Source organism: Neoarius graeffei, chromosome 1 (genome assembly GCF_027579695.1).
Source record: "Neoarius graeffei isolate fNeoGra1 chromosome 1, fNeoGra1.pri, whole genome shotgun sequence".
In the NCBI taxonomy this organism is placed as follows: Eukaryota; Metazoa; Chordata; class Actinopteri; order Siluriformes; family Ariidae; genus Neoarius; species Neoarius graeffei.
Window position 1 is genome coordinate 63,526,717 of NC_083569.1, and position 112,797 is coordinate 63,639,513.

At 43.0% G+C, this 112,797-nt stretch overlaps 1 protein-coding gene across 1 annotated transcript; it reads left to right on the forward strand.

Moving 5' to 3' along the window:
• Positions 1–48,198: 48,198 nt before the first annotated feature.
• Positions 48,199–111,806, forward strand: znf638 (zinc finger protein 638). The gene is made up of 26 exons (XM_060919467.1): positions 48,199–48,373; positions 48,448–48,745; positions 88,111–89,629; positions 90,442–90,503; positions 90,606–90,644; positions 90,782–91,143; positions 91,255–91,466; positions 97,332–97,481; positions 98,392–98,490; positions 98,572–98,663; positions 98,759–98,952; positions 99,058–99,089; positions 99,290–99,424; positions 99,580–99,711; positions 99,828–99,866; positions 100,719–100,856; positions 101,004–101,132; positions 101,240–101,265; positions 101,414–102,914; positions 103,051–103,116; positions 103,194–104,168; positions 104,275–104,575; positions 104,740–105,102; positions 105,220–105,342; positions 108,335–108,456; positions 111,430–111,806. Exons 1-26 carry the CDS (start codon positions 48,199–48,201, stop codon positions 111,508–111,510), a joined length of 7,365 nt encoding a protein of 2,454 aa, XP_060775450.1. The 3' UTR covers positions 111,511–111,806.
• Positions 111,807–112,797: the final 991 nt, after the last annotated feature.

Here is a 112,797-nt window from a genome sequence, read left to right on the forward strand (position 1 = left end):
AATTTAACACTTGCACATAATAAATTAATAAGTAAAGAGAAGGGTGTGACAGGGTAAAGGAACAGGACTCTCATCCCAATTCCGACCTAACCCCTACTTAATAAAAGATAAGATAGACAATCTAAAACTACAGAAAAACTTTAGGAATACATTACCTAAATAAAAGCAATAATGACAATGAATACCAAAAAAACAAAATTGTGGAGCCAGATTATCACGCTGAGAAAATGTAAGCAGGCCCCGACGTGCAATGAGTTACACATTCTCAGAATTTTACTTAAAATAGAAGGATTATATATGATATATAGATATGATATATATCTGAAGGGTGGCATGGTGGTGTAGTGGTTAGCGCTGTCGCCTCACAGCAAGAAGGTCCGGGTTCGAGCCCAGTGGCCGACGAGGGCCTTTCTGTGCGGAGTTTGCATGTTCTCCCCGTGCCCGCGTGGGTTTCCTCCGGGTGCTCCGGTTTCCTCCACAGTCCAAAGACATGCAGGTTAGGTTAACTGGTGACTCTAAATTGACCGTAGGTGTGAATGTGAGTGTGAATGGTTGTCTGTGTCTATGTGTCAGCCCTGTAATGACCTGGCGACTTGTCCAGGGTGTACTTTCACCCATAGTCAGCTGGGATAGGCTCCAGCTCGCCTGCGACCCTGTAGAACAGGATAAAGCGGCTAGAGATAATGAGATGAGATATATATGTGACTAAATTCTAGATTCTAACCTGGAGGACTGTATGTTTCTTGCTTCGATACATAAGTATTAATTAGAGTGGGCTTAAATAAACTAGGTGAGTTAATTGCTTTAATACTAGATGGTAATGAGTTCCATAATTCAGCAGTTCTGATAAAATACAAATTCCTATAGTAATCCTGTTTATGTAGATATATAAAGTTGTAATTGTTGGGATCATAGTTACGTGTTCTATATCATGGCTCAAACATATCTAAATAATTCTTGACATCAGTAGAAATGAGGCCCTTTCTGGACTTGAAAAAAAGTAATAAATCAGATATTTCCCCTACGATATTCTAAAAGCAATAAGTTAAGTTTAATCAGTCTCTCAGTCATGTTCTGGGGATAGTTTAATATAAATTTCGTTGCTCTTCTCTGAACATTCTCCGGTGCTTGGTAGGATAGGGCGACCACAAACTGTTACCATTCAAGCTTTGGTTGAACTAGCACACAGTAAAGGAGCTTTCTAATGGTGGAGTCCTGCACATCCTAGCAAACTCTTTTAAGGAGACTAAGAGTCTTATTAGCTTTCGCAACAGTGCCTAATTTAACATTGTCATGTTAAAGGTATTGCATGAAACCCTGAAATCCTAATAAAAGAACAAAGAATCACATTTCACAAATGAAACCTCTGACAATAGTGTGTTTTTTTTTCTTTTATGAAGGAGTTTGATAGTGTCATTGCTGCTGATTAGGTGATTTTACAGCTCATTCTCATTATCTCTAGCCGCTTTATCCTGTTCTACAGAGTTGCAGGCGAGCTGGAGCCTATCCCAGCTGACTACGGGCGAAAGGCGGGGTACACCCTGGACAAGTCACGAGGTCATCACAGAGCTGACACGTAGAGACAAATAACCATTCACACTCACATTCACACCTACTGTCAATTTAGAGCCACCAGTTAACCTAACTTGCATGTCTTTGGACTGTGGAGGAAACCGGAGCACCCGGAGGAAACCCACGCAGACACGGGGAGAACATGCAAACTCCGCACAGAAAGGCCCTCGTCGGCCACGGGGCTCGAACCCGGACCTTCTTGCTGTGAGGCGACAGCGCTAACCACTACACCACCGTGCCGCCCTATTTTACAGCTTTTTAAAAATTACTATTTATTTATTTACTTACTTACCTCGTTTACTTGTTCTTAATATCTGATGTGTGTGATCTGAGTGGAGTCAGGTCAGGTCAGTTTGTTTGTTTATGAGGCCTTATGAATTTGGACACAGACAATAACCAGAGCTCAAGATGGAACTGTGAGGCCGCAATGCTACCCACATGACAATTCAATATACAGTCATCCATTATGGAATCATTTGAACCTGATCTAAGGCAAACATGAATGAGAAGTCAAGGATGATTTCACTGGAGTTTATATGAATTATGTTTTTTAAAATAGTCTGGCTCTGTTTCATGAGTTAAACTGGATTTTCTTGAGGCTGTAACAGAATGGAGGACACAGTAAACTTGCCAACTGAAGCCATAAACAATAAGCTCCATCCCTTGCATGACACTGTGGTTAAACTGAGAAGCACTTTCATGATATAACATGCATTTTCTGAAATCATTAATTTGTGAAAGTGCATCTTGATATAATATATAATAGGGGCAGCTATGGCCTGAAGGTTAGAGCTGCAGCCTTGAGCCCAAAGGGTTGCTGGTTCGATTCCTGGGACCAGCAGGAAAAATGTGAGGGGATTTGAGTGCATGAACAGCACTTTCCCCTCCCTTTGTGTCATGGCTGAAGTGCCCTTAAGCAAGGCACCTAACCCCCAACTGCTCCCTGGGTGCTATAGCATAGCTGCCCACTCTTCTGGGTATGTATGTCTGTATGTGTGTGTGCACATTGCTCACTGGTGTGTACATGTGTGTGTTCACTGCTTCAAATGGGTTAAATGCAGAGGAGGAATTTCACTGTACTTGAGTGTACTTGTGACAAATAAAGGCTTTTTCTTCTAATACAATATAATTATTTTTGTGAATACTTTTGCTCACTTCCAACAATTCTAAATTCTAAGCATTTTATTCAGTGAAGAACATTATAAAGAAGCGATATAAAAATGCACTCAATCTGAACCTGAATGTGTTCTTACTGGGTTTTCTGCTCCTGATTGGACCACACCAGCATTGGCTTTTCTTACACTTCTTGACCATTATTGCCCACACGTTTTCCTTGTTCATGGGCTCATTTGTGTCAGTTCTCAAAGTCAGACTAGTATACTTAGCATAACCACATTTCCAGTTCCTTGATACAATCTCTTTCACAGATTTGCACAAGAGTTACAAATCTGTTCCTGTGTCTATGTCTGTTTTTCATTTCCATCACTGATTACCCTTTTTATCTGTGTTGCTTACATTCCATAGAAAAGCGCTTATGAACAAATTATAAAAGAAAATAATAATCAGGCATCCTACCACATTGTCCCACCACTAACTATTGGAAATACACAGGCTTATAAATGGGTTTTTTTCATAAGAGAGGTGAAATTTCTGTGCACATTTTACTATAATATATTAATACTCGTTGTATACTTACTGTATATCTCTTAAAGATAGTTAGTATGTTGTGCAGAAAAAGCAAAAACACATACTGTACACCACATACTGTAAAAGCAGGTTCAAAATGACAACACATTTCAAAGCACGGTTTTGTTTGTTGTTAATTTTTCGCTTAAAATGGCCATACAATTACAATGGAAAGTCTCATCTCATCTCATTATCTCTAGCCGCTTTATCCTGTTCTACAGGGTCGCAGGCAAGCTGGAGCCTATCCCAGCTGACTACGGGCGAAAGGCGGGGTACACCCTGGACAAGTCGCCAGGTCATCACAGGGCTGACACATAGACACAGACAACCATTCACACTCACATTCACACCTACGGTCAATTTAGAGTCACCAGTTAACCTAACCTGCATGCCTTTGGACTGTGGGGGAAACCGGAGCACCTGGAGGAAACCCACGCGGACACAGGGAGAACCTGCAAACTCTGCACAGAAAGGCCCTCGCCGGCCACGGGGCTCGAACCCAGACCTTCTTGGTGTGAGTCGACAGCGCTAACCACTACACCACCGTGCCGCCCACAATGGAAAGTGTAACATGCAAATTGTGACAAGAACTGAAGCACTACTATTTGTCCTTTGTGTGAAATAGCAACAATTTAGCCTTAGTGTCTGAACTATACCAAATGTAATTAAGGAAAATATTTTTGCATAAATAAATATAATTACAACCCCGATTCCAAAAAAGTTGGGACAAAGTACAAACTGTAAATAAAAATGGAATGCAATAATTTACAAATCTCAAAAACTGATATTGTATTCACAGTAGAACATAGACAACATATCAAATGTCGTAAGTGAGACATTTTGAAATTTCATGCCAAATATTGGCTCATTTGAAATTTCATGACAGTAACACATCTCAAAAAAGTTGGGACAGGGGCAATAAGAGGCTGGAAAAGTTAAAGGTACAAAAAAGGAACAGCTGGAGGACCAAATTGCAACTCATTAGGTCAATTGGCAATAGGTCATTAACATGACTGGGTATACAGTAAAAAGAGCATCTTGGAGTGGCAGCAGCTCTCAGAAGTAAAGATGGGAAGAGGATCACCAATCCCCCTAATTCTGTGCCGACAAATAGTGGAGCAATATCAGAAAGGAGTTCGACAGTGTAAAATTACAAAGAGTTTGAACATATCATCATCTACAGTGCATAATATCATCAAAAGATTCAGAGAATCTGGAAGAATCTCTGTGCATAAGGGTCAAGGCCGGAAAACCATACTGGGTGCCCATGATCTTCGGGCCCTTAGACGGCACTGCATCACATACAGGCATGCTTCTGTATTGGAAATCACAAAATGGGCTCAGGAATATTTCCAGAGAACAATATCTGTGAACACAATTCACCGTGCCATCCGCCGTTGCCAGCTAAAACTCTATAGTTCAAAGAAGAAGCCGTATCTAAACATGATCCAGAAGCGCAGACGGCTTCTCTGGGCCAAGGCTCATTTAAAATGGACTGTGGCAAAGTGGAAAACTGTTCTGTGGTCAGACGAATCAAAATTTGAAGTTCTTTATGGAAATCAGGGACGCCGTGTCATTCGGACTAAAGAGGAGAAGGACGACCCAAGTTGTTATCAGCGCTCAGTTCAGAAGCCTGCATCTCTGATGGTATGGGGTTGCATTAGTGCATGTGGCATGGGCAGCTTACACATCTGGAAAGACACCATCAATGCTGAAAGGTATATCCAGATTCTAGAGCAACATATGCTCCCATCCAGACAATGTCTCTTTCAGGGAAGACCTTGCATTTTCCAACATGACAATGCCAAGCCACATACTGCATCAATTACAGCATCATGGCTGCGTAGAAGAAGGGTCCAGGTACTGAACTGGCCAGCCTGCAGTCCAGATCTTTCACCCATAGAAAACATTTGGCACATCATAAAACGGAAGATACGACAAAAAAGACCTAAGACAGTTGAGCAACTAGAATCCTACATTAGACAAGAATGGGTTAACATTCCTATCCCTAAACTTGAGCAACTTGTCTCCTCAGTCCCCAGACGTTTACAGACTGTTGTAAAGAGAAAAGGGGATGTCTCACAGTGGTAAACATGGCCTTGTCCCAACTTTTTTGAGATGTGTTGTCATGAAATTTAAAATCACCTAATTTTTCTCTTTAAATGATACATTTTCTCAGTTTAAACATTTGATATGTCATCTATGTTCTATTCTGAATAAAATATGGAATTTTGAAACTTCCACATCATTGCATTCCGTTTTTATTTACAATGTGTTCTTTGTCCCAACTTTTTTGGAATCGGGGTTGTATATTATATATAAAAAAAGTGACAAAACAGTTGTGTGTGTGTATGTCTCATTCTCATCTCATTATCTCTAGCCACTTTATCCTTCTACAGGGTCGCAGGCAAGCTGGAGCCTATCCCAGCTGACTACAGGCGAAAGGCGGGGTACACCCTGGACAAGTCGCCAGGTCATCACAGGGCTGACACATAGACACAGACAACCATTCACACTCACATTCACACCTACGGTCAATTTAGAGTCACCAGTTAACCCAACCTGCATGTCTTTGGACTGTGGGGGAAACCGGAGCACCCGGAGGAAACCCACGCGGACACGGGGAGAACATGCAAACTCCACACAGAAAGGCCCTCGCCGGCCCCGGGGCTCGAACCCAGGACCTTCTTGCTGTGAGGCGACAGCGCTAACCACTACACCACCGTGCCGCCCGTGTGTGTATGTTCACCTACTAAATTGATACAATAGACACGCTACAATATGTCATAGATAACAGAAATACATACTGTATTTCATACATAGTTTATCATAATGATATATATCAGTTTGTATGTTCATATACTGTATATTTCACTAGTTTGCATGTTCTAAAAATAAGTCTTGTTCCTTTCAGTAATCTCTGTAATAGTTATTTTGTAAACATCTTTTTTTTTGTACTTCGAATGAGATCACTAGTTCTGTTAATATAAAACCAAGGACTTTGATACAACTCATGATTATCTGTGTATATTTAAGGGACACATTACTTTTTTTTTCTTTATTCTGATGATTTTTCATCTGCACTTCAAAAAATGATATCTTAGCACATTAGAATATCTTGAATATTGTTGAAATGATCTAGCATTTCCTATTAGAAGAAAACAAGACACCAACTCTGAGATTATTAAAACTAGTTCTAGATTGTAACCAACTTATTCCAAGATATTTTGTCAAGTAAAATTATCTGTCCATGCAGCAAGATAATTTCACTAATATTAAGTAATTTTCTCCTCAAATTCAGTTTTAATTTTTTTTTTTGCAGTGTGAACAGATGATTGTGTCTTAATGGATTTCAGATTTCCTTTATTGCCATTTTTATGCTGCACATAAAAACGTAATTGTGTTTCACACATCCACCAGTCAGTAATTCAGTGCAAAAAGCCTGTAAACATTTTTAAGTTAATAAATAAGAGCACTAATAAATAAATTAGATTATACTAAATAAGAGCACTAATAGATAAACTAGATTGTACTAAAATAGAATAAAAAAAGTGGTTTAATAAAATATTTGTTTTTAGAGGAACAGCCTCTTGTATGCAGTTCACATTCTCTGGTTTAGTAGTCTGATTGCTGTGGGAAAGAAGCGGTTTAACAGCTGAGTAGTCCTTGATCTGATGCGTCTGTATCTTTTCCCAGGATGCATGAGTATGAACATGCCATGAGAGGGATGAGTGGGATTCTTTATGATGCAGTTTGCCCTCTGCATGCAGCACTCTGTGTAGATGTCCTGCAGATGTGGCAGCGAGGCACCCATGATTTTTTCAGCAGTTCTCACTATCCTGTTCAGTTTGTGTCTCTGACATTGTGTTTTGTGCACCAGGCTATCAGCTGCTCCACCTCTTTTCTGCAGGCCGACTCATCGTTGTTGGTGATGAGGCTGACAACTGTAGTGTCATCGGCGAACTTTATGATGTCTTTGATGTTGAGACTAGCAGAACAGTCATGCGTCAGCAGCGTAAACAGTAACAGGCTCAGTACACTCCCCTGTAGTGATCCTTTGCTTACTGTGGTTATTTTAAATGTAACGCTACCCACTCTGACTGTCTGCCGTCTCTCCATCAAAAAGTCCCTGATCCAACTACACAAGCCAGGATCCACACCCAGCAACAGCAACTTTTCAATGAGCTGTTGTGGCAATATTGTGTTAAAAGCTGAGCTGAAGTCAATCAGCAGGATCCTGGCACAGGTGTTCTTATTTTCCAGATGAGTCAGGGTAATGTGGAGCAGGGCGAAGATGGCATCCCACATAGACCAGTTTGGTCTGTAAGCAAACTGCAATGGGTCCAGATTGGTTGGGAGGCATGACTTTATGTGATTCATGACAAGCCACTCAAAGCACTTATGGGGGTCAAGGCCACAGGGCGGTAGTCATTCATGGAGGCTGGATTTGGCTTCTTAGGCAGGGACGTTATGGTGGCGCTTTTGTTTATTAATATGCCATGCTGCACAGCTGCACAGCCTTGGATTACATTCACTTAAAATAATGTGCAAAGTGATTCAGTTATATGTACATGACACACAAAACCTTTTCAATATAAAGCAGAGTTTCTAAAATCTGACATACCATTCGTTTTTTCATATGTGGATGATTAGATCATTATTTTGCCTTGTGCTTTGAAGAAGTGTGAGATGTAAAGCAGTGACTGAAACACAGTTCCAGGCAAAAGAAGTGTAATCACAATACTTCTGACTATACACATTACTTCAGGACGTAGTTGCCCTCTGAAGAATGTGAAACATATGTATGTATGGAGAGTAACCAAAAATTAATACCACCAGGGTCAATGTAATGATTCTGACAGCTTTAATTTTCTGATGGTGCATTTTTCTCCTTTCTCCCTCACTTGGATTAGGCTTCTTTAGTGTTGCTAAAGTAGCCAAACCACAGAACAGAATTAATACAATCAGCCCATAAAAAAGTGTAATATATAAAAATATACCAATTTTCTGCTGCAAAACACTGCTAGTCCTCCAAAAATACTGGATGTAACCCAAGTGAAACTCATCCACACCATTCTGTACCAGGTTTGTTTCAACTTCAGGTAGAAGACGGGGTGAACTACAGCCAGATACTTTTCCACACAGATCCAGGTGTGGAATTGAGCTTGTGCCATCAAGCCAATTCTCCCCATGTAACCTGAGATATAATATAAATAGATGTTTGATATGTAAAGTGTGAATAAGCTATTAAGAATAAAACCTATACAAAAAATAACAGATGTGAAGATCAGGTTAAAATACAGCAGGTTAGAGGATGCAGGTCTCCTGTGTATGTTTGTCTTCTTGATTCGCCAAAGAGCCCAAATATTGAGGGGGATGATGATAATGCATATCACCACCATCTTAATGTAGAAGCCAGTTAAGCACACAATGTCATGGTATGCAGTTTTCATAAATTTATTGCTGGAACAGTTGGATGAGTTGGAGGTGCAGGTGTCTACATTGACTGCCATCTTGATTCCAGGAATCATTTTTTCTGGAGATGAAAAATAGTAAGAATATACTGTATATACACAAATTTAAAAAGCCCCATCCATCCATTTTGGCATATCACTACAGTGACATGGCTGCTCTGGTGGCTTCAGCCATCAAAGTGCCTAGGGAATATTACAGTAGTGGTTTTCCGTTGCCTTCTACTGGATTATTATAGAGGTTTTCTCCTCTCAACGATTCACACACCTATGGACAATTTAGAGCCACCAGTTAGCCTAACCTGCATGTCTTTGGGGGAAACCGGAGCACCTGGAAGAAACCCAGGCAGACCATGCAAACTCTACACAGACAGGCCCCTGCCAACTACTGGGCTCAAACCCAGAATCTTCTTGTTGTGAGGCGACAGTGCTAATCACTACACCACCATGCCGCCATACAAACACGCCAGTGACGCTTAATGTTCTAGTTTAAAGCTTGACGGCCTTTCGATTTCATAAAATCGGTGAAATTTAGTTCCCTCTGAAATTTGGTCATTGTGACATATGTTTATTTCTGTAATATCTATTTTTTTTTTAAAAACCAGGCCATTCTGTGGCTGGGAAGTTATTTAATTTGAGGGGATTCCCACACAAATAATATGCATGAAATCACTTGCTTTGCGCAGTCAAGCAGACAGAGGAAGTCTGCGTGCACATTCGCAGGTTTACCTTCTTCTTCTTCTTCTTTTGGGTTTTACGGCAGCTGGCATCCACAGTTTTAGATTACTATCATCTACAAGTTTACCTTGACCGTGCACTGACGGTTACATCATTCTGTTGCTAATCGAACAGCTGATCACACCGAGGTGCTCGCTGGCCACCGATATTTATTAGTTTGGTTCCTGTGTTTCCTTTCCTTCACAATGTAACATCTTTTCTTCTCACTTTCTGTTACTGTAGTCGGTTTTTCACGTTTCATTCACACATTCACATCCTCCATTTTTCAATCCTGTTTCAAATTTGTATCCCGCAATGCCTTGTGCAAACGGGGAAAGCCCACCACATGATGCATGAATTGGGTCAAGCAGGAAAAAATAGTGGAGAATTTCAGGCCACGTGGCCCTAAATTCTTTAATTGTTCTATTTTTTAAAAAAACTAATAAAATTGGAAGTCTATGATTCGAATTCAGTAGCTTTTGGTCCACTAAAAAAAATAATAGGCGGCACAGTGGTGTAGTGTAGTGGTTAGCACTGTTGCCTCACAACGGGAAGGTTTTGAGTTTGAGCCCAGTGGCTGACGGGGGCCTTTCTATGTGGAGTTTGTATGTTCTCCCCGTGTCTGTGTGGGTTTCCTCTGGGTGCTCTGGTTTCTCCCACAGTCCAAAGACATATGATTAGGTTAACTGGCTACTCTAAATTGCCTGTGTGTGAATGATTGAGAGAAGAAAACCTCTATAATAATCTGGTAAAAGGCAACAGGAAACCACTACTGTAATTCTACCCTAGATACTTTGATGGCTGATGCTGTCAGAGCGGCCATGTCACTGCAGTGATATGCCAGATAGATAGAAACAAAAATAATTAGGTGTCAAGGAAAATTCTTTCTATGACCTACACTTGAAAAATCTGAAAGGCAGTCTATCTTTAATACTGAGAAATTTGCTTTGAGAAACATATACAGTCCTCTTCGAAATTATTGGAATGGCATGGCCAATCCTTTTGTTTTTGATATATACTGAACATGTGTGAGATCAAAAGATGAATATGAGAATGTCAGCGTTAATTTCCTGATCTAGATATGTTAACCAACTTGGGACATGGCACCTTTTGTTTGAACCCACCCATTTTTCAAATGATCATAATACTAGAACATGTGACTGACAGGTGTTTCCAACATGAAGACCAGAGAACTTTTTAAAACCAAGCCATTTTAAATCTGAGAAAATATGGAAAATCATTCAGAGCCATAGCACAAGCATTGCACATAGCCAATACAATAATTTGGAATGTCCTGAAAAAGAAAGAAATCACTAACAACCAGACATCGAACTGGTCAGCAAAGGAAAACAACAACAGTCAATGACAGAAACATTGTGAGACTTGTAAAGAAAAACACAAAAACAACAGTGACATCACCAACATCTTCCACAGATTAAGGGTGAAGGTATTACAAAAGACTTTGAGAGCAGAAATATAGAGGCCAAACCACAAGATGCAAATCACGGAACAGCAGTAAGAATTAGAAAGACGGGATTGGAATTTGCAAAGAAATACAGAAATGAGCCACAAAAGTTCTGGAACCAAGATTAACCTCTAGCAAAGAGATGAAAAGGCCAAAGTGAGAAACAAAGGATTTGCTCATGATCCAAAACATGCAAGTTCATTAGTCAAGCATGGTGGAGGTAATGTCATGTTTTGGGCTTGCATGGCTGCTTCTGGAGCAGGCTCACTCATCTTTATTGCTGATATAACTCAAGATGGTAACAACAGAATAAATTCAGAAGCCTACAGAAACAGTGTCTGCCAATTTACAGAGAAATGCATCCAATATAATTGGGAGAAACTTCATGCAGTGAGACAATGACCCAAAACACACTGCCAAGGTACTTCATCATCTTATATTCATTTTTTGATCTCAAATTCAAAAGTCTTCAGCTTAGAGCAAACACAAAAGCATTGGCCTTGCTGTTTCAACACTTTCAGAGAGGATTATATAGAGAATCATATTTGCATAGGGCTTTTCTAACACGTTTAATGTATATAAGTATGTTTGACTTCAGAATGCAGTATTTAAATACTGCATTCTGTAAATGTGTGTATATATATACATTGAGTAAAATGTGTGTGTATATATTTGTGAACCCTCTAGAATTTATATTTCTGCATAAATGTGACCTAAAACAACATCAGATTTTCACACAAGTCCTAAAAGTAGATAAAGAGAACCCAGTTAAACAAATGAGACAAAATTATTATACTTGGTCATTTATTTATTGAGGAAAATGATCCAATATTACATATCGGTGAGTGGCAAAAGTATGTGAACCTTTGCTTTCAGTATCTGGTGTGACCCCTTTGTGCAGCAATAACTGCAACTAAACATTTCTGGTAACTGTTGATCAGTCCTGCACACCGGCTTGGAGGAATTTTAGCCCATTCCTCCGTACAGAACAGCTTCAACTCTGGGATGTTGGTGGGTTTCCTCACATGAACTGCTCACTTCAGGTCCTTCCACAACATTTCGATTGGATTAAGGTCAGGACTTTGCCATTCCAAAACATTAACTTTATTCTTCTTTAACCATTCTTTGGTAGAACGACTTGTGTGCTTAGGGTCGTTGTCTTGCTGCATGACCCACCTTCTTTTGAGACTCAGTTCATGGACAGATGTCCTGACATTTTCCTTTAGAATTCACTGGTATAATTCAGAATTCATTGTTCCATCAATGATGGCAAGCCATCCTGGCCCAGATGCAGCAAAACAGGCCCAAACCATGATACTACCACCACCATGTTTCACAGATGGGATAAGGTTCTTATGCTAGAATGCAGTGTTTTCCTTTCTCCAAACATAACGCTTCTCATTTAAACCAAAAAGTTCTATTTTGGTCTCATCCATCCACAAAACATTTTTCCAATGGCCTTCTGGCTTGTCCACGTGATCTTTAGCAAACTGCAGATGAGCAGCAATGTTCTGTTTGGAGAGCAGTGGCTTTCTCCTTGCAACCCTGCCATGCACATCATTGTTGTTCAGTGTTCTCCTGATGGTGGACTCATGAACATTAACATTAGCCAATGTGAGAGAGACCTTCAGTTGCTTAGAAGTTACCCTAGGGTCCTTTGTGACCTTGCCGACTATTACATGCCTTGGTCTTTGAGTGATCTTTGTTGGTCGACCACTCCTGGGGAGGGTAAGAATGGTCTTGAATTTCCTCCATTTGTACACAATCTGTCTGACTGTAGATTGGTGGAGTCCAAACTCTTTAGAGATGGCTTTGTAACCTTTTCCAGCCTGATGAGCATCAACAACGCTTTTTCTGAGGTGCTCAGAAATCTCCTTTGTTCGTGCCATGATGTATCATTTATTTATCTACTTTTTGGACTTGTGTGAAAATTTGATGATGTTTTAGGTCATATTTATGCAGAAATATAGAAAATTCTAAAGGGTTCACAAACTTTCAAGCACCACTTTAAGAGCATACTATAACAACTGTCCAATTGTAGGGTCACATTTTTAGTGCAGTATATCAGTAACATAACACAACACAGCGTACCCACATTTTAATGCAGATTGTGATACAATTTCTTTTTTCTCTTGAATTTTTCACTGATGTAATGTTTACTTTTGTAAAGCAAAAATATCTACATCAGTGATAGAAACTCATCTTCAGATATAATGAGCCACCTCAAAACATCAATAAGGAAAAATTTTAATTAGTTCAGTGTTATCTATCATTCTTAAAACTGAAAATGAATAAATTAAGAAAATTTACAACATGGTATCTATACAGCTGCAGGTTTCCAGAATTGGAGGCTGACTTTCACCCACCAGTGTTTCCTAAAAAAGATCACTACTACTGTAAAATATGTGAATAATGAAAAAATTTAACAGTAAGTTCATTATGCCTAAAGTTCCATCCTTTTCTGAGAATCACGATACGACTACTGCTGTGAGTGGTCTTCAGTCATAGAGACAAACTTCAGACCAGACATCTATAATATTTGTGTATGCCTACAATGTAGATAGTAAACAAAGTTCACATTAGGTCTAGATATTTAGGAAATCTTTTTTTAAATGCTTACACACCATCCAATTCTCCCACAGATAACTTATCCTTATACAGTGAAGAAGCATGAAGAAAGTCAAGCCACTGATGCAAATTAGTGAATATCACTGCTGTCTTTTTATACAAAGCTGCCAAACATTTTCTCAGATCACGTTTTCATTTGATTACTGATATGGAATATGGATAGATCAGTGTTGACCACAGAATGACAAAACAGTCAATGATTTAAATTAAACCGAACCTCATGCACATTTGTCCCAGCTTTTTTAGGCCAATAGTTATATCTTTTTTTTCTAACACTAGTCCTCTCCATTATTGCAATCACAACAAACATCCCCCCCACCTGCCAACACACACATACATGCAGAAGCAGTTTAGCAGTTTTAAGGGACAGCCACAACAGATATCTCATCTCATCTCATTATCTCTAGCCGCTTTATCCTGTTCTACAGGATCACAGGCAAGCTGGAGCCTATCCCAGCTGACTATGGGCGAAAGGCAGGGTACACCCTGGACAAGTCACCAGGTCATCACAGGGCTGACACAGACACATACAACCATTCACACTCACGGTCAATTTAGAGTCGCCAGTTAACCTAACCTGCATGTCTTTGGGGGAAACCGGAGCACCCGGAGGAAACCCACGTGGAGAACATGCAAACTCCACACAGAAAGGCCCTCGCCAGCCACGGGGATCGAAACCAGACCCTCTTGCTGTGAGGCGACAGCGATAACCACTACACCACCGTGCCGCCCTCACAATAGATATATTAGTTGGAATATATGGAAATAAAGGTGGCACGGTGGCGTAGTGGTTAGCACTGTCACCTCACAGCAAGAAGGTTTTGGGTTTGAGCCCAACAGCTGGCGAGGGCCTTTCTGTGTGGGGTTTGCATGTTCTCCCTGTGTCTGCGTGAGTTTCCTCCGGGTGCTCCAGTTTCCCCCACAGTCCAAAGACATGCAGGTTGGGCTAATTGGTGGATCTAAATTGACCATAAGTGTGAATGTGAGTGTGAATGGTTATTTGTCTCTACGTGTCAGCTCTGTGATGACCTCGTGACTTGTCCAGGGTGTACCCTGCCTCTCGCCCATAGTCAGCTGGGATAGGCTCCAGCTTGCCTGCGACCCTGTACAGGATAGGCTACAGATAATGGATGGATATGGAAAACACATGTGGACACCTGAGTATTACACATCCCATTCCAAAACCATGGGCATTAATATTGTTGTAAAACTTTGAGCGGGTGGGTGGAGCACAGAAGTACGGCAGGCCAGAACTGAGTTTCCAAAACTCTTTATTGTAACACTTTTCAGCGTACTTACTCTCCCAGACACTCAAACATGCACACACCCATCAGTCGTCTGGTTGGGGTTAGAGCTCCCTTCCTCCACTCTCTCCCTCCTTATATAGGGTGTGGTCACTGGGGACGACACACGAACACAGGTTAATTGACATCAGGTGCAGTGATTCTGCCACTTACCTTCCCTGACTCTGCCCTCTGGTCACAGACCGACACTTGACCACGCCCCTGTTGCCACATACCCCCACCGCCCGACTCAGGCCGGGCAGCCGTCTGGCCTGCAGCCGACTCCCCCCCGATGGGAGAGGAAGTCCGCCATGACCATCTGCGCCCCCGGCCTGTGGATCACCTTGAAGTTAAAGGGCTGGAGTGCCAGATACCAATGGGTGATCCGCGCGTTGGCATCTTTCATGCGGTGGAGCCACTGGAGGGGCGCGTGGTCTGAACAGAGGGTGAAAGGGTGTCCCAGCAGGTAGTAGCGGAAGGCGAGGACTGCCCACTTGATGGATAGGCACTCCTTCTCTATCATGCTGTAGCACCCCTCATGCACTGACAGTTTCCTGCTGATGTACAGCACGGGGCGATCCTCCCCCTCCACCTCCTGGGACAGAACAGCCCCCAGCCCCCTGTCTGACGTGTCCGTCTGCAACATAAAGGGGAGAGAAAAGTCAGGGGAGTGTAACAGTGGCCCCCCACACAGTGCAGCCTTCACCTCAGAGAAAGCCCGCTGGCATTGCTCCGTCCACTGGACCGGATCTGGTGCCCCCTTTTTAGTGAGATCAGTCAGCGGGCTAGTGACGTCCAAATAATTAGGTATAAACCTACGATAATAGCCAGCCAGCCCCAGGAACGGTCTCACCCCCTTTTTGGTCTTGGGCCTCGGGCAGGCCTCAATCGCTGCTGTCTTATTAATTTGGGGACGCACCTGCCCATTGCCCAAGTGGAAGCCCAGATACCGTACTTCCACCCGCCCAATCACACACTTCTTCGGGTTGGCTGTGAGACCCGCTCGCCTCAGCAACCCAAGGATGGCCCTCAGGTGTTGCAGATGCTGTGGCCAGTCGTTACTATAGATTATGATGTCGTCTAAGTATGCGGCCGCATAGGTGGTGTGGGGGCAGAGGACCCTGTCCATAAGCCGCTGGAATGTAGCGGGCGCCCCAAACAGCTCAAAAGGAAGTGTGACAAATTGGTGCAAGCCAAACAGTGTGGAAAAGGCTGTTTTTTCTCAGGATAGTGGAGTCAAGGGGATCTGCCAATAACCCTTTGTCAAATCCAGTGTCGAATAAAAGCGAGCCATGCCTAGTCGATCCAGCAACTCGTCAATATGAGGCATTGTGTACGCATCGAATTTAGACACCACGTTGACTTTTCTATAGTCCACACAGAACTGAACCGACCCGTCGGCCTTGGGAACCAAGACCACCGGGCTGCTCCAGTCACTGTGGGACTCCTCGACGATGCCCATTTTGAGCATGGCCTCGAGTTCTTCCCAAACAACCTTTTTCTTGTGTTCGGGTAGCCTGTAAGGGCGGCTGCGCACTACCACCCCCGGGGGCGTCTCAGTGTGGTGTTCTATGAGGCGGGTGTGGCCGGGCAGGGGTGAGAACACGTCCGAAAATTCGGTCTGCAACTGGGCAACCTCTGTGAATTGGGTCGGGGAGAGGTGGTCTCCACAGAGGACCAGAGAGGTAAGCGATGTCAATGTTCCTTTTTAACCTCCGGCCCCAGCTCCGCCTTCTCCGGAACCAATGACACCAACGCCACGGGGACCTCCTCGTTCCAGAGTTTGAGCAGATTGAGGTGGTAAATCTGTAGCACCCCACCCCTGTCCATTCACCTCACCTCATAGTCAATGTCCCCGACTCGCCGTGTGACCTCAAAGGGTCCTTGCCACTTGGCGACCAATTTGGAGCTCGACGTGGGCAACAGTACGAGTACTTTATCTCCTGGCACGAACTCCCTAAGGCACATACCCCTGTCGTACAGGCGGGTTTGCCGTTCTTGGGCCTGCCACAAATTCTCCTGGGTTAGGTGTGTGAGTGTGTGGAGTTTTGCCCGCAGGTCAATAACATATTGAATTTCATTTTTGCTCAGGGAAGGTCCCTCCTCCCAATTTTCCCACAGAACATCTAGGATGCCACGCGGCTTACGCCCATATAATAATTCGAACGGGGAGAACCCCATGGAGGCTTTGGGACCTCTCGCACTGTGAATAACAGGGATTCGAGCCATTTATCCCAATTGCGTGCATCCAAGCGTACAAACTTTTTAATTATATTCTTGAGCTTGCAATTGAACCGTTCGACTAAACCGTCCTTTTGTGGGTGATAAACGCTGGTGCGGATTGGCTTAATCCCCAGTAAACCATACAGTTTGTGCAGTGTGCATGACATAAACGAAGTGCATTGATCAGTCAGAATCTCTTTGGGGATTCCAACTCGGGAGATGACGTGGAAGAGCGCTTCCGCAATACTACGTGCTGAGATATTGCGAAGAGGCACTGCTTCCGGGTATCGCGTTGCATAGTCCACCAGAACTAAAATAAAGCGGTACCCTCATATTGACTGATCTAATGGCCCGACAAGATCCATCCCAATTCTTTCGAATGGGGTCTTGATTAATGGTAGAGGGTGCAAAGGCACTTTTGGAATGGCTGCTGGATTTACTAACTGGCATTCGCGGCATGCCATACATCACCTATGGACATCACCGCGAATCCCTGGCCAATAGAACCGGGCCATTATTCGGGCTAGTGTCTTATCCTGCCCCAAGTGTCCAGCAATGGGATTAAAGTGAGCCGCCTGGAATACCAATTCCTGGTGGCTCTTTGGAATCAAAAGTTGTGAGATCGTCTCCTTAGTCTGAGTGTCCTGCGTCACTCGGTATAAACTATCCCTTATAATGGAGAAATAGGGGAAGGACAGGGTGGTGTTTGGCTGGAGCGTTTGATCATCGATTACTCTCACTTGGTCAAACGCATGCCGCAGAGTCTCGTCTCGCGACTGTTCTAACGGGAAATCTGCAAGGGATTCCCCGAGAGAAGGAGGAGGAGCCTGTGGCTCCTCACTCTGACACAGTGATGATGTAGACGGCTCTGTGACAGCTGCTCCCACCAATGCCACACCGGGACCTCCCCCTGCTGAACTATGGCAGGACCCACTCTTCACTAAATGAGTCATTAATTCTCGAAATCCCGGCCAATCAGTCCCCAAAATTACCGAGTGGGTAAGGTGAGGATTAACCACTGCCTTTACACTAAATTTTTCCCCTCGAAAAAGAATGTGGACTGACACTAAAGGGTAGTTGTGAACATCCCCGTGCACACACAACACCTTCACCAATTGTGCTCTCCCCAATGCCTCGTCTTGCACCAGGCTTTGGTGATTGGAGGTCTGATTACAGCCAGAGTCCACCAAAGCCTGATATGTATCCCCTTGGACACTCACCGGTATGCGATACGCTCCGGCCCGATCGAAGGCGGTTCCTGGCGTCTCAGGGATCCGGACCACCGCGCCCACCTCCATTACCGAGCACTGATGCTGGAGGTGCCCCGGCTCCCCGCAGCGCCAGCAAACCGGCCCAGGCTCTCTCTCTGCACTGGTGGTCTGGGGCTCACTCACCTGAGGGGGGAGAGAGACAGACACGGAAGTGGGAAACGGGAGGGCACCACGGGTGCGGCGGGCCGGCTGGGGTGGAGCCGGCCTCCGCCTCCACAGTGGGGGAACGGGGCGAGGACGAGACACAGAAGGGGAGGGGGAGAGGAGAGAGGAGAAGAGGAGATCTGCGATCCTGCCGTGGGAACAGCCGCCAAATGATCCTCCACCAACTCGATGGCCTGATCCAGCAATGCCAGGTGATGGCACTGGACCCACTCCGCGGTCCCTTCGGGAAGTCGGGCGATGAACTGCTCCAGTGTCACCAAATCAACGATTCCCTCGGTGTCGTGGTTGTCAGCCCTCAGCCACCGCTGGCAGGCGTCCTGGAGTTGCTGGCCAAACGCGAACGGCTGGCTGACCTCCTCTAGGCGTAGAGTGTGGAAGCACTGGCATTGTTGTTCTGGGGTGTGCCCCACACACTGGAGGATGGCCTGGCGCAGGTCCGCGTAGACCAGCCGGCTGTCGGCGGGGAGCTGTAGCGCGGCCAGCTGCGCCTCGCCCGTTAGCAGGAGGAGGAGACGCGACGCGCACTGTTCCACCGGCCAGCCCCAGGCCTCTGCTGCTTGTTCGAATAGCGCGAGGAAGGCTTCGGGGTCATCGTACGGGCCCATCTTCGTTAGGGTGAGGTGGGGAGGGCCCACGGCGGTGGAGGTGGTGGACCCCGCCGACGCAAGGAGGTGCCGGAACACCTGACGATCTTCCTGTTGTGCCAGCACCAGGGCCTCGAACCTTTGCTCTTGCTCCTTTCGGAGGGCAACCAGGGCCTGGTGCTGGCTCTGTTGGGCCATGGCGAGGGCATGGATCAGGTCTGCGAAGGGGGAGGACTCTATGGGGCTGTTCTCCTCTGTGCTCCGTCCCGGGTTTCAGCACCACTGTAAAACTTTGAGCGGGTGGGTGGAGCACAGAAGAACGGCAGGCCAGAAATGAGTTTCCAAAACTCTTTATTGTAACACTTTTCAGCATACACACTCTCCCAGACACTCAGACATGCACACACCCATCAGTTGTCTGGTTGGGGAGAGAGCTCCCATCTTCCACTCTCTCCCTCCTTATATAGGGTGCGGTCACTGGGGAAGACACACAAACAAAGGTTAATTGACATCAGGTGCAGTGATTCTGCCACTTACCTTCCCTGACTCCGCCCTCCGGTCACAGACCAACGCTTGACCACGCCCCCGCTGCCACAGTTGTGTTGTTCCCCCTTTGCTGCTATAATAAATTCCACTTTTTTGCAAAGACTTTCCATTAAATTTTGGAACACGGCTGTGGGGATTTGCCCAGGGCAAGAATGCCTGGTAGGCAGCTGTCTTTCCAATTTATCCAAAAGGTGTTCAGTGAAGTTCAGATATAGTATAATCTGTTGATGCTTTATACTGAAATTCATTTGAATCCGAGTAGCAGTCTCAGACAAGTTGATAAAAAATTAGTTTTTTCAGATAGTGTGAAAGTGCAGGAATATTAAATTGTAAAAAGTCAAATTTGTGATGCAGATTGCTTGGGGTGTATTTTAGAAAAGAGAAGAAAAATTAATCTGAATTTAGGTCTTGGTTGTAGTGCCAACTTTTGGCCATTTGTGCCAATGTTTTCTACAGTCATTCTTCATGATGTTATAAATTTAAGTAACAATTTTCATGTCGACTAGACAGTCACAATGAAATTAAAAACTGCTGAATTTTGCTTGGCTGCTGACAGCCACATTTATTAAGTTATCAAAGGAATATTTTGAGAAGGGTAAGAAAATGTCACTGAAACTGTACCAAATTTGAACATTTTGTGATATTTTTTTCATTGGAAAAACAAGCAATTTTTAGTTATAGTTCCTCCTAGTGGACTATTTAAGCAACTCGGAGATCGTCTACAGAATATTGTAAAGACGTCAAGTTTCGTGAAAATAAGAATGCATTGATGAGATATGACACTGATTGTACTTAGCCATTTTGATGAAGATTGATTTCATCTGTGATTTGAATCTGTGTATATTCAAAACAGAATGAAGTGTTGGGCGGCACGGTGGTGTAGTGGTTAGCGCTGTCGCCTCACAGCAAGAAGGTCCGGGTTCGAGCCCCGTGGCCGGCGAGGGCCTTTCTGTGCGGAGTTTGCATGTTCTCCCCGTGTCCGCGTGGGTTTCCTCCGGGTGCTCCGGTTTCCCCCACAGTCCAAAGACATGCAGGTCAGGTTAACTGGTGACTCTAAATTGACCGTAGGTGTGAATGGTTGTCTGTGTTTATGTGTCAGCCCTGTGATGACCTGGCGACTTGTCCAGGGTGTACCTCGCCTTTCGCCCGTAGTCAGCTGGGATAGGCTCCAGCTTGCCTGCAACCCTGTAGAACAGGATAAAGCGGCTAGAGATAATGAGATGAGAATGAAGTGTTGAAACTTCTTTCATAAATTAAGATGAGAGAAGTCTGAAGATGATCCTGACTATGTTTTGAGATGATTTGTCCAGCGGTTTGGAATGAGACGTCAAAAAAAAAAATATATTGAGAAAAAGTTAAAAAAATTTTAGAGCAGAAGACCAGTGGAGCAAAGATGTAGATGACTGAAGAGACTGATAATGAAGAAAGAATTTTGACTGTAGGCCACACTGTTCTTGTGCCAAAAAGCAAACTTGATTATTGCAGTGCCACCTATAGGTACAGTACCTCATGTTTTGGGGCCTGAGTTTTGGGGGAATTTGGGACCATGTCATAAAGTTTCATGTTTCTAAGTCTTATGATTTTTGCTGGACAAACATTTTTAGGGGAGAAAAATAAAGAAGAAGAAGCAGAAGAAGAAGAAGAAAAGATAATAATAATAATAATAATAATAATAATAATAATAATAATAATCATCATCATCATCATCATCATCATCACAAAAACAATAGGGTTCCAGCAGTTTCTTTTCTTGGACTAATAATAATAATAATAATAACAGGGTTCCTGGAGCTTCACTGCTTCGACCCCTAATAATTGGGGGGGGGGGGGGGGGGGGAGAGAATAGCATTCCTGCACCCAACTGAGCAGCATTTCACCTTCTGAAGAGGAGACTGAAGGGAAATGTCAGTGATGTCAGTGGGTTGCTGGTTTCATGCAGTTACTGCAAGCAAGGGCTATACAACCAAATATTAAGTGTTATTTACTTGAAATAATTTTAAGTTGATCTATTCCGATACTTTTGCTCACCTAAAATTTGGGTGGTTGGCCACCAAAGGTACCATGTTCTAAGTTGTTTAACGTGTCTAGATGTAAATTACAGTAAATGAAAGCTGAAATTCAGATCTATGTTCTCATATTCATCCATTCATAATCCTTTTGGAGGGCACTGCATATTGGTGATGTAAATGAAGCAGAGTAATTCATAAGAGCAGATCTCTGGCTGAAAAAGCCAGTTTTATTAAAGCAATACGGCCTTTCGATTTCATAAAATCTGTGAAATTTAGTTCCCTCTGAAATTTGGTCATTGTGATATATGTTTATTTTTGTAATATCTTTAAAAAGGGCAGCACGGTGGTGTAGTGGTGTCGCCTCACAGCAAGAAGGTCCGGGTTCGAGCCCCGTGGCCGGCGAGGGCCTTTCTGTGCGGAGTTTGCATGTTCTCCCCATGTCCACGTGGGTTTCCTCCGGGTGCTCTGGTTTCCCCCACAGTCCAAAGACATGCAGGTTAGGTTAACTGGTGACTCTAAATTGACTGTAGGTGTGAATGTGAGTGTGAATGGTTGTCTGTGTCTATGTGTCAGCCCTGTGATGACCTGGCGACTTGTCCAGGGTGTACCCCGCCTTTCGCCCGTAGACAGCTGGGATAGGCTCCAGCTTGCCTGCGACCCTGTATAACAGGATAAAGTGGCTAGAGATAATGAGATGAGATATCTTTAAAAAAACACAGGCCATTCTGTGGCTGGGAAGTTATTTAATCTGAGAGGGTTCCCTCGAATGTGCATGAAATCGCTCACTTCGTGCAGTCAAGCAGACAGAGAAAGTCCGTGTGCGTATGCGCAGGTTTACCTGAGCCGGCATCGTCTTCTTCATCTTTCGGGTTTTACGGCAGCTGGCATCCAGTGTTGCATTACTGCCATCTACAGGTTTACCTTGACCATGCACTGACACTTACTTCATTCTGTCACTAACCGAACAGCTGATCACACCGAGGTGTTCGCTGACCGCCGATATTTATTAGTTTGGTCCTACGTTTCCTTTCCTTCAAAACATAACATCTTTTCTTCTTGCTTTCCATTACTGTAGTCAGTCTTTCACGTTTCATTCGCACACTCACGTCCACCATTGTTCTCTCCTGTTTCAAATTTGTATCCCACAATGCATTGCATGAACAGGGAAACCCCACCATGTTATGCATGATGTAGTCTCTTGTATTGCATCATGGTGAGGCAAGGAAAAATGGCGGAGAATTTAGGGCCAATGGGGCTCTAAATTAATTAATTGTTCTTTTAGGGGAAAAAAGTAATAAAATCAGAAGTCTGTGATTCGAATTCAGTAGCTTTCGGTCCACTAAAATAAATATTTGGGTGTCAGGAAAAATTATTTTTATGGCCTAAATTTAAGAAATCTGAAAGGCAGTCTACCTTTAAATGTACAGTATAGTGTACACTACAGTATTCAATTTATACCGAAACTCTTGCAAGTCCCGCCAGAGGGCGCTGTCGGACCGAACGTTGATACAGTACTATACCTTCTGTTTAGCGTTTTATTTTTAATTAGAAATATTTGTGAAGTCTGTCATAATTTTGAATGATTTAATGAAGGGTGAGTTTAGGAATATTTGGATACCAGACAAACTGGGACAGTTTAACTTGGTAGCATTTATTTTCTAGTCCAAATTTGGTCAGAAATTGAAGATCAGCAGCATTTTCCCGTTGTGCTTACAGAACCAGGGAATGAATCTCATCTCATCTCATCTCATCATCTCTAGTCGCTTTGTCCTTCTACAGGGTCGCAGGCAAGCTGGAGCCTATCCCAGCTGACTACGGGCGAAAGGCGGGGTACACCCTGGACAAGTCGCCAGGTCATCACAGGGCTGACACATAGACACAGACAACCATTCACACTCACACCTACGGTCAATTCAGAGTCACCAGTTAACCTAACCTGCATGTCTTTGGACTGTGGGGGAAACCGGAGCACCCGGAGGAAACCCACGCGGACATGGGGAGAACATGCAAACTCCGCACAGAAAGGCCCTCGCCGGCCACGGGGCTCGAACCCGGACCTTCTTGCTGTGAGGCGACAGCGCTAACCACTACACCACCGTGCCACCCCCCAGGGAATGAATGTTACAATAAAATTGTACTGATAGTGAATTATTTATTATTTACTATATTATCATATAGTATAATATTTAAAAATTATTCGCTTAAGGTGAAGTGAATATCGTTGAATAATAACTGAGATGAAATCAAGGTTATTATTCACTGACATTCACTGAGCCTGAGGTGAATAATTGTTTTAGTATAAATACAAATGTGATTATTTTTTGAAAAAAATTAAATAAAACTGCATTAAAAACATTTATTTCAAACTTCAAAAGTGGCATGCAAATATACTAACGGCATGCACAGACTTGTGTCACTTATCTATGCCGACACATGTAAAATACTTTGTTTTGAAATATATAAAATAAATCAAAATACCACCTTGCCTTTGAATAGTTTTAGCCCAAATTTGGGTGACACGGTGGTGTAGTGGTTAGCACTGTTGCTTCACAGCAAGAAGGTTCTGGGCTCAACCCCAGTGGCTGACGGGAGCCTTTCTGTGTGGAGTTTGCATGTTCTTCCCGTGTCTGTGTGGGTTTCCTCCAGGTGCTCCAGTTTCCCCCATGCAGGTTAGGTTAATCAGTGGCTCTAAATTGACCGTAGGTGTGAATGTGAGTGTGAATGGTTGTTTGTCTCTATGTGTCAGCCCTGCGATGATCTGGTGACTTGTCCAGGGTGTACCCCGCCTTTCGCCCGTAGTCAGCTGGGATAGGCTCCAGCTTGCCCGTGACCCTGCACAGGATAAGTGGTTATGGATAATGGATAGATGGATAGACCAAACTTCGTAGCATCTTTAATGCTTTTAGGAACAGCGTTTTCTTTCATAATTTTAATTGTTCCTTACTTACGGTAACAAAGCGATTGGTCACCATTTTGCCAAGTTGCTTGAAGTGATTAATCGAGAAATAGTCTAAATTTCTCAACCAATCAGTATACGCAATTTCCTATAATCACCTGTGTATTTATACTAAATTTACATATGTCTTCAAGATGTAAGCACATTGGGCAGATATAGCAAAAACTATAATCATAGTTAAAATCTTTAATGGTGACATCTTCTTGACACACCAGGTATAAGAAGGTTAAAAAAAGACAACAATTCCAACTCATTGTTTGTTGTTGTTTATTTCAAGCTTGAAATGGCCATACATTTACAACAGAAAATGTAAGTTTTAAAATGCATGGTAGTATTTTAATGATTTTGGTAGTTTAAACACAACTATTTGTCTATTTTGTGGAGTAAAAAGACTTTAACAATAGTGCCTCAACTATACCAAATGTAGGTGAATAAGCAAAACATTTAGCATAACTACAGTTGTAAATATAACTAAATAAAATAGCATGTGACAAAAACAACTCTCTCTCTCTCTCTCTCTCTCTATATATATATATATATATATATATATATATATATATATATATATATATATATATATATATAAGAGAGAGAGAGAGAGAGAGAGAGAGAGAGAGAGAGAGTTGTTTTTGTCTCACACACACACGTGTGTGTGTGACAAAAACACAATTAGCTCATTAAGCACAATGTTTGACCTTCTAAACTGATACTCTGGACACATTACAATATAACATGGATCATATAAATACCAGTATAATAAAGACAATAATTTACATTTCACCTAAAATAAGTAATAATTAATAAAGTTTGGCTTCTTTCAATAATCTCTATAATAGTTAAATTTTGTAAACATGACATTGCATGAACACATAAAACCCATTCAGTACTGAGTTTTTAGAATCTGCCATAGCTTTTCTTATTTCTGTAGATGTTCTTATGCTAGCAAACTTTATGTTTTGAAGAAGCGTGAGATGTACAGCAGCGACTGAAAGACAGTTCCAGACAAAAGGAAGACCATTAAAATTTGGAATATACAAATTATTTCAGAACGTAGTTTTGGTGAGAAGATCATTAAACATGTGTGTGGGAAGTAAGTAGTAATTGACATCACCAGGGTCAATGTAATGATTCTGACAGCTTTAATTTTCTCATGGTGCATTTTTCTAATTTCTCCCTCACCTGGATTAGGCTTCTTTAGTGTTGCTAAACTAGACACACCACAGAACAGAATTAATACAATCAGCCCAAAAAACAGTGTAATATATAAAAATGTAGAAATGTTAGCTGGCAAAAACACAACTAGTGCTCCAAAAATACTGGATGTAACCCAAGTGAAACTCATCCACACCATTCTGTACCAGGTTTGTTTCAGCTTCAGGGAGAAGATGGGGTGAACTACAGCCACATAATTCTCCACACAGATCCAGGTACGGAATTGAGCTTGTGCTATTAAGCTAATATTCAAAATGTAAATTGTGATAGCACAAAAAGTGGATGACGTTACGTCTGCATGAGGTAGAAATAACAAAAGCTATGCAAAACATTACAGATGCAAAGATCACATTAATATGCAGCAGGTGAGAGGATGCAGAACCCTTCCGTGCGGTTGTTGTCTTCCTAATCAGCCAAAGATCCCAAATGTTGAGGGGGAGGCTGATAGTGCATATCACCACGATATTAATGTAGAAGCCAATGAAACATGCAAAATTATCATATGCAGTATGCATTACAGTGTTATTGGAACAGTTGGACAAGATGGAGGTGCAGTTGTCTACACTGACTCTCATGATGATCCTAGGAGTCTTTTTGTCCTGTAGATGGAAAACAGCATGCATGTACAGTCAGGTACATAAATATTTCAAAATTGATCAAGTTATTGTTATTTTAGCTGTCCTTCACAGTATGAAGTGGTGTGTGGCAGCGGGGGCGTGGTCAAGCGCCGGTCTGTGACAGGAGGGCGGAGTCAGGGAAAGTAAGTGGCAGAATCACTTCACCTGAGAGCAATTAACCTGTGTTTGTGTGTCTTCCCAGTGACCGCGCCCTATATGAGGAGGGAGAGCAAGAGCGGAAGGGGCTCATCCCTGAACCAGACGCCGGTTGTGTGTGTGTCTGTGCGAGAGCAATTATTGTTGTACTGAAAAGTGTGGCAATAAAGCCAAGTATTAAACCTGATCTCTGTCCTGCCGTCCTCTGTGCTCCACCCACACATAGGGAACTCCTACAGTGGTGCTGAAACCTGGGAAACGTGGAGCACCAACCCAGCAGCCCCATGGAATCCTCCCCGTTCGCCGACCTGGTCCACGCCCTCGCCACGGCTCAGCAAAGCCAGCACCAGGCGCTCGTCACACTCCGAAAGGAACAAGAGCGGCACTTCGAAGCCCTGGTGCTGGCCCAGCAGGAAGATCGCAAGGCGTTCCGGCATCTCCTCGCGTCGGCGGGGCCCACCAGCGCTCCGGCCGCGGGCCCATCTCCCCTCACTGTCACCAAGATGGGCCCGCAGGACGACCCCGAGGCGTTCCTCACGTTGTTCGAGCAGGTCGCCGAAGTCTTGGGGTGGCCGATGGAGCAGCGCGCGGCGCGCCTACTCCCCCTCCTGACGGGAGAGGCGCAGTTAGCCGCACTACAGCTCCCTGCCGACCGCCGGCTGGCCTACGCTGACCTTCGCCGGGCTGTCCTCCAGCGCGTGGGGTGCATGCCGGAGCAGCAGCGCCAGCGCTTCCGCGCGCTGCGGATGGAGGAAGTCGGCAGCCCGTTCGTGTTCGGCCAGCAGCTCCGGGACGCCTGCTGGCGGTGGCTGAGGGCTGAAGATCGCGACGCTGAGGGAATCATCGACCAGGTGGCGCTGGAACAGTTCATCGCCCGCCTACCCGCCGGAACCACGGAGTGGGTCCAGTGCCACCGCCCGGCGTCGCTGGATCAGGCCGTAGGACTGGCGGAGGATCATCTGGCGGCTGTCCCGGCGGCAGGACAGCAGATGACATCATCTCTTCTCTCCTCTTCTCTCTCTCTCTCTCTCCCCCTCCTCCTGTGTCCCGTCCTCGCCCCATTCCCCCACCGCGGAGGCGGGGGCCGGCACCACCCCAGCCGGCCCGCCGCACCCGTGGTGCCCTCCCGTTTCTCCCTTCTGTGTCTGTCTCTCCCCCACCTCAGGTGAGTGAGCCCCAGGTCACCGGTGCAGAGGGAAAGCCCGGGCCGGTTTGCTGGCGCTGCGGGGAACCGGGCCACCCTCAACAGCAGTGCACAGCAATGGAAGTGGGCGTGGTGGTTCGGATCCCCGACGCGCCAGAGGCCGCCCTCGATCGGGCCGGGGCGTATCGCATACCGGTGAGTATCCAAGGGGCTACATATCAGGCGTTGGTGGATTCTGGTTGTAATCAGACCTCAATTCGCCAAAGTCTGGTTCAAAATGAGGCATTGGGGGGAGCACAAGGGGTGAAGGTGTTGTGCGGGGATGTTCACCGCTACCCTTTGGTGTCGGTCCACATTATTTTCAGAGGGGAAAAATTTATAGTGAAGGCGGCGGTTAATCCTCGCCTTACCCACTCTTTAATTTTGGGGACTGATTGGCCGGGATTTCGGGGTTTAATGACGCGCCTAGTAGAGAGTGGGTCCTGCCAGTTGACAGGGGGAGGTCCCGGTGTCGCTTTGGCGGGAGCAGCTGTCACAGAGCCGTCTACGTCATCTCCGCGTCAGAGTGAGGAGCCGCCGGCTCCTCCTCTCTCTATTGGGGAATCCCTCGTGGATTTCCCATTAGAGCAGTCGCGAGACGAGACGAGACTCTGTGGCATGCGTTTGACCAAGTGAGAGTAATCGATGGTCAAATGCTCCCGCCAAACGCCACCCCGTCCTTCCCCTACTTCGCGATTATGAAGGATAGATTATACCGAGTGACGCAGGACACTCAAACTAAAGAGCGAGTCACGCAGCTTTTGATTCCAAAGAGCCGCCGGGAATTGGTATTCCAGGCGGCTCACTTTAATCCCATGGCTGGACACTTAGGGCAGGATAAGACACTAGCCCGAATAATGGCCCGATTCTATTGGCCGGGGATTCGCGGCGATGTCCGTAGGTGGTGTACAGCTTGCCGCGAATGCCAGTTAGTAAATCCAGCAGCCATTCCAAAAGCGCCTTTGCGCCCTCTACCGTTAATCGAGACCCCGTTTGAGAGAATTGGGATGGATCTTGTCGGGCCATTAGATCGGTCAGCACGAGGGTACCGCTTTATATTAGTTCTGGTGGACTATGTAACGCGATACCCGGAAGCAGTGCCTCTGCACAATATCTCAGCACGCAGTATTGCAGAGGCACTCTTCCGCGTCATCTCCCGAGTTGGAATCCCGAAAGAGATTCTGACTGACCAAGGCACTACGTTTATGTCACGAACACTGCGCTAACTGTATGGGTTATTGGGGATTAAGCCGATCCGCACCAGCGTATATCACCCACAAACGGACGGTTTAGTGGAACGGTTCAACCGCACCCTCAAAAATATTATTAAGAAATTCGTAAGTGAGGACGCACATAATTGGGATAAGTGACTCGAACCCTTGCTGTTCTCAGTGCGAGAGGTCCCCCAAGCCTCCACGGGGTTCTCCCCGTTCGAATTATTATATGGGCATAAGCCGCGCGGCATCCTGGACATGCTGCGGGAAAATTGGGAGGAGGGACCTTCACAAAGTAAGAACGAAATTCAGTACGTTATGGACCTGCGTGCAAAACTCCACACGCTCACCCACCTAACTCAGGAGAATTTGCGGCAGGCCCAGGAACGGCAAGCCCGCCTGTACAACAAGGGTATGCGCCTTAGAGAGTTCACACCGGGAGATAAAGTACTCGTACTGTTGCCCACGTCGAGCTCCAAATTGATCGCCAAGTGGAAAGGGCCCTTTGAGGTCACACGGCAAGTCGGGGACATTGACTATGAGGTGAGGCGAACAGACAGGGGTGGGGCGCTACAGATCTACCACCTCAATCTGCTGAAACTCTGGAACGAGGAGGTCCCCGTGGCATTGGTGTCGGTAGTTCCGGAGAAGGCGGAGCTGGGGCCGGAGGTTCAAAAAGGGACATTGGCATCACGTACCTCTCCGATCCCCTGTGGAGACCACCTCTCCCTGACCCAACTCACGGAGGTCGCCCAGTTGCAGGCCGAGTTTTTGGATGTGTTCTCGCCCCTGCCCAGTCGCACTAACCTCATAGAACACCACATAGAGACGCCCCTGGGGGTGGTAGTGCATAGCCGCCCTTACAGGCTACCCGAACACAAAAAAAAGGTGGTTCGGGAAGAACTTCAAGCCATGCTCGAAATGGGCATCGTCGAGGAGTCCCACAGTGACTGGAGCAGCCCGGTGGTCTTGGTTTCCAAGGCCGACGGCTCGGTCCAGTTCTGTGTGGACTATAGGAAAGTCAACGCGGTGTCCAAATTCGACGCATACCCAATGCCTTGTATTGATGAGCTGCTCGATCGACTAGGCACAGCTCACTTTTACTCGACACTGGATTTGACGAAGGGATATTGGCAGATCCCCTTGACTCCATTATCCCGGGAGAAAACGGCCTTTTCCACACCGTTCGGCTTACACCAGTTCGTCACACTTCCGTTTGGGCTGTTTGGGGTGCCCGCTACGTTTCAGCGGCTGATGGACAGGGTCCTCCGGCCCCACGCCACCTATGCGGCCGTGTATTTAGACGATATTATCATTTATAGTAATGACTGGCAGCGGCACCTGCAACACCTGAGGGCCGTCCTTAGGTCGCTGAGGCGGGTGGGACTCACGGCCAACCCAAAGAAGTGTGCGATTGGGCGGGTGGAAGTACGGTATCTGGGCTTCCACTTGGGCAACGGGCAGGTGCGTCCCCAAATTAATAAGACAGCAGCGATTGCGGCCTGCCCGAGGCCCAAGACCAAAAAGGGGGTGAGACAGTTCCTGGGGCTGGCTGGCTACTATCGTAGGTTTATACCTAATTATTCGGACGTCATCAGCCCGCTGACTGACCTCACTAAAAAGGGGGCACCAGATCCGGTCCAGTGGACGGAGCAGTGTCAGCGGGCTTTCTCTGAGGTAAAGGCTGCACTGTGTGGGGGGCGACTTTTACACTCCCCTGACTTCTCTCTCCCTTTTATGTTACAGACGGATGCGTCGGACAGAGGGCTGGGGGCCATTTTGTCCCAGCAGGTGGAGGGGGAGGACCGCCCGGTCCTTTACATCAGTCGGAAGCTGTCAGTGCGGGAGGGGCGCTACAGCACGATTGAGAAGGAGTGCCTGGCGATCAAGTGGGCGGTCCTCGCCCTCCGTTACTACCTGCTGGGGTGCCCTTTCACCCTCTGTTCAGACCACGCGCCCCTCCAGTGGCTCCACCGCATGAAGGATGCCAACGCGCGGTTCACCCGTTGGTATCTGGCACTCCAACCCTTCAACTTCAAGGTGGTCCACAGGCCGGGGGCGCAGATGGTCGTGGCGGACTTCCTCTCCCATCAAGGGGGGAGGGGGGAGTCAGCTGCAGGCCGGACAGGCGCCCGGCCTGAGTCGGGCGGTGGGGGTATGTGGCAGCGGGGGCATGGTCAAGTGCCGGTCTGTGACAGGAGGGCGGAGTCAGGGAAGGTAAGTGGCAGAATCACTTCACCTGAGAGCAATTAACCTGTGTTTGTGTGTCTTCCCAGTGACCGCGCCCTATATGAGGAGGGAGAGCGAGAGCGGAAGGGGCTCATCCCTGAACCAGACACCGGTTGTGTGTGTGTCTGTGCGTTAGCAGTTATTGTTGTACTGAAAAGTGTGGCAATAAAGCCAAGTATTAAACCTGATCTCTGTCCTGCCATCCTCTGTGCTCCACCCACACATAGGGAACTCCTACATGGTGTCTTTCAAATCATCAAGAGTTCCTTCCTTTCTCCATACGCTTCCCATTATTCTGTTAAAAGGTCTTGGTCTTATCTGTCTGTAGATTTTTCTTCCGGAACTGAATGCTGTCTCTTGATGTATACTACTCATAAGCCTCAACAACAAGAACATAGAGTTTGGCAAAAAAGATTTATAAAATACATCTTTTTGTCAAACTCTAAGCTGTTCTTCTTGTGGTTTACATCCATCTATAGCCACTTATCCTGTGCAGGGTCATAAGCAAGCTGGAGTCTATCCCAGCTAACTATGGGCGAGAGGCAGGGTACACCCTGGACAAGTCACCAGGTCATCACAGGGCTGACACATACTGTAGAGACAAACAACCATTCACACCTATGGTCAATTTAGAGTCATTAATTAGCCTAACCTGCGTGTCATTGGACTGTGGAGGAAACCCACGCAGACATGGGGAGAACATGCAAACTTCACACAGAAAGGCCCCCGTCAGCCACTGAGCTCAAACCCAGAACCTTCTTGCTGTGAGGCAACAGTGCTAAGCACTACATCACCGTGCTGCCCTCCAGTGGTTTATATCATGTGATAAACCCTCTGTATTTACTCTGGTAAAGTGTTCTCTTGTTGACTTTGACACATACAGTTCTTGAAAAAATTAAGAGACCACTGCAAAATTATCAGTTTCTCTAGTTTTACTATTTATAGGTATATGTTTGAGGAACATGAACATTTTTGTTTTATTCCATAAACTACTGACAACATTTCCCCCAAATTCCACATAAAAAATATTGTCACTTAGAGCATTTAATTGCAGAAAATAACAACTGGTCAAAAAAACAAAAAAAGATTAAGTGTTTTCAGACCTTGAATAATGCATAGAAATAAAGATCATATTTAATTTTAAACAACACAATACTAATATGGTGGCACGGTGGTGTAGTGCTGTCGCCTCACAGCAAGAAGGTCTGGGTTCAAGCCCTGTGGCCGATGAGGGCCTTTCTGTGCGGAGTTTGCATGTTGTCTGTGTGGGTTTTCTCTGGGTGCTCTGTTTTCCCCCACAGTCCAAAGACATGCAGATTAGGTTAACTGGTGACTCTAAATTGACCGTAGGTGTGAATGGTTGTCTGTGTCTATTGCCGCTTTTCCACTACAAACGCGGCTGAGCCGTGCCGAGTCGAGCTGAGCGGGGCTGTTGGAGTTGCATTTCGACTACAACCGCGCTGAACCGTGCTGGCTGGAAGTGGGTGGACACATTGGGTGGAGTTAGTGAAAGTGGGTGGACATCACGTGATGTCGTTAGGCTGCTGGGCCATAGAAGGTTCACGCTGCATGCTGCATGCTGCACGCTACACGCTACACGTTCACGTGAAGAACCGGACCCTGGGCCATTAAACTTCATGCTTGGATGTTCACGTGTTGCGTCTGTTCTACTTTGACCGAGTAACCAACAATACGGACTCTTCGGATGACGACGATTGCCTCATTCTGCTTTTACTGAGACAGAGGAAGAGAAAAAGGAACAGAATTTGGAGCCGAGAACACTTCCTTCTGAGAGAAACCCGTGGTGAATTTCACCGAACATTCTATAATCTGCTTGACAATCCCGATGAAGAACTATTTTTCAATTATACCATTCAATTATATTTTTTCTGAAGTTTTCCCCTGAAAGCATAGAGTTATCTCCCTAGACCCGTTCTGATTGGCTGGCGCGGCGGTGACCGCATGCATTGACTGGAATTTCCATCTTCACGCCTAGAAAAAAGTGTGCATGTTCATTTCACGCTTCACGCGTGAAGTGTGCAGCGTGCAGCGTGCAACGTGAACGCCGTTCTATGGCCCAAAGCAAGTCATGCTACGTTTGTCCACTTTTCTTTACACGCGTGTAGCGTGTAGTGTGCAGCATGCAGCGTGCAGCGTGAACCTTCTATGGCCCAGCAGCCTTAAGCAGCGCAAACAGTGACATCAGTGACAGTGGCGGAACAAGTCAGAGCCGGGCCGGGGGCGGGGCAAATGACCGGGCATTTTATTAAAGCTTATCATAACATCATTTTAGGCTACAAAATGTCCGCAACTGCGGTGTTTACCAATTTCAACACTACCGGGTGCAACTATGTTATTTAGTACATCAAGTCCTTCAAACGAACATGTAACTCAGAAACAAAAAACATTAGGATACTGTACATGGCTCATAATAAAACATCAATAGCCTATACTGCGCACATTATTTGAAGGGCATACGAATGAGCGCTCAGAGGTTGCAACGGTGACAGGAAGAGTCAGAAATAAAAGGAGGGCGGTGCAAACCTCACTGAATGCACTGTGTTTACCAATTTCAACACTACGGGGTGCAACTATGTTATTTTGTACATTAAGTCCTTCAAACGAACATGTAACTCAGAAACAAAAAAACATTAGGCGACATACTGTACATGGCTCATAATAAAACATCAATAGCCTACTGCGCGCATTATTTGAAGGGCATACGACGAGCCTTGCGCTCCGCGAACTCGTCCACGATGCTCTGTATGTCACTCATTCAGTGAGCTTTTAAGCGGTAGTCTCACGACCCGGATAGTAAGCAATAAACATGGAGGACATGGAGTTGTTAGTGTTGCTGGTCTTGGTGCTGTGGCTTGTTGTCACCGACAACGCCAACAGATACTGGCAAGAGCGTATAGATGAGGCGAGGCACATAAGGCTTCAGAAATTCTCGTAATTCGTAATTCTTCTTCTTCCGGGTTTGCGGTGTTTACAGATCCCAGCGCGCTCGCGGGGCGTGTGTGGGCGTGTGAGGACACTCCTCCTCACCAATCAGTGCACAGGGGAGTGTCTGCTCACGCCCCCAACCTCACTCGGCACGGCTTGGCTCGCTTCAGCCCCACTCCAAAACGGTGCGAGTTTTAGGGGCTAAGCAGGGCTGAAACGAGCTGAGTCGTGCTGGTTTTTGGTAGTCGAAACGCGAGCCGTGTCGGGCTGAAGTGAGCTGAAGTGAGCTGAAAAAGGGTAGTGGAAAAGGGCCATATGTGTCAGCCCTGTGATGACCTGGCGACTTGTCCAGGGTGTACCCTGCCTTTTGCCCATAGTCAGCTGGGATAGGCTCCAGGTTGCCTGTGACCCTGTAGAACAGGATAAAGTGGCTAGAGATGAGACAATACTAATGTTTGAACTTAAGAAGGATTCAGAAATCAATATTTGGTTGAATAACCCTGACATTTAATCACAGCTTTTATGCATCTTGGCATGCTCTCCACTAGTTTTTCACATTGCTCTTGGGTGACTTTATGCCACTCCTGGTACAAAAATTCCATCAGCTTAGCTTTGTTTGATGGCTTGTGACCATCCATCTTCCTCTTGATCACATTCCAGAGGTTTTCAATGGCGTTCAGGTCTGGAGATTGGGCTGGCCATGACAGGGTCTTGATCTTGTGGTCCTCCATCCACACGTTTATTGACTTGGCTGTGTGGCATGGAGCATTGTCCTGCTGGAAAATCCAATCCTCAGAGTTCAGGAGCATTGTCAGAGAAGAAAGCAGCAAGTTTTCTTAGAGGATAAACTTGTACATGGCTTGATTTATGTGTCCTTCACAAACAAAAATCTGCTCCATTCCAGCCTTGCCGAAGCGCCCCCAGGTTGTCACGGATCCTCCACCAAATTTCACAGTGGGTGCAAGATACTGTGGCTTGTAGGCCTCTCCAGGTCTACATCTAACCATTAGATGACAAGGTGATGGGAAAAGCTGAAAAATTAATTTCATCAGAGAAGATGACCTTACTCCAGTCCTCTACGGTCCAATCCTTATGGTCTTTAGCCAACCTCAGCCTGGCTCTTCTTTGCTCCTCATTGATGAAGGGCTTTTTTCTAGCTTTGCAAGACTTCAAGCCTGCCCAGAGAAGCCTGTTTGAAACCATCCTTGCCATGCATTTAACCCTAGCTGCCATTTGCCATTCTTTTTGTGGGTTGCTTGATGTCATCCTATGGTTGTTGAGTGACATTTGAAGGAGTTGACAATCATCCAGGTCCATGGAGTCATTTTCACCCTCTACCAGTCAGTAACTTTGTTGTCTCCAATGTCTGCTGCTTGAACTTGTTCTTATGAACTGCCCTCTTTGAAATTTTGAGGATGGAAGCAACCTGATGCTCACTGTATCCCTCTACCAGTAAAGCCTGAATTGAACTCTTCTTTTTCTCACTCAAAACTTTTCTTTTGAACTCTTTTGGCATAATGAGTAGATATTTTGGTATTCCAATTAAATTTAAGGTACTACTAGCACTGTTTTTGCTGTCCAAACTGGTCCTATTGCAACAGGATAGTGATGACCACAGCAGTGTTTTTTTTTTATACTTTTCCTCATTAAATATGATTTGGTGTCATGGTCCTACCTGTGGGCTTCTCTCTTCAGGTAACATCTCCACTCAGCATTACCGGCCACGCCCGCACTCACTTCCTCTTATTAACTTCCAGTGGCTGTCATTGGCTGTTGCCGATCACCTGCTTCCCCCCGTGTGTATTTAAGCTGCAGTCCTCCCAAGCTTCTGTGTCAGATCGTCTGCAACTTCCAGCGTGATAACCTGCTCTGTGTTCCTACTACTCTGACTCCTGACGATATTCTGTTCTGTCTGACTCTGTCTGCTCTCCAGCTCCGGTAACCTGATCTGCCTTCTGTCCTGTCGACTCTGCCTCTTGCCTGCCTCTCCTGTACCTTCGCCTGATCTCCAGCCTGCTGAGGGACTACTGCTGGGAGACTGCCTGAAACCCAAGTGCTATCAGCCTACAGCCACACCTCTCTGACAATGCCTGATCCTGTCTGATCTCAGAAGCTAAGCAGGGTTGGGTCTGGTCAGTACTTGGATGGGAGACCTCAGATGTCACCACCAGCCATCCCTGCCTCGCAGTCCTCCTGCCACTGAACTTCACACACACTCTCCCTTTTCCCTTGTTATTAATAAACTGTGATTTGAGTGCATTTGGTCTCCTCTCCTGTCTGTTCCCTGACAGAACAATCTGACCAAGACATGGAGTCAGCGCCCGAAACCTCTGCCCTAGACCGGCTGCAGCATGCCAAAGGAGATGTCTGCTGACGTTGCAGCCCTGATCCAGCTTGGTCATCAGCAACAACGACTGGACCAAGCATTTCAGCTGCTCACCGCCCTAGCACCCCCTGTGCCTCCGAGTCAACCACCGCCGCCCCTCGTTGCATCAGCCCCTGTCATACCCGCTGCTGACTTGCCAGCTCCGGGAGGTGCTCCTGCTGCACTTGATGCCCTGGAACCCAAGGTTGGCAGTCCGGAGCGTTTTGACAGTGACCCCTCCTAAGTCTGTGCTTTCCTGACCAGCTGCCGGTTGCTGTTTGACCTGCAGCCCAGAACCTTCACATCAGAGGCAGCGAAGGTGGCCTTCGTCATCACTCATCTGACTGGCCGCGCCCGCCTGTGGGGGACTGCTGAGTATGAACGCCGGACACCGGCGTGTGCCTCCTTCTCCCTGTTTGCAGCGGAGATGATTAAGGTCTTCGACCTGGGCTTGTCATCAGTAGAGGCATCCGGAGGACTGATGAGTATTCGCCAAGGCAGACGTACAGTGGCTGACTACTTGATCGACTTCTGGACCTTGGCCCGGTGCAGCAAGTGGAACATGCAGGCGCTGGTGGACGCCTTTCTGCACAGCCTGGCCGACTACATGAAGGACGAATTGGTCTCGTACGAACAACCGTCGACACTCGATGAGGCCATCACCCTGGCCGTCCGCATTGACCGCCGGGTCCAGACCCGTCGACGAGAGAGGGCCCGCCAGACTCAGTCAGTCATCAGCGCATGGAGAAGCCCGAGCTCGCCGGACATAGGAGGGGCCCGGCTGGGTTCAATGATCCTCCAATCCTCCACCAGCCAGAAACCTATGCTCCAAGTTTGCCTTCGTCTGTCGGATTCCACCCACACCCTGGCCGCCCTGGTTGACTCTGGCGCCGAGGCTAACATCATGGACACCAAGCTTGTGTGCCAGTTGGGTCTGCAAAGCCATCATTTATACTCTCCCGTTCCAGCCAGGGCGCTGGATGGCCATCTCCTTGGCACCGTCACCCGCCTCACTGCCCCTGTCCCGATGACTTTGTCTGGTAACCACCACGAAACCATCCAGTTTCACCTGCTCCATTCCCCTGGCCAACCTCTCATCCTGGGCTATCCATGGCTCCGCCAGCACAGTCCTCACCTCGACTGGGCCACTGGAGCGATAAGAGAATGGGGCAAGGACTGCCACTGGACCTGCTTACGAGCCGCCACTCTAACCTCTCGTACTCCACCTGCCAGCTCTGCCCCCGACCTCACCAGTGTCCCAGTGTGTTATCACAGCCTTTGGGAGGTATTCAGCAAAGCCAAGGCCACTTCCTTGCCCCCTCACCGGCCCTACGACTGCGCCATTGATCTCCTCCCAGGCACTGCACCACCCAAGGGCCATCTCTACTCTCTGTCCGCCCCGGAAAGGAAGGCAATGGAGGCCTACATCAGTGATTCTCTGGCTGCCGGCCTCATCCATCCATCCTCTTCTCCCGCCGGTGCTGGGTTCTTCTTCGTGGGAAAGAAGGATGAATCCCTGCGCCTCTGCATCGATTACAGGGGTCTCAACGACATCACCGTCAAGAACCGATACCCTCTCCCACTGCTTACCTCCGCCTTTGAGCTGCTCCAGGGAGCCACGGTCTTCACCAAACTCGATCTCTGGAATGCCTACCACCTGGTTCGGATAAGGGAGGGAGACGAGTGGAAGACCGCGTTCAACACCCCCACCAGTCACTATGAATACCGGGTGATGCCGTTTGGCCTTACCAACGCGCCAGCGGTATTCCAGGCTCTGGTGAATGATGTCCTGCGAGATATGTTGAACAAGTTCGTGTTCGTTTTCCTCTACGACATCCTGATCTTCTCAAAGAACCTGTCCGAACACACCCAGCATGTCCAGCAAGTGCTCCGTCGTCTCCTTGAAAACTCCCTCTTCGTCAAGGCAGAGAAGTGTGAGTTTCACGCCAAGTCTGTGGGGTTCCTGGGGTACATCGTGGCAGAGGGGAGCATCCAGATGGACCCTGCCAAAGTCTCAGCAGTGACTTCATGGCCAGTACCAGAGAGCAGGAAGAAGCTTCAGCAGTTCCTGGGCTTTGCAAATTTCTACAGGAAATTCATTCATAATTACAGCACCATTGCATCACCCCTCACTGCCTTGACCAGCACCAAACAGCCCTTCACCTGGACTCTGGCTGCCAACGAAGCCTTTGCCACCCTCAAGGCTCGATTCACCACTGCTCCCGTCCTCCAGATGCCAGATGCGGAGTGGCAATTCATCGTTGAGGTGGACACCTTGGATGTGGGAGTTGGGGCAGTGCTCTCACAGAGGTCAGCGGATGACAACAAACTCCACCCCTGTGCGTTCTTCTCCCGCCGGCTATCGCCGGCCAAACGCAATTATGACATAGGCAACCGGGAACTGCTGGTGGTCAAGCTTGCCCTGGAGGAATGGCGTCACTGGCTGGAGGGGTGCGTAGTCCCATTCCTGGTCTGGACAGACCATAAGAATCTGGAATACATCCGCACCGCCAAACGACTCAACCCCAGACAGGCCCGCTGGGCTCTCTTTTTCACCAGATTCAATTTCACCCTTTCATACTGGCCCGGATCTCGCAACACCAAGCCTGACGCACTCTCCCACCAGTTCCAGAAGGATGATGCCCCCTCCAAGGATCCAGCTCCCATCCTATCTGACCCCTGTATCGTTGCTGCTCTGACCTGGGACATCGAACCATTCCCGATCCAGAGGATAATCAGCCAGTCTGCTGTCTGGCTCCGACTGCCCAAGTCTATGAGAGTGCACCCCACCTTCCATGTCTCAAAGATTAAGCCAGTGCACGAGAGCCGACTGGTCCCAGCTGCAACTTCTCCTCCTCCTCTTCATCTCATCGATGGTGGCCAGGTCTACTCCGTCCGGCGACTGCTGAAGTCACGGCGCAGGGGCAGGGGCCTCCAATACCTGGTGGATTGGGAGGGCTATGGTCCTGAGGAGAGGATGTGGGTTCCTGCTGGGAGAATCTTAGACCGTACCCTCATCAGCACCTTTCATCGCCTGCATCCAGACCAGCCGGCCAACCGGAGGGGTCGACCAAAGGGCCCTTGTTGGAATGACGATGCGCCAACCGCTACTGTCCCCGAGTCCGATTCGGAACCAGATCCTGAGGCCTTGGACATAGACCGGTCAGAGGAATTCTGACCCTCCACCGGTATTCCCCCTCCTCCCACCCGTCTTGGTGGATCTGTGGCTAGGGACTTCTGGAGCCATCCCTTGAGGGGGGGGGTTCTGTCATGGTCCTACCTGTGGGCTTCTCTCTTCAGGTAACATCTCCACTCAGCATTACCGGCCACGCCCGCACTCACTTCCTCTTATTAACTTCCAGTGGCTGTCATTGGCTGTTGCCGATCACCTGCTTCCCCCCGTGTGTATTTAAGCTGCAGTCCTCCCAAGCTTCTGTGTCAGATCGTCTGCAACTTCCAGCGTGATAACCTGCTCTGTGTTCCTACTACTCTGACTCCTGACGATATTCTGTTCCGTCTGACTCTGTCTGCTCTCCAGCCCCGGTAACCTGATCTGCCTTCTGTCCTGTCGACTCTGCCTCTTGCCTGCCTCTCCTGTACCTTCGCCTGATCTCCAGCCTGCTGAGGGACTACTGCTGGGAGACTGCCTGAAACCCAAGCGCTGTCAACCTATAGCCACACCTCTCTGACAATGCCTGTTCCTGTCTGATCTCAGAAGCTAAGCAGGGTCGGGTCTGGTCAGTACTTGGATGGGAGACCTCAGATATCACCACCACGCTCCCACCAGCCATCCCTGCCTCTCAGTCCTCCTGCCACTGAACTTCACACACATTCTCCCAACTCCCTTTTCCCCTGTTATTAATAAACTGTGATTTGATCTCCTCTCCTGTCTGGTCCCTGACACCTGCTTCAGGTGATCAACTAATCAGTACCTCATTAAGTAAAATGAGGTGTGCTTATGTTGGAATTCCAGCACAGACACTGGAATAAAATGGCTGTCATACATAGAGATGTTGATTTAAGAAAAAAATTGAAGTGGTCTCTTAAATTTTCCAGAGTTGTACGGTATATGCCTACCTCCTGGAAGGTGTTCTTAATCTTGCCATCTGTTGTGAAGGGTTTTTTCTTCACCAGAGAAAGAATTCTTCTCTCATCTACCACAGATGTTTAATCTGGTAGTCTGGGCCTTTTTGTGTTCCTGAGCTCACCAGTGCTTTCTTTCTTTCTTTCTTTCTTTCTTTCTTTGCTATCATTCTGATGCTTTTTTTCAGCCTAATGATGGCTCGTTTTGCTGGCATTGATAGCTCTTTGGACTTCAAAAGGATATAAGGTTTCATTTCTGGTGTCCACATTGTCTATTTTGTGGTTAACAAATGTGTTAAAGAGGATTATTTTGGATTTTATTTTAACAATCTGAGGGCAACAGCACCGCTATAGCAGTCATCAAAACACAATGATATGAAGTGAGGCTGTGGACTAACAGTAAGCCCAGTACCGTAGATTCATACAACCACGGGCGATTGCTCTAAGACAACGAGGGAGGCTCAGCCTCCTCTAAAAATGACGAACATCGTGTAGGATAAATTGCGCTAGGCTTATGTTATAGCCGACCTTATAACATTGCTATTTCAGATCCAGAATCAGAGAAATATATGTGCTCAACCCACTACAGTGCGAAATCATTCCCTTATAACTTTAATGTGTGCGTGAGTTTTTCCCCCTCGTGACAGCACGATGCAGCGCAGCCTCAGTGGACTTCAATGGCATTTGGGAGCTCTGCACTTTTCAATCTCAAAATGCAAGACGATTATTGGACAAATACTGCGAAAACGCCCGCCCATGGAGTCTCACGGACTCCCAGCCTCAGTGGACTTCAATGGCATTTGGGAGCTATGCGCTTTTCAATCTCAAAATGCAAGACGATTACTGGACAAATACTGTGAAAGTGCCCGCCTACGGACTCCCAGCCTCACATGGGAGGGACATGGCAGTTTCCGCGAGGAGACTGGTGATTGGTGAAAGCGGCCGGATATTTTCTTTGATTGACAGCTCGTTTCAACTATAGACAGTCAGCGGTGAATTTCAGTTCAGTCCCATGCGGATTCGCAAGTGCTGTGGTGTATTGTAAGAGATCAGCTTACATTTTGATTTCATTCATTACATACGGTTTCTACCAGCTTTTTTAGTTTGTATATATTTTCATTGTAAATAAAGTGTAAATATAGTGTTGTCAAGTTTGCTATCTTAGTTCCAGAAATTTCATTTATTCGAGTGACTGAACTTGAACTTGAGGGGGCTAGTCAGCTAGCAAGAAAGCTGAGCACGGATGCCAAGCATTGCTGATTTAATTTTGGCGAAGCCATCTGCCAGTCTTCCTTTCGAGGAAAAAATTAAAATTAAAGAGCAGGGTAGACCAATGCCTCAAATTGACTTGGTGAAAAAGGTAGGGAATAATACTCGTTCCTTTCAGCTCTCCTGGTACGAGAAAGTGAATTGGCTAACAGCAAGTGACCCACATCAACAACAGTAAATAGGCTACTTTAGTAATATGTCATGGATGGACCAAAAATATAGAATCTATTTAAAATGTTTATGCTGAGTATATTATATTGGAATATACACTCACCGGCCACTTTATTAGGTACACCATGCTAGTAACGGGTTGGACCCCCTTTTGTCTTCAGAACTGCCTCAATTCTTCGTGGCATAGATTCAACAAGGTGCTGGAAGCATTCCTCAGAGAGTTTGGTCCATATTGACATGATGGCACCACACAGTTGGCGCAGATTTGTCGGCTGCACATCCATGATGCGAATCTCCCGTTCCACCACATCCCAAAGATGCTCTATTGGATTGAGATCTGGTGACTGTGGAGGCCATTTGAGTACAGTGAACTCATTGTCATGTTCAAGAAACCAGTCTGAGATGATTCCAGCTTTATGACATGGCGCATTACCCTGCTGAAAGTAGCCATCAGAAGTTGGGTACATTGTGGTAATAAAGGGATGGACATGGTCAGCAACAATACTCAGGTAGGCTGTGGCGTTGCAACGATGCTCAATTGGTACCAAGGGGCCCAAAGAGTGCCAAGAAAATATTCCCCACACCATTACACCACCACCACCAGCCTGAACCGTTGATACAAGGCAGGATGGATCCATGCTTTCATGTTGTTGATGCCAAATTCTGACCCTACCATTCGAATGTCGCAGCAGAAATCGAGACTCATCAGACCAGGCAACGTTTTTCCAATCTTCTATTGTCCAATTTCGATGAGCTTGTGCAAATTGTAGCCTCAGTTTCCTGTTCTTAGCTGAAAGGAGTGGCACCCGGCGTGGTCTTCTGCTGCTGTAGCCCATCTGCCTCAAAGTTCGACGTACTGTGCGTTCAGAGATGCTCTTCTGCCTACCTTGGTTGTAACGGGTGGTTATTTGAGTCACTGTTGCCTTTCTATCAGCTCGAACCAGTCTGGCCATTCTCCTCTGACCTCTGGCATCAACAAGGCATTTCCGCCCACAGAACTGCCGCTCACTGGATATTTTTTCTTTTTCGGACCATTCTCTGTAAACCCTAGAGATGGTTGTGTATGAAAATCCCAGTAGATCAGCAGTTTCTGAAATACTCAGACCAGCCCTTCTGGCACCAACAACCATGCCACGTTCAAAGTCACTCAAATCACCTTTCTTCCCCATACTGATGCTCGGTTTGAACTGCAGGAGATTGTCTTGACCATGTCTACATGCCTAAATGCACTGAGTTGCCGCCATGTGATTGGCTGATTAGAAATTAAGTGTTAACGAGCAGTTGGACAGGTGTACCTAATAAAGTGGCCGGTGAGTGTATATTTTTCTGGATATGAATTAAACACAGCTACAATTTTGAAAAAAATTCTAAACAAAAACACAGCCGAGAACATTTCACACTACAGACCTGGATTAAAAGTGAAAGGTTATCAAAATTGTCAATAAAACGTTTCTCAGTCAAAATAAGTAAAATATAGGGAAAGTGTCATTGGATGAAATGTGTGGCACCCAGCTCTACTGCTGAGGTTCCTGACAAAGAGCTGCTTTCAATAATGATCAATTTTTAAACAACATGCCACAATTTTAAAATATAAAATGTTAAAATGTACCCCTCCCCCCCAACACCACCATCATGTATATTGAACAGTAGGCTAATGGGCCAAAAGAACCTGTTATTTCACAGTTTGTGACGCTGCCAACAATCAGCCAGATCAGAGGCAAGAGTATGGGCAAAATTGATGTTTTTTCTTTTAAAATCTGGAAATATCGTAACTGACCAGCCTCCCCTGTTTGAAAGACTACCAGCTGCCACTGTGTCTCATATATATATATATATATAAAAGACACACACAGAATGGTTGCAGTAGCTAGATATAAAGCTATGTTGTAAAATATGAAGTCACAGGTAAATTCACGCTACATAAGTTCCATCCTTTTCTAAGAACAGAGTAAGTGACCACTATGACTGGAATCACAGAAACCAAATTCAGGTCAGACATCTATAAAATTTGTGTATACCTACTATGTTCACATTTGACATTTAGAATTTAAAAAAAAAGCTTATCCAGTTATTCCGCAGCTAAGTTCAGGTTTGTCCTTACTCATTGGAGAAGCCTGCAGTTTCTGCAATGTTCCAAGTAATCTTCCATAGACCATGAAGTAAGAAAGACTGTAAAGAGAACAAAAGCCTTAAAAAAACACTGAGATATTTATATCCCCCTTATCATGCTAATACATGTTGATTATAAGGAAATAGTCTATGAAAATCTTTTTGCTGATTACTATTATACCAGTGTTTTTTAAATAAATCATTCTTATCAGTAAAAATGCTGATGCAAATCAGTGCAGGACATTGTTGTCTTTGTATACAGAGCTGTCAAGAAAACATTTTTCTCAGAGCAGGTGGACATTTGACTAGTGATATGGATCAGCATTGTTCACAGAATGACAAAACACTCACTGATTCAAATCAAAACCAGTCTCAAGCACAGACCCATTTTTCCTGCTTCCAACACATTAACTTCAACAACTGACTGTTCTCTTGCTACCTAATATATCCCATCCCTTGACAGGTGCCATTGTAATGAGATAATCAATGTTATTTACATCACCTGTTATATATACTTAATGTGACTTTTTGCATATAATTAACTAAGTTTGTGTCACCCGTCTTTAATGACAATGAGTCGGAGTCTTCAAAAAAAGACAGTCAGTGTTCCCGTGCTGGGGTCCAGCTCTGTGTTGGACCAAGAAAAAAAAGTCTTGGAGGGACAGAAACCAGTGAATAACATAGGGATTGGTGGTTTTTTTTTTTTGCTGTCACCATCCACTGAAGTGGGGCATGATCAGTGACTAGAGTGAAGTGACTTACCAGAGAGATAGTATCTGAGTTCCATGAATGCCCACTTGATGGCCAAGGCTTCTCTCTCCACTGCTGCATACTTCTTCTCTGCATGGGACAGTTTGTGGCTGAGCTACAGCATGGGATGCTCTTATCCCTCCAAGACCTGAGATAGCACAGGACCCAGGCCCATCTCTGATGCGCCTGTCTGGACAATGAAGGGCTGGTCAAAGTCAGAGTTTTGGGGGACAGGGGCAGTGGTGAGAGCCTTCGTCAGGGCCTGGTCATTTCAGCAGGTTTATTTGATAGGTTTTTTTGGGTTTCCTCTTACTAGATTATCACATATGGTAGTTGACAGGAACAATGTGCTTAGACACGGTGAAGGGGTCTTGTCAGCATGCAAGGAACTTGCAGTTTGCATTGGTACAAGCAGTAGGATGTGATCACCAGTCTGAAACTCCTGGGGCTGGGAAGAGTGGTTGTAGACTCATCTCTGCTCAGCCTGAACTTCAAGCATGTGATGGTGGATGATGGGAGCCACCTTGTCAGTGTGGTCTTGCATCTCCTTCACATACTTGATGGTAGTGCAAAATGGGGATGGCTTCTCTTCCCAGGCCTCCTTTGCCACATCCAAGAGGCCCAGGGGTTTTCTCCTGAAGAGGAGCTCAAATGGTGTGAACCCTGCTGATGCTTGTGAGGTTTCTCGAACTGCGAAGAGGACATATGAGAGAAGGAGATCCCAGTTCCTGTCATCCACAGCATTCTCTTCAGTGTCTGATTGAACTGCTCAACCAGGCTGTCAGTCTGGGGGTGGTAAATTGAAGTATGGACCTGCTTGACCTGCAACAACTGGCACACATTTGTTATTAATTTAGACACAAAGGGCATACCTTGGTCTGTAAGGAGGTCTTTTGGGAGACCCACATGGAAGAACAGAACATGGACTGTCAGTCTGGGGGTGGTAAATTGAAGTATGGATCTGCTTGAAGTGCAACAAATGGCACACATCTGTTATTAATTTAGACACAAAGGGCATACCATGGTCTGTAAGGAGGTCTTTTGGGAGACCCACATGGGAGAACCAGCTCCATAGTGAAATTCTTTGATCTGTCCTTCTGGAGAAGAACTGCCTCTAGGTAACGGGTGGTGTAGTCCATGATAACCAGTACATGCTCATGGCCCTGGGCAGACATGGGAAAGGGACCCACCAGATCCATGCCCACTCTCTTAAAGGGGATGCTGATAATAGTTAGAGGCACAAGTGGGGCAGGTGTTGATCTTTTCAGGGCAGTGTGCTGACATCAGGGACAATGCTGGCAGAAGTTCCTCACCTCTGCCTTCATCCCTGGCCAAAGAAACCAGTTCTGAATCTTTGCCAGGGTGTTTTGGCCCACTAAATGGCCACCAAGAGGATGGGAGTGGTCTAGGTGCATCACAAGATCTACTTTTGAGCAGGGGACCACCAGCAAGTCTGTGGATTGGCCACGTTACTCCATGTGGTGGTATCAGAGCAGGGACCACCAGGAAATAGGAAACAGGAAGAGGCTGCCCTGGCTGCTGGTCTTTTCCTTCAATAACATGCACCTGCCCCCAACAGTATTTCAACCACTCATCCTGCTTTTGCTCCTGCCTGAAGTTCCCCCTTGGATCACGTGCTTATACAAATGAGATAGAGGGTTAGAAGTGAAGTCTGACTCACCTTCAGCAGTGCAGGCATCAGCATCCTCATGCTCTCCAACTAGGCACACATTGCGAAGTAGTGCAGTGCAATCTCCAGACCTCTGGGGTGCTTGTCGTCTCTTCACCTTCCCGGCAGCAAGCAGCTAGGGAACCTAGGCCAGTCTCTACCTAGGAGGGAAGGAACAGTGAGGTCAGGAACCACACCATTGGTTGGTTTCCACTCACCTCGTTTATTGCCAATTCAGACATGGGCAGCAGCCACGTCTCATGTGTCTTCATGCAAGCAGATGACCTTGACTGTGCCGCTGCACCCTGCAGCCTCAGGCAGGATGGAGGGTCAAATGAGAATGATAATACTGCCAGAGTTGAGTAGGGCTTGCACTGGCCATCCCTCTATCCACACAGGGGCTCTTGGGAGCTGAGGGCTCAGCAGTTAGTGGACTATGCAGCCATCAAGCCATGGCTGGGGTTGGGCGGGTGATGGTGGTTTGGGAGCAGTAGGCATGGCTTCATCAAGGTGCAACGGGGAGGAAGCTGGCTGGGGTGGGTGTCTCCATGGTTTGAAGGTAGCTCAGGTGGGGGTGTGAAGGGGCCTGTTGTGAGTCTGGTGGATTCTTAATGCTTCTTGCTTGCTGATCTCCAGCTTGGCGAGGGCGCAACCCCAACCAGCTCCATAGGCATTTTGGGAGCCCTCATTCCCAAGGCCATGCACTCTGCAGGTGGCAGTACCCGGAGGAACCAATCTATAGTGACCCACTCTGCGACCTGTGTGTCTGAGTGCTGCTTGGGCTGCAGCCATCTTTTGATGGTTTTCAGCAGGGCATCCATCTGGCTGCTAGCCTGGGCCCGCCCATCCTAAGTGTGACGCAACACGAGGGCCTGTTGCGAGCTTAGTCTGGCAAGGCAAGCTATCTACAGCTCTTCCAAGCTCCCGAAAAATTGGGAGCCAATCAACTTTGAGCATCTCCAACGGCCCTGGGTAGAGGCGTGTTCAAGGCACTGACGTAGTAGAACTGTGACCGGAAGCCATAGATTGTTTACAGAATCTATGCCGGAAGCGCTTCATTCACTAGAAACATTACGAACCTGGAGCAAGTTCTCATTGAAAACAGAGCAAAGAGCAGCCCTGGAGGTATTTATTGAAAGGAAGGACGTTTTCACCTTGCTCCCAACCGGCTTCGGTAAGAGTTTAATCTACCAGTTAGCCCCGTCACATACGTCAGAGGAAAGAGTGATGTGATTGGTTTAAGCTTCGTCACAGCCTTTTCTGGCTTCGACCAGTAGCAAACTGAGGCATCTCAGGGAGGCGGGTCAACCACGCACTTTGGGGAAATGGTTGGACTTAATATCTTTGCCAGACCAAATGCTCGCAGAGCTTTGAAGTTGCGTTAGCCAGACTATCTGGCCGCGAGAGTTGACATCAGTGGTGGAACTCGGCTGTGGCCTGCAACGCCCCAGGATTTGCTCTTTCAGGAGTGGGTAATCCTCTGCCGAAGCCAGCAGGAGTCCATAGTAGGCTTACTGGAGATCTCTATTCAACATGGGAGTCAGAGCCTGGGCCCATTCTTCCTTGGGCCAACCCCCCCATATGGTGGTCTGATCAAAGGTGTAGAGATAGACATCTACATTGTCATTTGGGGTCAACTTGGGGAGCAAATGGAGAGCTTCTTAGTGGGGTTCTGGAAGGTAGCTGGAAAGAGGAGAGGCTCTGGCCCATTGCTGCAGCAGCTCCTAAGTAGTGACTTGCAGGCCCCAGGCAAGCTCTTGCATCACCTGCTGCTGCTGGAAGCTGGTCTCCAGGAGGTGCTGCAGGAGGGGTTCCATGTGGAGGGTGGGTAAGAGTGTTGTGCTTGTGCACAAATTCTCCACCAGTGTGACACTTGCAATTGTGGTGTGCAAACACAGGCACTCAACTCAAGCATAGTGGAAAGTATGAACTCTTTTATTGCTTCAAAAGGGAAGGGGAAGTGACTGAAAAGGAGGCTGAGTGTGATGAGGCAGTTGCTGATGGCAGAATGCAGGACCTGGCCAAACACTGGGTCTCAGGCAGGGTGTGGGCTGCGCAGGTTCCAGTTGATATCAAGCTGCAGCTACAGGCGGGAGTGGAGGTAACTGCCTGGGAGAGCTCTTGTTGCTTTGGAGTCTTCCTCATCATCCTCAGCATCAGCAAAGTGACCTGGGCAGGAAGAGTAAGGAGGCATCAGTCAGCATGCTCTGAATCAACTGAACTAACCTGTGTTTGTGGTGGCACCTCTTTATACTCCCCTGGCTGCTTGAGGAGTGTAGATTGAAGCACTGCTTAAGCCACTCCAGCTGTATGTAATTAGCTGGTTCCTCCCCATGGCCACACTGTTCTTGGTGGTCCAAAACAGTGGTGTTGAAGTGTCACTGTCTCTTCAGCACCATTGGTGTGGTAGTGTGAGGAGTGGTGCACTGCTTAGGCGGGGGCTTTCTTGGGCTGCCTTCACAACACATACCACCTACTTAAACATTGTTTGCAACCCAGTACAATTCTTTCATGGCAAAGGTATTCCCTAATGGCCATGGCCTCTTTCATCGAGATAATGCGCCCTGCCACACTGCAAAAAATTGTTCAGGAATGGTTTGAGGAAAATGACAAAGAGTTCAAGGTGTTGACTTGGCCTCCAAATTCCACTGATCTCAATCTGATTGCACATCTGTGGGAAGTGCTGGACAAACAAATCCAATCAATGGCAGTCCCACCTCACAACTTACAGACATAAAAGCGCTTCTGCTAATATCTTGGTGCCAGATACCACAGCCCACCTTCAAAGGTCTTGTGGAATCCATGTCTCAATTGTTCAGAGCTGTTTGGTAGCACAAGGGGGACTGACACAATATTAGGCAGGTGATTTTAATGTTATGGCTGATAAGTGTAAAGATAAATTCGGCACCAAGATGAAGTAAAAGACATAAATAGTGGAGTAGAGAATTGGTTTTAGATAGTGAAAAACTTGGCAGTGGGATTGTCTCAGTGGTGATCATTGTGCTGGTGGGAAAATGATCATCTTTGAAATGATCAATGACAGCTGGGTAGAATTTTATAGACCTTATCTTTGTTCACACAGGATATAAGTCCAAATGTGTGAACTGCAACTGGACCAAAATTTTACAGAGAAAATGCCAAGAAGGAGTAACCTTGCCAAGGGGAACAATAAATGGCAAAAGAGAAAGTGTACCATGTTGGCCTCTTTAAATGGTCTATTACTGCTAAAGAACCCAGTCCTCCATCCCACTAACATAAATGACAGATCTGAGGGAGCTGAGAGAGAATGAGAAATAGAGTGCAGTAATTATGTCCAGTAGTTTCCTTCATAATGTTTCATGTTTATGTTGACTTACATTCCATGTATACTAGCCTTTGAACCCCCTCCCTATTTCTCTCTCTCCCTCCCTCTCTCTTTCCTGCCCTCCACCCTGCAGGCATTGGCATGTGACACCCAGCTCCAGCTGAGTACTCTGAGTGTCTGGGGACAGCGAGTGCTTGAAATGCTCTCATGGCTCTTGCTCAGAATAAGTATGAATAATTCTAGATAATGAAATGCTATTCAGACTCTTTCTGGATCAATTTGAATTTATTTTGGTCATCATGTTGCTTATCTTGCATTTTTTTTGCAAATTAATTCTTATAATTATTTTTTAGTTGAAGAAAATGACAGTATTTTGTAGCTTTTTATGCAAAGTAATGCACATTTAGGAAATAACATATTTTTATTCTTTGGAACAAACCTTTTGCTCACTGGATATTCTTCAGCAGCATTTTCCCTTCCGCTCAGCAAGCAGTAGATGATGGTAAATGATATATTGTTGCTAAAATCTCCATGAAGGTCATTGGCTGACTTTTGAGATAAAGTTCTTTACTGGATTTCAATACTGAGATCTCTCTATTCACTCTATTTCATTTTACATCTTTAGCTTTTAAAGACCGATGCAGTATTTTTTTTTTTAAGTTCATGGTCTTTGTAAATATGAAGAGTGATTCTGCATTGAAACCAGGTAAAAAGGAGTGAGTGGCTGCATGTGCCTGTCACGTCCCGGGACAGAGGAAATGATAAAAGGCAAAAAGAATCTCAGAGCCCAGAATGGAGTGGCAAATACATTCACAAATAACAGCACAAACAAACAAACCAACAACTTGGCACTTCTAATGAGACCTGCTGCTCCTAATCGGTAAGATATATAGCCTTGGTTCAATCTTTTTCAATACCATGAGTTTGTAATGAATTTTAATTTGTTGAGCAAACTAATCCTAAACAGAAATATAAAGGATAGAGTGTTAAAACCAAATCAAATAACATTTCAGTGAAAGACTGAATAAAGTTATCTGAATATATATGTGTTCAGTTGTGTATTATAATTTCACTAATGGCTGCCAGTCTTTTATGTGTAGTCATGTTCAACCATTAGAAAAATTTGTGCTTATTGTTAAAGTTGTCCATGTTTGTGTTAACCAAAAGTTTTCCTTATGATAAAGTTCATTATTTAATTCTCTGAATAACTATTTATAGTTTTATGGTTGTGCATCATAACAATTTGGGAATACTAAATATACATAAATTCATGAATTTGTAAAAATCATTTTGAAACCCATCTCGGAGGACATTCTGATTGTTCACTGTTATTATATCAGATTGTAGATACATGTACTAGTACAGAGTAAGACGATGATTATATATAAATTAATTAGGGCAATATGTACAGTTGTGGTCAGAAGTTTACATACAGTGACATGAATGTCATCTTCGATATGAATATCGTGGCAATATTTGGGCTTTCAGTAATTTCTTTGAATTGTTCTTTTTCTGTGGCAGAATGTACAGTATACATCTTTAATTAAAAAGAAAAACACTAGAATTTGGTGCACAAGTTTTCATTTTCTTTGGGTTTTCTGAAATCAACACAGGGTCAAAATTATACATACAGGGTCAAAAATATACATACAGCACACCTAATATTTGGGTAAAATGTCTCTTTGCAAGATTCACCTTGACCAAACATTTTTGTTTACCATAAACAAGCTTCTGGTAGAATTCTGGTTGGATATTTCATGACACTTCATGGTAGAATTGGTAGAGTTTAAATTAAATTAGGTTTTCTTTTGGCATGGACTCAGCTTATAAGCATGGTCCATATATTTTCAATAGGGTTGAAGTCAGGACTTGTTTTAAGCTTAATGTTAGCCTGCTTTATCCTCCACAACCAGCTCTGATGCGTGTTTAGGTTCATTGTCCTGTTGTAAGTCCCAAGTCGTGTTTAAGTTTCTGATGGTTTATACTGAAGAATTCTGAGGTAGTCCTCCTTCTTCATTATTCCATCTACTTTGTGCAATGAACCAGTTCCACTGGCAGCAAAACAGCCCCAGAACATGATGATCCTACCACCACCACCAGCTGGTACAATGTCCCTCTCTACATGGTGATCATTGTGGCCAAACAACTCAATCTCTGTCTCTTCTGACCATCCAGCTATCCTCCAGAAGGCTTTTTCTTTGTCTGTGTGGTCAGCTTCAAACATTAGTTAAGCTTGAAGGTGTTAATTTTGGAGCAGGGGGTTATTTCTTGGATAGCAGCCTCTTAGTCCATGGTGATCTGAACTGTAGACAGTGATCCATCAGCTTCCAGTTCATGGCAGGGCTGTGCCATGGTGGTTCCCAGGTTGTTCCTGACCATCCAAACCCATTTCCTTTCAGCTGAGGGTGACAGGAGCTCTGCACTGAGCTCCTTGGACTTTCCCATTTTACTGTGTGTTGGTCAGTCCAATGAGTGCTGCAAACAAACCTTTTTATGAAGGTACAGAGAAGCTACCAGCTGTAGTCAATCATGATCACTAACAGGAAGTTAAGAGACCTCGGTCTTGGCAAGATAAAAGACATTTTGGAAGTTTCATCACTTCTGAATTAATAATCTAAGTGAGCATATGTAAATTTTTGACCCTGTATGTATAATTTTGACCCTGCGTTGATTTCAGAAAACCCAAAGAAAATTAAAACTTGTGCAGCAAATTCTAGTGTTTTTTTTAATTAAAGATGTATGCTGTACATTCTGACACAGAAAAAGAACAGTTGAAAGAAATTACTGAAAGCTCAAATATTCCCATGACATTCATATCCAAGATGACATTCATGTCACTGTATGTAAATTTCTGATCACAACTGTATGTTTTGTAGACGTATTTTATTTTTTAAAAAATTAAGTCCTTTTAATATGTTACATTAGGAAGCCAATCGGGCACTTGGCTAGTGCATGTCATCAATCAAAATGCTGTAAATTTTGATTGTACAAAGCTAAAGCACACACTTAATGCCTCTTACACATATAAGTATCTGGACACATGTCCAGTGGTGAATATTTAGAAGAACAACAGAGTAGATAGATCTCTATAGTATAATTTATACATTATAAATTCTGAATAGATTCCCTCTCTCTCTGGGGAGACATGGTGGTGCAGTAGTTAGCATTGTTGCCTTCTAAGTTTGAACCTCCTGGTCAACTGGGGCCTTTTGGATAAAGATTAGGTGAACTGGCTACTCTAAATTGTCCATAAGTGTTGCCTATGATTGCCCAGAATTAACCAAAGTCAGCTGGGATTGGCTCCAGCTTCACCCGTGACCCTGACAGATAAGCGGTATAGGTAATGGATGGATTGATGGATGGATAGGCAGATAATGGATGGATTTTCTCTTTGTGTCACATGACAGGAAGGATTCAGACACATTCAGAGAATGATAATAATCCTGATTTAAATAACATGCCAGCTTTAATGACTTTATTCTGTCACCAGTATCAATTTATCTCAACTGGAATGAAACAGAAAGACATTGTAAATTTATACAACATGCTAACTTATAAATGAGCAATTATATAATATATTCAACTGGTAAATGCAAACATTAATTTTTAGAGTTTCACTAATAATGAAATACATTCTTTCCATATGAATCTTTTGCTAAGGGGAAGAAGAGTATTGTTCTGGTAGTAGAATAGTGCAACCTCTGTTAGTCTATGATTTGGGATGAAAGGGCTTTGTTCTCCTCTCTTTCTTCTTCTACCTCACACTAACAAAATTCTCTTCTGCTGTCTCAATCAGTGACCATCATTCCTTGAAATCTTACCATGCACTTCGATTAATCTGTAACATTGTAGATATATCAAAGGACACAGTTCTGGTATCACCTTATGTCCCCAGCTGACTATGACATTTTGTCCACCAAGCTTGATGTCTACAATTGACAGAAGCCATTATAAATAATATGTACTCTGACTTGTGATGTTACTGGGGTAGTGATTCTCATCAGGAGAATGGGTGATGGACGGTAAGTGCAGGAAGAGTTTTATTAAAAGCAAGCTAGCAGACAGTTCCAAAACCTGAGGCAAGGAGCATAAACAGAAACAGGCAGAGTTCAGGCAATTGCCAAGCAGTAAAAACTAGGTAAGGCAAAACATGGTTGGGAATACAGAAAACACAGTCAAAAAAAGCAGCAAACCAGTAATCAAGGCTTGGTAATATCAGATACAAGGAACAGATTGTATACTTTGCAAAGTCTGAGAGTTAGGAAAGTCCTTATATGCGTGAGCTTTGATTGAGCTGATTGGGAACAGGTACATGGCCATTAGTCCGAATGAGCTTGAGCGCGGTGCAGCACAGGCGTTGTAGTCCAAGGCGTGTGCTGCATGATCTGAGCACTAATGCACATGGACGTGACAGTTCTCTTAAATATGGTTGACTGTAATTGTAAAGTGATATAATCTATGATGCTAATTACATTTTTGGCATTTGACTCTTGCTCAAAATATCTGTGTGGGACACTGGCCTACTGAAGTTCAAATTCTCATCTACACTATCACACTAATACTTTCGGGATTTTTTTCCCTGGCATTGACTTCCAACCAGATTTGTAGTACTTGAGTCCAGGACTCGGACTTGAGTCCGACTCATGTCCTAATTTTAAGGACTCGTAACTTGACTTGGACTTGAGCACTGATGACTTGGACTTGGACTTGGACTCGTGCATTAACTGCATTTGGACTCGTGAATTGGAGATGAGGACTCTGATTTTTTCTTTATTTTTTTGTAAAATGCCATAACTAGAAAAGCACTCGGAGAGCGCAGACCTCCGCCAAGAATCCTTTAAAAAAATCTGGGATCCAGAAGGTGATCTGGATCACCGCTAAAATTTAATGGGTTGTTACTTGTGCCCAGTCACACCTCTGGAAAAAATTTCAGAGCAATCTGTTCATAACTTTTTCCGTAATGTTGCTAACAGACCAACCAACCAACCAACAAACAAACAAACAAACAAACAAACAAACAAACAAACAAACGCTACCGAAAACATAACCTCCTTGGCGGAGGTAATAATTTGACATAAGATATTAATATCTACATTAATTTTTATACTAATTTTGTGCAAGAGAATGCATATTCACCTGTTCATACATCATGTTCAGGAACAAACTAACGTTAATGGCGCTAAAATGCCTGGAGAGAAGCCCCTAGGATTGTCTGCTTTGCTTATACAGACTTCTCGTGCAGTGGGGGAAAAAATGCACTGCTATGTGTTCCATATGTCGAAGAACTATCGAGGAGACGATGGGGACGACTTCGAACTTCAATCGTCATTTGGCAAGACTCCACCCAGAGAAGTAAGTGACAAGCTATGTTCATTGCTCTGTTGATAGTGGGGCTTGCTGAGCGATGAACTAGCTAGTGTTAACCCTCTCTCATGTTATTTGCTCCATTGATAGCGGGGCTTGTGAATGATAAACAAGCTTTTTATTTGTAGCCTATTAACTAAAATGGGGCAGTCAAGCAGTAACGTTAGTCCAACACAGTAGCAGAAACGGTTTCACATAGAGGCAGCAACAAACACCGTCAAATGGTGCAGGTGGAGTCTTGTTCTTGGATTCAACTTGGATCAATAGTGCACTCGGACTCAACTCGATATTTTCTTTAATGACTTGGATTTGACTTGGACTTGAACACTGGGGACTCGAGACTGGACTCAGACTCGAGGTTTAGTGACTCGACTCCAACGCTGCTTCCAACATTTATTTACAGTATACATGCAAAAATATCTTGAAAATTGTTTAAATGATCAAAAAGCAGGTTTTACAAATATCATTCTATCTGACAATTCCATGATTGTGAGATATCGTGTTTTAAGGTCAAAGCAAATTTCAACTTTTCAACTTTATATTCAGCCTTATACATATATGTAACATGAACAACTTCTTTTTTTTTTTTTTGCCAAGCAAATCACTTATAATCCCAAGGTTTCAAATTACTGATGACAAAGTCAACTGTTGTTGAAAAGCCTGGGATTTTATCATACTGATTTTTATTAGTGTCCATCTCTTGACACACTCTTTAATGCTATGGTGCTGACTTAAAATACATCCATGAGGTAAAAGGCCAGTCATGTCAAACAGCTAAGCACAAACTCAATAAAAGCGTAACATACACCCCACAGTCATGCCATGAGTTAGAGGGCAGATGAAATTTAAGCATGCTGAAATGCCACGAACATATGACCTCTATGATCATAAAATGTATCAGTTATATTATTGGATGTCTCATGTGTACTTTATAGTGAGTTTCATGGCTGTTTATAAATAGCAGTTGACCATATAATCAATTATTAATAATATAATTATAGATAATATACAACATTTGCTTTATGTTTCATTGTCTGTTTTTATACCTGTAAGAAGGTATCGTGTGTGTGTGTGTGTGTGTAGTGTAATGTAATGTCCAAGCAGTCTGCTTATTTTGCTAATGCCTGTCTGTGTTGAGACTGATATCCTGTATGAGCCTGTGATACCAATTAATCTAGCTTTAAGCCATCTAAATTAGGCACTGGCTTCATTATAGCTTCCATTGCAGGGTTCATTGCATTAAAGACTGTTGAAAAAGCATCATGATATGCCACAGTACTGCTAAAGTAAACAAGTGTTTGTGCTTCAGATGGGTTAAATGCAGAGGAATTTCACAAGTGTACGTGTAATGAATAAAGTTGTTGTTGTTGTTGTAGTAAAGCGCCTTGAGCTGTGGATAAGTGGATATTAATAAATAAAGTTAAGTTGTTGTTGTTGTTGTTGTTGTTCTTCTTCTTCTTCTGCAGCATGTTTTCCACTCAAGTTCCATGAGAACAGCTCAGCATTTATTCTCAGGCAGAAGTACAGTATATGTGTTAATTGCATTCTGGCTGTGTCACTTCATATCTAATTTGAATTTTGATTTTTCTATAATAAGCAGATCCAAAACTAGCTCCAGTAATAGCAGGTGTTGTATATCTCAGTATATATTTCAAGCACCAATGCATTTCATCTCATCTCATTGTCTCTAGCCACTTTATCCTGTTCTGCAGGGTCACAGGCAAGCTGGAGCCTATCCCAGCTGACTATGGGCGAAAGGCAGGGTACACCCAGGTCATCACAGGGCTGACACATAGACACAGACAACCATTCACATTCACACCTACGGTCAATTTAGAGTCACCAGTTAACCTAACCTGCATGTCTTTGGACTGTGGGGGAAACCGGAGCACCCGGAGAAAACCCACGCGGACACGGGGAGAACATGCAAACTCCACACAGAAAGGCCCTCGTCGGCCACGGGGCTCAAACCTGGACCTTCTTGCTGTGAGGCGACAGCGCTAACCACTACACCACCGTGCCGCCCACCAATGCATTTATTTTGCATATTATTTATTGTTATATTTATCTTTAACAATTAGAGATTTAAACGTTTTAGTTTTTATAGTACAAGCTACTCTTGTGTGATATACTACAAAACTACAAGTTATTTAGGTTTCTACATTGTGATCAGCAATGTGTCAAACAAATGGTTTGTGCGACCTTCACTCTTTATGACTTTCACCATGATGCCAGATGGTTGGATATCTATATATGGGAGCCATCATACCATTTACAAGTTCACCCTGCTTGCATGTGTTTTGTGTTTGTTTATGGACACAAGAGGCTGTGTGTGTGTGTGTGTGTGTGTGTGTGTGTGTGTGTGTGTGTGTGTGTGTGTGTGTGTGTGTGTGTGTGTGTGTGTTTTGTACCACTGAGAAAGGCCAATGGATAAGACCATACAATCTTCTTGCCATCTGATGCTTCACAGTGTACTTGCAAATTAGCATGCTAAGGTGGTTTACCTTGCTCCATAAACATAAATAATGTTAATAAATTAAATTGAGGGAAAATTAATCACTTAAAATATCTGATTGAATGTCAGTGAGTCTCCTTGTGTCTTCTGCTTCTCTATATGATTGTAAAGGAAGGCGTATTACAATCATATTATGCTTTTATATCATATGCATTATAAAGACTGTAACATGTCACACTGTTGCAATTGTTAAATTTCATTGATCATAGTCTCAGTAATGTTTTTATTCTTTAAACAAATGGCTGATCTGAACACAAGGATGATACACAGTACTGTACAACAGTGAGTGACCACCATTTTATTTTAAATCAGTTTGCCATTTAATACTAATTGTGAATTATTTGGGGGTAAACAATAATAATGGGAAAAATGTACAGTACATTAATTCCAATTTCAGTCAGTCGGCTATGCAGTACTTCTTTATGCGGGTCAATGTTAAAGTTCAATATTATAAATAAAATATTTACAGATCAGATTTTATACTGGTTTTACTGTTGAAGAACTTTGTGTAATTTATGATAAATAGCAAAAATGAACAATAATGATGGGGAAATATATTTAACAATATGAAATTCTGTCAGTATTTTATTTGAAACACTGAACTTTAAGACTGACCTGTGGAAGTACGGTGTGGTTGTTGAAATCAAACTGGAAAATTGTAGTTCATGTACTGTAAATTTTCCCAGAATTATTATTTGCCACCAAATAACTAACAATAAGGACTGAATGGCCATTTGACTGAAAACAAAAAGGTGACCTCTGACTTCTGCACGGTACAGTATATGCCAATAATCATCAGTGTTTGCTTTAATTGGTGTAACCGTTTTTGTCACATAAAACAAACAAAATGTCGTTGGAGTGACAAAAGATGTTCTTGCATTAAATAATTCGAATGATGAAATATTTAGGTCACAAACAAAACTCTGTGCTGATTATTATTATTATTATTATTATTATTATTATTATTATTATTAAATAGATGCAGCTACATTGCATATACAGGGAAATAAAAACATTCCCTATCATAATATTACTTGTGCAATTTGTTTTTAATTTACTTATGCTAAAACAGGCATTTTTAGATATAAGGCATTTTAGATACGTATATGAAGCCAGACAGAGCAGAGTTGCCAGCTGAGAAAGTCAACAGTAGCCACTTAGTGCTATCTATCCAGCTAAAACACATAATAGAGCACAAAGCTAAACTAACCCACATACCACTTTTAATGTGTGTATCTCATGCATTTTCTTCATATATTCGGTTATTTGTTTGTGCTCTCCGTCCTGTCTTTAAGCTAACGTTGACAGGCTAGTTTGCTATTGTTTAAGGTTCTACTCTGCTCTTTCAACACCCTGTCTGTGCACAATCATCCTGATCCCAGTCTTGCTGGGTAGCAATGTCCACTCTGGTGACAATGTTATACAGCTCAGCAGCTCCAGAGCACAGCTTTTGTCAGATGAGTCTTGAATGGGACACTTCTTAAATGTGCTTTGATGTGTCTCTGGCAATCATATTAATTTATATGAGGGAGGGGATGTGAAATATTCTTCTGCAACTTGCTTTCAATGACTTACATCAGTGACATCAAAGATGACTCAAGAATTCAAAATCTGAACATTAATACTTTTAATGTGAAAGTTTACAACATGATAAATCAATCTTTATACAATGTCTTGCAGGACTATTCTTCCCCCTTGGTGTTTGTCCTGTTTTGTCGCATTACAAGCTGGAATTAAAATTGATTTTGGAGGGTTAGACCATTTGATTTACACAGCATGCCTACAACTTTAAAGGTGAAAATTGTTTTGTTGTTTTTTTAATTATTGTGACACAAACAATAATTAAGATGAAAAAACAAATCTGGAGTGTGCATAGGTATTCACCCCCTTAAAGTCAGTACTTTGTAGATCCACCTTTTGCTGCAATTACAGCTGCAAGCCTCTTGGGGTATGTCTCTATTAGCTTAGCACATCTAGCCACTGGGATTTTTGCCCATTCCTCAAGGCAAAACTGCTCCAACTCCTTCAAGTTAGATGGGTTATATTGGTATGCAGCAATTTTCAAGTTATGCCACAGATTCTCAATTGGATTGAGATCTGGACTTTGACTAGGCCATTTCAAAACATTAAATGTTTCCCTTTAAACCACTCCAGTGTAGCTTTAGCAGTACGTTTAGAGTCATTGTCCTGCTGGAATGTGAACCTTCATCTTAGTTTCAAACCTCTGGCCGACTCAAACAGGTTTTCCTCCAGAATTGCCCTGTATTTTGTGCCATCCATCTTTCCTTCAGTCCTGACCAGTTTTCCTGTCCCTGCAGATGAAAAACATCCCCACAGCAGGATGCTGCCACCACCATGCTTCACTGTAGGAATGGTGTTCTCAGGGTGTTGGGTTTGCGCCACACATGGCAGATCCCATGATGGCCAAAAAGTTCAATTTTAGTCTCATCTGACCAGAGAATCTTCTTCCATGTGTTTAGGGAGTCTGCCACATGCTATTGGGCAAACTCCAAACATGTTTTCTTATTTTTTTTTTATTTAAGTAATGGCTTTTTTTCTGGCCACTCATCCATAAAACCACGCCCTGTGGAGTGTATGGCTTAAAGTGGTCCTATGGACAGATACTCCCATCTCACTGTGGATCTTTGCAGCTCCTTCAGTGTTATCTTTGGTGTCTTTGTTGCATCTCTGATTAATGCCCTCCTTGCCCGGTCTGTGAGTTTTGGTGGGTGGCCTTCTCTTGTCAGGTTTGTAGTGGTGCCATATTCTTTCCATTTTGCTATAATGGATGTAATGGTGCTCCGTGGGATATTCAAATTTGGGGATTTTTTTTTATTACCCAGCCCTGATCTATACTTCTTCACAACTTTGTCTCTGACCTGTTTGGAGTGCTCCTTGGTTTTCATGTTGCTTGTTTAGTAGTGTTGCAGAGTCAGGGTCCTTCCAGAACAGGTTGCTTTATACAGACATCATGTGACAGATCATGTGACACTTTGATTGCACACAGGTGGATCTTAATCAACTAATTATGTGACTTATGAAGTGAATTGGTTGGAGCAGCTCTTATTTAGGGGTTTCATATGAAAGGGAGTGAATACCTAGGCACACTCCAGATTTCTGTTTTTTCATCTTAATCATTGTTTGTGTTACAATAAAAATAAAAACAATTTTCACCTTTAAAGTTGTAGGCATGTTGTGTAAATCAAATGGTACTACCCTGCCAAAAATCCATTTTAATTCCATCTTGTAATGCAATAAAACAGGACAAACACCAAGGGGGATGAATACTTTTGCAAGACACTGTCTGTAATATTTGAGTCTTTAACTCCTATTCATGTTGTTAGTTCTCACATTTGTGATATATCTGAGTTGTATGTCAGTACAGGGAAGCAAAGATTATATTGGATTTTGCACTGGCCTGTCTTTTTATTTTACATGTACAACAACACCGCTGTATGACATTAAGTCTAAGGTGCAAACTGCTGTGGTTTGAGCTGAGTATCCAATGATCATTATGTCAGCAGGGCTTTCCATGTAGCAAAGGATTGAGACAGGCTTAAACCAGAGGTGCTGAGTTCTGTGCTTTCCCATTAAGTCCTAGGGTCCGTTTGTTTTTATTATGTCTGATTATCTGTCTGCCTAACAGGCCACAGGAGACCCAAAACATTTGTTCTTAAGCTGGTCCTGCCAGACAGACAGGCTGACAGACAGAGACAAATGACAAATGGTGTCATGCTACTTCCAGAACATGCAGCCTAGCAGATATGACAAATGCCCAGTGAGTGAGAGGGGTAAGTGATAAAATGATAGAATGTTTGATGACTATAATATATGCAAAATACCTTTCAACTCCCAGTATTGCTCTCTGTCACTGGTGCTTACCTGCTGTTTACTGATAGTCGCTCTTGGCTGCTTCAGTGATTACAGTCTGTCACTATGCAGGTCTTGAATGTGCACCATGGCTGGTCACTCAAAGAATATGTACAAACTGGACTAGTGATATTATACTACTAGTGCTGTGTACCTAGAACTTAGTGTGGATGGATAAATATTTGGATAGGATCCTGATGTAACTACACTCACAGTCCACATGCAAACCAATATGTGAGTCCATATATGTAACCTGATCATTTCACCCAAAATATCTGATTCATTATAGTTAATATTCATAATGACAAAGTCATATTTTAAAAATTCATCGGGTTCATGTATTTTATTTATAGTTAGTGATTAATCTTGTAGTCCACATACACTGGACCCTGTATTCAACATGGATTTTGTCAAGGAAATTTAGAACAATAAATCATACAACGAATCTATCATTTGTTATTCTGTACATAGTGGTGAAATAGCAAGTCCTGACCTACTCATGTGGATCAGTTAGAGACACCTTCTGATTCATAATTTTGTCGGCATGCTTTGGCTTATTTATTGCTGTCTGTGCATGATGCTTGACATCGTCAGGGATATTACTCAGTTTCCCCATATAGTCCCAGATGAAACATGACTGTCTGACACATGGGGGTAAGAGTAGTTGGGGTGACTGCACATTTGGTATTTGAAAATTAATAATATTTGGAGACCCCTTCTTGCTATCAATTCAATTAGAACTCAGTGTGAAATAATGTTTCAGGTTTGTTTCTAATGCTGAGATCTATCCATGTATCCCAATTTGCTAGGTAGCACTTATCCATCCATCCACTCATCCATTATCTATACCGCTTATCTCTCAGGGTTGCGGGGGAAGCTGTAGTTAGCTGACTTCAGGCGAGAGGTGGGGTGCACTCTGGGCAGAACTCTGATTTATTGCAGGACAGGTAGAAATTAAACATCCACAATTTTCCCGCTTTGTCGAAGAAAGAAAATTTGCCACTGTGGAAAGTAATATTTGAGGATAGTCAGTGAATGCAGTAGAATGCTGATATTAGGAAGGCTGGAAAGGGTAGGGAAAAAAGTTTTTTTTTTTGCTCATCTGAGAGGCTTGATAGCACAGTTGCTTCAGACAGAATAGTTCTTGCATGATTTAGTTCTTATGGACTGTTATCAGTTTGTTAGTGATAATAGACATTCTTCAGAGCCTAAACAACTAAAATATGGTGTCTTGGGGGCGTCGTGGCTCAGGTGGTTAAGGCGCCATACCATGAATGCGGGCGACCCGGGTTCGATTCCGGCCCGAGGTCATTTCCCGATCCCTTCCTGTCTCTCTCTCCCGCTCATTTCCTGTCTCTACACTGTCCTATCCAATAAAGGTGCAAAAAGCCCAAAAAAATATCTAAAAAAAAAATATGGTGTCTCACAAAGTTCTCTTTTAGGCCTCTGGTAATTCTGCATTTATACCCAGGCCGTGGAACATGCAATTTCAACACATAATATTTCACTTCTACACCGAATAATTATTATCATTATTATTATTATTATTCATACAATTTCACTTCTACACCAAATTATTATTATTATTATTATTATTATTATTATTATTATTATTATTAATGTTAATTTATTTTTAATTTTTTATATAATTTTGGTCAGATTCAGCAGCACAGCTAGGCAAAATGGAAGGCTTAAAGATATAAAGACATTAGATTAATAGAATTCTCCTCAATTCTAATAAAAGATCGGATGTTATGATGCCCTGTATGTAACATAACTAAAATGGCATTTTATCCAAACATAGCAAAAAGCAAAAATTAGAAACTAGTAAATACATTCCTAACTTCTAGTTTGCAGTACTGACTCTTGTCCTTCCTCGGACAAAAATCAGAACACATTACCCCAGTCTTATTCAAGTTACACTGGCTGACTATTAACTTCTACACTGAGTAAAACCTACTGCTAATGATATTTAAAGCTCTAAATTGTTTAGCTTCAGCATGTCTTGTTGATCTCCTAAAATGGTAGAGCTCATTCTGAGCGCTGTGTTCAGCTGAACCATCTTTACTCTTAAGCCCCAGGATTACTCACATCTCATCTGGCAGAAAATGTTTATATTTCCCTTAACCACTGAAGTAGTGTTCCACAGAATATATAAATAAAAATATATAAGATATAAAAATAAAATTTGATAATTTCAATGTGTAATAATTTCATCCATTAATTTTACTGATCAAAAGTTTGTTTATTTGCTTGTTTGTTTGATTGACTGATTTATTGATTGATATTTTTTCCTGAACGACAGCCTGCAGCTATTGAACAGAAGCTCTAAACCTCCTCAGTGCATTCTTACATGTTTGGATATGTTACATTTAACATGTTTAGAAAGAATAATGATGTGGGGGAAATTTCTTGCCAAGACTTTGAATTAGTTAAGGGGTATACTTAGCAGTATTTAAATGAATAACACTGCTGACATTTCTGCCATATTCTTGGATAAAAGTTGTGAAAGAATGTCAGGAAATGCAGCTTAAATGATAGCTTTAAGACAATGTGGGTAAAAATGAGACATCTGATTATGCACAAACCAAAAAGCAATGATAATCACTGTCAGTGACACTGTGGCAGACTTCACTTGTTTAGAGAAGAAACCCTTGCCATCTAGTGGACATTAGGAGCAAAGTGAACACCTGAATATTGTCCACTGAGTCTGCATAAGTGCACAGTATGCCACCATTCACTAACTTCTGCACAGTAAACACCTTGGATCCAAAGCATGCAAAGTAGATCATATGGAAAAGTATGGAATTTGATTTTCGTAATTTCCAGGTCTGGATAAGTATGGAAAAAGGAAAGTGGAGTATGGAAAAATATTTCTGTTTCCAGACTATTGACCCTACTTTGTTTTCTAAAATATAAAATTAAGACAAAATGTTCAAGCAAGTGTGAGTTTAATGTCATTGAATTTAAGTGAGGCAAGATGCAATATGTCTGAGGTGATTTCTGTGGCATCTGGCATCAGTGAACTATCTGACGTTAGCATGCTGGACTACGTCACACCTATGCAGAACTGAAAAATAAATAAATAAATAAATACAACCCCAATTCCAAAAAAGTTGGGACAAAGTACAAATTGTAAATAAAAACGGAATGCAATAATTTACAAATCTCAAAAACTGATATTGTATTCACAATAGAACATAGACAACATATCAAATGTCGAAAGTGAGACATTTTGAAATTTCAATAGGTCATTAACATGACTGGGTATAAAAAGAGCATCTTGTGCCCCTTTTCCACCAAAGCAGTTCCAGGGCTGGTTCGGGGCCAGTGCTTAGTTTGGAACCGGGTTTTCTGTTTCCACTGACAAAGAACTGGCTCTGGGGCCAGAAAAACCAGTTCCAGGCTAGCACCAACTCTCTGCTGGGCCAGAGGAAAGAACCGCTTACGTCAGCGGGGGGGCAGAGTTGTTAAGACCAACAACAATAACAAGACCGCGAAAGATCGCCATTTTTAAGCGATGAGAAGCAGCAGCTGTACAAACGCAAAGTAATTTATTATTATTGTTGTTGTTGCCACTGCTGCTTCTTCCGTGTTGTTTTTGCTTTGATATTCGCGCCAAGGTTTATGCAAACGTAGCACCGTAACTTCCGTATACAGCGACGTAACTGACGTATACAGCGACGTAATGACGTATGCAGCGACGTAATGACGTGGCTCTGCTTAGCCCCACGAGCTATGGAAAAGCAAACTGGTTCTCAGCTGGCTCGCAAGTTGAACGAGTTGTGAACCAGCACCAGCACTGGCCCCGAACCAGCCCTGGAACTGATTTGGTGGAAAAGGGGTATTGGAGTGGTAGCGGCTCTCAGAAGTAAAGATGGGAAGAGGATCACCAATCCCCCTAATTCTGCGCCGACAAATAGTGGAGCAATATCAGAAAGGAGTTTGACAGTGTAAAATTGCAAAGAGTTTGAACATATCATCATCTACAGTGCATAATATCATCAAAAGATTCAGAGAATCTGGAAGAATCTCTGTGCGTAAGGGTCAAGGCTGGAAAACCATACTGGGTGCCCATGATCTTCGGGCCCTTAGACGGCACTGCATCATATACAGGCATGCTTCTGTATTGGAAATCACAAAATGGGCTCAGGAATATTTCCAGAGAACATTATCTGTGAACACAATTCACTGTGCCATCTGCTGTTGCCAGCTAAAACTCTATAGTTCAAAGAAGAAGCCGTATCTAAACATGATCCAGAAGCGCAGACGTCTTCTCTGGGTCAAGGCTCATTTAAAGTGGACTGTGGCAAAGTGGAAAACTGTTCTTTGGTCAGACGAATCAAAATTTGAAGTTCTTTATGGAAATCAGGGACGCCGTGTCATTCGGACTAAAGAGGAGAAGGACGACCCAAGTTGTTATCAGCGCTCAGTTCATCTCTGATGGTATGGGGTTGCATTAGTGCGTGTGGCATGGGCAGCTTACACATCTGGAAAGACACCATCAATGCTGAAAGGTATATCCAGGTTCTAGAGCAACATATGCTCCCATCCAGATGACGTCTCTTTCAGGGAAGACCTTGCACTTTCCAACATGACAATGCCAAACCACATACTGCATCAATTACAGCATCATGGCTGCATAGAAGAAGGGTCCGAGTACTGAACTGGCCAGCCTGCAGTCCAGATCTTTCACCCACAGAAAACATTTGGCGCATCATAAAACGGAAGATACGACAAAAAAGACCTAAGACAGTTGAGCAACTAGAATCCTACATTAGACAAGAATGGGTTAACATTCCTATCCCTAAACTTGAGCAACTTGTCTCCTCAGTCCCCAGACGTTTACAGACTGTTGTAAAGAGAAAAGAAGATGTCTCACAGTGGTAAACATGGCCTTGTCCCAACTTTTTTGAGATGTGTTGTTGTCATGAAATTTAAAATCACCTAATTTTTCTCTTTAAATGATACATTTTCTCAGTTTAAACATGTGATATGTCATCTATGTTCTATTCTGAATAAAATATGGAATTTTGAAACTTCCACATCATTGCATTCCGTTTTTATTGACAATTTGTACTTTGTCCCAACTTTTTTGGAATTGGGGTTGTAAATAAAAAATGACATGAACGCACATTGCAACACTACAAATGGGAAATGGGCAACTGCAAGTTTTCTGAGAGCTGGCAAGTTTTGCCGGTGTTGATGGGGCTGCTCCAGGCATGAATGATGGCAATGATTCTTAGTGTGTGTGTGTGTATTTGTGTATCTGCATGACCAGTGGCGGCTGCTGGTTTTTAAAACGGGGAAGCACATTTTACGCATTCATCTTAAAACCTGTAGGCTGGATATCAAAGCATAGAAAGGTGTGCCCCATTAGCATAGTGAACTAGACAACCCTACCTAGTGGCAGAAAGTATTTTTGCTTGTACATTTCATGTTATAGTCTGGCTTGCCAGGCTAGTGCCTCATATCCTTAATCAAAAATATCAAACATCCAAAAATCACTGGCTATTCAACGAAGAGCCTTGAACATCATACCCTGATATGCAACACAGAGTCTTTAACACAACACCCAGCTGTGCAACACATCCTTGAACATCTTCTGCAACACAGTCTGGAAATTCATAACCAGGTAGGCTATGCAACACACAGAACCTTGAATATTATACCCAGGTATAACCTATAACACAGAGCCCACCATTCTCTTAACATTACTGAACAATATACACACTTCAGATTCATGAACATTATATGATGCACACTATTTATACACAAATTCTGCCCTCCGCTCCTTTTCCAGAAAATGGTCTGTGACCCGTCATACTAGCTGGTTGTGCTTTCCAGAGACTTCACCAATTTCTGTTAGCAGCTATCACTGCAGATCCCAATAAGGCTCAAGCTAGCCTATAACCAGATTGAACTACAAATGAAATAAACGAGTGAATTTGCGAATGATCAAACTGATAGAATGGATGAAAGTTAACGGAGCACAACGAGTAATATTTACATTTATTTACAGAGTAATGTACAGAGACATCAATGAGAAGAAACGTTTATATGAAAAGAAAGTCGGACAGCACTTTGGCACACGACTACACTTTCTCGGCATCCGCTGGAGACTGACTGATCATACTTCCGTGTTCCTCGCCGACGCCGAAGTACAGAGCCCGCCCTCCTCATGTCTTTCAAACACTACCTCCAATAATCCTTCATCAGCCGGGCTTCTTGTCCCTCCCACTGTCTCATTTAGTCCCAGAGAAGCCCGGCTTCCCTGGAAGTGACGATTTTGTCGATTTTAACCAATAACAACTAGCCGAAATTGGCTGTTCAGAGCCCTCTCATAGACTGCAACGGATACCCGGCTGCCAGCCATAGAGCCCATTGAAATAAGAAAGGTTACAGCCAGTGTTGCCAGATTGGGCGGTTTTAAGTGCATTTTGGCAGGTTTTGAACATATTTTGGCTGGAAAACGTCAGCAGTATCTGGCAACGCTGGTTACAGCCTGGCAGCAAAGGTGATTCTCGTAGCGAACTGCAAGTTCGTCAGACATCACTCAAATAAGTTACAGGATAGTTATGAACGTAAATACAATCTTGGGCATATATTATGTTATGCAAGTTATTGTTTTAATGAGAATTCAACGTTGTAGATGCCGCAGTTTGGGGAGAGAATTTTAGGGGAAGCTCGGCTTCCCTTGTTGTCTCTGAGAAATCGCCCCTGTGCATGACACTGTATTTGTCTTTTGTCAATCTGTGTGTGTGTGTCCATGTATTTGTGTATCTGCATGACACTGCATTTGTCTTTTGCCTGTGTTGCAAGGGCGATTTCTCAGAGACAACAAGGGAAGCCGAGCTTCCCCTAAAATTCTCTCCCCAAACTGCGGCATCTACAACGTTGAATTCTCATTAAAACAATTGCTACGCATGTGTTATTCCACAAAGATGGTGAACACAGCTAAATCAGAGAAGGTCATGGGACATGTGATGTGATGTGCAAACAGTCTATGGAAAAAGTATGGAATTTTGAAATGGAAAATGTATAGGCACCCTGATACTGATATTGCGCTTCATGCTGCAGTGTGCGTTATTTTCATATAACAGCATTATCTGGGGCGGCACGGTGGTGTAGTGGTTAGCGCTGTCGCCTCACAGCAAGAAGGTCCGGGTTTGAGCCCCGTGGCCGGCGAGGGCCTTTCTGTGCAGCGTCTGCATGTTCTCCCCGTGTCCGCGTGGGTTTCCTCCGGGTGCTCCGGTTTCCCCCACAGTCCAAAGACATGCAGGTTAGGTTAACTGGTGACTCCAAATTGACCGTAGGTGTGAGTGTGAATGGTTGTCTGTGTCTATGTGTCAGCCCTGTGATGACCTGGCGACTTGTCCAGGGTGTACCCCGCCTTTCGCCCATAGTCAGCTGGGATAGGCTCCAGCTTGCCTGCGACCCTGTAGAACAGGATAAAGTGGCTACAGATAATGAGATGAGATGAGCATTATCTGGAGTGTTTTACTCTGCTTATACACACAGTGATTTTGGCAGTGTTTCATTTATTAATGAAAATAATGCACTGTGGGCGGCACAGTGGTGTAGTGGTTAGCACTGCCGCCTCACAGCAAGAAGGTTCTGGGTTCGAGCCCAGTGGCCGGCAAGGGCCTTTCTGTGTGGAGTTTGCATGTTCTCTCCGTGTCTGCGTGGGTTTCCTCCAGGTGCTCCGGTTTCCCCCACAGTCCAAAGACATGCAAGTTAGGCTAATTGGTGGCTCTAAATTGACCGTAGGTGTGAGTGTGAATGGTTGTCTATGTCTATGTGTCAGTCCTGCGATGATCTGGTGACTTGTCCAGGGTGTACCCCACCCAGGGCAGGAATTTCACGAGGGCCATGAGGGCCATGGCCTTCATTCCCTCTCAATTTGGCCTTGTGCCCTTGGAAAAAATATCTGCCATAAGGCCACAGTGGCCTTGATGCCCTGCGGTTTTGCCTCGTGACTGCCAATAGGCTTTAACATCACCTGCGTCTATTGAGAAAAAAATACGTCTTTTGATGACATTCTGGATTTTTATTGGGCAATTCATCAGTGGTGGATCGGACTCGAGCCTGGCATGAACCGCTCCGCCGTGTTATAATGACACCAATCTATCACCAGCCAACCAGGAGACTTAATCAAACGCATCCCCCGCCCACTTGTGTCCGCGTCTGAGACGTTGAATTTTCACAGAAGGAGGGAAGAAGTTGACTGAGGTAAGACTGTGTGATAAATTAACGAACGAATAAGAGGAATTTCAACATATAGGGCTTAAGTTTGCTACCGTTAAATAAGCACTGCTTGTACAGTAACGTTATGTTGTTACAACGTTGACCCACTTTTACATGGGTGCAAGTATAAAATTTTCAAAAACCTGAAAAGTCTGACAAAGTCAGATGTGCATGGCGCAGCCATGCAGGGGGGTTACAAAGCGGGGTGAGCCCCCCTTAGGGCTCGAAAAAAATTTAAATTACAAGTTAAAATGGTTGTCTCTCGTGCAATCTCCATGGGTGCAAGTTTTCCAGCATGTGCCGGAAGCTCCGTTTTTTCGGTTCTGAAAAAGTCATTTTTCCAAATCGTATAACTCCGTTGAGATTTTTTTGGGGGGGGATATAGGGGTGGCCCTCTCACTGTCTCACTCTCAGCGTATTACCGGGTTACCGCGGTACAGTCTCTGCACGAGACAAATCTTTTCATCTCGTTTTCGCCACAAACCTCATTCAATTTATATGCCGCCCACTAACGAGCGGTCCTGACTAGCCCGTTGTTTCACGGTGTTATACATATGTGATATCATGTTTCACGCACGTAGCACGCTGTTCGACCAAATCAACACAGCTATTCCCATGAGTCGCCGTTTCTTTTGGTGCAAGTTAGAACGGTGCTTTTGATTGGCTCACTGTTAACTGCCGTCCAATGAAACTTCAGCCTTATTTCGCTTCCCTCCCTTGCGACAGATCCACGTGCTTTGCCTCTGGTTGCTGATCAAAATTTGTCAAAATGAAGTTTTTATCGGAAGGCTTCAATACAATAATAATAATTTTGAAATTAATGATATTGGCTGTGAGTGGCACGGTGGTGTAGTGGTTAGCTCTGTCGCCTCACAGCAAGAAGGTCCGGGTTTGAGCCCCGTGGCCGGCGAGGGCCTTTCTGTGTGGAGTTTACATGTTCTCCCCATGTCCGCGTGGGTTTCCTCTGGGTGCTCCGGTTTCCCCCACAGTCCAAAGACATGCAGGTTAGGCTAACTGGTGACTCTAAATTGACCGTAGGTGTGAATGTGAATGGTTGTCTGTGTCTATGTGTCAGCCCTGTGATGACCTGGCGACTTGTCCAGGGTGTACCCCGCCTTTCACCCGTAGTCAGCTGGGATAGGCTCCAGCTTGCCTGCGACCCTGTAGAAGGATAAAGCGGCTAGAAATAATGAGATGATATTGGCTGTGAGTGGCACGGTGGTGTAGTGGTTAGCGCTGTCGCCTCACAGCAAGAAGGTCCGGGTTTGAGCCCCATGGCCGGCGAGGGCCTTTCTGTGTGGAGTTTACATGTTCTCCCCATGTCCGCGTGGGTTTCCTCTGGGTGCTCCGGTTTCCCCCACAGTCCAAAGACATGCAGGTTAGGCTAACTGGTGACTCTAAATTGACCGTAGGTGTGAATGTGAATGGTTGTCTGTGTCTATGTGTCAGCCCTGTGATGACCTGGCGACTTGTCCAGGGTGTACCCCGCCTTTCGCCCGTAGTCAGCTGGGATAGGCTCCAGCTTGCCTGCGACCCTGTAGAACAGGATAAAGCGGCTACAGATAATGAGATGAGATGAGAAATTGTCATCTGATATTATGTGATGTGCAAATGCAATGTGCTTTCTTCTAGAATTGAAATTATTCATCACAAGTATCTGCTTTTATAAACATGGTTTTTTTTATTTTTACATTTGATTACCTTTCAATTATCAAATAAAAGTAAGGTAGGTCTTGAAATAAGTTTGTTCGCTTTTTTATCATCTTTTCTAATGTGGTTGTTAGGTTGAAAACTCATTTGTAGTCAGTAATGGATTATAAAATATAGATATTTTTGTATATGGAAAAAGCTGAATTTTGTTATTTGCTAAAATCCAGGAGTTTCTGAGGACATAAAGACATGTGGCCCCTTATTTTAACTCAAGCTGTGTATATATTGTAAAAAAGGTATCACAGCAAAAGCATATTAAAAATGGCTGTTTCAACATTTAAATTAGTAGTTGCTAGATGTTTTGAAATATCAAGCCTTGTACTTGAAATATTGTTATTTCAGATGAATTGATGAAATGTATTAAACATTTGATGTGAATTTGCAAATCATATAACTTTTAATATTATAAATGTTTGCATGAGATTTCATGAGAGACAACCATTTTAACTTGTAATTTAAATTTTTTTCGAGCCCTAAGGGGGGCTCACCCCCCTTTGTAACCCCCCCTGCATGGCTGTGCCATGCATGTATGACTTTATCAGACTTTTCAGGTTTTTGAAAATTTTATACTTGCACCCATGGACATGTCCCCTGCACTTCCCGTATTTGTGCCCTCTGTCCCCCGCACTTTTTACAGCCATTACAACCACTCAATTCATTTTTAACACATGGAAACGCGTTTTTCCGAGCCGCCTCTAAACGCATCATGAGCAGGCGGAGCTAAGGCAGCAAACAAACACCGCTGTCGTGTGTGATCAGAGACGCTTTAGAAAATATTGTATGAGTATCTTTGGTGTGATTCAGATCTGGGCAGTGCTTCTGTATGTTCAGCAAACCAGCCAAGAGGCTGTTTTTGTTTTTACTTCTGTAAAGCACATTGAACTGCCATTGTGTATGAAATGTGCTATATAAATAAACTTGCCTTGCCTTGCCTAAAGACTTTAGACAGTTTTTTCCAAACAAACCGTGTAAGATGAGTAATGCTGTTGAATGTAGATAATGTTTAGCTAAAAGATGACAAATAGATGTCAATTTAGTTAGTAAGCTAGCTAGCTAACTTAGAGGCGGTAGTAACTAGTTACATTTACTCCGTTACATTTACTTGAGTAACTTTTTGGATAAATTGTACTCTTAAGAGTTGTTTTGTTGTAAAATACGTTTTACTTTTACTTGAGTAATATTATTCTAAAGTAACAATACTCTTACTTGAATAACATTACTATTTTGGCTACTCTAATGCCGCTTTTCCACTACAAACGCGGCTGAGCCGTGCCGTGCTGAGTCGAGCTGAGTCGGGCTGAGCGGGGCTGTTGGAGTTGCATTTCGACTACAACCGCGCTGAACCGTGCTGCCTGGAAGTGGGTGGACACATTGGGTGGAGTTAGCGAAAGTGGGTGGACGTCACGTGATGTCGTTAAGCAGCGCAAACAGTGACATCAGTGACAGTGGCGGAACAAGTCAGAGCCGGGCCGGGGGCGGGGCAAATGACCGGGCCCTTTATTAAAGCTTATCATAACATCATTTTAGGCTACAAAATGTCCGCAACTGCGGTGTTTACCAATTTCAACACTACCGGGTGCAACTATGTTATTTAGTACATCAAATCCTTCAAACAAACATGTAACTCAGAAACAAAAAAACATTAGGATACTGTACATGGCTCATAATAAAACATCAATAGCCTATACTGCGCACATTATTTGAAGGGCATACGAATGAGCGCTCAGAGGTTGCAACGGTGACAGGAAGAGTCAGAAATAAAAGGAGGGCGGTGCAAACCTCACTGAATGCACTGTGTTTACCAATTTCAACACTACGGGGTGCAACTATGTTAGTTTGTACATTAAGTCCTTCAAACGAACATGTAACTCAGAAACAAAAAAACATTAGGTGACATACTGTACATGGCTCATAATAAAACATCAATAGCCTACTGCGCGCATTATTTGAAGGGCATACGACGAGCCTTCCGCTCCGCGAACTCGTCCACGATGCTCTGTATGTCACTGATTCAGTGATCTTTTAAGCGGTAGTCTCACGACCCGAATAGTAAACAATAAACATGGAGGACATGGAGTCGTTAGTGTTGCTGGTCTTGGTGCTGTGGCTTGTTGTCACCGACAACGCGGACAGATACTGGCAAGAGCGTATAGATGAGGCGAGGCGCATAAGGCTTCAGAAATTCTCGTAATTCGTAATTCTTCTTCTTCCGGGTTTGCGGTGTTTACAGATCCCAGCGCGCTCGCGGGGCGTGTGTGGGCATGTGAGGACACTCCTCCTCACCAATCAGTGCACAGGGGAGTGTCTGCTCACGCCCCCAACCTCACTCGGCACGGCTTGGCTTGCTTCAGCCCCACTCCAAAACGGTGCGAGTTTTAGGGGCTAAGCAGGGCTGAAACGAGCTGAGTCGTGCTGGTTTTTGGTAGTCGAAACGCGAGCCGTGTCGGGCTGAAGTGAGCTGAAGTGAGCTGAAAAAGGGTAGTGGAAAAGGGCCATAAGATTACTCACTTCTGGGTAGAAAATAAGAATATAAATGTATTTGCGTTCCTTTGACTGTTATTTTTGTAAAGATTAAATTTATTTTTTTGGTAGTTAAAGTTTAAAGTACATGAATTTGCTGATTATTAGGGCCTGAGCACCGTTAGGTGCAAAGACCCTATTGTTTTCCTTCGAAAAACATATTGTTTTTCGTGGATTCTTCTTCTTCTACTTCTTATTATTATTCTGCTGTGTTTGGCCTTATTTGAGGCATTTCCCATACACGAAAACTCATGAAATTTGATACACACATCAGTCATTGTTACCACTACTCAGCCACAGACTTTTGGCCCCGGGCATGGCCCAGGGACTTCATAGTGCCCCTTTTTACATTTCCCATTGAAATGAATGGGTAGAACTTTGGAATGATGATGTCATAAGGCCATTTGGAGTGAAATTACACATGGTCATTTTTAATGTACTCCTCCTAGACAGTTCATCAGATTCATGTCAAACTTGGCAAACATAATGCCAAGATATTGCTGAAGTTGAATTGCTAAGGGATTTTTGATATGTTGTAATATTATAACATATAATATGCCAAGATATTGCTGAATGTTGAACTTGGTGTTTGATGTGATTCTGATTCTGATTCTGATACTCTTTAGCCGTTATGAGCCTGTCTGGTATAGCACCACCAACTGGCCAAGGAAAGAATAGGGTTTTGAATATGTGTGTTTTGACACGATAGACGGTTCATGAGATTCATGTGAAATTTATTATACGTCATGCCAAGATGTCGCTGATATTAAATTGCGAAGGGATTTTTGATATCTTGTATATGTTGAAATGGCCTTATGATTTTAATATCTTGCCACGTAAACAGGAAACATGTCAGAAAGTCACAGTGCATTGACTGTATGGTCGGACACTTCTTACTTCAATAGATATTATGATTATTATGATAACCTGATGCCCAATGGACCTGCCTGTTATAGCACCACCACCTGGCCAAGCAGGAAATGTGCCAGAAATTGGCAATGCCTTAACTGATTGATCTGACACTTTACAAAATATTGTGTATTATGATTATGATGATATTCACACATGTAATTCAGATGTCTAGCACAGCGCCACCATCTGGCCAAACAGGAAATGGGGAAAAATGTTCAATTCATTGATGGATTGATCTGAAACTTTACAAAATATTGGATATCATGAGTCTGATGATATAACATATCATATGACTCACAGTCATATGCATATTTATGCATACACACATACACTCTCTCACAAGTATGCACTCACATGCACACGCAACATCTATGAGCACACTCTCACACACTCTCCCTCTGACAAACACACACACACACACACACACACAAGCGTACACAATAATAGCAGAGCTCCAGCGCAGCACCATATCTAAGAAAAAATGGCAAACCCATCGAATCGATTTTTTGTGGTTTGTTCGTGTACGTGTACCACCAGTCATACACACCACCTAGTGGTCAGTGTTAGTAATTACCAGTCATACACACCGCCTAGTGGCCAGTGTTAGTAATTACCAGTCATACACACCGCCTAGTGGCCAGTGCTAGTAATTACCAGTCATACACACCGCCTAGTGGCCAGTGTTAGAAATTACCAGTCATACACACCGCCTAGTGGCCAGTGCTAGCCAGTAAAGAAATAAAACAAAAGAGATTGGCTAGGATATAAGAAAATTCTACAACCCAGAAACAGATGGGAGCTCCGCTTTTAGGCAGTGCCTAAATCTATATATTAGTGACCTGCCATCATTGTGCATTTTGTTGCAGACATATGAAAACTCTGCATGTACACACACACACACACACACACTGCAGACACAGGAAAGCTAAGATAATTTAAGATTACAGCGTGAGATAGACATAAAGAGGAGACACATGTATAGTTTTGTACATATATAAATGTACATTTTCACACCACAGAAACACACACACACACACACACAGTCTTTGTCTGTCTATCTCTCATCTGTCAAGCAGTCATCGCATTTGCAACATGCACATCACCTTTGAACATTTGATGAATATATGGCATGTGACTGTTTTGTTGGGTGGCGGAATGTCCTGGTTTGCGGAACCACAGGTGCGAGGGCCCATCAAGGCCGCTAGCAGCTTTAATTATTACTGTATTCCTAATTCTATTTCAAAATGTTGCTTTCCACATATTTTTTAATCTTTATTGCCACAATAGAAAGAGAAGGGTGAGAGAGGAGACAGTGGACCAGAGGCCAACAGGGATGATTATGCAGGGTCACAGGTGAGAAGAGAATATAACTAGCTATGCCACTACTACTATTCTTAATTATATTTATACATTTTACTTTGCACATTTAGTATCTATATTATTGTAGGAGGGCGGCACGGTGGTGTAGTGGTTAGCACTGTCGCCTCACAGCAAGAAGGTCCAGGTTCGAGCCCCATGGCCGACGAGGGCCTTTCTGTGTGGAGTTTGCATGTTCTCCCCGTGTCCGCGTGGGTTTCCTCCGGGTGCTCCAGTTTCCCCCACAGTCCAAAGACATGCAGGTTAAGTTAACTGGTGACTCTAAATTGACCGTAGACGTGAATGTGAGTGTGAATGGTTGTCTGTGTCTATGTGTCAGCCCTGTGATGACCTGGCGACTTGTCCAGGGTGTACCCCGCCTTTCGCCCGTAGTCAGCTGGGATAGGCTCCAGCTTGCCTGCGACCCTGTAGAACAGGATAAAGCGGCTAGAGATGATGAGATGAGATTATTGTAGGAGAAATTGTAACTGGCTAAAGAAATGTACATAGGATAATTATCTGGCTGTAGATGCTCCAGGGTCATTCTATGTCAACTCAACCAGAGTTTGGCAGCTTTAGATTTTGATAGTATATCATTTTAAAGAACTAAAGTTGGTTCCCTGGTGCTGTGCTGTTTGTGGTTATGTGGTTCTTTAGCTGCTAAGGAGAGGTGCAACTGAATGCGAGAGGATGATAAATCACTCAATAGACCTCTGAACAATGAGTGCGTTTACATGCACATAGAGAAAATCAAATTTCTGCCGTTGCTCGACTGAAATCGAAGTTCTAAATGCCATGGATACACCTTAGCTAGGCTGAAATTGAACCGAACTTGATTTCTCATAATCGAGCTACACTACCTAGATTATGCGATTTTTGCCGAGCTACTTAGTGCATGTATACCCTATCGAGCTACGTAGTCGAGCTACTTACTTCAGCACTGCCCCTTCCAGAAGTGACGAGTGATGAGACCACAAGCGGGAAACACGACAGCCTCGGTCGGCATGACAACAGTAGTAGCGAGCAGCAGAAGAGGTCAGGAGGAACAAACGAAGAAGAGAAAATGGCGAGCAGAAACGTGCACTTCTGGAGCAATGAGGAGACAGAGTTCATGCTCATTCAGCTTAAGGAGTTGAATATATTAAAATTAATGGATGGGAGAAAAACGCGCAATGGAGAACACGGAACTGATAACTTTGTTTACACTCTTGAATAGCTCTTCTTCATGACGACAACCGGAAGTGTACCAACACGACGGGGCGTGTAGCGCCACCTGTGGCTCGGGTGCACAATGTACCTCACACAATAGCTCGATTTCCTTGTGTGCATGTAGGATTGGATTTCTCTGACACCCCTACTGGGACCCTTTGCTCGATTACCGACAGTAGCTCGATTTGGATGTGCATGTAAACGTACTGACTCTCTCTCTTCCTGATTTATATGGCGGTTGACAACTGTTTCTGTGTATTACTGCCACCATTGGACTGGAGTGTGGAACAGGAGTTGCTTCTTATCTAGAAATTAAATACGTTTTAATAATCCTGTGTTTTTCAAAAAAGTAAACAAATAAGATAAAATTTTCCCATTACTTCTTTGTAAGATATTTCTGACATTAAAGGGTGTATTATTGGCCTCGACTTGGGCAATAAAATTCTGTCTCTCTTGATAGTATTTTTGACAATGAATAAGAACATGCTGTACAGTCTCTGGGCTTTGTGATGCACAATACTCGCAGTTACCATCAGCATGCCTACTCATAATAAAGAGAGTACTATTAAGATGGGAGTGCCCAATTCTCAGCCTGGCCAATACCACTTCCTCCTGTCTTGCATTAAGTGAAGCAATAGCTCTATGTATTTCAGGCTGAATGTTAAAAAGATGTCTCCCAGAAGACCCATTCTCCCAAAGGTGCTACCATCTCCCATGTACTCTGGCCTTAATGATGCTTTTGACTTCAGCCTTACTATACTGTATATTAATATATATATTCTGGGTGCAATTTGCTGGGGGGGATGGGGGGATCATCCCCCCTCTGGTTTTTATCTCTGCTGAAAAAAAATCCTCGGGGACAAGCCCGTCAATAAAACAAACAAACCAAAAAAAATGTTGACATGACAGGCATGTTGTGACACAGTTTTCTATGGTCTACATTGCACTCACTTTCAAAATGACCTGAAGTGGCAGCTTTGATGTTCACGAACGTCCCCAGCAAATAGATACATTGTAGATAATAACAATATATTTGCGTTCTATGCAGGGATGCAAACAGCGCACCTTTTGGCGGATGCCGCCTTTTTCACGGCCGATTTTTTTTTTAGGGGGGATGTTGGAGTGTCTGATTATAATTTCAAAGTAACTTCTGTATTAAAATTACTAAATAAGCAAATCCGTTACAGTCCATGAAACAGGAAGTATAAGGATGAGAAAAAAAAACAGTTTAAATCGGAAAGCTGCGCACAATGTGAACTGCGCCATCAGAGCAAACTGTTCATTTAGTATTCATGTATTTTAGTGATTTTCGAGTCACTGTCCATTTAATCCGGAGGGAGAGAAACATCACAGCAACGCGACAAGCAATGCGAACTTTGTTGTGTTAAGGCCAATTTATGCTGACAACCCAGTCCTCGCAGATAGCGTCGCAGACAGTGTCTGCGTAGCCCCCCCACCTTCGCAGATGCTCTGCGCGCACCTCCCAAAAATTGTGACCACCGCAGAAGCCTCGCAGACAGCGCCACAGACAAGAGGGCTCTGATTGGTCCACTCTACATCCGCTGTACACGCACTTCCGCTTCCCTACTTTCTCAGTTTGGTTTGTTTTCACGACCGCCATTTTTTAAAAACACGAGCGAAGATGGAGCAGCATGAAGAGCGGTTGATTGAGGAAGTGAGGAAGTACGTACATCTATACGACTCCAGTTCTAGTCATTATAAAAAAAAAAAAAGTTCTAGTCATTATAAGTAACCGGAGGATAAACACTCCACTAACCACACCCACCAACTACTCCTAGCGACTTCGCGCCCCCTTGCGTTGTGCCGGTGAATAACATCGCGCACGCCTATTATCCCCGCTCAACAATAAATTACAACTGTCTGCGAAAAGCTATCTGCGAAAGCCTTGTCGCAAGAGCATGCAGAGGCCTTTAGTGCTCGTGTATTTATGCTGCATTCATGTGCTATGGGAATTATGGTAAATACCAAACGCCGACATGGAAAACACACATGAACGCCCCCTCTTGTGGTATTTTCCACTGGGCAACTCGTAGAAAATTTTGATACACGAGTTGCCGAGATGAGATGAACTTTAACCTTTTCAACATGGCGGCGAGCGGTACAAGACACTTGAATGCTAAGCATTGTATGCTACTAAAGTTTTTTTTTACTAGTACTAGTGGGTAGTTTTTGGTGTCTATGCAATGTTGCGTCATTAACAAGTGTAATATAATACATTAGAAATCCGTTTCCTTTAAAAATGCGTTGTTATGGTTTGTTTTTACCTATCCAGAGCAGACGCTATTGCTAACGATAGCTAACTAACTATTGCTAACTTGAATCTGGTCCACCATCTTTAATTTGTCAACCACAACAAAAGCATGTGAACACAACACACTGGTAAATACCACTTCCCAACTGGAAAATATCATCTTCCCAGAGCACATGAATGCAGGGATAGTCAGAGAGATAGGAAGATGAATTTACTATCTCTGGTTTAGTGTTCGTTTTCATTTAGTGTTATTCATTTGATATCATCGGATGTTATTGAGCTGTTAGCCTATTGTTACCTTAATTTTGTAACGTTTCATGATTAAAAAAAAACCATCCCCCCTTCTGTTTTTTTGACAAATCGCACCCTGTCTATATTGTCCCTACTTGCCGCTCTTTTGGCACATTTGTCCCGCTCACTTCTAAAATGATGGCCACGCCCCTGGCTGGAAGGACGCACTATACCCCTCCCCCTCGCTTGTATCTGTGATCGGTTGATCTGGTCTGATGCGCGGCTCTGTGCTCCCCGGAGGGAGGAGACTTCATACTGCGCTGACAAAGGAGCGAGTGGTTAAATAATTCCTGCGTATAAGAGCTGTGGATCTCCAGCGACTTAAATTTGAGGAAATTTTCACCTTAACAGGTCTTAAATACGAGGTATGTCTCATAGAAAAGCACAGCGTATGATGTCCGAGCCACTTGTGTGTAGATGTTCTTTATCGACGACGGGAACATAAAATGGCGGCTGTGTTGCACGCGGCTTGGTCGGAGAGTCCGTGTGAGTAGGCCCCAGAGAGGCCTGTCAGTGGGGCAGCCGTTCATATTGTGTTTAATCTACGATTGCGTGTTTTTGTAGCTGTCTAACTTGTGGAAAACAAAAACATTAAGATGATAAACCTTGTCTGGGATAGCTGTATTATTGGATCTATTTTAAACTCGCGCTAACATTATCCCTCTGATCACGGTTTTATTCCGACTAGACTAGTTCAGTTCAATGACACACAGCGTGTCCTTTGTGTTTAATATTTTGATTAATTTACAGATATTGTAGTTGTTGAGTGTATAGAGGTGTATATGAAGTGATCCGTGTTGTTGTGCAGTATTGCGCAGAGTTAATCTCCTCTGCCTGATACCTAATACTGTGCCTCTTGGGAAGATGCCAGCTTGCATGTCCTTCCCCCCCTCCCCCCCCGGAAGGGCAAAGTGCTCTACCCTGCCACACAGCCCAAAATACAAATCCCTCCTGGTGGCTTAATATTTAACTCAATTTGTGTCTGAATTTTTATTAATACTTTCCCCTTGTTTAATCATGCATAGGTGATTGGTTGAGTAAATCAGTCTATATAGTACAAACTATATTCAGAATAAATGTCTATCACTACTGACAATACTGTAACATAATTTAAAAATGAGCCAAAATCTATTGCCTTTGTACAACTGAAACATCTTGCAGCTTATAATCTACGGCTTTTTGTGTGTGTTTTTGCTCAAGTTACAATTCTACATGTCCATAATGCCCAGTGCATTCGATATGATTTTTAGCCCTGATTTTCCCAGTTACTGATTTTTCCCTGAAAAATAAAAACAAACCTGGTTCCTGTTGGTGCATGGTACAAAAACATGTTTTTTTTAATTTTTTATTTATTTTTTTGGGGGGGAATGTAAAGGAGCTTCAGCTCCTTTACATTTGTCGGACAATTCTCACTGCTTGCATAGCACAAACTACAACTCCAATTCCAAAAAAGTTGGGGAAAAATTCCAGAAAAGCTGTGGAAACAAAATATAATTTGCAGATTGTGGAAACTTGATATTTCATTAAAAAAAATGTACAAAGACCACTTTTTTTTGAAAAAAATGTATGTACATTTTGGAATTGATATCAGCAACACATTTAAAAAAAAAAAAAGTTGGGGCAGGGGCATGTTTACCATGGTGTTGCATCACCTTGTCTTTTAACACTGCACTGTAAACATGTGGGAACTGAAGAAACCAGTTGCTGCAGTTTTGAAAGAGAAATGTTTCGTTCTTGCCTGATTTACAATTTCAGTTGCTCGGCAGTTTGGGTTTCCTTTGTTGTATTTTGCACTTCATAAAACACCAAATGTTTTAAATGGGAGACAGCTGGACTGCAGGCAGGCCAGTTTAGCACCTGGACTCTCTTACTACGTAGCCGTGCAGAAAGCGGTTTGGCATTGTTTTGCTCAAAGAAGGAAGGCCTTCCCTGGAAAAGATTTTGTCTGGATGGCAGCATATTCATGTATATATCATTCAGCATTCATGATGCCTTCCCAGATGTACAAGCTACCCATGTCATGTGCACTAATGCACCCTCATACCATCACAGATGCTGGATTTTGGACTGTGTACTGATTATAAGCCAGATGGTGGTTCTCTTTAGCCTGGAGGATGTGGTGTCCATGATTTCTAAAAGGAAGTTCATTGATTCATCAGACCTCGGGGCAGTTTTCCACTTTGCCTCAGTGTATTGTAAAAGAGCTTGGGCCCAGAGAAGATGATGGCGTTTCTGGATGTTTATATACAGTTTTTACTTGCAATTGTGGATGCAGTAATTAACTGTTTTCGCAGATGATTGTTTTCGAAGTGTTCCTGAGCCCGTACAGTGATTTACACTACAGACCCGTGCCTGCTTTTAATACAGTGTTTCCTGAGGGCCTGAAGATCACAGGCATCCAATGCCAGTTTTCAGCCTTGCCTCTCGCATACAGAGATTTCTGTGAATCTTTGAATGATATGTACCAGAGATGATGTGATCCCCAAATTCTTTGCAATTTTACATTGAGATGTTATTCTTAAATTGTTGCACTGTTTGCCCACACAGTCTTTCACAGAGCAGTGAACCCCTCTCCATCTTCTGAGAGACTTCGCCTCTCTGGGATGCTTTTTTGTTTGTTTGTTTTACCCAATCATATTACTGACCCATTGCCAATTAACCAAGTTAATTTTTTTTAGTTTTTTGTTGCCCTGTCCCAGCTTTTCTGAAATGTGTTGCTGACATCAAATTCAAAAGGAGTGCATATTTTTTTTCCAAAAGAAACCCCCAAACACACACACACATTTTCTCAGTTTCAACATTTGATATGTTGTCTCTATACTATCCATCCATTATCTATAACCGCTTATCCTGTGCAGGGTTGCGGGTAAGCTGGAGCCTATCCCAACTGACTATGGGCAAGAGGTGGGGTACACCCTGGACAAGTCACCAGATAATCGTAGGGCTGACAGAGACAAACAACCATTCACACCCACATTCACACCTACGGTCAGTTTAGAGCCACCAGTTAGCCTAACCTGCATATCTTTGGACTGTGAGGGAGAACTGGAGGAAACCCATGGGGAGAACATGCAAACTCCACACAGAAAGACCCCCTTCGGCCACTGGGCTCAAACCCAGAACATTCTTCCTGTGAGGCGGCAGTGTGAACCACTACACCACTGCGCCACCTGTCTTTTGTACTATTTTCAGTTAAATATAGGGTTTCCATGATTTGCATTATCTTCACATTCTATTTTTATTTGTTTCATACAGTGTCCTAACTCTTTTGGAATCGGGGTTGGATTATTTTCTCCGGATTTTCACTTTTTTTTTTTTTCCCTCTTCTGTAAAAAAAAAGTGTGTTCATAAGTTAAGTCATGTTAATGAGCTCTCCCATTCAGTTACATGGGAAAGTGGGGTTTGGGGATCTCTCCAGTATGTGACCCATGTCAATGAGTGATCATGCAGTGTCCACCACAAGTGATTGAAGCGGTGTAGTGGGAAAGGGTCAGCAATTCAAGGATTTGAAGGTTGTGTAGTGTGCACTCAGCTTAACTTTGATACCACAGTTTTCAACTGTTAAGACAGTGGGGTTTGGAATGTATTCAGACCCCTCCAGTGTTTGTGTGCACTACTATATTATAGATTAAATTTTAGATGGATATTACTTTCTTGTATTTTCCTTTTTTGGCCATCAGTCTACACAAGTCCATAATGGTATATTGAAAAGTTTTTAGAAATTTTTTGCCAATTTAGAAAAAAAAGTAGTACTTTGTAGAAATGCCTTTGGTGGCGATTTCACCTTTTGAGTTTTCTTGGGTAAGTTTCTACATGCTTTGCACACCTGGTCTTGGGGAGTTTCTGCCATTCTTCCTGGCAGATCTTCTGAAGCTCAATCAGATTGAATGGGGATCATCTGTGAACTGCCATCTTTAGGGGCGTATTCACACCTACGTTGTTTGGTCTGGACCAAATGAACCAAATTTCCCTTGGTCTGGACCTTTTGGGTTGGTCTGAATACAAACCACCAAACTCTGGTCCGGACCAAACAAGCGGACCGAGACCGAGCTGCAAGGTCGGACTCGGTCCGGACCAAAGGAACCCTGGTGCGGACCTTTTGGAGGTGTGAAAGCAGACCGGACCTAATCCGACAGTTTTGCTTTTTTGTACCTCGGGAGCTTCCATCGTTTGTCGAGCATTATGGGAAACGGAGTCTTGACACTCCACCGCAAAGTGCAAACACTGTTTCGGTTGTCAAGGGAACCTTACAACAGTCATTCAGTCATTCAGACCAGTGGTAGGCTAGACTACAGAGTACAAAAAATGAGTAGGGGGCAAACGTGGGCCGAGGAAGAAACGCGTACCCTTGTGGATATATGGGCAGATGTCCACATATCTGAGCTTTTGGAGAGAACACACAAAAATGCCGACGTGTTTGCTGTATTCAGTGAGAAAATGAAGAAGAGGTTCACGCGCTCCCCAGAACAGCACTTTGTGCGCGTGTCATCTCTGACCAATAGCTGAACGACCTCAGGGCGCGTGGCTTTGTTGATGGATTTTGGTCCGCTTACTAAAATGTACAGTGTGAAAGCGAACCGCACCAAAATGAAAAATAAAAAAAAAACCATTTGGTTCGGACCAAAGCAAGTGAACTATCGAACTATCCTGGTCTGAATACACCCTAGGTCTCACCACAGATGGGTTTCAAGCCTGAGCTTTGACAGAGCCGCTCCTGGACATTTCAGAGACTTGTCCCAAAGCCACTCAACATTTTCTTGGCTGTATGCTTCAGGCTGCTCTCTGTATTTCGTTGCATTCATTTCCCCCTTCAATTCTGACCAGTTTCTCCATCCCTGCCCCTAAAACACCCAGAGCAGCATCTGGTTTTTGCCAGATGTAGCGCTTGGGGTTCAGCCCAAAAGGTTTTTCTCATCAGACCAAAGAATTTTTCTTCATGCTCTTGGAATCCTTTAGTGCCTGCCATATGCCTTTTACTCAGGAGTGGCTGTTGTCTAGCCACTCTACCATAAAGGCCTGATTGATGGAGTATTTGAGAGGTTGTTCTTATTGCAAGTTCTGCCATCTCTGTGGAGGACTTCTGAAGCTGAAATGTGATCAGTGAGTAGTGTACTTGGTAACTTCCCTGACCAAGGACCCTTTGTCTTGGTTACTGAGTTTGGCAGAGATGGCTAGCACTAGGAAGAGTCCTGGTGGCTTCAGATTTCTAATGTTTCAGGACAATTGAGCCCATTGTGCAAAGCTTTAGAAATGGTTTTATCCCTTTGCCCATACCTTTGTCTTGACGTATATGGATGTGGACAAAGAGTTCCTTGGTATTCATGGATCTGTCTGACAAGCACTGTAACTTTGGAACCTTTATACATGCAGGCATGTACCTTTTTCTAAATGACTAAGTTGAGTGCCTTTGCCAGAGGTCTTTTGATAATTAGCTGAATGAGAAATTTCAGTTTTGAGTTTTGATGTCATTATGGACTCTTGTATGTATATTAATGGCCAATTAAATGTAATCCAATTTAGAATGAATCTATAATACAGTGAAGGGGTGTGAATAAGTATAGTACTTGTTTTACCCTGGTTTTTGCTAAGCATGACTGACCTGAAGTACACGGAGGTAAGTCAGAATAACTTGATGCAGGAGATATAGGAGGTACTTCATCCTCACAGATAAAAGGATGAACAGGCCTGCCAGTTGTTCATTATCGTGAAAACTGAAACCTCCAAAAAATTGAATTTTTTTTTTTCCTCAAAATATGTTTCACTTTAATCAGACTTCGTTATCAAGGGTATGCCTAGCCTTGATCCTGAATGTTGACCGTGCCAACTTTAAAGTATGTTGCAACATTTTGATTGGGTAGATTGTGTTAGTTATGGATTAAACACTGTTGGCCATATTAGTGAGCAAAAATGACTAGCATTTTTAAGAAGATTTAAGTTTTCAATCAAATGCCTTCTGCATCCCCCCCCCAACCCTGAGGTACGTTCTTTGTCAGTCATGTTATCTTGTATACTGTTCCGCTTTTCCCCATTCTGTTTTTATCTCGCTTAAATGAACCACTGTTATTTTCTAATGAAATTGCTTTGAGTTTTTGTAAGAACGTTACCTGAATTTTATACACACTGTATGGCCAAAAATATGTGCACACGTGACCATCACACCTATTTGAGCTCGTTGGACATCGCATTTTAAAACCATGAGCATTAATATGGAATTGGGCCCCTTCCTTTGCAGCTATAACAGCTTTTCCTCTTTTGGGAAGGCTTTCTACAAGAATTTGGAGTGTCTTTTTGAGAATTTGTGCCCATTCAGTCAAAAGAGCATTTATGAAGTCAGCCAGTGATGTAGGAGGAGAAGACCTGGCTTGCGATTATTGTTCCAGCTCATCTCAAAGGCAATCAGTGGTGGTCAGTTCAGGTCTCTGTGCAGGGGCACAATCATGCTGGAACGGCAAAGAGGCTTCACTCAACTTTTGCTGCAAATGTTGGATGCATACAGTTGTCTAAAATGTCTTTGTATGCTGTAGTATTAACATTTACCTTTCACTGGAACAAAGGAACCAATCCCAGCCCCAAAAGTTGCTCAGCCACGGAAAACCATTTTGTGACGCTCTCAACACACGGTTGTTCTAATGTCCTCTTGTTCTAATGTTGCTTTCAGAGGCATTTTGGAACTCTGTAGTGAGTGCTACAACAGAGGATAGGTGATTGTGCTTCAAAAAAAACAACTTGGTGGCCCCACTGAGAGTTTGCATGATGTACCACTTCATGGCTGAGCGGTTGCACCTCCTCGTTGCTTCCATTTCACAATAATAGCCTTAAGTTCGCCAGTGCAAAGTTTGTCTATGGAGATTGCATGGCTGTGCTTGATTTTATGCATCTGTTAGCAATGCATAGGAGTGAAATGCCTGAACTCAAATTAGGTGTGTCCACATACTTTTGGCCATATAATGTATGTCCTTATTAGGGGTGTAGTGATGCAGCATATAATTTTGTTTTATTTAATATGAGGCTTGATTCAAATACACCTGCATATTGAGCAATACATTTAAAAGGTTGCATATTAAAGTAAGCTGTTCATCATAAAATAGTGCTTATTACACGAGGTGAAATAGACATTTAAATTAAGCCCACACTTGCATGTCTGAAAAAGTATCTTCCTCTTTTATTTTGAATCAGGAGAGGCTAAAAGGGTTTAAAAACCACTTCCAAGCATGCCATTTTTCGTGAGCTAATGCACGTAGCATCCTTGCTTGTATTAGCTTGAGAAAAACAGTAGTGTTACATTTAGCAGCAAGCAGGAGCTGGAAAATTTCCCTAAATCTTTAAGGTCTGGTGTATGGGAGCACTTTGGCTTCCTGGTGAGTAACAACACTAACACTTGTAGACAAAAACGCAATAGTACACCAAGCATACAGTTAATACGGTGTGCACATAATTTGCACAAAATTTGAGAATTCCGATGTCGGTTGTTTTGTCTTATTGTCCCTTGCATAGATAGATAGATGACGTTCATCTTTTTGCTTTGTTGCTTACTAGTATGAAGGCAGGACTGGGACTCTCTTAGGGTTTCAGAATTTTTGAAGCCCCATAGAAGCGTGCCAAAATGTCTTCAAAACTACAATGCACTGAGCGCTTACTACAACTAGACATTCAGTGATCTGCATGACTGAAAACCTTATTGATTAATTTCACTGAGTTGGGGCATGTTTGACCACTGCTTTTAAGACCTGTATGTTTTCCAGTTAATGCCCTAAGAATGAGGTTATCTTTATTCATAAAATCAGGCAAAATATTCCCTTGTCTATTCTGCAATTGTTTGTCCTCTTCAGTCAAAATCAATAAAATGGTCTACATAAATTCTGGATGCAATGGAAAGAGAAAAACAAATGTTTGGGGGGTGTTGTCTGGGATTACAACCTTCTTTCCGTTACTTTCTGGAGTTGAAAACGGCAAGCCAGTAACCCTGTGTGTTTTTCCCTCAACTTTTTCAGCTTTGCATTGTTCTTGGAAAGCTGTGCGCCCCCTGTTACGAATTCCCTGAGCAACTTTGGGAGTCTGCCTTTCTTTGGCCTTGTCTCCCTCCAGTTGGCCCATATAAAGGCTCAGTTGGCACTGCACCAGCTGAATGTGATTACTGCCAGAAACTTCCTTCCTCCTTTTACTGGTTTACCTGCCCTGACCTTGCTCGACTTGATCAAGGTTACCATGTCCCATCCCATGTATAATCCCCGTGGGGGACTGTTCTCCAGTGGCCAGAGGTCCGTTGCAGCGGGGCAGTACGGTATTGGGTCCCAGTCTGGCCTGGACCTGACAGGAGCTCGCCTTGCCCCTGATTCCATGTCTAACACTCGTGGGGGAATGACTGCAAACCAACAAATGACGTTTCCATTGAGTCAGCGTCAACCGCAGATTTCCCACAACCTTGATTCGTCCATAGAAATGAATATTCGTGGAGCTCTCGAGGAAGTGCGTCTGGTCTCCCAAATGCTGCAGCAGCCGAAAACGGTAGATCCCCGCCTGAAGAAAGATGTCCGAGATAAAGTGCTTTCTCCAGGAGGTGGTGGTTATGCCACAGCCAGTGTTCCAGGAAGGTCTGGTGATGGGGACTGGAGTGGATACCAGGCTCCCAGCAAACTTTTTTCTTCCCCAAGTATAGGTCATTCATCCAGTTCTTCACAGCGGTTCCAGTCTTCGGGTTTTGGCAGCAGTGCAGGACAGAGCTGTATGGATAGCCAGTCTCCTTCAGAACATCAGCCTACGCGTTACACGTCAGAGAGTGCCAGCAGCATATTGGCAAACTTTGGACTCTCAAATGAGGACCTTGAGCTCCTGAGCCACTATCCTGATGATCAACTGACTCCAGACAACCTGCCTTTTATTTTGCGAGACATTCGCATGCGCAAGGCCAAGAGGAACGTCACTGACCGTGATATAAGATCATCAGATCTTCTGGTCTCTGATGCACGACAAGGCCAAGTTATTGATTATGGACATTCTAGTAAATTTGACTTTCCTGAAGAGAAGCCAGACAACTATGCACGTGACCACCTTACTAAAGAATCGGTCAAGTATGGAAGAGAAGTCCCAGGTTCCTCCTTCAGTAATGCTGACAAAAGTAAGCGTCCATCGCAAAATCTGGCTGCTCCAGTTCTTGCACAGGCTTCAATTACAGTTCCAAAGCTTCAGCAACCTCCGGTGATGGCTCCAAGACCCACTTTGCAGAACTTGGATATCCAAGGTGCCAAGACGATCCCAAGAAGGCTGCCTACTTCCACTGCTGTACCATTGCCCATCATTCGGCCACCACAGATTCCATCTGCTGCTGCAGTTCCTCTACCGTCTCTGGTCCCGATGTTCTCTGGAAGTTCATTTACATTTATTCCACCTCTGATCACTTCACCTGCCAAGAGGTTACCAACTCCCACCATGATGAATGATTACTCAGCTGCTAGTCCAAGAATCTTTCCCCATACATGCTCTCTATGTAACGTAGAATGTATCCAGACTAAGGTGAGTATTTTTTCCTTTTCTGTACTGTTTTTTTTTTTTTTTTTTTAAAAGGATTTCTATTAAATTTATTGTATAAAGTGTGGTTTGTGTGAAGTCACTTGTTGTTTTTGAGTGTTGCATCACCATGAGCCCAAAGTGTAGTAATACTTTAACTGGCTAGTTAAACAGAAACATGTCTCAAGAATTGCTGTGATGTTGCCAATAACACAGTTTGAAAGAATGACCGAAGAGGCCAAAAGTTGTTGTCGGTGTGTAATGAAGACATTGAAGATATTCATGGGTTGCTTCGCTTTGGTTCTTTTTGGAAAGAGGACTGCTGCATACTTCTTGAAGATGTTAATGGGTCATTGAAAGCATGAACTGTGCTGTAACGGTCTGCTGATTGGAGTTCTGTATTGTAGACTGAATGTAATTTGACGACGAAGAGCTGACGACGAAGTTTTTGATGACCTGTGAGAAGACCCCTCCAAGGATTTTTTTTTTTTTAATAACTTCTTTTACTAAATTTTTTTTAATTAAATAAATGTGATCTACCTATGGGAATTTGGGACTTCCAGAAAATTTTAGAACAGGCTTTGGGCTTTTCTTATGCATTTGTTTAAAGATGACATTTCATGGGTTTTAGTCTATAAATGTTGTGGAGCTAATTACTTATTAACCGTATTTGATGTTACAGTTCCTGTTTGTCATGCTGTTGTATTGGACATTAAAGATTGGTAGAATGTTTGTTTAATATTGACTTTCCAAAACTTTTAAGTAGCAGCAGACTACGATTATGCACTGTATATTGAAGTATACCTGTTTTTATACAGGATTGGATCGAACATCAGAACACACCCCTTCACATTGAGAGTTGTAGACGTCTCAGGAAACAGTGAGTTTGGGGAAAAAATAGATTTCAAACCTTCTTGACTGACTACTTTAAAAGGTCCTTTTGTATTTATTTAGAGTTTGCAAATGTGCATTATCTTTGTAGATATCCTGATTGGAATGCAGAGTCAGTTCCTCTTCCAAGGTAAATGATGCTATTTTGTATCTTCTTTCTACACTAATGCATTGAGTCATAGTTATACAAAGTCCATTTATAGCACTGAGTCAAAGTTGTAACATCACAGTCCAAAACACTTAAAGTTGTTCAATTTCCTCTTCTAGAACTCCAAGCCCCAAGCGCCACCATGGTTCATCCAGCCGTCATCAGCGTTCTCGCTCTAGGTCACGAAGCCCTCGGCGGTACCGCCGTACACGTTCTCGAAGCCGTTCCCGGTCCCCACATAGGAAAAGTCGTGGCTCCCCTTCATACCGCCGGAGGTCTCGCAGCCCACCACGCCGGAGGTCTGTCAGCCCACTACGCCAGCGGTCAAGGTCACCAGGCTATAGTAGTAGTAGGCGTTCCCCTCCAAGGAGTTTTCGGCGAGTGAGTCCCCGGCGAACGAGTCCACGAAGGAGCAGTCCTTCTCGCTCGCAAAGATCAAGCAGTAGTGAAAGGCTAGCGAAAAAAATTCTGAAGTCTTCAGGTAAAATTAAGCACTCCTGTCTTGCACATGGTGTAATTATGGGTGAGTTTTTAAACATGGTTTATGATTGTAAATTTCTTAATTTTTCTGTGTGTTTGCCTATTGTAACAGAATTATCTTCAGTATCAGACAGCAGTGCTCTGAAGGCCATGGTGGAATCATTGGCCCCTGCACTGTTAGCCGAGCTAGCCAAGAAAAGGAACACTTCCTTGTCGTCTTCAGCGAAGAGTAGCAGCAGTAGAAAGCGCTCATCATCTCCATCTAAAAGAAGTGAATCCTCAAAGTCTAGCAACTCCTCTGTGCAGAAGACTAGTTCCTCAAAGGTAGTCAATGACAAATTTATGCATTTGGTCTGAATTTAAATAGGTCTTATAAAGAGAAGTTTTGCAATAGCAAAATCGCCCATCTTGTTGGGAGATTCCCTGTTTGCAGGTTTACCACACCCACTTGGAACCAGAAGGAGAGAGCATTGCCAGTTTTGATGGCTGGGAGTCCAAGAGCGCAAAATTGGCTGTGCTGTCCCTGTCAGAGTAATTAGTCAATTTCTGAGATGTATAGGGAGAGCCAAGATGTTGCACGAGTATATAAAGTTTATCTTTGAGTGGTGAATATATTCATCTCATCTATTCACGAATGAAAAATATTTTCAACAAGAGAAGATAAACTTCATGTCTTTATGCCACTGTGTAACGTTTAGCTCACTGGCTGTAGGTGATGAGCTGTTGCCATCACGCGACATCCGTACGTCCGCAGTTCACAAAAATCGCTACTCCTGCCTGAGTTCTCAATGGATTTTGATTCTGATTGTTTTGTTTGGAAGATCTAATTGTTCTCATGAAGAGCAACTTGGCTAATTAGAAACGAGTCTGGTTTCTTATGGTATGGCTGTGTAAGCTACTGTGTCGCTGAAGCTCTGGTCTTTATGAACACATCCACCAAAAAAAATTGCAAGTTAAAAGAATTTTAATTTTGAACCGGTTTGTCATTTTGACAACATGCGTCTAGTCAACGGGAAACACAGTGACGTCATTGGAGTGAAATGTCAGAAAATATGTTGTTCAGATCCGCGATGTATTTTGTTTGAAAAATGCAAGTTTTTCTACATGAGAAGATAAACCTCATGTCTTCAAGCCAACGTGTAATTTAAAAAATATATATATAGACACATTCACAACGTACCCAAATTTATCAAAACAATTCCTCAATATTCTTGAGTGAGGGCATTTGAAAAATGTTACTCAATGTCCCAGATAAAGTTTGTTTGAAAAATGTGAATGATGTATTTCCCAGTAAAATACTTGTCATTTTTAAAATTGTGTGTGTACACACACGATGAAATTACACATACACCACACACAGCTTGGCCAAAAAGAGTTGCCATTTGGATTTCAATAAGCAAATATTTAAGGGGCTTTGATTGGCTAATTGCTGCAGTGATATTTATGGGTTTCACCTGGCAAACATTCTTTTAACCCTAACTGATGCAGCGAGTAACTTCTCATTTCTTAAACGTTTGAGGACGTATCCTGTGGTCATGGAAAATGTGTTCCTGTGTTTTCAGAAGGGTCAAATTATTGACCTGCATCAAGCAAAGAAAACAACTAAGGAGATTGCTGAAATGACTGGAATTGGGTGAACAGTAGTCCAACACATTATTAAAACCTGGAAGGATAGTGGTGAACCATCAACTTTGCAGAAGAAATGTGGTCAGAAAAAAAACTCTTGACTGACCATGCTCAGGGATCACTTAAACGCTTGAAGTTGAATCATAAAAGACCATAGAACTTGTAGCAATTGAGTATTTTTCACATGCACAGTGTAGCAAGAACTCAAAGGATTGGTACTGAACAGCTGTATGACCAGAAAACCACTTGTTAGTGAGACTAATTGGAAGAAAAGACTTCAATTTACAAGGGAGCTGAAAGACTGGAGCAATGGAATGTCATATGGTCTGAGTGCAGATTTACCCTATTCCTGAGCGATGGGCATGGCAGGGTAAGGAGGGAAGTGCAGGAAGTGATGCACCCATCATGTATATATGCAGTTGTATAAGCCATGATCTGTGGTTGCTTCAGTTGGGCAGGTCTTGACTCAGCAACGTTGTGTTGCGATAAATTTGTCACCTGACGACCTGAAAGTCAAGTCCAGTTTATTTGTATAGCGCTTTTAACAATAAACTTTGTCGCAAAGCAGCTTTACAGAACTTCGACTTAAAACATGAGCTAATTTTATCCCTAATCTATCCCCAATGAACAAGCCTGTGGTGACTGTGGCAAGGAAAAACTCCCTCGGAGGACATGAAGAAACCTCGAGAGGAACCAGACTCAAAAGGGAACCCATCCTCATTTGGGCAACAACAGACATGACTATAACAGTTTTAACATGAAGTCAGTTTCGTTGATGTTATAAACTCATTGATGTAAACTTGAGTGCAAAACTGTTCATGACAACTGCAGTCCTAAAGTTAGCAAGCCAACTGTAGTCCTCAGCCATAAAAGCATTACTGTAAGTGTCCAGAGCGTCCTCAAAGTGTGACTTTCAACTGTCCGTATGGGGCCGTCCTCCACAGGAGTGATGTGATGAGACTCCAACCAGACACAGGGCACCAGGATGGATCAGGCAGGTCTGAGGAGCAGAAGAGGTCAGCATCTCGATCCCAGGACTGACATGTCCTGTAACTCAGAGGGACAGATTTTTTTTGGGGGGGGGGCACAGAGAGAGAAAACACAGGTTGTTGGGTATGCCCAATGCCACCTGAACAAGTAGAAACGGTATACATATTGCATTGAGTACAAGCAGGGACTCTGGCAAAACTATGACAGCGTAACTAAAAGGGGAGAGCCAGAAGGTAACACAGGCATGAGGGAGCCCCGGGACATAAAGCAGCAGCCACTACACCGTCAACAAACTCGAGTGAGCAAGCGAGTGGGAGACTGACAGCATCCATACATTCCAGTTTGCCAAAACACTCTGAGGACCCTCCAGATCTACACCTTTACCTCATAAACACCATTAACAAAAGGCTTGACTAAACAGATATGTTTTCAGCCTGGACTTAAACACTGAGACTGTGATTCCCGAACACTACTTGGAAGGCTGTTCCATAACTGTGGGGCTTTGTAAGAAAAGGCTCTGCCCTCTGATGTAGCCTTCACTATACGAGGTACCAGCAGATAGCCTGCACCTTTTGATCCAAGTAGGCGTGGCGGGTCATAAAGGACCAGAAGTTTGCTCCGGTACTGTGGTGCGAGACCATTCAGTGCTTTAAAGGTCAATAGTAGTATTTTATCAATATGAAATTTGATTGGGAGCCAATGCAGTGTGGATAAGACAGGGGTGATGTGGTCATATTTTCTAGTTCTAGTAAGGACTCTTGCTGCTGCATTTTGAACTAACTGGAGCTTGTTTATGCACTTATTGGAACATCCAGACAGTAAGGCATTTATAATAATCCAGCCTGGAGGTAACAAAAGCATGAACTAGGGTTTTTTTTTTTGCGCATCATGTAGTGACATTTAAGTTGCATGAGCAGATTATCACAACAATGGATTTTTGTTTTTCTTCCCTGAATGCATGGGCATAAAATTAGGGCTCAGAATTGTGAAAGAGTGGTTCAGGGAGTATGAGCAATCACTTTCACCCATCAGTTGGAAAGAGTCCTGACCTTAACCCCATTGAAAGGTTGTTTTTTTTTTTGGATATACTGGAGAAGAGTTTAACAATTTTTTGACTCTCCTGTTGTATGCAGTAATTATCCAATCAAAGGCTCTTAAGTATTTGCTTATTTAAATCCAAATGGTAACTTTTTTTTTGGTGCGCGCGTGCGCTTTGACATACCAAGGACCAAAATGCGTCTTTTTATGAACAGAGTTGGGATATTTTTTTGGGAAGTGAGGACATTTTGGCTGGTCCTCACTTCTTTAAAGGGCTGTTTGATGGTTAAGACTTAATTTTAGGGTTTAGGTTAGAGTTGGGGTTAGGCATTTAGTTGTGATAAGGTAATGGGCTAGGGAATGCATTGTCAGTGACTACCCTCACAAAGAGAAGTGTGTGTGTGTGTGTGTTTTAAGACACTTCATGTCTTAAAGTAATGATGGATGTCGTTTCTCTTTACTTAGTTGAGCAATTCTTGACATAATATGGATTACTACAGTTGTGGAATAGGGCTATTTACTGTTTGCTGTTTGATCTCAAATGCATTAAGAAGGCGAGAAATTCCACTAATTTACTTTTGACAAGGCCGACTACGTCATTAAGCTGGTTAAGATGATGCCAATACTGTGCAAAGCTGTCAAGGTAAATGGTAGCTACTGTGAAGAATCTAAAACAGGGGTCGGCAACCCTAGGCACGCGTGCCACAACTGGCACGCCGAGGAATTTCCAGTGGCACACTGACGATGATACAAAAACCTAATTATTCAACACATTAAAAATGTTCAGACGTCATCTTGAACTGTCATTGGCTGTTGCATGGCGAGCCTGCTCTCTTAGCATGACTACACAACAATATAGCCCCCCCCCCCCCCCCCCCCCCGTGTCGCGCCAGATACTGCTGACGTGTTCAAAACCCGCCAAAATGCACTTAAACCCGCCCAATCTGGCAACACTGCCCCCTCCCCATATTTCTCATGAGATGGGCCCACTTGATGCAGCAGTTGCGCTAAGATGGCAAAGAAGCCGACAGTTCGGGCTTTCCTCTCCTCGTGGACCAAAGAATATGGGTTCATTTCTCAGAGGGACCATGCTGTGTGCGTGTTGTGTGTCAAACATCCAGTGTTAAACGTCATTTCGAGGCAAAGCACGAAAAGACTTCAAAGATCAGGCAGATCGGGACGAATCACTCTCACGTGCAGTGTGCGGATATGGGAAGCAAGCCCACACAAGTCTTTGCCTCAGCTAAAAACAATGCCACTGAAGCTAGCTATATAATTTTTCACTGCATAGCTAAACATGGAAAGCCATTCACAGACGGTGAATACATTAAGGAGGCCTTTCTCTCCGGCTCGGATAGTCTTTTTGAGGGGCTGCCAAATAAAGAGACAATAAAATCAAGAATAAAAGACATGCCCATATCAGCCAGAACTGTTGAGCGACGAATTGGTGAAATGGCAGAAAACGTAAGGGTGCAGCAAACAACTGGCATAAAAGATGCAGCGGTATTTAGCATTGCACTTGACGAAAGCGTAGATGTGAAATGATGTGGCACGTTTGGCAGTGATGGCAAGATATTGTGATGTGACTGTGAGAGAGGAGCTCTGCTGTTTAAAGCCAATGAATCCTGCTGGGCATCTTTACCCGAAAAGTTCAACTGTCTTCGCAATATCGCACTGGCTTTGTCAGTGTTCGGATCATGTCTGTGTGAACAGATATTTTCGTACATGAAGAATGCACTTTGCCCCTCCCGAATTCATCTGACAACGGGCCATTCGGAAGCATGCATCCAACTCAAAGTGACCAATTACCATCCCCACATCTCGGAGCTAAGTAAAGGGAAGCAGGGCCAGGGATCACATTGACTGATAGGCAAAACATTTATTTTGTAACAAGGCTACTTCAAATTTGCAGTTTATTGTTAAGCCACTTTATGTAGGCTACTTGTCAATGTTCTCTGATGCTCATTTAATTTTTTTTCTGTAGTTTTATTATTCATCAGTTCCATTTCCATTAGGCTGCTACGTCTTTATTGTGAATAACTTGGGCCTGTTACCTACTGAAAGATTTTGGATGTTATTTTGTGAATTTGTATAAGCTGCTTGCAATGTTATCCAGTATATATGTGTGTGTGTGTGGGGGGGGGGGGGGGGGGTTCTTAAACCTTGTGTGTGAGGTTAATGGCATAAAACAAGTGCAATGGTGTTTTACATTTACTCAGTGCATTAAATATCCATATCCGTCTAAAATGTGTGGTGTCTAATTACACACAGTTAACAACACCTATTTGAATGGCACACTAACTAACAAGAAAATTTCTGATTGGCACTACATGGCAAAAAGGTTGCCGACCCCTGATCTAAAATACGAAAAATTTAGCACAGCTCCCTATGGGTCCATGTGTTATTTCATAGTTTTGATGTCTTCAGTATTGTTCTACAATCTAGAAAATAGTCAACCTACAGAAAAACATACGAGTAGGTGTGTCCAAACATTTGATTGGTACTGTATTCCCATTTATGTTCTGTCCTGTGTAGTGTGTGAAACCTAAGAAGCCAGTTAGTCCTGGGACAACCCCTCTAAAATTTAAAGGTGTTCCTTATGGGACTACACACCAAGAACTGGTTGCTGCTGTTGAGCCTTTTGGGAAAGTTCGCACTGCTGTTCTCCTTAAAGCCAGCGAAGAGGTATTGTGAATTTTGTGTGCAGTGTTTTTCTTTATTGATGTGTGGTCTTTTGTCTTACAAGTATTAAGCTCAGCTGTTTTACTAAAAGTTTTCAGTAATGTTCCGCATTAAAACATGACTTGAGCATCGATTTTTAAAATGCCAGCTGCATTTTTCAAGATCTTAAAGGTATCCATTGCTCTTATTTTTGTAAGATTCTTCATAGAATGGATTCTCCTCTGTAGCTGTTTTGACAATAAGATATGGTTGGGTTTTTTTTTTTTGGTTCCCCAGATGTTTTTCCGTTCTTGTACTTGCTCTGCTAAGCAACAGCTGTAGGCTGCGTGTGAGATTTTTGTGATTAGTGATCCTAAAAATTACAATTCCAAAAAAGTTGAGATACTGTGTAAAACGCAAGTGTCTTCATAATAAGAGTGCAAGTGCTAAACTGGCCGGCCTGCCCCATTGAAAATGTGTGGCACATTATGACACAAAATATGAGACCCCACACTGTTGAGCAACTGAAATCATATATCAAGCAAGAATGGGGAAATAACGTCACTTTCCAAACTTCAACAATTATTGTACTCAGTTCCCAAATGCCTACTGAGGGCCTTTTTTTTTTTTTTTTTTAAAAAGGGTGATGTAACAGCGGTAAACATGCTCTTGTCCCAACTTTTTTGGAATGTGTTGCACTTGTCAGATTCAGAATAGAGTATATTTACATTTTAGTGTCTTTCTTTTTTTGGGGGGGGATAGAGGTTATAGTATAGTATGTGCACTACTGTGTTAGAAAAGTCATTAAACAAAATAATGCTGTTATGACAGGTGTTCAAAGTTTGTGCGTTACTGCTGAATTATCTACTCCATTTAGTTACATCTGATATAGTAACTTGCCAGTCTATATTTTTAAATAATTTTTCCATTCCAGGCATCAGTGTGTATGGAAAGGGAGGAAGATGCCAAAGCTTTGGCCAGCTGTAAGGACTTGAAGCTGTGTGGAAGGGTTATTGAAATCTCCATGGAGAAGGTAGTGTCTAAGCAGAAGTTATTGCCCCCCTATGCATATAAACAAAGATGAGTGGTCTTAACAAATGTGTTTTGTGTCTAGAAGGCCAAAGATGAACAAAAACATTCTGAACATGAGAAGAAACCTGTTGCTGAGAAGAAACCTGTTGCTGAGAAGAAGCCTATTGCTAAGAAGTAAGTTTTATTGTTTACAGTTTTATCAAATGGATTAACACAGGATGCATTGCCAGTTTAAAATGCTATGATATTAATTTAATTGCACGCCACAGAAAAGAGTCCCTGCATGGTACAGGCAAGATGTCGCAAACAGTAAAAGCTAAAGATGAGCCCAAGACATCACAAACAACTAAAGCTAAAGTTGCATCCAAGACGGCAGCAGCAGCTAAAGGTAAAGAGGGTCCTAACCCACAGACAGCTAAAGGGAAACAAAATGTCAAGGTCAAGCCTTCTACAAAAGGCCCAGGTGAGCTTCAGCAACTGTTATCACCATGTTCTTTTCTGCTACTCTGAGTGATGGAAATGTAAAGGCACAATTAAATTTTTTTTTTTTTTGTAAATCTCCATCCAGGAGAAACTCCAGTTAAAAAGATTGTGAAAAAGGTATGGCATTTTACAAACTCAGATTTGCTTTTTTTTTTTTTTAAATCAGTTTTCACCAAAGAATACTAATTAACTTGAGTATTGCGTCATGGTGAATCTTGATAGTGTGCCTCAAATGTGAATAATATTCAGTAATGATGGTCAAAACTAATAATAAAGGCATTCAAGAAAACATTAAAGTTTTAATATAATGTCCACAGGTATTCCAGTGGAGGAAGAATGTAGTTGAGGTAACTGGTCTTCCAGAGGAAGGAATCACTGAAGAGGATCTTACAAATCTTGCTAGCCCCCATGGTTTCGTTTCAACACCTGTCATTGCGGTCACTCAGCACAAGGTACAGAGAGCATCCAGCCCAACAAATATATATATATATATATATATATATATATATATATATATATATATATATATATATGAATAATATTAATGATCTATTGAAGTTTTTCAGTGGAATAGTTTTCTCATGAAATAAATGTGTTCTTTAATTAGGCATATCTGGAAATGCCTAATACAGCGGCAGCTGAGGCATTGGTTAAAGCATATGCAGTGACTCCAGCAAAACTACAGGAGAAGGAGATAAGCATCACAATGATGACCAAGCCTGTTGACCTCACTAGTACAGTAAGAGCATGCCTAAAGCATTGCTGATTTATGCTTTTTTTTTTTTTTTTTTTTTTTTATGGCATTACGATTGGCTTCAGGTTGTAAGAAAAAACTTCTGTCTCTTTCTTATCCAGGAATCATTATTCAAAGTACTGATGAAATTAGACAAGTCTGTAAGTAAACCAACAAGCCTCTTTTTCTCGTGCTGTTTTTTCATTACGGAACATTGTACATGCCTTCAGACCATTTGTTTTGTGGGTATATACATTAAAAGTAGATAATGATTTTAGAAACTTGCTTAGGGCTGCAAAAATGACCATCACTGCCATACTGCAGTATAGGTGTGCCATAGGGTTGAGCACGTCACCGTGATTATCTTCATAATGGGGGGGGGTTAGTGCCAGCATCCTGGTGTAGCGTTTGGTTTAGTGTGCATCCTGTCTATAGGTATCCAGATATTTTTGAAAATGCCCAGACCTTTGCACATTTAGCAAACACATCACCTGTAGTGGTAGCAATAGTACCAACCATGCACATTTGTATTAATCAAGCAAGCTTTAACTAGAAGTTGTATTAAATGCATGCCCTGCCGCAACAAGCACAATATAATGCTGTCTCACCTCCCCATGTTGCAGATACGCACAAGATCATATTTGCCAAAGCAGCAGGAGGAAAAATGTTAGCGTACCTGCAGTGTAATATGAAGGGCTGGCTGGACAGAAGTTATTTGAAAACACACTGCCACAGTGTGATGGAGCCAAGCGAACTTGTTAATTGATTAATACAGATGTCCGTCAAACTCGAGCATTATACAAATAAAAAAAAATAAAGGTTTCGATTTTTGTTGCTGCCAGTAATATAAATCTTGAGTTTAAATCAAAGGATTGCACAGAAATTACTTAAGGAATTACTCGATTAGTCTAAATGAGGAAACGAGATATTAACAGCAATAAGTTATGCCTTTTGATAAACAGGGCTGTTCTCATGTGGTTTTTTTTTTTTTCCCCTCCTCCTCCTTTCCATAGCCCCAGGAACTTGCAGCACTGGCTGAATGCCTTCTCTCAGTCAATAATGTACCTTTTAAGACTGGCGCCATCACAGAAATTCACAACCTCATCAAACGTTTTGGTGCCTATAAACAGTCTCTGACCCTCAATGGAAGGGTAAGTATATAATCCAGAACAGTATCTGAATGTGGTTTCCAGTGTCATTGGGGTCATTTTACATTTTCAGGGAACTTTCAGTAAGTGCAGAGTATGAGATTTTTATGGCTCAAACATTTTCACTCAATTTTCTCTTTTTATTTCTAGATCATTTTTGAAATGGACAGTCCTGCTGTTGCCAAGTCTGTCTATAGTCGGTTCTTAAAGTTTCCATGCATCATACAGAATAATTCCCTCACCTTCAGCCTTGCTAGAATGCCCAGGGTTTTTGAGCAGGTATTGTTGGATCTAAATTCAAAATTTGTCTGTGAATTAAGTTTGGGTAACTTGTGAACTGTTGATCCATGGAGAAATTGAGACATTCTGTCTTGTTTGCATTACAGATTAAAAAGAAACCTGATGCTAAAGTGTAAGTGAAGACGCAGCATGATCACTTTTTTTTTCGGGGGGGGTATTCAAAAGAGATTAAACTATCTAAAATCTAATAATTGTCAAATACATTGTTCAGTAAACAATGCCTTTTTATATATAAAAGACTAAATTTGCCTTCCTTTTAGGGTTAAACGGGTTACCAAAACTCAGAGTACAAATGCAGTTACTCGTCGAGCTCCAGTTTCCTCATCTACTTCAGTCACAAAAGATATTAAAACTAAAGTTGACTGTGCTAAAGCAGAGGCTGGTCTTGTGAAAGGTGTTGAAAATGTAAAAGAAGCTGAAGCAAAGATTGAGACGGACACCACTGCTACGGTTTCCACTGATGAAATGGCAATTGCAGCGCAGGCCTCTGAGGGTGAATCCAGTCTGCCTAGCCAGACAACTCCATGCGAGTCTAATGACTCTCAGATGGACACTTCACCTAATGAAACTGCTTTAACTGAAAGCAGTGAATCCAAAATGGACGTCTCTGAGAGTGACAATAAGATTGACCACCAAACAGAAAACATTACCTTAGAGGAGACTAAAGAACCAAAGTCGGGGCATAGTGATGTGCTTCCAGTTCTAACCGAAGAAGTTCAGTCTTCTCCGGAAACAACTGAACATGCTGAAAACTTACAAATGGAAACAACTGAGCAGTCTGAAGATGTACCAATGAACATAAATGAGCAGTCTGAAAACTTGCGTGTGGACACAAACGAGCAGGCTGAAAATTCAAAAATGGACATAACTGAGCAGGATGAAAATACCCCTGTGAAGACAACTCAACTTGCAGAAGAATCATCCTTAGAGGGTGCTCATCCATCACAGCCAAAAGATGCTTCAAAGGCTGGCGACCTGTCTGCAGAACAGGAGGAAGTTGAAGACCGTACGCAAATTGATGCCAGTGTTGCTCAGTTGCCATCAGTGGGGGACACTGAGACGGCAGCGCTGACTGGTAGTGAGAATGAAGGAAAAAACGTGGAACCTGTTTTGGAAAATGAGCCACAGCTAGCCCCCATAGAGGAGTCCATTCAGGACAGTGAGGCCACACAGGGCAGTTTGAGTCCACAGAGTACTAAAAACCAGAATGAGGTTCAGTTGAAGGATGAACTGAAGGTGTGTGAACAAGTTCTACCTGATACCACCCTGCAGTCTTCTAATCAAAACCAGGCTGAAAAAGCTACAACTCAGCAAGGGGCTCTTCCAGCTGATGACACGACACTGGGTTTTCCACCGGTCACACAGGAGATCTTGAAGGCTCTTGAAGCAGCAGTCCATCAGTGTCGTCTGCAGTCCTCCATGAAGCGTGCTGAAGAAGAAGCTAGTCAAAAACCTCACGTGGAGAAGAATTCTGCAGAAAAAGAGGTTTCACAGGTAACTAAAACAAACAGGCAAAAACCCCAAGCTGAAAAGGAAAGGAATTCCCAGAGTACTAGAACAACTAGAAGCCAACGTAGGAAAATGGAGTCACCAGAAAGGGAGCTTCCTTCCAGACAGAGAGGGAAGGGTAGTCCAAAAGATGGGTCTCCAGCCACTAGTAATGAAGGATCTTCAAGTTCTTCTACTACATCTCGCAAGACCAGGTCGGAGGGCAGCATAACTCTCAGGCACTCAAGGGAGCGTGAGGAGGATGGCTACAAGGTAAGAATGACCATAACATACTGCTATAGAGGGGGGAAAAAAAAAATGAAGAGATCCCTAAATGGTGACCACCATTAAAAGTCAGAGTATTTTTAGAGTAACATGTTGGAACTTTTGTTCATTTGTTTCTGCATAGACCCGTAGTAGCACCAGAAGTACACGTTCCTCAAGGAGTGATACAAAGACAAAGAAAACTGAAAAGGTGAGTTTGAATATCTGAATGCCTATGACGTTTTATCTTTTGGTACTTTTTTTTTAAATAAATATAATTATTTTAAGCCAAAAGGAGCAAAGCAAGCTTTGGAGGAACCTTTTCCCTTCAACTTGGATGAATTTGTAACTGTGGATGAGGTTGGAGATGAAGCAGAGGAACACACTAAATTAAAAACGTCGGAGGATGACCCTAAATCCCCCATGACAACACCTGTAAAGAAATCCAGTGCTGCTGAAGGTTCGGAAAAGTTTAAGAAGCCACCATCTTTAGCTACACCTAAGGCCAGACCTTCTGCAGACACTGAAGCAGAGGATCAGGAAGTTACAGACATGATGGAAGATGAACCTAATAACTCTGTGCCAGTCACAGAGGGGAAAGAAGCAGAAAAGCTGGAAGGAGTTGCAGTTACTACTGATGTCCTCCAAGAGGCAGTTCATCAAACTGTATTTGGTGAAAAAGAAAAGGAAGATACATTAACACCAGAACCATTAGAATCTGAGGAACAAGGCAAGGAGTGCATTGCTCAGACAGATTCTGAAGAGGCCTCAATCATTAATGAAGCGACATCAGATAAAGGAGTCTCTAACTTGCATGATCCCAATCAGTTAAATTCATCTGCCCTTGCATTAAAAGATGATTCCCTTCAAGTCTCTGAGCTACCGGAACTTGAGTCACCAGCAGCGCACCAGTCTGAGAAGTCAGACACTGTGCAACAAGAGAGGAAGAACAAGAAACTTGCTTTGGTAACCCTCGATGAGGTGGGTGGTGAAGATGGAGATTTTGATGAAGAAGAGCTTCTGAAACGCCAGGCTGGTGAGAATCCTGAAACACTATTAACTGTCGATGAGGTGGGAAGTGATGAAGCTGAGGAGGAACAGCTGGAGGAGGAACAGCTGGAGGAGGAACAGCTGGAGGAGGAACAGCTGGAGGAGGAACAGCTGGAGAAGGAACAGCTGGAGAAAGCACTTCAGGGCCTGGTCACACTTGATGAAATTGTTGAGGAGGAAGATGAGGATGATACAGGCTCTTTTAACCCTGAGGTCAGTATTTTTGTACTGATCATACTCTTGTTTTAGTTGGTTTGGGATCATCAGTGTGACATGATTTAAATGCTTATGATATATATATATTTTTTGCTTTCTACAGACTCTTGTTACGCTGGATGAGGCAAATGATGAGGAAATGGATGAGAGCGAGCATGCGAAAATCAATCCCTCCAGCTGTGAAGCTGATACAGCAGTTCAGCCTGCGGTGCCTATGGAATCATCTCTCCTAGAGGAGGATGCCTGCGATATAGAACTACGCAGAATGAATTTTGTGACTGTGGATGAAGTGGGTGAGGAAGAGGAGGAAAAGAAAGAGCAGTCGCTTGAAGAGAAGGTGGAGGAGGAGAAACCTGTCACCAGGAGGAGTGGAAGGGCTAAGAGGAGAGCTCGGCAGGCACCAGGTCAGTGCTTACTCGACATCTAATATCCATTTATTGGTTTTCAAAGCATTACAATATCCGGCAGCTTAATTAGTTGATGAAAATGATATCAGATATATTGTTTTGCCAGTATATGTATGAGCTGGTAGTTAATCTCTCCATATTCTTTCTGATTTTGTCTGTAGTGAGGAAGTCTACCCGAGGGAAGAAGGGGAAGTCTAGTAACCAGGCAGAAGAACTCCCTGAGAACACCCCAGGGGAAGAACCAGCTCCTGCTGAAAATATGCCGCCCTCAGTCACAAATCCAGTAGACATAACCATCAAACCAGAAGATAAACCAGAAGATAAACCAGAAGATAAACCAGAAGATAGACCAGAAGATAGACCAGAAGAAGAAAATTTGAAAGCAGAGGTAACTTCAGCCTCACCAATCACCGAGATTGCTAGAACGGAGGAAGAGAAGCCTAATATCAAACAGGAAGATGAAGTCACAGTTAAGGAGAGTACTGCTGCTGGAGCTACAGCTGAAAAAAGAGCAGCAATAAAGGGTATTTGAGATGTATTTCCTTTTGCTTAGTCTTCCTGCTTAAAGTTGGTGCGAAATGTTAACACCAGTCTTTCTCACAGAGATCTAACCACCCCCCCAATTTTCCTCTATTTCACAGAGGAATCTAAACGGAGGCGTGAGGATGAGCTAAATCAGGAGCCAGAACCTAAGAAGCCTTGCTCAGAGCCCTCCACAACTGACACTTTCACTCTTCCTCCCTTTAGCCCAAATAACCCTATTGGTAAGACACTGCAAACACAAATTGTGCAGATATGATGTGTACAGTATCTTGCAAAAGTATTCATCCCCCTTTGTGTTTGTCCTGTTTTGTTGCATTATGAGCTGGAATTAAAATGGAGTTTTGGAGGGTTGGTATCATTTGATTTATACAACATGCCTACCACTTTAAAGGTGCAAAATTTTTTTGTTTTAAATTGTGGCACAAACGATAAGATATTAATAAAAAAAATAATAATAATCTGGAGTGTGCCTAGGTATTCACCCCCTTTTGTATGAAACCCCTAAATGAGAGCTGCTCCAACCAGTTCACTTCATAAGTCACATAATTAGTTGATTAAGATCCACCTGTGTGCAATCAGTGTCACATGATCTGTCACATGTCTGTATGAATCAACCTGTTCTGGAAGGACCCTGACTCTGCAACACTACTAAGCAAGCAACATGAAAACCAAGGCGCCTCCAAACAGGTCAGAGATCAAGTTGTGGAGAAGTATGGATCAGGGTTGGGTTATTAAAAAAAAAAATCCCAAACTTTGAATATCCTACAGAGCGCCATAAAATCCATTATAGCAAAATGGAAAGAATATGGCACCACTACAAACCTGACAAGCGAAGGCCGCCCACCAAAACTCTGACTGGGCAAGGAGGGCATTAATCAGAGATGCATCAAAGATAACACTGAAGTAACTGCAAAGATCCACAGCAGGGATGGGAGTATGTGTCCATAGGACCACTTTAAGCCGTACACTCCACAGAGTGGGGCTTTTATGGAAGACTGGCCTGAAAAAAGTAAGAAAACACATTTGTCGTTTTCCCAACAGCATGTAGTAGACTCCCTAAACACATGGAAGATGATTCTGAGAACACCATTTCTCCAGTGAAGCATGGTGGCGGCAGCATCATGCTGTGGGGATGTTTTTCATCTGCAGGGACAGGAAAACTGGTCAGGACTGAAGGAAAGATGGAGGGCACTAAATACAGGGCAATTCTGGAGGAAAAACCATGTTTAAGTCAGCCAGAGGTTTGAGACTGGGATGAAGGTTCATGTTCCAGCAGGACAATGACCCGAAACGTACTGCTAAAGCTACACTGGAGTGCTTTAAAGGAAAACATTTAAATGTCTTGGAATGGCCTCATCAAAGCCCAGACCTCAATCCAATTGAAAATCTGTGGCATAAATTAAAGATTGCTGTACACCAATGCAACCCATCTAACTTGAAGGAGTTGGAGCAGTTTTGCTTTGAGGAATGGGCAAAAATCCCAGTGGCTAGATGTGCTAAGCTAATAGAGACATACCTCAAGAGACTTGCAGCTGTAATTGCAGCAAAAGGTGGCTCTACAAAATATTGACTTTGAGGGGGTGAATACCTCTGCACACAAAACAGGACAAACACGAAGGGGGAGGAATACTTTTGCAAGACACTATACTGAAGACTTGACAGGGAATTGTATAAGAAAAAAGTAGTTAAGAGCACCATGTTCATATGGAGATTCCCACTATATTGGTGTGCATGCGCGCACATTCTATCCACATTCACTGGATATGAGCAATCGCACGCTCTGATTGGCTACTCTACTACTAGGCTATCAGCTCATATACCATGAGTAGAGAAAAACAAAATGGTGGAGCGTGTTGCTGAACCAACCGAGGACAAAATAAAAACTCTCCTCGAAAACAAACCCCAACCACCCAAAAAAACCCACAAAATATGGAGTAAAAGTATTTGATGGTCACAACATATCTTATATTTTTCAAGAATTGTTATAGCATTTTTCACAAGTTGCTCCTGTCATTCCGCCGGTTTGTTTACATTCTAAGCAGAAATTTTTTGGACGTTTTGTACAAAGATTTTAATTTATTGAATTTGCAAAAAATGCTGTTTGTCAAAATCCAGTGAATGTGGATAGAATAAGTTATTCCACTCAGTCTCGTCATACATGGCTTATAGCCAACTTGGTGCTATGCGCCTTGTTAGCTATCAGTACCCCCCACCCCCCAAAAAAAGCTATGCCTTGGAAATGGACTGAAATTGTTCTGGTTTCATATCTCTAAATAAGAAGGCTAACAAAATATAGCTCATGATCAAAAGATAAACGTTGAAATGCACAAATACTTTCTTCAAATTTGTTTATTGGGTAATAAACCCTGACTGGTTGATGCAGGAGCCCAACATGAAGTCTTGAATCACCCTGAAGGGGTTTATTTCATAGTAATGACAGGTTCGCTGTACACTTATCCTACTTTATTACATAGCTACTTATCAAATAAATAAAAAAAAATTGACTCTTGATTTAAAAATCGATTTTTAAAAATTACTTAATTTCTTCCTGTAATGATGTGGTCCATAGGGACAGTCTATTATATGTAGCAACTCTCAACAGAATTAAGATCATAGAATGCCATAATTGACCAATCAGAATCAGATACTCAATAAAGCCATGTAATAACAGCTTATAAACATAGTACTGCATTAAACATTGAGATTAAAGGAGTATATATGGGTCACTTCATTAATGCATAGAGTTAATAGAATATGGATTATAAGTTGGTTCTTGCATTGACTTTGGTACATTACGTAAAGACCAGGCTTTCAAACATTTGCTGATTGTCGAGCTCAAAGGGAATTAAAAAAAATGTAAGTTTTGGCAAGCAGAAGTCACCAAACAGTGAATAAATAATGTTCTTGCCACAGTCATTCTCGACAAAGTTATTACTCCTGTTTGGACACCTGAAATAGTGGGAGTTAAAATGCCTGGTACTTGTGTTGATTTAATTTGGGTTTTGTCTTGCGCGTCAGAAACTGACAAAATACTGCCCATCCTTATTGAAAAAATGCTTGATAATGGAAGGGAAATGCCATAGTCAAGATGAGAAAAGACAGTAATTGTAGAAAAGTCAGGCAACAGAATTTGTTTCGGACTGGTCACACCCCTGTTCCCCCTGCCATAGATTACTTGAATAGGTTTTGAATATTGTGCATTTGTATGTACAGGTGTGGACTTTGTGGTGCCCAAGACTGGCTTCTTCTGTAAACTCTGCTCTTTGTTTTATGGAAATGAGGAGACTGCAAAGAAAACTCACTGCAGCAGTTTACGGCATTACGAAAATGTGCAGGTAAACCATTACAATGGGTTCTAGTTCTTTTCCAACTGGTGAAGTGCACTGTTTTTAAAAACCAACTTTTCTCAGGCAGTAATGTGCTCATTTCAGGAATACCATGAGCATCACAATTTGTTCCTCTGATGTTTTGACAGTCCTGTCTGTATCGGCTAAAATTTGCTTTGGGTACCAATTTGATGGCCAGTTTTACAAGAAAATGAAAGTCAACTTGGATGCATTAAACTATGTTTAAAATATTGTTTAATGTTCTCCAAAACACAATAAATTTCAAGACCGCATGAGCTCGACATTTTGGAAAATGTCTGATTTTAGCACATATGATCTATATTTTGTTGGTGGACAGATGTGACAAAATAGATAGATATATACTTAAATGGAATTAGTATAAATTGCAATATGCATGTGAAAGATGTATAGCAATGTGAGAAATAGCTAGACCATTTACACTGGAATACAGTCATATCTGTAGAAAGACTTTTTTCAATAAATTCATCAAAGAAATCAGCACACATACAGTTCAAAAAGACTGCAACGAAAAACTTTGTACATTTTATATTAAGGTGCTTACAGTATATTTAGAATGAAATTGAGCTCTGTGCTATGATGTCATTGGATAATAACAAACTATTTAGGGAAGCCATCTACATTGGTTTGAAGACTTTTTTTTTTATATTTTAAAGATTTTCTTCATTCATTTAGTTAGTTGTTTCTATGTTTTTTGTTGCCGCATCCTGTGTCTCTCTCTCCGTTGCTCAAACTGTGATTTTGTAAGTTGCTTTTGATGTTCTTTTTGTTTCCTTGCTGTCTTTTCTTTTAATACTTTGATATTGTTCATTGTTGGCAGTTTTTATGTTCATTCTCCACCTTGCTTTCTTTTCAGCTGCTTTGTCGTTTCCCCTCTATTTTTCCCATAATTTAGACTTTAGTCACATTCTGTAACAAAAATATTTATTAGAGATAAATAGTATACCTAAAATTGGTGGACAGACGTGACAGATTAATTGACTAAACCATCAGATAGTAAAATTACCACATGTTCTCTCTCATATGCATGGAAATAAGATACTAGATATATCATTTTGTAATTTACCATTAACACAATTCCTTTAGATGATATTTTCTGTTTAATTTTTACCTACAATAACACCATCACTATAAACTGGCAGAAAGCAAATTCAGTATTCTATTTGCATAATACATGTAATCCATAGTTCGAGAATATTGACGTTTTATGAACAGGCGCTGTATTTGACTAATAATTTGAAAATCTTCAACTGAACTATAAAGGACATTGAAAGTAATTGAAATTGTACAAATTGGTAGACGGACGTGACAATGGATGATTATTCCATTACACATGTCAAATACGTCACCACCATTACAATATTAGTAATAAACTTGTACCTACTGTATTTAGTTGTCCTTAAGTACAAATATTAATGAAGTAAATCCAAAATAAAAAAAAAATCTGAAACAAAAAGTGGACGGACATGACACAAATGTTACGGAAATATTGTTTTGCTGCATTTGTGTACTTTTTGTACATCAAGAGACGAACGCTGTCCAGCGAACTTGCATTCCATTGCTTTTAATGCACTTGCTCATGTAAATGAAACATACATTTTACTGAAATGCTGCTAAATTTTAGTTTATTGCTGCTTCATTTTGAAAAGCTACAATTTAAAAAAAAAAAAGTGACATTTGGGTTATAAATATACAGATGAGGTTTTCATGACTGATGGTTCAACTAGCAGCACCTGTAAAAATATCTGCATATTAAATCCCGTATTTCATAAAGAACAGTGATTTTCTGTAATATAGTGGCTTTTATATTTACAACAAATTATCACTTGGCCAAATGTGACATGAAAATGTATGCCTTAGTGGGTCAGAAAGAGACTTTTCAGATCTGAAGTAAAACAAACTGCAGCTTTCTGCAACTCAGCTTCTGGAAATATGCATAATGTAACCATATATGTATATAATGATATATATAAAATATGCTTGTGTGTCACATTAATTAAAATTATCCATGTATAATGGTACCCTGAGCAAATCTTAGTCCGTATTTATATTGAAGAGAGATCGATATCTGTAGTTTAGCTATAGTATGTTTTTGAGCACTTCCTGTGGCAATATGCAACACGCGCGCGCGCACACACACGAGACAGACATGATAGACGGTTATTTTTGCTTTGTGCTAACATTTTCTAGGTGAATGCGGCACTGTCAATTCATGAATCCTAATCTTGCAAGCCAATATAAAGGAAAGATGGAGTATTTTGTGCCCCCCATCCCAAAAAAAAAAAACACTAAATAAAATATTGGTTACTACTTGATTTTCTTTTCATGTCATTGTCATTCTGACTGGACTTTTTTTTTTTTTTTTTTTTTTTTTTTAATATTTTATGTAACATTTATATAAAGTAGTGATGGGTTATGATATTTGAATGGTCAAATAGTCATTTTTAAAATGTTATGATCATCTTTTCTAAAATATACATTTCTTTGTTTTTACTGGTGCCTGGTAGTAAGTTGCTCACTCATTCATGCTCCCTCACTCCATGCATGCGTTTTGGAGGGGGCTCAATTTATTTCTTCATTTGTAGCATGTTGGTCAGATAGTTCCCAGTGAATATCGATTAGTATTTTTACTGGAAATGCCCATCCCTCATTCAGCTGGTTGCTTATAATTGAATGCAAGTTTGCACTTAAATGTTTGTCAGTACAAATTTTATTTATATTGTTAGTATGGAACCATCTGTCACTTTTATGGCCTGCTAGGGTTTTCTTCTGAGCAATGTTGACCACTCCGGTTTTGCTATAATTTATATATAGTTATAGTTAATAACTATATCTGTATATGTATCTGTTAGAAAATTGGTGTTCCCAGACATTGGGCTCATAATTACTGCTGTTATTTACATTCAGGAAAGTAATTCTGCTTTTGCTGTTTTCCTCTTGCAGAAATACTATGAGAAGCTCAAGGCTCAGCAGACTCAGAGTGGCTCAGCTCAGACACCATCCGCTAACAATTCGTCTGATTAAATGGATCAGTTGGTTATATGTTTTACTTTGTGCTAATTCTGGTAAATGGGTCCAATGTTTTGTTGTCAATTATAGATTTGTTTTTGTTTGCTGAATGTTTAGGTTCAAACTGGGAAGTAATTCGTTTAGACGTTACACAAAAAAAAAGCATTTTAGTAAATGCATGTTTTATTCATTATTTCACTTAATTCACACTGTGTATACTGAAGCAAACATGTTTGTTTTATTTTAAACATTTACCAAAATTAAAAACAATATAATGTACCATGATGCATTAAAAACTTTTAACTACCGAACCAGTATGTTTTGTCTATATTTAATTGGCTTGCTTGAGACATACATTTTATCTTTAAGAGCCAGATAAAATAAATACATCTTGTTTTCAAGTGTTTTTATTCAAATTGCATAAAATGGTAGCATCAGTCTATCCTGTTTATGAACAGCATAATGACCACATGAAGAAAAAAAACCTCCAGACAGCAGCGCTCGAAACTAACGGTGTCCCGATGTCCCGGGGACCATAAAAAATGTCATCGGGACACAAAATTATCATATCTGGGACAATCCCGGGACAATGGAAAAAAATAGATCTAGAAAAAAAGTTCTACATTAAAGGTGCAGTACAAGATTTTGGAATAACGGTTCCCGCAAGCCATATTTTGAAAAGAAACACTCCCACCCCCCGCGTCTCCACCCCCTCATAAAGCCTGAGAAAGTCCGGCTTTATAATGGGTGTCTATTGCGTTACACACCAGTGGAGCTCGTTAAGTTAGAGTGTAGAGAGCTTGGAAAAATAGCTCAAGCTTTCTCATTTAAACTGTGTTTTCAGCCCCAATTTTCACTCCACACACAATTTTCTCAAAAGTAGTCGCCACACTTGTCCTGATTCACACAATGTGTCTACCTGAGCGATAGGATTTACTGTTTTTGAATAAGAAGCCTGAAAGTAACGAGAGCGCAGCCCCATAGACTCCCATTATAAACGTGGCAGAAAAGTCACTCGTTTTTAACTCGCTCTAGTGACCTCATTTTTTACACTACAGACAAAAAAAATTACATCCGTGTGTTCAGGAGAGCCTTGTGGCGCTCACTGTGAAAGAATTTTGTGAATATCTCCTTCCGTTTTCGTGTAAATCCCCGTTGTTTGGAAGGAGCGCACTGAGAGAATCCTGCGCTCTGTGTGACACTCTGCTCGCTCTCACACACACACAAGGGCCGGGCTAGTCGCGGGCTTCAGTCTGATTGACGTGTCAGTATCCAATCATTTTGAGGTGGTACCTCGATATG

Bases quoted from the DNA above. Each gene is read 5' to 3' on its own strand.
- znf638 (XM_060919467.1), top strand. From the start codon at position 48,199: ATGGAGAGCTTCTTAGTGGGGTTCTGGAAGGTAGCTGGAAAGAGGAGA. The intron at 104,576-104,739 runs GTCAGTGCTTAC...TTTTGTCTGTAG, and splicing joins GAGAGCTCGGCAGGCACCAG to TGAGGAAGTCTACCCGAGGG. The intron at 105,103-105,219 runs GTATTTGAGATG...TCTATTTCACAG, and splicing joins AAAAAGAGCAGCAATAAAGG to AGGAATCTAAACGGAGGCGT.